Here is a 143,813-nt window from a genome sequence, read left to right on the forward strand (position 1 = left end):
CAGGCTGTGTAAAATGTTCCATTTCCTGCCTCCTCCACAAAAGCATCAGCTGTGTCACATCCTCTAATGATAAGGTGGAGGCTTTATCTCCCTCTCTAGAGCGTGTTTTAGCCCAAGCTTTTATTTAGCTTGTGCAATCTCTGGTGTCAATCACCGTGTTGGTTTCCCCGCTTCTTGTGCCTTCTGCTGCCAAACGAGAAAAAAAAATATCTCAGCAGCGAGGGCAAAATGTTCCTTCATGGTGGCCACGACCTGGGACAGAACCTGGGCGCTGTTATTTTGAGAAATGTGGTTGTAGCCATGCTGAGAACTGTGCTGAGCAGATTTCTGCCCTCACAAGCTGGCCCTGTCCTCCTGGGCTGTGCAGAGGAGAAAGGAGGCAGAGGTGCCCTGGAGCAGTTTTATGGTGTTCCCAGTGTAAACAGCTCTGCTTTAATAATGCATGGGTTTCTACCCACCTGAATTCATTCCATCCCTGCCATCCCGAGTCTGGAGAAAGTTCTTGCTTGTTAGTCTGCATTAGTTTGAGTTTTTTTGGTTTTTTATTTAGTTTGTTCTTCCTGAGCTCAACGATTTTCTCTTTTTCTGCCCAAATGCAAATAAGATTATTATTTTTTTTTAAATTATTTTTAAGCAAACTGTTTTATCCAAGCATTTTGTGAGTGGACAGTCCCCTGTGGATATGTAATAGTAATTGCAAAACTTATTATTTTCTGCTCCCAGTGGCTTTGATTGTGTGAAAATAAATGTTGAGTACTATGAAGCAATTAATCCTCAGCTCTCCTGGAAGTTGGGTAGGTAATTACTGCTATCTTTAGCTTACAGACTGAGGTGAGCATCAGGAACTGGATAATTTGCCCTTGCCCCAGAGATCAAGGACAAGACTTTAGCCTGCTTTTATCAGGTATATATTTTTAATTGAAATATCCCACTCCTGCTCTTCAGATATTTCACATTCTGCACTGGTACATCCACCTCTGCTGCCCTCACAGCCTTAGACATTAAGCAGGCGGAGATTTCCAGGAGAACTTCACTGGAAAACTTTTGGGGACAGCTGGGGACTGAAAAAGAAGAAAGTCTGAGCTTTCAGGCCTGCTGGCTTGTGGTCAACTCACTTTAGATTTTCCTCAGGGCCACTCTCATGTTTCCACCCCCCGCTGAATAAGGGGCCTTAAACCATGGGAAAGCACCAAATGTTTGTGCTTCATTTTGCAAATAATGAAGTCCTGTAGGTGGATGGAATCGTCCTGTTTGCAAAACACCACAGCCAGTGTTTGCCTGTCTCTAATCCCCAGTGCAAATAATGCACAGGAATTTGTTTTGCAGCTTGTTTATGGGAGGTGATGCTGTTACTGTATTCAGATGAAGGCACAGAGTGGAAAGCAGAACAGATGCATTGTGCTGGCTTTGGAGAGGAAGCTAAATGGGGAACGTAACCCCAAGGGCACAGAACAGCAAATCCAGCCTTCAGCAAACTGCTGCATGAATCAGCCCTCAAATATTGTCCTTCTAGACACCACTGCTGTTAGTCTTTGTGTTTCTGATTGCCAGAGGCACAGAGGGAAAAAAAAAATCATGGGCAGGAAACAACGAGGTTGCTTTTATTTACCTCTGCCATTGGTGTCCACCAAAATTTCTTATATTTGTCAGAAATTTCCCCCAAGCAGCTCCCAGAGAGATAAGGCATTTTGTGAAGGATGCCACAGCACAAATGTTAATTACATTTGAGGAAGGGGGTCAAATAATGCTAATGAAGAAAGGCAGGCACAGAGAAGATGCAGCAGCCCAAGACAGTGATCACTGAGGTATCTGTGCTGCTGCTGATGTGAAGAGGAACTAGATCAAGGCTTTCTTGAATTGTTCACATCTGAGATCAGGGAAAAAATCACTTTCTAGGCTGAAGTATCAACTTATTACCTGAGAGCCTGTTCAACACCAAGCAGCTGCCACCTTCCAGCCTCCCCTCACAGCCCCGAAGCTTGGGAAGGACTTTTGCAGGGAGGTGTTGGATGGAATCACAGTGAGGTGAGCACCAAGCTCCTTCCAGCAGAGAGAAATGGAAGCTGAACTGCAGCAGCTCAGAACTGAGCCATGCTTTGGGGGAAATACATCTTGGAATGGTAATACTTGAGAAATTCAGCTTAATAACTGGGAATTCTCCTGTTCCCACCCATCCTAGGCAGAAATGGAGGTTTAAACCACAACCAGCTCCAGACCATGCCATAAACCCACCAACATTTTGTTCAGGCTCCCACTGTTTTTTTAAAGAGGATACACAGGGATGAGAAGAGGGCAAAAAAAGATGCCAAAGGCACGGCACAGGCTCCAAGCGTGGGATTCCAGAGAGTTTGGGGCTTTTCAGTCTGCACTGACACAAATCCTTTAGCCACATGGAGGAGGGTATGTGGCTACACTGACACTGGCAGTGTAAGATCGGGGGGCATGGGATGAAAAGAGCAGCAGGTGGGTTCAAAACCAAACAAGCAGATTTCTCCCAACCCTGTGGAGTTCACTCGCTGCCTTGTAAGAAATGATCAGATTTTTTAGAGAGCTACCTGAATATGGTGAAGAACTGATGAGAAAAACGTGAGCATGCCCCTGTTTTATCTTGCACCTGGCCTGAGCAAGGAGTAACAACAGGATGATGTCTGGAGGGAGGCAGAGGTCCCACAGCCTGATGTTGGTTCAGTGAGGCACAGAAGGGTGGAGGAGGACCAAAGTGTTTATTTTACCTGTTGTATTCACTGTAATTTCTAACTGGAAGTAGCCAAGCCCCTCATTAATACTCAGTTGCATATTAACTTCCACACCCCTCAGGATGCAAATGAAGACCCAGCCTGCCTCACATGCAGACTGCAGACAACAAAACCCCACCTGTAACACGTGATTGTTCCACCCCTTTGGCAAGGCCAGAAATTATGGTATAGGAGGAGTCTGGATAAAATTAAATATGAAGAAGAAAGAAAAAAAAAGGGGGGGAAACAGCACTGTTTGCTCAGGATCAGTCACTGGACTGTGTCTCTCCTCCTTCATTGAATGCAACCAGATTTATGGTGTTGAAAACAAACTGTTTGTGAATCTGTGGCAGTTCTTGTTGAACAGGACCAGACTTGAGAGCTGAATTGGTTTTAATCAAGAATTAAACCCAGCTGCACCCAGCCCTTCTGATCCCTGAGGACCAGCAGGATCACAAGAGGGTTTTTTCTTCAAAATTTCCATACCCTCAACACAGCAAATTCACAGGACCTCGATCCACCACGGTCCACAGAGCAAAATGTGCTTCAGACTTCTCCTGTAAAATCACAAATCCTTCAGATTTCCTCTCCACAAAGAATCAAAAAAGCAGAACCTGCCAATAACTTGCTCCCCTCTTCCTTCCCCCCAGAATTTATCCTTAACAGGTTACTTGAAAGCATTCAGGCTTCATTAATAAATGGAAGCCCAGAGTGGCTGTAATTAGTGGGGGGATGCAGTGACCAGCTAATCAGCTCTGCCCCCATCATTTTAAGATCCAAACTGAGCTTTATATAGCTTTGCTAGATGTTCAAACCTCTGTACAACTAATTGAGGCAATTAACATCTTGTCCCTCTTTTTACAATGGCAATTATAGGCCACCATCAGGCCTATGATGAGAAACAAGGGAGAGGATAGGGATTTTTCATATCAAATGCAAAAAAAAAAAAAAAGGGAAAAATATTTTCAATACCAATAAATTCACATGTCTTTCCATAAAAGTGAGGAGAAAAGACACTAAACTGTTTTTTTTCTCACCCTTTGCAGGGTATCTTTAAAAAGTGGATGGTTTAATAACAGCTAAAGGCTGGATATAACTTTGGATTTTTAACCATTAAACCTTTAACTTAAAAATGGCATCTTTCCTGGTTGTGGCAGTAAATTGAAGAGCCTGGAATTAGGGAGCTGTCTCAGGGGCCTCCCAAGTATGAGGATTTTGTTTTCTTTCCTCGAGGATTTTGTTTTTTTCTTTGGCAGGTGGTTCACAAGACAACAGATCTGTCCATCTGTTGGAGCCTGAAAATCTAGCAGGGCTAGGGAGAAAGGAAAAGTGAGGAGGGTATTATTTTTCTATTTTTACCTTTATTTATAGGGCTTGTTTGGCTTTCTACACTAAAGCAAGCTTAGACCCGAGGCTTGTCTTGAGTTGAAGGGAGCATTGCCCTTTAAAATTAAATTAAATGCTGCCCAGTGTGCTGGAAAGAGGAAAGATTTTCACGTTTTTATTAAAAAATGAAGGTCAGCCTGGTCTTGAGCTGTTCTTCCAAACTGAGAAATCCAGAAATTCCATGTCAGTGACCGACAACATGGAATTGTTCTTTTTCAGGGGAAAATATATGTACAGATCACTGAATTGGGCTGGGATTTCTGGCCCATTAACCACTTCTTACCAAGCAGTTATTTCAGAGGAACCCAAATGCCTCAATCAATTATTCCCTTCCCAGCAGTGCTGGGTCATATTCCCTAAAGTGGAAAGGAAAGGAGAGGGGGAAGGAAGGAAAAGGGGGAAGGAAAAAAAGGGGGAAGGAAAAAAAGGGGGAAGGAAAAAAAGGGGGAAGGAAAAAAAGGGGGAAGGAAAAAAAGGGGGAAGGAAAAAAAGGGTGAAGGAAAAAAAGGGGAGAGGAAAAAAAGGGGGAAGGAAAAAAAGGGGGAAGGAAAAAAAGGGGGAAGGAAAAAAAGGGGGAAGGAAAAAAAGGGGGAAGGAAAAAAAGGGGGAAGGAAAAAAAGGGGGAAGGAAAAAAAGGGGGAAGGAAAAAAAGGGGGAAGGAAAAAAAGGGGGAAGGAAAAAAAGGGGGAAGGAAAAAAAGGGGGAAGGAAAAAAAGGGGGAAGGAAAAAAAGGGGGAAGGAAAAAAAGGGGGAAGGAAAAAAAGGGGGAAGGAAAAAAAGGGGGAAGGAAAAAAAGGGGGAAGGAAAAAAAGGGAGAAGGAAAAAAAGGGGGAAGGAAAAAAAGGGGGAAGGAAAAAAAGGGGGAAGGAAAAAAAGGGGGAAGGAAAAAAAGGGGGAAGGAAAAAAAGGGGGAAGGAAAAAAAGGGGGAAGGAAAAAAAAGGGGGAAGGAAAAAAAGGGGGAAGGAAAAAAAGGGGGAAGGAAAAAAAGGGGGAAGGAAAAAAAGGGGGAAGGAAAAAAAGGGGGAAGGAAAAAAAAGGGGGAAGAAAAAAAAGGGGGAAGGAACAACAGGGGGAAGGAAAAAAAGGGGGAAGGAAAAGGAAAAGAGGAAAAGGGGAAAGGAAAAGGAAAAGGAAAGGAGTAAATAGTGAAAAATAGAGAACAAGGGGGAAATGGGAAAGAAAAATAAAAAAGGGGACAGAAGGGGGGGAAAATAAAGATGAAAAGAGAGACAAAGTACAAAGGGAAGAGAGAGGAAAGGGGGAAATAGTGAAAAGGAAATGTTGGAAATAGGAGAGAAAGGGGGAAGAGAGGAGGAAGATGGAGGAAAAGAAGAAATAGAAAATTAAAAGAAAGGTGAGAATGGAAAAAGATAAAGGGGGGAAAATGAAGAGGAGGGAAGAGAAGGGAAGTAGGAAAGGAGGAAAAACAGGAGAAAGAAGAGGAAAAAAGGGGGAAAGGAAAATGAATAGAGGTCCAAAGAAGCCGTGTAAGAAGGAAGGGGGAGGAAGGCAGCGGTGCAGAGCGGGGGAAGGAGCCGGGGCTCCGGGCAGAGCCGCTCCCGGGCCGTACCTGGGCGGGCGGGGGCGGTGCCGGGGGCGGTGCGGGCGCTCTGCCGAGCGGAGCGGGCTCCGTGCCGCTGCCTCCTCCTTCTCCTCCTGCTCCTGCTGTGCCTGCTGCCGCTGCCGCTGTGCCTGCTGCCGCTGCCGTGTCCGTGTCCGTGCCGCCGGGAGCCGGGCAGGATGCGGGGCTGGCTGCGGGGCTCGGCGCTGCCCGGCGCGGTGCCGCTGCTCGGCTGCCTGCTGGCCGCGGTGAGTGACCCGGGGGAGCTTTGCGACAACTTCGGGCAACTTTGGGAGCGCTGTCGGCTGAGGGCAGGTGGATGTGCTCCTGTGCCCTGCTAAGCTGGGAAATAGGGGCCGCTCGGTTTGCCCTTAGGCTCAGGTGCGCGTCCCCTTGGCGAGGGAGCGGAGCCCTCGGAGCTGGAGGAATTCCATTCGGGATTTTAGCGTTTTATTTCACAACCCGCTCCCGGTTTCGCTGTCATTCAGGTTTGCCGGCTTTCGGTTTGCTTCGGTTTCTATTCAGGAGCTCGAAGAGTCCTTGCAGGGCTCGCCCCGAGCCTGGGGATAACGGGATGAGAGTTCCCGAGGGGACTGGGCAGGGGGCTCCGGGGTTCGGGGATGGGCAGGGGGCTCCGGGGTTCGGGGATGGGCAGGGGGCTCCGGGGCTCGGGGATGGGCAGGGGGCTCCGGGGCTCGGGGATGGGCAGGGGGCTCGGGGATGGGCAGGGGGCTCCGGAGCTCGGGGATGGGCAGGGGGCTCCGGGGCTCGGGGATGGGCAGGGGGCTCTGGGGCTCGGGGATGGGCTCTCCCCGCAGCTGCCCACGAGAAGTTGGGCAAAGCTCCGCTTCCCAGCGCTCCAGAGCCGGGGGCAGGGATGTGTCTGGGATGCCGGGTCCATCCTGGGTGTGATTTCCCCGCCGTCGGGTCGGTGATGGGGACAGTGCCGGGGCAGGCTGAGCAAAGGGGGTTTGTGTCTCCTGCTGCTGTGTGTGCCTGTGCACACACACACAGAGCCACACGTGCCAGCAGAGCTGATCCTCCGTGCCAGCAGGCACCGGGCACGGCTTCTGCACGCTTATCTGAGCTCCCCGCTCCAGGGAAAGGTGTCCCTGCCCATGGCACGGGGTGGAACTGGACGATCTTTAAGGTCCCTTCCAGCCCAGACCATTCAGGGAGTCTGCAGTTCTCTGATTTCGCTGAAGCTTTCTTCTCGCAGCTCGTTTCCTCACAGTGTTTGATTTGTTACGAGACCGGATTTAATTTAGCAGACTGAGCTTGGGGAGAGATCTGGTGCTGGCTGTGCTGAGTGTCCCTCTCCTCTCACCTGTAACCTTCCCCAGAGCTGTTTTCCCTCTGGAAGGTGCAGCTGCCTCCCCAGCATCCTGTAGGGCTGGGGACCCTGAGGTAGCCCACCAGAACAGGCTTGTACCGTGGGTTCTTGGTTGCAAGTCACCTGTGTTTGCTCTGCTGGGCTGGTGACAGTGGCTGTGGTTGCAGAGACATCACAGAATTGTAGAATGGTTGGAAATAAATATCTGATTCCAAAGCCCTATGGACAGGACGGGTTTCAGTAGACCAGTTGCTCAGAACATCATCAGCCTGGTCATAAAGCAGAGTCAGATCAACCAAGCTGAGCCTCAGAGAGTGGAAGTTAACCCAGATGTGTCAGTGCATCACTTGTCTCCTTTTTCTTCTCCCCTTTCTTCTCCCCTTGTCCCACAGAAAAATGAAACAAATGGATTTAATTGCAAGTTTTTTTTTGGCTGTCACCATGAGCCACCCACCCATCTGCATTGCCAAAGACTTTCTTAGAGGATGAACAGGTTGGGAAAATGGATTTAAGTACTGAAAAAAACATGACCAGGCAATCAGTTCTTGGAATTCTACAGAGCTTGCTTTAGGGAAGATCCGAAATAGCCCATGTGTCCAGGGCTGGGGCTGGGGAAAGGAGAAGGGGGCAGCGTTCTCATCAGCTGCTGGAGCTGCTCCAGTTCTTGCTTCCACTGAAGCCCTTGGCAAAATTCCCATTTCTTTAAAGATTGTTGGCATGAGGAGCTCCTCTGGGGCCGGATCCTGCAGAGGGTGAGGTCGCACGGCTGCTGAAGCTCACCCTGCGAGGGGTGGCAGGATCAGGCTGGGGGTGATGCTCTTGGGTTGCCACCAATAAGCACAAACCCCTAAAGCTTTGGGGCAGCACGAGGCACAGACTGTAACTGCTTCCTTTCCAACCCTTTTATTATTCTGTTGTTGTTAATGTTCCTGGGATCTGGTTCACACTGGTGGGTTAAAAAGATTCACATGCTCCTTATCAGCACTGATCTGCAAGGTGACTAATACTGAGCTGCCTCAGTGCTGGAGAAAATCCCTGCTTTGTTTCTCAGTTTAAACCTGGGATTTGATGCTGATTTTTAAAGCAAAAATCAGCTCTGCAATCATAACCTGGCTCTGGGAGCTGTGATGGCTCAGCAGATCTCTGTTGGTTTGGGTTTTGTTCGTTTAATTTATTGTGATAATTTTTATTGGTACGTCCTTGGGGGGGGAAAAAAAAACTCTGAACAAGTGGCTGATCAACAAGTTCAGTGCCATAAAACTGTTGCAGCCATGTGGTTTCTAATTGCTGTTATAAACTTTCACCTCTCAGCAGATCTCATTTGCTGCAATTCATCAGGCCACGCTCACCAAAGTCCTGCCCTCCTGCCAGGGGCACCTTTGAAAAGTTGGAATAAAAGTGTTGACGTGGTGTAAATGCACAATAATCCCTTTTAGGTTCTTCTGTGTTGGTTTTAGGGGTGTAATTAAGATAATTTGCCTGAAGAGCTAGAAATTAGACACTTTTTTTTCCCCCTCCCAGTGTTTGTCTAGAACATGAGATGTGGATAATTTGAAGCAGTTGGTGGATTCCACGTGCCTTTGGATTTCAAGCTCCTTGAATTAGCCAGATCTGCCCATCTGGTGCAATTTGTGCTTTTCTTCAGAGTTTTGCTCTGTTCCAGCCTTAAAGTAGGTTTGTGATGGAAAAGAATAGAACAACTCAGATCTGGTTCTTCATTAGTCCGAGTGCAAATGCTGGAAATGTGATCAGTGTGGAAAATCAGCGCAATCTGAGCTCACGGGACAAGCACTTCAGCTGTGTCTCTATCTCCTTCCTCTTGTCATTGATTGAGAATCTGTGAAGTGACATAAATACACTTTAAACAATCACTGCTTTTGGCTGAAACACAAGGTAGTCACTGGAATCCTCCAGCCCAGTTCCTGCATCCAGCACAAAGATCCTTTAGCAATAACAACACGTGTTTAACAAAGGCCTGGCCACAAATCCCGAGTGTATCACTGGGTGTATGATTTATTCCATTTATGCTTGTATAAATGCATGACTGACTTTATTCAGGAGAACCAGTTGCCCAGCCCTGTGTCTGGGTAGCTCTGAAAGCCTCTCTGCCTCTCTATAACGCTGAAAGTTTTGAGATAGGGCACATAATCAGCAATAATAATATTGTGGGAGCTCTTATTTAGGGCATAAAAAGGCAAAATGGTAAAACAAGGAGGGGGGAAACAGTACCTGAGGGGAAGAAACGTGCTAGGGAAAATATCTAAAGCTGTTTCAAGCTGTGTTTTACTCCAGCATTCACACCATCATTATTACATCCTCCCCACAAGCCAGGGGTCTGTCTCCAGCAGGGAAACTCCGGACAACCAGCCAGGAATTGTGATGGGCTGAGTCCAGCAGGGTGTAATTTAAAAAGAGGGACTTTCACCAGACACTCAGCATCAGGAGGCAGGTGGGACCATGGACAGGGAAGGCTGTCTGGGTTGTGAATTTTGGGTGGGGAGGTGCTTTCCCCCCATTTTTACAGCACTTTAAAAATATCCTGGTTCCAAGCTTCTGCTGTTGTACCAGCAGTGAGAGCCAGAGCGCTGCTCCAGGTAGAAATGCAAATTCAGGGGAGTTGTATTTTGTCCTGTGGTGGCTCATGAGGCTGACAAAACATTTTGTTCTCATTCTCAGTGCTTCTCAGTGACTTTGTTGGGCGGGTTTTTTCTCTCCTCACACTTGGCTTTCCAAAGAGGGGTCGGGGCAGTCAGGGGATGCAGAGCAGGGGGATGCTCTGCACATTTAAGAAAGGGTGAGTGGTGAGACCGTGTCAGGAGAGAGCTGCTTCAGCTGCCAGGCTGCCTTAGGAATGGCAAACATGCAGAGTTCATATTCATTTTCAGGGGGAAAAAAAGGGGAAAAAAACCAGAGAGCTTTTTGCCTTTACCAGATGGTCTCCAGCAGAAACAACTGGAGAGACTGGTGACTTGTCAAAATCAATCTTCCACATGATATGCTGATAGCCTGGGAGGACTGGGAATTTTCTGCTGTTTGGGCTAGAATGTAGACACAAATCTCTTGGAACAGAGGGAAGAGGGACAGGGGGGAGATCCAAGTGTCCCATTTATTGGCACCAGACACTGTGGAGATCAACAAGACCCAAGATTTGATGATCTTTTTTAAGCCAGACCTGAGTGCACTCGGAGGAGATTTGCCACACCCCGAGTGGCTGAAATTCAGGAAAGGGCTCAGATTATCCGTGCAGAATAAAAACTCAAAGTCAGGCTTTGGTGGGGAGCAGGATTCAGCTGGGTTTAGGAACACAAGAGGTCACACCCTGTCCTCAGAGCAGGTCAGCACCAGTGGGGCAGTGTCACTTCTCTGCTGTAAATGGGGTCCCTGCTGCACCACCCTGCCTCAGGGGACATGGATTTGTGGTTTTCCAATGCCTGGGAAAGGCTGTGGGATTAAATGTATCCCCACTCCCTGCTCTCATCAGCTTTCTTCTGTGTTGGAAAGAAGAGGAAAGTCCTTTGCAAGAATCAAAATCTAAGAAATGCAGCCAAGAAAAAAAAATCCCTAAATATGGTTTTGTGGGGCCAAAACCACAGCCAGAATGAGCTGGAGGTGAGTGGAGAGCCCAGAGCAGGAGGGGCTGGATGGACAGACACACAGACTGGCCTGTGCCATGGCATGGGTTTGGTTTCCCCTTGTGAGTGCTGAGTGCAGCTTCTCCACTGCTCCCTCCCTTCCGTGCTCCCAGATGTTTTCCAGAAGTCACAAGCTCCCACAGCTTCAGCTGGGTGGGACCTGAGCCAAGAGGGGAGACGCTTTTGCCTTTGAAAATGAGATCTCAGAGGGCTGCAGTGGAAGAAAACACAAAGCTTTTGGTTTATGAGAGGGCCAGGCATGAGCAGCCAGACCTCATCCACCCAGAGCTCCCACAGCTCCTGTCATGGCAGGGAGGTCCTGCCCTGCTGGAGGAGGCTGCTCCCCACCTGAACAGCCTTTTTGTCACCATTCCCTTTCTCTGGGAATTCATTTCTCTGGGCTGGTTCATCTCTCTGGACACAACCTTCACCTTTCCCGGGATGCAGGGAGTGTTCATTCCTCAGGAAGTGCCCGGGGGGAGGTTTTGAGGAGGGGATTTTTGAGGAGGGGATGAGCTCCCCAGAACCATTGGTTATAAATAAAACCCATTTATTTGTTAAATGGGGCAATGCCAGGCTGCTTCAGCACTGCTGGAAAACCTAAAAGCTCCTGAAGGTGTAAAAAAAAAAAAAAAGCTTCAAACTTTCCTTCTGATGAAGATGCTGTTAATACATCACAAATACTTTCCATCCCAAAACTTCAGCTTTATTAGGGGCATCCTCCTTGGCTGTAGCTCTGCCACAAACCACTTGGAACCAGCATAAACCCTAAGGAGGGGAGAGCTATAATAGCTTATGTTTAATAATTGCCAATCTGCACAAATAGAAACAGCACCTGTGAACAGGACCTGACCTGCTGGGAGCGAGCAGGAGAGGTGAGGAGGAGCAGGCAGATGTGAGGTTTCCTCGCTGTCACAGCCTTTGTCTCTGCTGCCTTTTGCCCCCAGAGCTGTGGGTGCCAGGAGGGTGCCCCGGGGTCGGTGCAGCCCTGGCTGGGGCTGGCATCAGCCCTCAGCTGGGTCATTTGGAGCTGGGTGGTTTGTGAAGTGAATTTCGGGAGGTTTCTGGCAGCAGGGATGTGTGCTTAAGGCTGCAGAGCTCGCATTAGTGCTGCTTCACTGGCTCTTCATTGGGGCAGATCTTATCTCCAGCACTGACATATATATATACATATATAAATATATATATATGTATATATATATAGGATTTCCAGCATGTAAAGGCCCATTCCTCTACAAGAATTTAAGAGACCCTGATGTATTTTAAATTAACACAGTCACTTTTTCAGTCAACTGCACCAGTAGATATTAAAAGCTTTAAATTCCTCCATTAGTCACATTAGGTGGATTTCTTCCCACCAGGGCAGTCCCTAACTCTCCATTTCACTGTTTGCATTGCTGGGAGCTGGAGATTTACACTTCTGTAAATCTGCTTGGCATTTAAATTCCAGTGTTTGCACAGAATTGTGATTATTTTCTAATTCAGAACCAAATTGGGATTATTTTCTGATACATTTCACTAAAGAGCTGGACAAGAGGGTGGGTGATGTCTTTTTGATAAACTCTGTTGGCTGTCATGGCTTGGCTCCATTGATCTGCATGAATTTAAAGTGGAGAAGAGGCCAAAGAAAGTGAATACAGGGATCCCAGCTCTGCTTGCTGAGCCACCATCTCCATGGCCCTGTTCTTTTTTCAGCAGGGATGTTCCTCCTCCTGTATGAGCTCCACAGTTTTTTTCATCCTCATCTCTGTCATCCCATCAAGAGGGACAGGGAAAAAAAAAAATCTATTTAAATACAATTCTTGTCTGGAGGGCAAAATATCAATACTTGGTGTCTCCTTTTGAAAGCTGAAATCTATTGGGTGTCTTTGAGGCTCCAGCCTGGATTCTGTGTTTAACAGATGTTCCAACTAATCCCTGGTGATCTGAAAGACCCCAACCAACATCTGGGCAGTGTCCCCAGGGCCCTCACAGATGTCACTGGCTGTCACAGATGCCCAGCCTGGGAGCTCCCTTGCAGGTGGGATTCTCCTGGCAGGTCAGGACACCCCGATTTTGTGTTTCTCTGTGGCTGTCTGGGTGCCCAGGGTGGTCTGAGCTCCTGTGGGGTCAGCCCTGAAGGCAGGCTCAGTGCTGCTGAGCACTTTCAGGCCACTGGAGGGGTAGAAAAATATCCCCAAATCATCCCTTTGCAGAGAGGGAAGCGGGTGAGGGGTTGGAAGGAGATGAACTTTAAGGTCCCTCTCAACTCAAACCATTGTAGGATTCTGGGACTCTGATGCTGTGAACACCAAAATTAAAGTTACCTCATTCTGCACCTTCCTGAAGCCTCACAGACACAGTGGCACTTCAGTCCTTTGGCAGACACCTCTCTTCAGAGATCTTAAGCCTCAAACTGGTTTCTTGTGTTGTGTAAGAGTGAAAGGGAAAAAAAATATATAAGGAAGGAAATTTGCTCCATGCTGAGCTTTTCCCTGCTGCCTGCTTTATTCCTTACCCAAGAACAGGTTTTATTTCATCTCTCCCAAGTGGCAGCTCAGACTTTGAGGAACACATCCCCTTGCCAGGTAGGAAGGAAACAAAATCTAATTAAATGTACTGGTTGTGATGATCACCACCCCCCAAAAAAAGTTATCCATAACAGCTCTGCACTTTTGCACCAGAATGAAAAGCAACCTCAAGGCAGACCCTCAGTGTTTTTATGCACTCAGCTTGGAAATGGCCAGGATCCAAACCCTGCTGGGTGTTACACCTCTGCCACCTTTATTGTGCCACAGCCACATCCACCTCTGATTTTAAGTGAATGTGATTATTGTTGTATCTTCTACCCCATCCATTTGTCAGGAGAGAGGGGAACTCCTTCATCCTGCCCATGGCTAGGTGGGACATGTACTTGCTGCTTTTTTTGCTTTTATTCTTTTACTTTTAAGTCACCTTTTGCTGCCCTCAGGAGTTTCCTGAGTGAAGATTGAACCTGTGCCTTGTTTAAAGTGGCTAAAACTACTTCATCCTCCTCACCATCAGTGGCTGGGCTCAGTCCTGGTGGTTTTTGGCTGCTTTTTTCCCATGTAATTTGGGACAGTTCAGCAAGGAATGATGTGGCTGCTTTGCTCCCTTGCTGGAGCTTTGGGTTTCCCTCCCTGGGAGTTCCTGGGGTTTTCCTGCTGCCCTGGGGTCATTCCAAAGCAAAATGCAAATGGCAAAAGAGTGAATCAATTCACTTGTTTCCTCCCACATCTGCATCCATCTATTTGGGGTTTTTTTGCCATTTTCATCCTGCCTTTTAAGAACAATCAGGCTTTTCCAGCCCGTTTTCACAGCAGGAAGAGGTTGTCTTTTTGCTTGACATCCTCAGAGGCAGAGAAGCTGCTGCTGAGAGAGTTCCCAGCTTTCCAGGGCACCAAGGGGAGGCCAAGCACTACACGAGGAATTTCTGACATGCTCAAGTGTCCACTGCAAGGCTGAGTGCATTTTTGGGGGGATACAACATTAAACACATCTGCAGAGCCATGTGGGTCTCACCAGTGATCCCTCCCAAGGAAATTTTCCACCCTTTCTTCTCTTCTCTGCACCCCAACTCTCCTTAGACACTTTAGTTTTTGCAGATTTTCTCTTTGCAAAGCCTTTTTTCACCTGCTGGAGATGATGCTTTGTGGTTGAGGTGCAGGAGTTGTTCAAACAGTTTTGTTTTCAGCAGCATCTCCAGCAAAATTAAACTTTGTTCCCCCTTGCCCCTCTCCCTCCTCCCTTTCCAGGGAATTCACACAGCACAGGGTGTATCAAAGGCTTATCTTTAGGCTGTTTGTGTGCAATGCAGATGAGGAAAGTTTTTATCCTGAGAAATAACAGCTCATATTGGAACGAATAAAATAGATATTTATATATGTATATATATTTATGCATATAAAAATACGTGCTTTCAGGTATAGCAACACTTCCTGAGGGATAAAAGAGGAAAAAAAGCTGAGTAGCCATTGCTGTGGATTTAGCCTGAAAATGTTTGGGATAACACAAAACCAAAGAGTGCTGGTTGTGGAGGGTGTCCTTTGGCAAAACATCGCTCCCATCCTTCACGCCACAGACCTACAGCCGAGCTCCCAAATTAAATTCATGGCCCTTCTGGGCATTAAACTCCTCAAACTCCGTGGAAACGTGGATTTTTATGTCATGCCACAGTTTCCTTCCCACCTGCTCGCTCCATGCTGCTGCAGAGGTGATAAATCTTCACATCCCCACAGCCCCACAAAGGGCTGGGGCTCCCCCACCAGCTCCTCCCAGCCTGGGTAATTTAGTTATTTTCTTTTTATTTCTGTAATTAAGGAACTTGGCAGAACTCAGAACAGCTTTTTCAGACCCATGAAATGCGTAGCTGGAAGTTTCCTCGCTGGGTTCCAGGCGTAAAGAGCCTTAAAAGCTTTTTTCTGCCTCTAGCTGTGCTAGTCGGTCTAATAAAAAATACCATGTGTCATATATCAGCAGTCAATCAGGGCTGTAAGGGCACTTAATAAAACTGGTTTGAGATGTTGCTTTTAGATATCCATTCATCTTGGTCCCTACTTCTTTTGGAGATGGCTTGTTGGTGTCTGCCAGAGGCTGAAGGTGCTCTGGAAGTGCTTGATCTACACTATAATTAAATTTATACACCACGAGGAAGGCACTCCTGGTGTTGGTGTGTGTATTTGTGCCTTCCATCTCCACTGTTGATTTCATTTGGGTCTTACAAACTTGGGGATATGGGGCAGGATCAACTTTTCTGTCTCCTTAAATCGTCTGCCAACACTCCCATTTTGACCATACAGTTATTTACCTTCATTTTGTTAAAATCCACCTTTTTGCTGTGCTGCTTTGACTGGAAAGCTGTTCCCAGAGCCAGATATCTCTGGTGGTTAAACTGTGTTAGCCAAGCCCTGATGGTTTTGTAGACAGAAAAGGAAATTAGAGTTGGAGCTCGCTGCCTTGGGTCTACTTGACCTGAGCCTCAGAAATGCCTTAAGAGACGAAGAAAATATCTGGAAATAATTTTAAACCCAGCTATAAAGCTGAAGCTTTGGTTGTCTGTGCAAATTTGTGTGCTGAGTGTTGTTGTTACAGAGAGGTGAAACAAAGGCAGGATTTATTGATAAATCTTCCAAAAATGTTCAATTGAGCTGTGGAGGAAGAGCAAAGGGCTGAGGAAAAATTGTGTTTTCCTGAAGGGAAGACCCTTGATGTAACTCAAGAACACTCTCTTTGGGAAGAGAGATGGGAAGGGAAAAGAATCCATGGGACTGTTGGGTCTGACCAGGGACTGGCCAGGACCTGTGATCCCAGCAGGAATTGTCTGGGGATACAGGGATGAGGGAGAGGATGAAGGTTGTGGTGAGCCATGGGCAGAGTCCTGAATCCCAGCTGCAGAGGGCTTGGGGAGCTCCAGTGAGGAATGATCACAAACCTGAGCTGAATCCCTCATGTGGGACCCCTGGCTCTGTCCAGAAGCCTCCAGAGCTCCAGCACTCCCAGGGACATTCCCCGTGCTGGGAATGCTGAGCAGCCCAGGTGCACTTCTCTCTCCTGTACTGCCTTTTTCCAGCGTGGACTTCTTTTTCCTCTGCAAATTGCTGTAATCGTGTGTCCCCTTCCTGTTCCTCTCTGCTGCAGATCTAACAGGATTTTATTGCACAATGAAGCTATCATCATCATCCTCATCAAACAGCAACTGTGTCTTTGATTCTTGCTCCCTTCCCCACTGTGGGACTGCTGAGGAGTCAAGTCTCTCTTTCCAGAAGGGAAGTTTAAATGTTTGGCAGGTTGATGCTCTCCTCTCCTTTATAGTGATTTCTTGTGTGTGCCAGCTCACCACTCAAACTTCCTGGGCTGTCAGCTCTGAAAACAAGTATTAAATATACATTGCAGCCCTGGGAGGAGAGCCCAACCAGTCAGAGAGCAATGGACCTAAAAATAAATGCTGATTTCCCTTGCAGAGTAGCCTGGGGAAAAGTACAGGCAAGGAACAGCATCCACTGGGGCAACCAGCAGGAGAAGGAGATGAACCAATGAATTCAGCTACAGATGGAGAGTTTAGGATGAAGCTGGGAAGCTCAGCTCAGTTCCAGACTCTGAAAATGAACTTTCTGCTGGGGGTGGTCTTGTGGCTGAATGCCTAAAGCCCAGCCTGGAAATGGGACTTTTCTTTTGCCTTGTTTCTTCTCACGTTTTTTTGCCTGCATCCTAAAGGCGTTGTAATTAATGCTTGGCTGGATTAGCATTGCTAATTGATGTCATGGGGATGATGTGCTCACCCCCTACCCACGTGGACTCGGGATGACATCAGGGCATGGAAGCATCTTTTTCTTCGTGGAAGTGTTAGGAAAAATTTCTTCTCTGAGCGTGTTGTCAAGCTTTGGAGCAGGCTGCTCCTGTTGGTGTTGGAATCACCCTCCCTGGATGTGTTCAGAAAATGTGTAAAGGTGGTGCCTGGGGACGTGGTTTAGTGCTGGACATGGCATTGATGGGTTTACGATCGACTCGGTGATCTCAGAGGCCTTTCCCAGCTTTAAGGATTTTATGATTCAAAAGTAAGGGTCCAGTGCTGGTGCAGGAGTGTTGTATACTCGATGGATTGGATTTGGCCGGGTGTGAGAAGGTTTGCAGCAGTGAGGGAGTCAGATGTGATCCAGTTCCCGATGCTGTGCTCACCCTCCTGCTCTCCTGTCAGGAAAAAATGTCCAAGACAGAAGCACCTTCAGCAGGAACAAAACATTAGTGCAGGTATGGATCTACCTGGCAGTGCAGGAATGGGAGCTTGGTGGAGCTGTATCTGCGTTTGACTTTCAGCCAGGTGAGAGTAGGAGATGGGAACAGGTCATCCTGGAGGATAAGAGGAACATTTCTTCTGGTTTAGAAATTAAAATCCAGTGTAGAAATGCAGTGTGGATTGTTGAGAGATGGGCAGGATCTCTCAAGGGTTTTGTGTAGTCATCACAGAGTCATGCAATGGTTCGGCCTGGAAAGGGTTCTAAAATGATTCCATTCCATCCCCTGCCTTGGGCAGGGACACCTTCCACTGTCCCAGGTTGCTCCAAGCCCTGTCCAACCTGGCCTTGGACATTTCCAGGTCTAAGGGGCATCCACAGCTTCTCTGGGTACCCTGTGCCAGTGTTTCACCAGTCTCACAGCGGAGAATTTCTTCTTGACATCTAAGAAATCTCTTTTCTTAGTTTAGAACCATTCCCTTGTCCTGTATCTATCTGCCCAAGGAAAAAATTGTTCTCCTTCTTTTTTATAAACCTCTTTGAAGTACTGGGCGACATCAGTGGTGTCTCCTCAGAGTCCAGTCCTACCAGTGTTGTGGATCTGCCAGATTCCTGATGGAAGGGTCCCACTGATGATTCCTCCTTCTAGAATCTTCCTCTAGGCTCTTTATTTTGGAATTTGAGTGTGTGTGGACACGCTGGGGATGTGTGGCAGAAGCTCAAGGCCAGCTGGACAGCTTTACCCTACGTGTGGCAGGGCTCACTGCCCTCTCCCAACATCTCCCCCTGTTCAGAGGGATCCATCCACAGTGGCCTCAGTCCTTCCTGTGCCAGCCAAATGTCCTGGGGGTGGTGGCCATGGAGGGAAAGGAGTGTTTTGTTAGGGAGCAGGGAGTGGTTTCCATCAGAATGGCACAGGCCATGTGCTCAGTGGACACACGAGGGTTGGGTGACAGTCCCAGCATTGGTGTTTCACCCAGCTGACGTGGCCCATTTCCTGTAAAATAATTGGAATGGAGAGGAAGATTCATATTTTTGATTGTCCTCGTAGGATCAATCGAGAGTCTCACCCAGACTCTTCACACTGTGCTAAAATAACAACAGCAAAATTAAAAATTGTGCTTTTCATCAGGAAAGATGCAGTGACCACCTCCAGCCCCACATCCACCAGGACCACGAGCTGCTTACAAGGGGGAAGGGAGAGAAATCTAAAATTGAATTTGTACCCCAACAGTGAGGTCTGCAGTGGGAAATCCATTAAAATTGTACAGAGCTCACCAGTGAGTGACCAGAGCTGCCCTCTGAGACTGGAGCATGTGGGTACTGGGAAATGAGATTTAATTGATCTTAAGGCCAAGATAAAAAGATGGGAGAGTGCTCTCTTCACGTAAGACCTTGCCCACTCTTTGCCTTCCACAGGTTATTTTCCCTTAACAAAAACACTAACCTTTCAGTTGAGGAATAATCTCAGCAAGGTGGGTTATTTTGCAAAATTGAGAGGGGTGAAGGGATTTATCCTTGGGGATTTTCATTCTTAGTCAATGAGGAATTAAAACCAGAATAGCCTGTCCCCCTTTTCCTCCCATCAAGAAACTGGATATCTTAGAATAGAAGAATTCGAAACTTAGGAAGTCCTAAGTTATTTTTCTTAACAGAAAGGTGAACAAAGAAAGAAAAAAACCCCATGTTTTTAAACTTTCTTTTCAGGCCAGAAAATGGCCAGGATGTGCCACATCTTTAACTGATGGCAGAGCCATTTCTGGGCAGGAGGGAAATGCCACCTTTGTCATTCTCGGGCTGTCAGTCTGACCCACTCAGAGAAGGGATCATGACCCGTGCCACAGATGAGATGAGTGGGAGAGTTTCACTTTTGAAAGTTCTATCACAACTATCAGTTTCAATCCTATTCAGCCTTAGAGTCTGGGTGTCTCTAACTCCCTTCAACAGCTGCAGATTTAATTGGGGACGTTTTCAGGCTTAGAAATGTAATATTGGGCTGAGTCTGGAGTTTAAAAGTATTTAAGAGTCTGAGAAGTTCTGACCACCTGCAGGTGTCTCCTGCAGGGTTTTTCAGTGGGTTGTTCCCCTGCAGAATGGTGGCATTTAAGTGGTGTGATGGAAAGCAGCACTCCTGGGTGTCAGGAGGGAGAGAGCAGGAGGAGTGCAAGGGAAAAGCAGCATTTTCCTCATTATGTGGGAGGCACATGAAGAGCAACACGTGTGTTCTTGGGTTTGACCAGGAGAGGGTTAATTCAGCCTAAATCAGCACCTTGTGGCTGAAATAATTTTTGTGGAGACAAAAATCGTGTCTTTCCTGGTGGAAGTGGCATTTGATCTCCTTTCTGTCTGTAAGGAAAGTGCTGCTGAGTTCCTGTTTCAAGGGAATTCCCATGGGATCACTGCAAACAGCACAAGAACAGGATCTCAGCTCCAGCATCTCCCCCAGCATCCCTTCCCCTCACAGGATCTGGCAAAGGACACAGGGAGATAAAAGCCCTCAGGAATTCGGTCACATATTCATTGGGCCCTCGGAATTTAACTCCTGGCTGTGCTTGGGAAAATCCTGCCCTGCAGCCACCACCTTTGCCAGGATAAATCAGCTTAGCTGGGCTGACGTGAGCCTGGCTGTGCCACGGAGAGTCCCACTGCGGGATTAATGCTCCTGGAAGTTGTGACAGGAGCGACCCTGGGAGGCTGAGACCCACGTGTGACCCCAGGGATGTGGGGTGCTCCTCAGGGAACCCCTCGGGGGGCTGTGACCCACCCTTGTATCCTGAGCTGGGAATTTTCTGGTGCCCATCTGGCAGAGGACTCTGGCAGCAAGTGTGGCTGATGATGCCTGGGAGGAAAAGGCTCCTTAACCATTGGAGTGGGGGGAATCTGCCAGAAATTGGTTCAGCCTTTGGCCTCAAGGCCCTTCCAGAACAATGAGAAACGTTCCAGTTGTCCACAAATATAATAAAAACACAACCAAGGAGATGAAATTAAATGTTTGAAGATTCTTAGCTTGGGAAATTCCCAGGATTCAGCAAACTGATCTCCAGCATATTCAAGGAGCAAGCTTTTATCTCAACTTTGACAGAGACTCTGTGTGTCCCACATGACTTTTTCTGATCCATAAAGGGGGTGAGGAGAGCTCAGGTGGGGCAGTCTGCAAAGGGTTACACAGGGTTAGCACAGGGAGTTTGGGGCACAGCCTGGCTCGGGGAATTGGAGTGGGATGCCAGAGTTTGCCACGTTCCCTCTGTAATCAGTTAAGTGCTCTCACTCTGATAAGCAAAGTATGATTTTAATTAAAAAGCCATTCCAGCTGGATTTAATTCTTATGCCATTGAAGAGGCAAATTGCTTTGTGTATAAGGAGAAAAAAAGTGTGATTGTCGTCTTGTTCCAAGGAGTTATAATCCACAGTGGCTTGGATCCCAAGTCAGGGATAATTTCTCTGCTTCTCGGAAGAAATGTGATTTTTTTTTTTCTCTCCCATCTTTAAGAGATCCCTGCTCTGACTCCACGTGTTCATTGTGCCATCCCAGGGGGATGCTGCACTCTGGGGAGCCAACCTTGATTTTTTTTTCTTTTAAATTAAGGCTTTTCAGAGAAGATCTGCACATCTTGCTGTATTTGATGCTGAGGAAAGCACTTCCCTCTATTTCCCATCCTATTTAATTTTGTGGAGCCAAGCCTGGAGCTGGTGCTTGGCTGAATCTAGGAGGTTTTCTGGCCATGCTTGGTAGAAAATGTGTGTTCACCTAGGAGGAAATAAAGATGTTATTTTGCTCTTTGTATTGCTCAGTCTCACCTGATCCAGGTTTAGCTGTGGCATGAGATGCTGCTGTCAAATACCTGCAGAAACAACTGTCTGACAGCAGCTTGTGTCATCGAGGAGATGAATGACACAAATCTCCCCCAAAGGCTGACATACAGAAAAGAGCAGAAATACAGCAAGGTGGCAGCTATAAACTCCAGAACTCCAAAAGATCTTGCACATTAAGGAAAAATAATAATAATAATAAAAAAAAATTCACTTATTTTGTTTATTCACCCACAAGAATATTTCCGGGCTGTGTAAACCACATCTGTGTTATCTGTAAATCGGTGGGGCAGGGTTACTGAGTTCGATTTTCCTCAAGCTCTCTGCAAAGCTCAGTCCTGGGCGTTCTGGGAGCTGTGGATGGATGGCTCCATGCCCAGGTTGGGAAAGCTGAGGAAGGAGAAGGTTCCTCCCCTGCCTGCAGCCCTGTGAGCAGGGGAGGCACATCCATTACCAGTGACAGTAAGCACAGCTATAATTACAGCAATAACAGGCTTTACATTAGCACACACGCCTTGTAAAAAGCTACTAATGATTTCAGGCTTTTGATTTTAGGCTTTGTTGCCTCTTCTCTTTCCTCACCCTGCTCTGCTGCCGCTGTGCTTTCTGTGTGATTCCCTGAAGCCCAAACCTGGGAATTTAGGAGTGAAATTAAGGGGAAAAGCTGCATTTCCACACTTGGAGAAGCCAGTTTCTCCCAGAAATGCTCACAGCCTGATAAACCTGTGAGGGATGCACAAGGCACAGCTGGATCCTGGTGCTGGTTTGGCTGTGATTTAAAAGTGCCATAAATTCTCATCTACAAAAACTGGTCCTCAATAAAGTGTGCAGGGCTGGGAATGGGATGTTGTGGGCAGGAAGCAATCCCTGGGGGCAGGAAAGCCAGTCAGGGGAAGTTAATGGTAGTAACCAGGTGATGGTGAATACACTGTTCACTGCAGTGGGCAAAGCACAGGCTGTGGAACAGAAAATCCTCATTTTTCACTGGTCTGGCTGGTGGGCTGTGGAGTTGGGAAGAGTTTCTGAAGGACTCCTGACCTTAAGCATGGTTTTCCTGTTGGCAATAGCCTGAAGTTCTTGTCTGGAAGATCTCCCCTTGCTGGACCAACCTCTGCCACAGCAGTGTGAGCTTGTGCTGCTGAGAGGCATCTTCAGCTCTGAGGATCCTCAGGGAAAAGGCTGAACTCTTCCAGAGGAGTAAAACAATTGGGTTGTGAAATCTCAGCCCTGAAGATGCTTTTTAGGTCCCTGCTCCCAGGTTAAAACCCAGATGAGTGATAAACCAGGTGCAGTCCAATCCCCTTTTACGTGGTGGGGCACCTCAGCCAGCCAGAGGATCCCACAGCACATCTGCAGGCACGGGGATTGCACAATCCATTCGCTTTTGCAACATCCAAGTAGTTCTGAGGGGCAGATGCAGCCAGAGTTCACTGTGTCCCCAGCCCCAGGCTGGGTTTGTGGGGTCCAGCAAGCCCAGAACTGATGACATGGATGTTCCTGCTTTGAACAACAGAAAACAGGAAAAAAAAAAAATTTAAAATAGTAGGAATGGTGTCTCTTCCCAGGAATTGCAGAACATCTCCTTCATTCAGGATAGATTTCTCCCTCCCACACATGGAACAGAGGGAGGTGTTATGCAGAAGACAGGGAGGCTCCAGGCAGCCTTCATTTTTAGTAAGAATAGGATCAGATCCTCTTTTTGTCCTGTGAAAACATCCCCAGGGTGGGACTGGATTGCAGATTAAGATGTCAGACTCTGCTTTTGTGGTCACTGGAGCTTTGAGGCTGGATTTATCTCCCCCCAGGTAGGGCCTTGTGGCAGTTCAGGAAGCTGAGTGCTGCAGAGGGGACAGGTCCCTGACACCTTTTCTTGGACCATGGGCTCTCCCAACTCTTGAGAATTTCACCTGGGGCTTGGGCAGCAAACTTCAGGCAGAGGAATTCTGCCTTGGGCTGCAATTTCTCTGTCTATTCCTGCATGCACAGGGACCAGTTCAATGTCACTGGTTTGCACTGGTGAAATACCAATAGCTCCTGGTCACTTTTGGCAATCCCCAAACCCAGCAAAACCAGCAGCAAAAATCATGACATTAATCAGGAACAAAAAAGTTGAATTTCTCATTTTTTTATCAGCTGGATTACAGAGATTTTGCATCTTTCTTCTCTGTGTCACCAAGGTGACCTGAAGGCTGCTGCTGCTCTGCTGGCTGGGGTCACAGAATCATGGAATGGCTTTGGTGGGAAGGGATCTCCAAGTTCATCCCATTCCAAGCTCCTGCTCTCAGCAGGGGCACCTTCCACAAGACCAGGATGTACTGACCGTGGAATAAATGAAGATACTGCAAGTTTCCTGATGAAACTTTGGGAACCGACAGCACCTGTGGCTCCAGCAGGATCAATATGATGATTTTTCTTTGCCTCTTCTTGCTCCATGACATGGATAGTTAGACCTTGACCTGGCTTTATCCAACCCAAAGGTGTTAACCAAAGAGAAATGTCCCTAAAGTGGAGTTTTCAAGGACTTCTGAGCAGCATTTCCTCCTCTTGCAGTTGAGAACATTATTGAAACTTCATTATTTAGATGTGGGTTGTTTTGGGTTTTTTTCCCAAACAAGACCAAGTGGGCTTTCATGAGTGGAAGCCAGCAGCCACTTGGGAAAGTCCAAGGAAGATGTAACATCTCAGTGCCTGGGCCAAAATCTGTCATCAGAACCCAGGAAGTCTGTGCACTCGGAGCTATATTAAGATAAGAGTAATCCCTGATGGGAAGAATAGATTATTTTATTTGGCAAGTTATTAAAAGCAGCTAATTTTCACCAGTTACCTCCAGTAAGTCGACTCCAACAACCTGATAAAATGTAACATGTGCTCTGCTGAGCTCTTCTTTTTAAGGGGCTGAGATGGGCAGCCCAACACATTTCCCCTGGCCCTTGTTATTATTGGAGATAATCTGGAGAGAGTTATGGATTTTCAGAGGTTTTCAGTTCATGTCCCATTGCGCTTTACTCTGCTAGATTGAATTTTCTGATAGCACAGGGCCTCTGAGCACATCCAACACCTGGTTAAGTTGCCTGAACACGCTCCCAGTGGCTACTGAGATAACCTGAGGGCATCCAAAAGGATGCAGAGCTCCTCTACTTCCTTTTGTGCTACCTTTCCACACCCTCCTTTGGTTTTTATTGGCCTTTTAAAATTCTTGACGTGGTGTCATGGGACAGATCTTCCCAGTGCCGTGTAAAAAAAGGAGAATTTTCTTCTTGTCCTTCCTCTCTGCTCAGTTTATCCAGCAAACACTCGTGTTTGTCTTTTCTCAGCAGCACGCACTGGGAGTTCATGTGGAATTATTTACCGCTTTTAATCCCCCAAATTCTCTGCCACATCCCTTATTTCCTGAAATCCAGGCTGCCTAACTGGAGGTCTGCACTGAGTCTGTTCTTTCTCGAGTCCAGGTTTTGCATTTGGCTGCGTTCAAACACATCTCAGCCAGCTTTTACAAATGCTCTTAGGTGCAAGTTCTCCAGGCCTGCTAATTTCAAATGTTTATCTCTCCTGAATGCTGTTTAACATCTACCTTTATTACTAATGAGCTGGAAAAAGCTTCTCCATCATCATCAGAGCCATGCATGTTGCCCTGCTGCTTTCCAAATACAGATCAAAATTATTACATGTTGAACTTTCCTCTACTGGAGTGTACAGTCTGTAAAATTTTGTTTGTTGTAATGTTTTTTGTTAAAAAAATGCTTCTAAATTTCATACACTTTGTTTGTATTTCTTCATCTCTATTTGCCTTAGTTTAGTCAACACTGGTTAAGTTGGTTCACTTATTTATTTCCACTTCCGATTCTCCCCTTTTTAATTCATGGTTGAGCTGGGATGAAGCTTTTACTCCAAGTTAATAATTTCCATTGGGAAACTGTGCCTGGATTGGATCACTCTCGTGTCTTTGGTGGCCTGGCCCTTCCTTCCAGGACAACCATGACCTGTGTGCAAAAAATAACCTGGTCTGGTGGAAGATGTCCCTGCCCATGGCAGGGGCTGGAATGAGAGGAGCTTTAAGGTCCCTTCCAACCCAAATCATTCCATGATTTCATAAAGAGGACAACCAAGAGGAGGTGGTGAAGGAGGTCCCCCATCCTCAAGCTGGTGCCTGGTCATCAGGAGGAAGAAGTTTTTTGTCAGGAGATCATGAGAGGAAGATGGGTTTTATTCCAGAAGCATCATTTGGGGGACAGCAGGGATATTTTAACAGGCTCCTACAACATTCTGGTGTTGCTTTCTGGAAGACAGGGACGGCAGTTTGGCAGTGGGAATGGGATAATATCATGCTAATGGCATTGTTGGGATGGTGTTCCCTGGAAAGGTACAGAGGATTGACAGAGCAGTGATCAATTCCCTACAACAACTGTTTCTCCAATCATCACAGGGAAATTTCTCACGGTCCACAGAGAGGGACACCTCATTCATTTCACAGGAAGGTGGTTTTAATGTTATTATGAACAATTTAAGTGCTGTTTCATTATCAGAATTACAATTGTAAATTAATTGGTACAATTAATAAAAGCAGAGAAGAAGAAAGAATGTGCTGTATATTAGACTCAGCTTTCAGTCAGTAGAACACAGGCAAAGGGGGTTTCCCTGTTTGTGGAGATATCTGTGTTTATAGAACATATTCCTCTTCATGGGGCATGGATGGCAGCTTAAGAACTTAGCTGGGTTTTGTCAGTTAATGTCTTTAGAAAATTCTTGAGCTATGTTTGTTACTTGTCCATGCTTGAAATGTTCTTGTGGTGGATGCCTTCAGTGGGAAATCTGGGATTTCCAGAATTGTGTGATGTGGCTGAGAAAATGCTGCTCAAGATCAAACTCTGGAGGGAAGAGGGGCTGGATTTCTTAATTGTTATTGTTTTTATTCTTTAATGAAGCACCTTAATCTTTTAGGATGGGTTTTGTGGTTATTTCCTCTAAGGCATTTTGTGATTAGAAACTTTGATGGCAGCTCAAGCTGTTGCAGAAGGAGTTTTAAAGGAATTTTTAACCTGCTTGTGCAATTTCACCACTGCATCCACAGAATAATAGAAATGTTTAGATTGGAAAAGACCTCAAAGATCATCAAGCCCAACCCTTAACTCTTCACCTTTCAACCATGGCCCAGTCCAGACCATTTTGAAGCCATGAGATTTGCCCTTCTTGAATGGGTAAACTTGGCTGGATTCATTGTGAGTCATCCATTATGTGGCTTTGCAGGTGTCATCTTATTTCCATTTACATCCTGAATTAAAGTCCTGACAGGACATTGCTGCTGGCTGGGGATTACAGGTGAAGATCTTGCACTGATTGCTCTCCAGGCACCGTTGGGCCATGGTTTGGTGGTGGGTTTCACAGTGCTGGGTTGATCACACAGAATCACAGCATCACTGGGTTGGGAGAGACCTCCAAGATCATCGAGTCCAACCCAGCCCTAACACCTCAACCAGACCATGGCACCGAGTGCCACATCCAGTCTTTTGTTAAACACATCCAGGGATGGTGACTCCACCACCTCCCCAGGCAGAACATTCCAGTACTTTATTATTCTTTCCTTTTTCCTAAGATCCAACCTGTATTTCCCTTGGCACAGCTTGAGGCTGTGACCTCTCGTTCTGTCAGTGCTGCCTGGAGAAAGAGACCGACCCCACCTGCCCACAGCCACCTTTCAGGGAGCTGTGGAGAGTGATCAGCTCACCCCTGAGTCTCCTTTTCTCCAGGATAAACACCCCCAGCTCCCTCAGTGGTTCCTCACAGGGTTTGTGTTCCCAGCCCCTCACCAGCCTCGTTGCCTCCTCTGGATGTGCTCAAGTGTCTCAAGGTCCTTCCCAAACTGAGGGGCCAGAACTGGACCCAGCACTCGAGGTGTGGCCTCAGCAGTGCCGAGCACAGGGGGAGAATGAGCTCCCTGCTCCTTTGGCCACACCATTCCTGATCCAGGCCAGGGGCCATTGGCCTTCTCGGCTACCAGGGCACTGCTGGCTCGTGTTCAGCTGCTGTCACCAGCACCCCCAGGTCCCTTTCTGGGTACAGTCCAGCCACAGCATCCCCAGCCTAGAGAGTTGCAGGGGGTTGCTGTGGCCAAAATGCAGCACCTGGCACTTGGATTTATTAAACTTCATCCCATTGGGTTCTGCCCATCCATCCAACCCATCCAGGTCTCTCTGCAGAGCCCTCCTCCCTTCCAACAGATCAACAGCACACACTCCCAGCTTAGTGTCGTCTGTAAATTCACTAATGAAAGGCTCAATAATGATTGGATTCAATGGTCTTAATGGTCTTTTCCAACCTAAATCATTCTGTGATTGTCAAGGTCTGTTGTTGGTCCTGTCAGCTGTACAAACCCTCAGAGAAAAGTCAAGCCATAGCACACTGATTCTGTGATTCCCTGATTACCTTCATTCCTTCAGTGTCCAAACTTCCTGATGTTTGAAGACAATATATTCCTTACTAAGAAGGGAACTCCCAGGAATTTGTGGAAGTGGGTAGTCCTCAGTGAGGTTCACCCATTTGTGTATGAGCTGCTGGGCTGAGTGAATGGAAGGCAATTAAAATGTGGAAATGTTGGAGGGTTTTTTTAAGAATTCCTTTTTTTATCATTTGGTGTTTATTTTGCGGGGCAAGGCTATATTTTTACCTTTCTGTTTCGACATGAATACGTATCCAAAAACTACTAAAATATGTGGTGTCACTTCAGGAGCTGGAGAAAAGGAGCTCCCTTTTCTGGGAGTTTTCCTGCTTTTCCTTGGGGTTGATGTTATTCCTTGCAGTTCATCTTCCCTGTTCAGCTGTGACTCTGCAACACAAAGTTCATCTGGTGCACTGATACTTTAATTTGCTGAAAGGTGAATATGTCCTAAGACTTAGATAAAGGACCTGAAAAAATTACCCTGGGTTCCTATTCCTGACAGAACTTTTCATCCTCCCCAGCTTTATGCACTTCTCCACCTGCAAAATCAGAAATTCTCAGAGGTTTTTTTCCTGTTTTAGTTCATTTTCCACAGAGGTTGGGCTGAGCTCATAGATAGTCCCTCTTACTTTTGGCTGCTGACTTGTTAGGCTGCAAGTAAAATAAACAATAAACTGGAACAAAACTTTTGTTTTGGTCAAGGGAAAAGAAGCAAATAATCCCTGACAGACTTTTATCTGGAGTACGTGTATCTGTTTTGGAGTCCAGAAACTGGAGTCCAGGCAGGGCCAGAAGAATGATAAAAGATCTGAAAAATGCCATGGAAAAAAAAAAAAAATAAAGAAGAAAGAACTGGGGATGTTTATTCTAGAAAATGGAACACTGAGGGACAACTCACAACTTCAAGTTGTCTTCAAGTATTTGATAAAACTTCCACAAACAAAAAACAGGAGAAGAAAAATCTCCATAACCAGTCTGGTTAGAACCACAAATTTGGTAGGGTAGAACTACAAATTTGAACTTGAAGTTGCAGCCACAGTAGAGTTTCACATTAGATCAAATCTTTCTGATAGTCAGCAGAGAGAATCCCAGGAATGAGTTAGGATCTATAAGGACATGGAGTCTCATCACTGGGGACACTGATAAAGGATGGGACAAAAGGTTATAGAAACCATTCCTGTGGTTTTGTACTTTTAAACAGGGATAAAATAGTCAGGCCCTTATGGACTGTCCTAATCTTTGTTGGTTTTTTTGCTGCTGGTTCAAAGAAAAATCCCAAGAATTACACCTTCTCCCTTTACTCTTGGCAAACTCAACATCATTTTCATGCAGAATCAGGTCAGCTGAGTTCAGAAGGGACCTCTGGAGCTCACCTGTTTGACTCTGTGAAATTTAGTTTTGCCATCTGCATAGCTCCAGCCATCAGGTTCTTCCCTGGACCTCCAGTACAAACAGACCCAAATGATTTGGAAGAGACACTCCTGAAAGGCTCTTCTGGCCAGTCCTGCCAGGCAGTGTAAACCATCCCCAAACAATGCTTTGCTTCTAATCCTCATTTTTCTCATTAGAGAGTTCAGTCCCTGGAATTTAAGCCTTTATCCCCACATTAAATAGATATCCTTGGGATTGGTTGCACATTTGCTTTCTCTCGCCCTAAGTTTAGCTGGGCTTTTTTTTTAATTTACTTTTTTTTAATTATTTTTTATCCTAGCAGGTTGCCCAGACCTCTAATCATTCCTACAATGCCATTCTCAGTGGTGAGGCAGGGTGTACATTGTGCCAGCCACCTGGAAACGAGGTGCAATCCTGCCTATTCCAAATCATTGGAAATCTCTGTGACTTCATTTTGTCTTACAATTTACCCTGCAAGCAGGCTGCCAAAGCAAATCTCATGATTATTATTTGTGAAGGTGAAAAGAGGGACACCTGGCTGTGTAGATGAACATTTGCTGGTTAAAAGAGTTAAAAGGTTAAAATGTGGCTCCTCTTTGACATCAAGGTTCTCAACAAGGTTGGAGTCAGAAGGTGCTTGAAGAGCAGCTACAAATCATGCCGTTTTCTGCACTACAAGGGTTGTAAAACAAAACAAATCAGCCAGAGAGGTTGTGCAATCTCCATGCCTGAAGGTTTTTTTGGGTAGAAAAATCTGTGGCTGAGCAAGAGTAATATTGGTGTGAGCCCAGCTTCAAGCTAAAGGCTGGGCCAGCCCTCCCGAGATCCCTTCCAGCCAATTTTTCTATAATTCAGCAATTAGACAGCAGCAGGTACTGCCTGTGCTGTGGTCACCACGCTGCCTCGGCTGCATCCTTTCCTTGGGGTTAATTGGGGTAATCCCTTGGCCAGATTTACTGCAGGACAGGTTGTTAAAACAATCAAGAGAAGGGATAACTCACACCTCTGAGACTGCTGTTGTGTTGGACGAACTTCCAGCAGCTCTCCAGTGGGGAGAACTGGTTACTCAGGCCATGGCTGTGATCAGGGGGACAATGACAGTGTCACCAGTGGAGAACTGTGTATTTTTTGAGGCTCAGGCTCTTGCATTCAGCTGCCCAGAGCAGCTGGCTGTCTCAGAATTGTGTTGCCAGAGCCACAGACCATTGCTCAGAACCACTGAGAGAGTGTCAGTAGTTTCCTAGGCCATATCAGCAAAAATGACCGCTCTTTCTACTGGCTTTGCACAGGGCTGTGATTTCTGTGATCCACAGAGGGGCTGAGTGTCAGTCTGTAATCACCACATCTCAGAACAGCATTTGGGAACTGAAATCCTGGTGACCTCACAGGGACACCTGAGAGCTTCCTCCTCTGTTCTCCCATGTTACAGTTGGTGTTTGAAAGGCACATAAGGAGAAGCAGAAATAGGTAGGGCTGATTTCTTTCCAGCAGTTTTGGATTCCTCCTCTCTCACCCTTCTGGAGGTGACTGCTGTGGAAGGAGATGTTCCCAGCGCTCCCCACTGATATTCTTACTGCTCAGCATGCTGCTGCCTGTCTCTCAGCTAATTGATTTTACACACTTGAAGGAGTTTCAGAGAGTCAGAAAAAATTTTTGCCTTAGTTTAATGCTTTCTTCCTCAGAACCAAAGCTGAATTTAATTGCTATCTTTTTTCTTTTTTAATTTTCCTTTTTTTTTTTTTTCCCTTCTCTTTCCAGTCAGGAAATTGTATCCATGCTGCAGGACTACAGTTTCTGGGGGAGCTGTCATGTGTTATTGCTGTCCTGATTTGGTGTGACCAAGGGATGCCACGAAAGATCCTGATGGAAAGGTGCCAGGCAGGCAGGGGCTGCTAAACAAGGAGGAGGTGGCTGTGAAGGGCTGATCACTCTAAAGGCACCATCAGCATCCTTTAAATTATCCTTCTCTGTCCCTTTTCAAGGATGTTTGCCTCATCTTTAGTTGCAGGCAGGTCTGGATTGGCCATTTTCAGGTGTGCACACACAAGTGATTAAAAAAAAACCTCATTCCACCCCTGCCATGGGCAGTGACACCTTCAGCACCCCAGGTTGCTCCAAACCCCATCCAACCTGGCCTTGGACACTTCCAGGGTTGAGGAATCCACAGATTCACCGGGCCATCTCCTTTAGTTCCCTTCCAGTTTTATTAATCCTTGTGTCTATTGCTATGGCAGTCATTCCTTTTAGCACAGAATCAGACTTTTTACTGAGGCTCAGAAAGTCTAAACCCACTGACTTTCATCTCTCCCCCCTCCAAAAGAAATCCCAAACCAGATAATCACCTTACAAAACAACCCTAGAAGTTACATTGCCATGATTTACTTTCAATAAACCACGGTTTCTATTTTGTCCCCAGCTCCATTTGCTGCCACTTTCCACCACTCTTGCTTTCAAGTGCTGTTCAAAAGTTTTGTGTATTTAATTCAGATTAACCTGCTGAGAGCTGTCTGGATCTTTTTTCTCCTCTCCTTCCTACATATAAAAAAGCTTTACTTTTGTTGACTTTCAGCCAGATGGTGCCACTCCCACCATCCCATCTGAGCACGTCTTTCCAGTCTGAGTGGCTTCCACCTCACATCAGTTGCCATTCCCCTTCACACCCAGCCCTGTTGTTGTTCTCAATTATTCAAGCTAAATCATTTTCATGTGTAACTATTCCAGTTTGCGTTAGAAAAACTATATTTTCACCTCCAGTTCTTTGGAGAAGCCAGTGAACAGAAGCTGGGGTGGGGCTCCATGTGAATTCTCCTTTTTTTGGTGCTATGTTTAGCTTTCTCTTGAATTTCAGCTCTTTGCATAGTAATCTCACTTGGTTTCTTTTCCTGTTGTTCTCTTTTTAGCCCTTTTGCTCAAAGGCATTTTCTGCTCAGCTGAGTAGATCCTGACAGCCAGGCTGAGACTTCTAGCAATGCTCAGAGGTTTCCTGCTCCTCCTGCTGCACTAAACATTGTTTTCTTTCCAAGATCCTCTTCCCAGGTGTCCTGATCACTGATGCCCATCTCAGCTTTTGCCTTCCTAATTGCCTAATCTGTTGTTCTCCTCATATCCAATATTCCCAAATTGAGATTTGAAGCCTTTCTCTTGTTCCCATGGAAAAAGGGCCCAACTCTTTTCTTTCCCACACCTTTTTCAATGCAAATTCCCCCTTTTTCTGTTGGCTCTTTGCTGGCAGACCAGGGTATTTTGAGGAGAGCATTTCAATATTTCATATCTCTGACAGATGTGGACATCAGTGTACACCGGCACATGGAAAGGTCTTTAAGAGACATTCAAATGCTGGGAACAGAGTGCGAAGTATTTAGGGGGAGTTTGTTACTGCTTTGTCTATTATTTTCTGTAAGGAAGGAGTTTCTGGAGGCAGAGAGACCAACCTGACAGCTTTGTTGTGGGTTTTTTGTGAGATTTTTGTGGGTTGGGGTTTCCTTAGATTCTTTTGAATTTGGGGGGGTGTGTTTTGTTTGGTTTTATGTGGGGTTTTTTTGGGCTTTCTGTTTTGGTTTCTCCATCTGTCACTACCTTTGTAAAACATTGAGCTCTACAGCCAGTGGTATCACCTGAGAGAGGTCTGGTGATGCTGTGCCACTAAGATTTGGTTCTGTCATCAAAGCACTCAGTTTCTGTGTTATTTGTGCTCTTTTATATTTTCTCTTTTAACCAGACAAAGCAGAAACATCTTCCCTCTAATCTCTTTCCCCCATCTGTGCTGTTAGCAGGTAAGGAATGACAAAAGGAAGTGCCTGGGGGAATAAAGCAGAATTTATTATCTTCCTGAGCATCAGGTTCACCACAACCTGGTGCACAGTTTGAGGGTGCTGGAAGCTGGCTTTGTTCAGCGATGGATGGGAAGCAAAGTTCTCACCCAGCAGCCAAACTGGGGTGGTGAATCCCTGCAGAAGGCAAAAGTGTTTGATCCTTGCTTTCTTAAAGCTGTTGGAAAACACTTTCCTGGTCAAGCCTCACCATGGCCCATCCCTGAAAATGTCCAAGGTCAGGTTGGATGAGACTTGGATCAACCTGGAATAGTGGAAGATGTCCTGCCCATGGCAGAGGGTTGGAATAAGGATGTTCAAGGTCCCCTCCAACCCCAACCATTCCATGATTCTGTGTTTAAAACACGGAAGTTGCTGGCGGGTTGTTTGGGTTTGGAACGCGGATATTTCCATCATCTGGCACATCACTGGGATCCCCTGTCCCATCTGGCACTCAGCTGTGTGCTCAGAGTGGTGGGGATGCAGCCTTGTCACAGCATCCCTCCATGAGCACCGTGATGAGGAAGGTGGTGGGAGCTGTCAGAAGAATTAAACGTGGCCCTCGGGCTCCTGGGGAGACGTCAGTGCTCTCCTCAGGTGGAAGAGCTGTGTGCATGCCTGCTTTAGACAGGGTGGGTGAGTGTGTGTCATGTCCTATTCGTTCCCTTTTCCTCTGCGTTCCAGGCTCTTAGGCTCACATTACAACCTGTTCAACCTGTGGCTTTATCTCCTTCTTCAGCCACCAGGAGTGGAGCCACAGTTTGAATTATTCCTGTGTCTTCACACTGACCCTACACACAGCACTGTACAGGGGGGTGCTGATAGCTTTGTTTACTGAGTCCAGTAATGTTTACTCCTCCAGGACTGTTAAATTCCTCCTAAAATCTATAGTCAGGCTGCTAAGTCCTGATGGGAATGTCCCTCCTCAGCAGCTGCTCAGATGCATGATGTCCTCTATGTGCACTGGCCATTGGGCACAGGAGGGTTATCAAAAATGTCTTAAAGCTGGCAAATTGAAATGTAATTAGAAGCTTTCCTCCAGGAGATTCCTGGACAATCAGTATTTTCCAGCATATTCTGTTCTTCTGAATCAGCTCTGTCCATGTGCCCATCCATCCTGTGCTGGCTTAGGTCAGGATCTCTTCACTTTCTGCGAGGTTTTCCCCATTTTTGTGAATCCTTTTTCTCCATGGCAGCATTGCTCCCTGTGGTTGTTCTAACCTTGCTCTGCTTCACTCATTTTACGAATGACTTGTCCTTTTGTTTCCCTCCCTCCCCAGCCAAAGGAGGAGAGGTGGCCCTGTCCTGATTTTTGTCAGAGAAGCTTTTGAGCTTGGAGTGGCTTCAAACCACTGAGGCACTCTTGACTCCCTCATTTTTAGGAACAATGCCTTTTTCCTTTGTCCCGAGGCTGAGAGCTCATTCCAGCATGTCCTTCTTCCTGGAAGGCACACCTGGATGCTTCAGACCATCTGTGAAGAACCATTCACTAGAGGGCTCTGATAAAAATACTTTAAAAACCCATGAGTAATGTCCTCATCCAGAGCCTTGACTGAACCACTTCTGCTCCATTTGAAAAAGGGAACATTCCTTTTTTCCCAATGTCTGAATGAACCAAACTCATCTTGTGCCAACACCTTTGCATTTTTTGTGCTCCCCTTTGTAGGGAAGCAGCCCTTTGAGAATGAATTCTTTGAAATGAGACGTATTTATGGATTGTTCCACGAACATACCTGGATTTTCATAGAAAATTCTGAATAGTGGCACAAACAAGCCCTGTTTAGGGACACTTGCTTAGAATGGAAGTGATGTATGAATAGTAAAATCGTCACGGAATTTCTCTTAGCTTGGTTTAATGAAAGATGTGGAAGGTTCTGATAGACAAGAAGGTTAAAACCTTATCCCAAACTGTGTTATAGAAGGGCACTGCTGGATAACATAACCCATAGGAAGGATTATTTTATGCATTCCTTTTGTTTTGTTTTCTCTGTTTCTTGTCTCTATCTCCTCCTGGTTGCTCTTCAGGATGTGATGCTGACACTAAACCTTCCACCATCCCAGATTGCTCCAAGCACCATCCAACCTGGCCTTGAACACTTCCAGGGATCCAGGGGCAGCCACAAATTCCCTGGGCAAACTCTGCCAGTGAATAATTTCCTTCCTAATGTCCAATCAAAACCCATTCTCTTTCAGTTTAAAGCTGTTCTGTAGCACTTCCCTTCGCTGTCCTTACCTAAGTCCAGTGAAAAAAAAAACCAGTGAGAAGCTGTTGACAGGATTTAACTCCTCTCCAAACAGCCCCAGAGCTGCAGGTGAAGTTGGAGCTTAGAAACTGGGTTTCCAGCAGGAATTCAGGGCAAGCCTGGTGTCTGTCACTCCTGCCCTTCCTTTCCTCGTGGTCTGGCCACACTGGGTTCACACTGGATTTCTAGACACTCTCAGGGCTTTCACTTCCCCTAAAAGTTAACAGGAGCTGCCTTTGTTTGTGACCAAATCTGTTGTTCCTCCAACCAAACCACTGCAGCTTTTTTTAGGACTGGAGAATTCCCACCTTGCTTTATCCAGCTCCCTGGTTATAAATAATACCCAATATCCAGCCTCGCAGGAGGCCTGTGGGGTCCTGTTTTCCTAAGGTTTTGTGTGTGTGATGTGTGTACACAAATCCCAGGCAGTGGGAGAGGTCCTAGGGAATGACTGGAAGTGATGAGAAACCTCAGGGACTTCACTGTGGTTTTGATCCAGCTCTAATTTTGTGACAGGCTCTGCCCTGAACTCTCACTTGCCAGCTTATGGATTATTTTGGACAACCTGCCAGACTCAGCTCCTCTGGATTTGGGTTCCCCCTGCAATATCCCCACCCAAAAAACCTTCCAGCTCTCTGGGGAAGCTGACCAGGTCTGAGTTCACTCCAGAGCTTATCGTTGTGGACCTGCTGGGGGTGACACCAGGGCTGGTTTCAGAAGGAAAATAACATTCAGGGGGAACAGCTGGAGCGAGCTGGAGGTTCAGGGGAGAGCAGGCAGGACTGGGTGGGGGCACTCTGTGGTTGCCCAGGGAAACAATCAGAGCTGGATGGATGGAGAATGTCAGGAATTGGGATCTGAGGTTTTTCAGTCCCTTCTGAGCCTGCCTGTGAATCAGGGACCGTTTTCCCTGTGCACAGCAGTGAAGAGGTGGCTTCTCAGGAGATGACTCAGGGCTGCATGAGCAGCAATTCAGGACAGTATTGACAAGTTACCTGCACATTCTGCAGGAGCCAAGGGCGTCTCCTGAACATGTCCAAGTTGATGTATCTTGGAAAAAATCCCAGCCTGTGAACAGATCAGAGCACTCACGAGTATTCACTCAACTTCTTTCTAGGGATCCTGCCAGGTACCATCTCCACCTGCTCTGGGAGAACACCAGGGGAGGACAGGGCTGTCTGGAGGGAGAAGATTCTGTTTAGATGAGCCCAAGTCTGCAGGGTTTGCCTCATTTGGCTTTAGATATTGGCAGAGTAGGTGCCCAGCCCTCAGGCAGCTGCCCCAGGCTCCCTGGATGGAGCAGTACAGGACAAGTTTATTTTGCCTGTTTCAGACAGTTCCTCCAGCTTGGAGTGACTCATGTCCTGAAATTTCCTGCTTCTCTCTTCAGATGAGGAAGGACAATCAGTGTGAAGACAGATGCAGATATTTGCATTACAGACAAATATTTTTTGCCCATGGATCCCCAAATCCTGATCCTGAGCCCTGGGGGTCAGGCAGGTCTGGATCCGCATTTCCTTTGTATTCCTGCTGTTCCTGTCACTGACTGAGCAGATGCTTTGGGGTTGAATTTCATCCAGAAGGTTTAAATAGTTTAATGGGTAAATTTTGGAATATTTTTATTAAAAATAACAGACTTCCCTCAACCAGGCTTCTTAGACCCAAACTGAAAATGAAATTAAAAGTAGGCAATGATCCGTAGTTCAGCGAATACTACAAGAAAATTAGCACTCCAGGTAGTGGAGTCTGCTTCTTTCCCTTCTTTGCTGTCCCTGCCCCTGCCTGTTTTGGGATAATTATTGTTGTTCCTCCCTTATTTATCGTCAGCCATATGAGGGACATTACCCTGTAATTGCACTGCTGATCTCTGTGTTGCAGCATCCCTCCATTCCTGCAACAGCCTGGATTCAGATCCTCACCCTGAGCTTCCTGGAGAGGAAACTCATCCTTGGCTGCTCCAGATGATTGTTTGAGGCAAAGGAGCGGAAGGTGCTTACCCAGCCATCAGAGCTGTCTCCTACGCATTTGAATTCACTCAGGTGCTGCCTCTGTTTTAGTTGTGTGCCACTACTGAAATTCCAGGGTGTCCTTTCTTCCTTAAAAACCCCAATTCAGCTCTTTTTTATCAGCAGAGGCATTTGCAAGCTTGTCCCTAAGGAGTTAAGGAGCACAGCTGCTCAGCTGCCCTTTTCCTCTGGCTCTCCAAGCCCTTTGGAAAACATTCCTTTTTCCTTGATCTTCCAACCCCTCCCACAGAAATGGGACAATCAGACTGAAAGAAGGCTCTGAGCCTCCAAGCTGCTGGATTGATTTGGCCAAGTTGTCTTTGTTTGACAAGGCCTGCTTGGATGAGCTGGGAAAAGACATCTGCTTTCCTCGTCAAATGATGGATCTGTCATTGGCAGGATTATGTTTGGCAGGGAGATAAAGGAGAGTGGTTTGAACAGCTAAAAGTGGGAGTCAGGAGAGTTGGGCATTTGCCTGGACCTCTTTTATTTGGAAAAGTCTCCCAGGGACATGTGCTGCTACCCATGGTCCCTCACTGGTGGTTGGTCACAGAGAAATTTATCCACAACCCAAGAGAGGTCACAGGAGAAAATAACTTTTCTCTGTTTGAAAACCACAGGGTTTGCAGATCCCTCCTGGACTGATCCTACAAAGAGCACACAGGAGGTTTGGGGTGTTTTAAACTTGGATTTATCTCCCATTCTGCCTATATTACTGATATTTACAATTTACTTCCCTAGGTTGTTAAAACATTTGTAACATGGTTTTGGATTCTTACACAAAGGTCCTTCAGAAGAGCAAATAATTCCAAAACTTCATAAATATTCCCTCTTCTAAAATTTTATTTCCCCCAGACCACCAGAGCTTTCTTTTGCAGCTTTTGACAGGCTTGTTGGAAATTGTGTCACCTATCACCATAGAAAAAAAATCCTTGGTGTCTTCCTTTTCCTCATTCCTGCACTTTTACACTGAATTTTTTTGGCTCAGTCAGAGGGTTTTTAGGAATAAAGCTGTATTTTCCTGAGGATGTTTAAAAGGAAATAAAACCAAAAAAGAATCTGAAAATCTAGTTTTAAGACAGAGCTGAATAAAGTTATGGGAAAAATCAAAGCCGCTGTTGTTTTGAGAGAAGTTCCTTCAGTCCTGCGTTCCTACAAATAATGAGTATTCATGAAAGCCAGAGGCAGGTTATATTTCTGATGCTTGAAATAAGATCTGCCTGCTAAAATCTTTCATTTCCTTAGAGATTCACATGAGAAAGGGCTAAGAAACTTCATCTCCACCTGGAGCAGCGATTGAAGTCAAGTTACAGAAACTCTAGGAAGGCAACTTGGTCTTTTCTTGTTGCATTCCTGTTTTCACAGAAGCTCTGGGAAGGTGAGCATGGTGAGAAGCTGTCACTCAGAGAACTGGACACCTGTGTGTCCAGAACAGAAATGGGTCAGGGGTGGGATCTCATCATCTGAAGACCTTTCAGTTCTACTCCTTCGTGTTGGAGCCCCAGGCCCAGAAAATGTCCCTTTATCTGTGCTGGCAGGCTCAGACACTCAAGAGAAAACTGGGTTTAATTTAAGACCACGGAGAAGGCTTCTAAAACTGAGTGGAGAAGCTGGGAATGCAAATGTGTGAGTTAGATAGAATTATGTTAAGTCACTGGGTGAAAAATTTGGAGTTTGAGATATAGCAGTGAATGAGGGACAAGATGGATGTTCTTGGGCATTGGCTTGTCTTTGCCTTTCTGCCTTCCTCATGATTTTGGGTGGTATTGGGTGATTGGACAGAAAAGCTCGCAGTGCGGAACACGGGTGTTTGGTTATTGGGTTAAAAGTAAAAATAAATGAGTTGGCATTTGATAATTGGATAGTTTATGCTTAAAAGGCCTTGTGGACAGAGCCCTGGGTCTCCATTTGTAGCTTGCTAGGTCAGTGTGTACAAGTGTTCACTGTCTGTGAGAATGTAACACAGATAAGAAAAATAAACATCCTCAGTCTGAAGGCGAAAGCCGTCTCTCTGCTCGTCAATCCCAATCCTGGGGAAAAGAACTGAGCACTTTTACATTTGTTGCCCCAGAGACTTTTACACTTTGTTTGACTCCAAATCCTGTAACCACTGTGGTCACCCTGGTTCTCATCTCTGGAGTCTCCATCCATGAGGTCCAGGTGAGCCCAGGAACAGCCTGGGATCAGCAGAAAGGGACACATCGAGGCTCGCAGCCCTTCCTCTGTGAATCCCACCTGTCTGAGGAGCTGCCACGTGTCCCCTGGATATTCTGGCCCTGCAGATGAGACTAAACATTTCTGCAGCTCCTTCAGTCTGTGGCAACCCTTGGAATTGTATTTAATTTAGGAGCATATGCAAAGGCTTTATTTGCAGCAGAAGACTGCACAGTAATCCTCTAACAATTCCCAGGATCCATAGGGAAGGAAAACTCTCATTAATAAAGACTTTGGTTACAACTCCTTGTTATGTGAGAGCTGCTGCAGAACTCAGGGCTGCAAGAAACCACATCCAGAAAAACATTCCCTTCATCTTTCTGCTCAGGGATCAGAGTATGAGTAGGAAAAGCCCTGACAAACCCAGCACACCTTTACACGGAGTTTTGGGCGTGCCAGGAGGGATTAGTGAGGGGTGGTTCCCACGTTTTAGCTTCACCCATAATGGATATTCCCAAGGAACTGGATTACAGTTCACCCTCTGATGTCAGCATGAGCTAGCCAGAACTTGTCACTCTTTCGGTTTTATATTTACTTTTTGGATAAGAAATTGGAATTCATGCGCTCCCCAGCCCTTTGTCTGCATGGCCAGTTGCCCACTGCAGTGAGAGAGGCCAAAGCCCAAAATCTCTGCCTTTTCCATAGGAAAAAACCCAAACAAAACAACACAACATAGTAAAAAACTGCCTAGAAATGGAGAATTAGTAAAGTGGGTTTGTACAAAGTCTAATTCAACTTTTCCAGGAGGAATAAACCAAAGAAAGATAATTATGTAGCCCTTCCTTCAGGGAATATCCCCTTTGACAGGCAGGACTCACACTTCTTTTGGGCTCTTTCCAGCCATGGGCATTTCGTCACCTGGGAGGAATTAAGGCAGCTGAACTTGTTCCCTTGCTCAGCAGGCACCCTGATGATCCACCAACAGAAAATCCCACGTTTTCTGTTTCCTAATGGTGCCCAAAACTGTGATATTTTTGGATTCTTTTAATTCCATCTGCCTTTGTCAGCCTATATCAGTGACAGCTGTGACATGTGAGGGTTATTGCTGTTATCACTGAGGAGGTTGAAGGAGGGTTGCTGTGATAAAGGTATTTATTTACTTCTTTAGTTAATGTGCAAAATGAGCCATAAACTTGAAGTCCTGCAGTGTGAATCTACTTATTAACCTTGATTGAGTTAAGGGTGTGTGGACATTCACACATCACTGACCTTTTCCAGCTAAGTGCTGACTACTTAAGTTTGAATCCATCCAACCATGGGCAGTGGAGTGGGATGAAAGCCTTCAGAGCTGCTGTTTGCTTGCTCTCTGTGGTCTTGGAGGAATGGAAAAAAATCAGGTCAGACTAAACATAGAGCTCTGACTCAGCTAAAATTGAGGATGATGTGTCCCACTGACAGAGAAGCTGAATTACATCCCACTCTTTGTTTATAGAATCATAAAATCATTAAGGTTGGGAAAGATCTCCAAGATCATCAAGAGGAGTCATTAGCCCAGCACTGCCAAGGCCACCATTAACCCATGTCTTCAAGTGCCACATCTGTGTGGCTTTTAAGAATCTCTAGGGTGACTCAACCCCTGCCCTGGGCAGCCTGTGCCAGGTTAACCCTTTCAGTGCAGAAATTTTCCTTAATATCCAAAGTAAACATCCCCTGGTGCACCTTGAGGTTGTTCCCTCTTGTCCTGTCACTTGGGAGAAGAGCCATACCCAGCTGTCCCCTCCTGTCAGGGAGTTGTGCAGAGCCAGAAATTCCCCCTGAGACTCCTTTTCTCCAGGCTGAGCCCCTTCCCCAGCTCCCTCAGCCACTCCTGGTACTCCAGCACCTTCCCCAGCTCCATTCCCTTCTCTGGAATGTCCTCAATGTCCTTTTTGTCATCGGGGCCAAAACTGACCCCAGGGTTGGAGGTGTTGCCTCCACAGAGCCCAGCAGAGGGGACAATCCCTGCCCTGGTCCTGCTGGACACCAATTCCTGATCCAGTCCAGGTGCCATTGCCCTTCCTGCCCACCTGGGCACACCTGGGCTCATGCGCAGCCACCAGCACCCCCAGGTCCTTTCCCAGCCCCTCAGCCTGAAGTTCTGCTTGGGGTTGTTGTGAGAACCCAACTTCCCTAAAAGCTCACAAGAAGTCAGTACCAGCACTTCAAAATCCAAGATCTTCTGTATTTTGGTATTTTAGCTGCTGGACACTCTTTCTTCAGATTTTTCCTAGCATAGATATATTTTCTTTTGGATTGTATGGCAAAAAAAAAAGAAAAACGGTGAGATTTTAAAGATTCTATGTATAACCAAGTTTATCTGAGCCTGTCACAAGCCCACTTTTCTAAACAGAGCCTCATTTGCTTTTTAAAGGTGATAAAACCAGTTACTCAAAAGTAAATATTGGGCCATTGAGGGGAATATAGAATTATCCAGTTCAAGCATGAGATTTTAGTGAAGGGAAGAAGTGGCAGTGAAGTACTTGCTAATGGGCTTGGTGTAAAAGCTACTGCTTAAAAAAATTTCAGATATATTGTACAATTAGAGAGTGCTTTGCCAGCCCTGATCAAAGCTAGAGTGGTATGAATTAATTTATAAAGTGAAAACCAGAGGTATTTATAGATGTGAGATTAATTTGGCAAACATTTAAGTCCAGAGAGTTAAAACTTCCCTTTGAAAAAGTCAGAATGTTTTGAAAACATTTCAATCTTTATTTTTCCAGAAAGTGTTCTGCAAATCTCTCACGCTTCTCCTTGTGCTTTTTTAAGGTTAAAATAAAATGGTAAGAAGCACTGTAAATCAAAACAAAATAAATCTATGGTGTTTCAGATGAGCCAAGATGAAATTTCCAAAGATCTGTTTCCCTTTGGGGAAAAGAAATATTTGAGAATGAAGACAACTCCAAATGATTCCCCTTCTTCTAGTGTTTGTATTTATATTTATTTTTAATTTGACTAGAAAACCACATAATTAATTGTTTATACACTACTAATCAAGGCCCATTCCTAACCTAAAGGAAATTAAAATCTGAACCAGGCATGGCATGAAACAGGGAGGAGAGCAGGATAGGTTAATAAGATATGGTGAGATTAATTTAATGTGCTAAATTATTTTATAATTTTAATCCAAATTTACATCAAACAATTGTTCCTTCAAAGGATTGCTGGACTTTTTGTCTTAAAACCTTGACTGGCAAATACATGAACAGAGCAATAACTCATTTTGAAACGAGACAGGAATTTTTTTTTTTATTTCTTAAATTTATTTTCTCTGCCTATTTCTGATGAAAATATATCCCAAAACCCTCAAGAGGGGACAGTGAATCAATCACTTCTTACTGGCAGAGTTTCTCCTGTGTCCTCATGATCTGTTCCTGAAGTTCACCCCACTGATGCTTTTTCCCACATAACATTTAACAGTGACAGTATAAACTCAAGCCAAGTCTTGGCTGGACATCATTCCCTTCTCTCCACCTCTTTCCAGCTGCATTTCTGGAAAGTTTTCTCCCTGTTGAATGCCCTTTCCAATCCCTTTAAAAGAGATGGGGTTTGGAGCAGCCTCAGTTTCTGGCAATAGCGATGGCCAAGGTGTCCCCTCCAAGCTGAGAGCGTGTTGGTGACAAGGGGGCACTGAGATATATGTGTGAGCTCCCAGTTTGGTTTTTTGGAGTAAAATCCACAATTTCCTCTTTTTAAGACTGAGACAGTTCATGAGTTGCACGTTACGAGGAGTCCACAATTAATTACCTGAGCATTTATGGCCAATGTTGTATTACAAACAAAACCTGATTAGGCCTGACTGAGGAGAATCCACCTGAGGGGAAAAACTCTTGTCACTGGGAATTTCCTGCTTTTGAGCTCCTTGATCTTCTAATCTGCATCAGAGATTCCGTCCTTATTTGATTTGGTGTTTGTTGTGCTTTGAATTAGCGTGAGAGCCGGGAGACAGGGAATAAACCACGGAGCACAGATCCCCCAGCTCCTGGCATGAATATTAAAGCTGCTGTCTCCCTGCCCTACATAGCTGGTGCTGTTGGTTAGCCAGGCAGGGTTTCCAGAGCATAAAGCAGCAGAATTGTTCCTGATCATCAACAAAAAAAAATAGGTTGTGGGGTTTTTTTCCCTAATGAAATGGAGGGAAATGCTGATTTTTCAGCGGGCTATGGGTTTCTCTCCCTCCTCTTGAGTGAACATAAAATAAGACTGTGTGCACATCTGTGCAATGGTCCTGGAGAGCTCCAGCTTGTTCCACGAGGCCATGAATCCCCAGGAATGCCTCCCTGAGGATGGGCTTTGCTCACTGTCTCCTTCTGTGCCCTCCCTGCAGGTGTCCAGCACGCGCCCGGAGTGCAGCATCATGCAGGAGATCGAGGAGGAGCGCAGCCAGTGCCTGGCAGAGCTGCCCTGGGACAACCAGACCTCAGGTATAGCAACGCTCTCATCCCTCCCTGGCCAGCAAACCCACATCCCCCAGCCTCACAGCTGCCTTGTCCAGGCCATTTCCCAGCCCTTCTGCTTCTGGAGCAAGGATTCCTCCAGCTGCTCCTCAGGAGGGAGAGAAATGGGAGCTTCCAAAGCACACTTCAGTCAGCCAAAGGTTCCAGCAGCTCTGCAGGTTCCCTCGCAGCCTCCAGGCTGGGAAAGCCTAACTGAGGTGTTTCAGTGGGTTTAATCACAGTTGTCCACATCTCTGAAGTGGAATTTTCCCAATTTTTCCTTGGGAACTGAAAGGCTGAAGTTCTTCCAGGCCTTGGATTACTTCAAGAGAAGTCACTGTGACCATCTCCTTTGATTGAACTGCCCTCCCTTCCCTATGCCAAAATTGCTCCTGTCCTGGTGGTGAAGCAGAGGGTGCTCCAAGGCTGTGAAGTATTTCTGGAGTTGGGACAGGCAGCTGAGAGCCTCTCCTTGTTCATGGAGCTCCCACCACACTGAGAAATCCCCCTGGAAGGGTGTCCACTCTCCTTAACCCTCTTCCTGCTCCAATCATCAGGAAAGGAGAAAGGTTTTGGTGCTATCCCATCCCATCCCATGCCATCCCATCATCCCATCCCATCCCATGCCATCCCATGGCATCCCATGGCATCCCATGGCATCCCATCCCATCCCATGCCATCCCATGCCATCCCATCCCATGCCATGCCATCCCATCCCATCCCATCCCATCCCATCCCATCCCATCCTATCCCATCCCATCCCATCCCATCCCATCCCATCCCATCCCATTCCATCCCATCCTATCCCACCCTGACCTGCAGCAGAGCTCTCAGATCCCCAAGTTAAAGCATCCATTTGGATCTCTCCCCCTCCAAATGCCTCTCCCAAGTTCCCAGCCCCGTGTCTGTCAGTAAAAGCTGTGTAGGGACCTAGGTGAGAGTGCCAGGATCCAAAAAGAAGGGATCAGTTTGCTGGGAAAAGGGCTGGGAAGATGAATCTCAAATCCTGCTTGAGATTTGCATCCCTCCTCTTGAAAGAGGGAAAAGTGGAAGAGGAAACTCTCCACTGGCAAGGTTTGCAGCCAGGCCACAGACTGAAGGACTGTTCTGATGGAACAGAATCCTGGGACAAGCTGATCCCAGGAGGAGCTTCACTGGATGCCAGGAAAGCTTTTGGCCCCTGCTTTTATCTACTAAGGGATGGATGTCTTTGATTTGGAAGCTGTTTCAAGTGTCCCTGTGCAGTTAAATGGAGCCTTTTGAAGAAATGTGCTTCTGGAACCCTGGAAAGGGAAAACTCAGGCTGGATAAAAAGCTTCATCTGAAAGCCAGCTAAATGTTTCATTTAGTTTTCATGGATATTTAAAGAAATTCAATTAAATACAGTACATTAAAAGGAGAAGAATAAATAGTTGAAGTGATAATATTTTTTTCAGCTTCTCCAGAATGTTTTTTCTCATTGGAAAGTTTAATCCAAAACAGGTTTTTTTGTTGGTTTTTGGGGTTTTTTTTCTGTAACAGCAGAACTAAACCAATGCAAATATTTTTCCCAATTCTGAAGTAAAGGCACACAACCATGTTGAAAGTCATTAACGCCCCAAGCAAGTACACAGAAATACTTTGGAGGGTTTTTTCCCAGATGGGATGCTGAAATATTGGGCTGGGATAAATCTGCATTTCCACCAGTCACTAATGATGAACTGGAGTGATTCAGAAATTGCAGTTTGGAGGACAGGAAAATGGTTTTGTCCATGGAGGACATACTGAAAACTGGAATGGCAAGACAAGGGGGAATGGCTTCAAACTGAAAGAGAGCAGGTTTAGATTGGATATTAGGAAGAAATTCTTCCCTGAGAGGGTGGTGAGGCCTGACACAGGGTGTCCAGAGAAGCTGTGGCTGCCCCTGGATCCCTGGAAATGTCCAAGGCCAGGTTGGACAGGGCTTGGAGCAGCCTGGGATGGTGGAAGGTGTCCCTGACCATGGAAGGGGGTTGGAAGATGATTTTAAGGTCCCTTCCTTCGTGGAAAGCAGTTGGCATCCATTTACCCCAAAACATCAGCAGGTATTTAGGAGCTCAATACCTGACTTTATTACCCAGACACAACTGCCCAGGAGGCAACAGGAAAAAGCAGAATTGTTGGCTCTTAAATGGGTGGCTGTGGATGAGTGTATGGAGTTCTGTGCTGTGTGCATAGGTAATTTCTGAGTGCCTACACAGGATGTGTGTTCCCTTCAGAGTGATCTGAGCATGTGAGCACAAGTAGGTCAAAGAAGGTGTTTTTCTGGAGCAGGGCTCCATAACTCAATAAATGCTGAGCTGTAAAATCAAACTTTGAACTTTGACGGTTGGGGGTGAGGGGGAAGTTTGCTGGAGAGAAATCTCATGAAGGTGATAATATGAGATCATATGAAGGTGATGACTCTTTCATCTGAGTGTTGCTGGAAAGAGAAATCCTAGTAAAACTCTGAGGAAAAACATCATTTTAACCCAGTTTAATCCCCTAGAACAGGAGGATGGAAAGCAATTGAGGCTCCCTGTGATCTGCAGAGTAAAACTTTGATTTATGTCCAGGGAGTTTTGTTACCTTGTGCACTTCCCAGGTCTTTTCAGGAGAAGGAGAATCACTTGAGGTTTAAAGAGTGCTTCTTTACCCTTTCTAATCAAGTGAGTGGAAACAAACACAGTGTCTCAGTACATTCTGGAAAGAAAGCTTTGTTTAGGAGCCATTATCACTTGTATTGATCAGAGGGGCTTAATCACAGCTGTAATTTGATATGTCAGACAGATTAATCACTTGTTAAGAGCACTTGATGGTGGTGCTGAGGTTGATCACTGGCTCTGGTTAAGGAGGTAGATTTCCACTCTAAACAATAACATCCTTCCTCTTTTTTTTTGTCTTCAAACACCCACCCCTTCCTCACAGGGGATGAACATGCATGAAATCCAGGCTTTCTTTTCAGATTAAACTTCTTCCATCCCTGGAAGTGTCCAAGGTCATGTTGGACGGGGCTTGGAGCAACCTGGGATAGTGGAAGGTGTCCCTGCCCGTGGCAGGGGGAAGGAGATGATCCATGTAAATCCCACTATTCCCTGTTAGGAGTGTGATTCAGTTTCTGTGGATTTACCCTTATTTGAGGAGGTTTGACAGTTGGACTTGATAATTTTAAAGGTCTCTTCCAACCCCGATGATTCTGTGATTCTACAGCCTGGGGTCAGTAAATATTGCCCAGCTCTGAGGAGGAGAAGTTTAGTTTTTAGAGGAGTGTTCAATTTGTTTTCCAGCACAGGAAAGGCTGCAGAGGATGCACTGAGGGGGAAATCCACAGGGAAAAGCAGATGAAGCTGGCAGTGTGTACAGAGGAGAACCAAAGGGCAGTGAGATCAAAGCCTGGGCTTTTAAGGAAGTTTGTAACCATCAGAGTGTCACCCTGAGAATCAGGCCTTTCTATACTGTTTTCACAATTTCTAGCCATTTTCCCAAGAAAGTAACCATAAACATAGGTGTTTATACATTCCATTAAAGATGTGCCTTTTGATGGACATCTCTCACAGATGTGTTCTGGCCAGGTGTAGGCATCTCTTTCAGGACGTGATGAATCCTGTTCAGGTTGTCTTGCCTGTTGTCAAAATATTTAAAATGAGAGGAATCAGTGAGCAGCTCAAGTGTGTAGGAAAAAAAACACATTTCACAGATAATCTCTGTGCTGGTGTCCGCTGGCTTGGAGGGGATTTGGCCAGATGAGGTAAAATCATGGCAAGGGGATTGAACAAGATGACCTTTAAAAGTCCCTTCCAACCCCAATTATTCCATGATTCTGTATTCCAGAAGAGGGGAATGCAGTCCCAGCCTCACTGAAGACTGGGATTTAGCTCCAGATGCTTTTCCAGCTAGGAGATACATGTGCAACACAGCGGCTGCTCAGCTGATAACGCACTGGGCAGCAGTAGGGAAGCTCTCCTGAGGGTTGGGATAAGGGAATTTGCTTCCCAGACTCACAGACAGAGGCAAATCCCTCTCTGTGAAGTGTGGCTGAGCTCCTGTAGGCTGCAAGGCAGGAACCACCACTGCACTGCTTCCTGCTGACTTGCACTTGCCTCTTTTATGTCATGGTCCCCAGAGCACACTGGAGTATTTCTGGGTTTGTTTTTGAGAAAATTTTGCTTCTCCATGGTTGTAATTTTCAAACAATTCAGCTTAAACTCAAGCACACAAATGAAATGATAATAAATAAATTAAAAAAAAATATGTAGCCCTCTCTTTGTGAAAAGGGCAGGAAAATCAATCAGGTCTAGGTCGGCTGGCTCAGCTCATTATCTGTTTATCCCATTATTACTAATTAATTTGGTCTGCAATCAGATACTCTTCCAGAAGCAGGAGAGTTATTTAGGGATAACAGCTGAATAAGGAACCAGGACTCGTGTCTGGGTGGGATGAGCAGCTCTGGAGACCAAGAGCTGTGCAGGAAGCACGGCCTTTGTGAATCACAGAGTCATGGAATGCTTTGGGACCTTAAAGCTCATCCAGTTCCAGCCCCCTGCCATGGGCAGAGACACTTTCCACTATCCCAGGCTGCTCCAAGCCCCATCTAACCTGGCCTGATACCCCTAGTCCTTCAAAACTGCACATTTTTGTTTGCTCTCTAGCCCTCTCTGCTTTGGAAATAGAATAAAACCCAATAAAAAAGTTTGAAAAATGGAAAACATGGAAAAAAAATAGTGCCATTCCCCCTCTCAATGCCTGTTCACATCTGCTTAACTTTCACATGCCTCACACTTGTGAGATAGAGATGAGTCCTGCAAGCTCATCATCACCATTGTCCATGAAAAACAATCCAGGTGGGAAATGGCCCATGCTGTTTAAACTCAGAATATTGCTTTTGCTGTTCCACAGCGGAGGCTGCCTTGAAAAACCAAATTTGGAGCCTGGGGGGTCTCTGTCAGTCCCCCCAAAGAAGTCAAAGCAAGTTTGATGGGAGGAGAAGCAGTGAACATATGGAAATTAAAAATCAAGCTGGAAAAAAAAACATTGATGAAGTTTAAATTAGGAGCCTCTTTATTCATCACCATCTGTTTATAGTGCAGCAAGATAAGAAATAATTAATAGTTCCTTGCTTGGAAAAGTTCAAGTGAATTCTCACCTCCCAGTTGCATAAGCCCTGCTGGGGCAGATGAGGTGTCAGTGGGATTTGTGGGACAATCCTGTTATCAGCAGCTCTCCAGGTGATGGAGAAGGCACCACATGGCTGATCCAGCTCAAGAACTCCAGAGAATGCCCAAAGTAGGGTGGGGAAAAACTGGATGTGGCACTTGAGGACGTGCATCAGCGGGGAACATGGCGGGGCTGGGTTGGTGGTTGGATTTGGTGACCTCAGGGGTCTTTCCCAATCTCAAAGATTCTGTGTTTTTGTCATTTCAGAGTTGTGTAGAGCTCTCATCAGTCTTGTATCATATTCATCAGCCTCCAAAAAAATCCTGGGACAGCAGGAATGGCATTAAATGACAGCAGTTGGCCAGCTAAATCAAACCCTAAATCAAACCTCTGTCAACATACTCCAAAAAAACCAGTTTAGCACAGTCTAAAATATGTTTGATCTTGATGGTGTCTCTAAAGGCAAAAGGACCTGCTGGACTTTTTGCCATGTTTTCTTGTATTAATTTTTAATTTGCTTTTTTTCCTATTACACCAGCCTCAGTGATACAAGGGGCTTTTTGTTTCATTCTTGCTCTGACCAGCAGCACTGGACATCATTCCCCTCCATTCCTTGGCAGGGTGGCCTCTCCTACAACAGTAGAAAATTCAGCCATGGGATATCAAGACCTTAAACCCCAGACTCTCACACAGGATCAGTACCAAAGTCAAGCTCCCTTTTATTTAACAGGATTTTTTCCCCCTGTTCTTTGGCAATAGTCACCATACACAGTAGGACAGGTCCTTCCAAATGATCTTCCTTCCCCATTCCCTCATCCCTCTGGGAGTCTTCCCAAACACCTTCATTATGCAGCTCTTACAGAGCTGGAACCCACTCCCCAAAAACTCAGAAGAGGAGAACCTTTGCAGACTCTGCTGTGAAACTGGCCCCTCAAACATGAGGAGGGAGCGGTGTTCTCGCAGCGTCTGAACCCTGAGAACCAACCCCAGATTTTGGTGTTGGCTGCTTTGATCTGGCCCGAGGCCAATGCTGTTCTTCCAGACCAGGAGTTTCTTTCTGAGGAAACAGTCATCACCAAAATTTTCCCTACAAATGCTTCTTTTTCTGTCCATCCTTGCTCTGTGACTCACTCCCCATCTCTCCAGGGAGCACTGCTAGTTCCCTGTTGAGTTTTGGAGATGTGGTTTAGTGGTGAACACGGTGATGCTGGCCTCAATGGCTTTGAAATGATTTTCCACCCTCAGCAATTCCATGTTTCCAACAGTGGTCCCTCAGTTGTTTGTCTGAGCCCACCCACCCACCTGAAGTGCCAAACGCCCACCAAAACCAGGATGAAATTCCAGCAGGGACCCACACAGCACCTCATCACTCCTCCCTGTGGAGCTAAGAGCTGATTTCTGCCTTGACCTCACCTCTCCACAGATATTGAGACGTTCCAACATCTGTTTTCTGCCTTAAGACACAGCAGGGGTGGAGGCTTTGCTTTGGTTTTGCCTGCTGCTGGCTCCTGGCTGGAAGCTCTCTAATAAGCAGCAGCGTTTGTGGGACTTGGGAACAGCTGTCCTGGAGTTTATCAGGATTAGCAGCCACTTAGTGGACATAAATTTGTGCTGGAAAAGGCATTTTAGTTTGGAGAATGTGTCACACTTTTAAATGCCAGCAAAGGTTTTGGTTCCTTTTTATTTTTTTTTAACATGGGATAATAGATAAATGCACACAGGCTTAGCCATGGAAAGGTTATAGAAATAAGGAGAAAGTGCCATTTCTGCACATCAATTGAAAATAAATTCAAATAATTCAATTCAATATAAATTCAATAATTTTCAAAGCTCTGGATAATGGCTCAAATTAAATCCATCTATGCAGAGGTTTTTTTTCTGACAGCAGCTTGTGTTTGTTCCTCTCACATCCCATGAGATTTCTGGCTAAAAAAAATCTTTCCTTCCTCATATTTTCTTTTTGTTTTTTTCTTAATATTGACTGTATCAGAGCACTGTCATGATGGTATCCACCCTTTTTACCTGGGATAAGTACATTGGGGGATATTGCATACACCATAAGTGATGTTGAGAAAAGCATTCCTGGAGGTCGAGCCACTCATCTTCACGATGAATTTCTTTCTGGAGATGCCAATATGGGAAAAACCATCTAGGAAGGTACCCAAATTCAAAGCCTGATCCTCTATTAATCCAGTTGTCTGCAACTCCTGGAAGAGCAGAGGGATTTGAGTGAGGAAACCCTGGAATAATGCTTTAAGCATGCTCTGTGTCAGAGCACTGGAGATCTTGTTTAGAGGCTGCTGAGGAGATAAGTCATGGTTTTGGCAATGTCCTATGTAAACCTTCATCTTAAATCTTGGATCTTTTCTTCCAGTTTACATGTTCTGGACTTAGGCAGAAGGGCTCAGCTCACAAATTTGATTTATGAAAAGGAGGGATTAAAAAAGTTGAGTGTTTATTTAGTTCATTGGTTTAAAAAGGCTGAAAGATTACAAACTTTTTTTAAAAAACAAAATTGTTTCCTAATAGATGTTGTTGATGGAAAATCTCATAGGATTTCCATGCTTAAAAATCACCCTCCAGCAACAGTCACTGGTGATTTCTTTCATGCTGATTAGAATGGCTCAGTCTGGGGGCTTTAAGGTGAGGTTTCCTTCATATGTCTTTGAGTCAAATTTCTGCAAATATTTAGGAAGAAAGTTATTTTTTAATATATTTCTGTTGAGTGCTTGGACAGCTTCTACTTGCAAAAGTGGTAAACCAGGTTTTACAGTAATTAATGTTACTCTTCTTATGGAATCATGGAGTTGCTAAGGTTGGAAAAAACCTTTAAGATCAAGTCCAGCTTGTGGGGAAAATCAAATCCTAGAGTTGCCACAGATATTGAGGAAAAGTCCAGAGCAAACTCTTTTCACTTATCCTGAATTTTGGGATCCCTTTTTCTTTCTGTGGTTGCCCAAGTCCCTTTTCTGCTGAACTGGAGCTGCAAATACCCGAGTGAGTGATGCCCTGGCAGGATTGTGGCTTTCCTTCAGCTGGATGGATTCTCTGTCACATCCTGCCTGCAGTGCTGGAGCGACAGCAGGCAGCACAACAGGCAAAAAATAAATATCCAAAGGAAACAGAAAGCTGTGGAAAGCTGGAAGGGGAGCTCTGAGGGGATGGGGTTGCTACAGAGCCGGCTGTCAGTGGTGCTACAAACACAAAAGGTGATGAGATGGAGCTGGGGGAAGGAGAGTTGCCCAAAGGATGCTGGAGTGGGACAGGAGGGCACAGCAGTGACTTTTTCAGGGGAGAGAGGGAGGATGCATTTAGCAAAACCTCAGAGCCAAGCTAACCCAATCTGTCACCAAAAAATAAATAAGGTAAAACCCTTCTCTGCAAGCCCAGAGCAGGATAGGGTAGAATTAAACCCACCAAAGGTACAAGGGAGAAATGATAGGGAGCTGTTTCCATGCTGGAAGCTACTAAATAGTCTGGGACACTTCAGCTTGAAAAAGAGATGCCCAAGGAGGGATATTAAAGAGGATTTCATGGGTTATCCCCAGGGAAAGGGATATTGTGGTTAGGCTGTGAATATTTCTGTCTTTGTAAAAGAGCTGAGGGATTCCTAGTGAAGCCAGCCATGAGCAGGTTCAAAGTGAATTCAGAAAAGGATATAATTTTTCTGTCAGTGGACACTTAAATCGTGCAATGCTTTAGCACAGGAGATTGTGAATTCTAAAAATTTTCCTGGGTTCAGAATCAAAATCCAATTGCATTTAACTTACAAGATTTATGGGAGAAAAAGAATCTACCTACAGTATTTTTTATTATTTCATATGACTTTTAAATAGAAAATCATCCCTCATTTGGGAGGTGTCTGCTCTCTGGAGTCTGTGGTGGCAGCAGTGACCCAAAGCTGATGGAGGGCTTTCCTCCACTGAGATTAAATTCAGACTGCCTGGGTGGTGCTGAGTTTTGGGTTGTTGCAGGCACCATTTTTGGAGTCTGTTGCCTTCAGTCAGGCTCAGTGCTCAGCTGGCCAGGGAGATAGATGCTGTGATAATTTGTTGTAATGAGACGTTTGTAACGAGGCAAGCTACGGGTGAGCACCAAGGCTGGGCTTGTCAGGGGCACAATAAATGTCACCCCATGGCTGTTTACAGTCCTGAGAGCTTGGGAGCTGCCTGCTGCTATGAAATTGGAGTGAAAATGAGATTTTATTGCAGCACACCAGGCTGTGATGGTGCCCTGGGATGGCTCAGCCTGGCTTAACTGAGCTGTGCCTTTGCCTTGCTGTTATCCCTGTGGGTAAAGAGAGCTCCTGAGATACCCTAGGCATCAAATGGGCATCTCTGCATCTGAGCAGGGATTCCAAGAGCAAAATATGTGGGAATGTCATTCAGAAGAGACCTGGAGTGATCCCCACCCAGGCATTAGGGAGAATTTGGTGTGAGGGTTTGGGGGTGGTGCTTGGTCAGAGGTTGGACTCGATATCCTTGGAGGTCTTTTCTAACCTCAATGATTACATGATTCAGTGAGAGACTGATGTGCTGAAAGGGTTTTTCCCTGAACTGGGAGTTCACCTGGCTCCAGAGAGTGCCTGGTACCAGCCTGCTGCCATTCATTTCTTTCCTCAGCCAGACCAAGTCCCATCTCAGGGCTGTGCCAAAGCTCTGGGAATTCATGTTTATTCATGAGGGGAAGTTATTCTCTGCTGCTTCCTAGATAAGCTTCCACCACGATTTGCTGTAAGCGTAGATATGACTCCAATAAATGGGTTTTTATGCTTCAGTCTGCCAGTCCTGCATGCCAGTGTGCCTCATGAGAATTGACCTGTTTTCTGTTTATTAACCTTTTAAAGAGAGAGGAAGGGAGAGCTCTGCCCCACTTTTAGCAGAGACAGTGGGAAAGGTGTGCTGGGGCCCCCGAATGCCCTGCAGCTTCTGAGCCAGAACCCCTTAGAGGAGGGCTCTGAGAGAGGCTGATGCAGCCCTTGGCTTCCTTGTGGGGTATTTGGCTTGCAGAGAGGGAGGCTGAGCTGCTGCACAGAGGGATCTGAGCTCCAGCTCCTCTAGAGGCATGAAGGATTTCTCCCTGCAGCCCTCCAGAAGAAGATATTCAGCTCCACACAGCGCTTCTTGGTCTGGCAAGGAAGGGTAGGGCAAAGCTGAGGGTGTGGGAGTCACAGTTAAAATAATTAAAATGGGAAAAAAAAAACCCACCTTCTTCTTTTAAAAATTCATTTAATTTTTTAAGGTTTAATTTTGTAATGACAAGAGTTTAAAGACACCTGAGACACCCAGAGAGGTGGTAAGTGAAGCTTACTTAAAAAACCCACACACTGATTTTTACACAGCTCCCCCAGACTCACCTGGGATCCTTCACAAAGCAAAGCACAGCCCTTGGCAGTGTGCATCCCATGTTTTTTTGGGACAGGCACAACAGCAGAGCAGCTCTTTTGATGGAAGTGGAGGGAGGGTGTGTTTTTAACTCATTGGCACTTGCTGCACTGAGGATTGATAAATATCTTTGCATCCTCCCTGCAGACACCAAGTGCAAGGTAGATGACAACATTTATAATTAATTAATGAGGAAGCACTTATCAATCCCCAAACACGTGATCAGGTCAGACTTGTCATCTTTGCTACATCCAAGTGGTGCCACAGAGAAGAGAGGGATTTCCTTGTTTCAAGTGCAGCTGTCTCTGCCCTCACACAGATTTTTGCCTGCCAAGCCCCAGATCCCAGCTCTTTTCCAGGATAAAGTCTATCAGCTTGGGAGGAAGAAAAGCATTTTCTGGAAGGTTCCTTGAGAAAGGTTGTCTGTGTGCTGGGTCAGATGTAAGGGCACAAAGTTCTACCTGAAGTTGTGATGGGATGATTGGACTGTGCATGTAAAGCATTTTGCAGGTATCAATCTTCAATTATTCCAATTCTTTAAACTCCAGTTATTCTCTTCTGCTCACTAAAAATCACTGATATTCCTGCACTGCAGATAATTAGCACAAGAAGGACACAGTCCTGTTAAAAGGCCCAGAGAAGCTGTGGATGCCCCTGGATCCCTGGAAGTGTCCAAGGCCAGGTTGGAGCAGCCTGGGGTAGTGGCAGGGAGTTGTGATGAGATGATCTTTAGGGTTCATTCCAACCCAAACCATGCCAAGATTTGCTGATCCTGTGGTGACAGGCACTGCCAGCCAGAATTCTGGATTCCATTGCCTTCTTTATTTATTGCAGAAATATTTTCAGCGTGTCCAGGGCAGCGATGAGGAAGATCGGTGTTGTAAGAGCTAATGGCAGGTACAAGGTGTGTTTACAGAGCAACAATTTGTAAAAGTACACTTTATGTGTCTTGCAAGGCCAGTTTCACTTCCTTTTAATCAGGAAAAAAAAAAAAAAGCTTTTGATACAAAAGTGAGCACCTAAAGGTTTTCTTCACACATCACAGGTGGTGCTGAAAAATGTCAACAGAGAAAAAGATACAGATCACCAGAACTCACAGAGTGCATAATTCAGGGCATTTAAAAAGCCATCTGATGCTATCAGATGGCTTTTATTTTGTATTATAACCTATCATGAGGTAATAGCTGCACTCTAATTTATTGCAGTTGGCGGAGGAAAAGACTGTAGAATGTGAAATATTCCATCATGGAATCATTTTCCATGGAATCTTTAATATCCTGACACTTTTGGAGCTGTTTGGTAGGAGATAAGAGTGAGGCTGTGAGAGCTGAGCTGGGCACCTGATATAAGGACCTGAAACCTGACTTTTAATGAGCTGTGCAGGAGAGCTGTGTGAAGGAGATACCATCACTTATTCCATTTTTCAGGCTCCAATAAACTCAGCCAGGACTTCATTTGAAAAGTTCAGTTTGTTCATGAAAGAAGTGGGGAGGGGGAACATGTAAAATCACTTTGAAAGCGAGTTAAGGGTTCTTTTTCAGCTTCAAAGCATTTCTGTGTGCTCTCTGTCGATCTGGGACAGATCTGCCTCCTTAGCTCAAGGACTAGAAGATGATTTAAAGGAGGAATTTCAGAGCAGGGCATAATTACCAACAAGTGCAGCCTGACAGAGGTTTTCACAGTTCCTTTTGCTGGCACGTGAGAAGTATTTCCTCAACATTTCCTCCCCACTTTGCTCTTCACATCCCAGTCTCTCTCATGTGGGGCTGCTGGCCCTGTTATAAACAAGGCTCGAGACTTTTTGATGTAATTAAAGCCTGGCCTGTTTATTAATACTGAGCTGCAGCTGAAGGAGAACCCAGGCTAATCCTGTGTGCTCCACCCTACAAACCAGGACAGCAACAACGCATCCCAACAATTTCCCGAACAGAGAAAGCCCCCGCTAACACGTAACATCCTGTTTTATACCCTCCCTTAGGCCTGGATTGGTCCATTTTGGATCCTTTTCGGGATTGGCTGCTTTCCTGGGCTCTCATTGGTCCATAGCCGCGTTCATCCTGGTCCAATCATTTTCCCAGGGCGTCGAATGATTGGTGGATGTTTCTTCCAATCATTACTCGCGGTGCTGATGACATTTCATTCCTTCATGTTCTTGAATGTTCTATTCCAGGCCCCCAGAAGCCCCCTTATATTTCTTACCGATCCCCCTTCTATCCACCCGACCCCAATCCAGTATCAACCCCGAACACTCCAAAATCCTTAACAATCATCTTAACAACTTTACAATTAAACATAGCTAACTTTTATCATAACATCAATTAACTCTCCAACAGTAACAGCTTTAATTAACCTCCCAAGGTCAACAAACACATCCCCTATAACAGCCCCAACAGCACTGAGTCACATTTGGGGGAGTGTTTCCATCTAATGGGGTGTGACAAATAACTGAGAACACAGGTGCTGGGGAAAGGGAGCTCTGCTGACGACCCATCCATCTCACCCAGCCAGCAACTGAAGTGCTTGGCTGTTGGAAATATAAAGCAGGGGGGAAAAAATGTCAAAATTCTGCTAAGAGCTCTAAAATGGTAACATATCGATGTAAAAATGTGAAATGTGTTTGATTCCTTTTATTTTTTTTATTTATTTTTTTTTTAATTCAGATCTGCCAACTCCTTTTGGCTTCAGCGTTGATGTTGCGTGATCCAACAATGCAGCATGCATGGGATATTATTAATGCCTTTTGAGAAATAAAAGGGCAAAATCAGAGCATTATAAATCTGTGGAAAGGACATGGCATTTTTTTCTTTCCACAAAAGCTTCTATTCTGCCCAGAAAATCTTCAGCACTGCCTCATTTTGACAAAACTCTGTGTTTTCTCCCTGTGTTGGTTCTTCCTTCATTCCTAGCTTGGATAGCTCAGGATGTGCCACATTCCCTCACTTTTCCTTAGGGATCATCTCCTGCTCAGCTTCCAGCAGTTTGGTGCCTTTTCCCCTTTTTAAGAAGAAAACTGCATCTGGTGAAGGGATCTTAGTCCTGGATCCCTTGATTGTCATCTGTGTCCCCTTCCTGCTGAGAGGGCTGCGCAATCATTGCCATGGGAAGAAAAATATGATGGCATTTCAGGGAAGCAGAGAAGGAAGGGGACAGTGTCTCAGGTTCAGATCAGGGGTTTAATGCAACAGGGAGTAACAACGACAAGGAAAAGAGATATTTAATTGGGAATTTCTGCCTTTTTAATCTAGGAGAAGACATGGTTCTTTTATCAAGCCTGATTTGCCTCTTTTTTTTGCCCTTTTCTGTTGTTCTTTCATACTGGTTTCTGGAAAATTACGGTGCTGAATTTTAGGGACTTGGGGATCTAAAAGCTGAGTGTCTAAAGGAAATATTTCTGTGAGGTTTCATTCCAAAAGGTGTCTGTGCTGGGGTGAGGGGCTCTACACACCTTTGCAGAGCTGCTCTGCTGCATCCAGCACTCCTGAGTGCTCCACCATCTGCTTTTCTCTCTTCCCCAGGCTGCAGGAGGCAGTGGGACAACATCACATGCTGGCCTGAAGCAGAGGTGGGAGAAGTCGTGGTACGGCCGTGCCCCAAGTACTTCAGATTCCTGACCTCCTTCCTGGGTAAGCAAATCGCAAAGCAGCTCCACAGCTTCACTCCAAGGGGTTTCTCATCATTCCACAGAAAGAACATCTCAATAAAGGGGGAGAGAACAGCTCTTAGCCAGAGGTAAAGGAGGTTTCCAAGCCATACATGAATTCCCAAACATCAAAACATCCTCCCTGCACTTGCAGCACCGCGACTGTGGAGCACAGGGATGCAAAAATGGCTCCTGGTGAAATCCAATAATATGGATATTGTGCAGTGAAAACTGAATCAACCTGTGGAACAGTTGAGTTCGTTGTGCAAAACGAGCAGTTTAGCACAATAATTAATTAAGTCTCTGACAGAAAAGAAACAAATTGGAACTGTACATAATAAAGTTTTGTTTTGTTTTGTTTTTTCTGCTGGAATGACAGATGTGGCCACAGGCCAAGGAATTAACCTGACAAACAATGAGCAGGGGAGGTTAATGGAGGAGGTGGCTCTAACTCACTGTGCAGGGTGTTCTGAGAAGCTTTAGTTTAAAACTCAGGTCTCAGGGGGCCATGCAGCAACAGGGCTGATTGTGTCCCCGGGTAGTTTATAGTTATTTTTCACTGTTTTATTATAGGAGTCCTGCAGGCCTTAACAGAGAATTAAGTTCTTTTGCACTGGAGATCCTGACCCTCCATTTTTAAAGCCATTTTTAAAGCAAACACGTGGGATAAATTAGGAATGGGGGTAGGGGCACAGTATCATCCCTGTTCAACAGGCCTGGGCACTGCGCTCATTAACCAGCACATGCTGATTACATGACTTGCTCAAGGCCACATCAAAATTCTTTTCAGGCACAGAAGGGAATTTCAAAGTCTCTGGGGTCCAATCCTAGTGCTGACTTCTCATTTCCAAAATTCCCTGGTGGCTCATCACTCCTGTGTCAACAGCCAGGGAGAAGAGGCAGAAGCTGCTGTGATATCACATCTTGCAGGACAAGACCCCTGTGCATTGGATCAGCCATGTGGGATAATTTCCTGCTGCTCCTGCTGTGTGCCCTCCCCCGAGCACAGCATTCACTCACTGGGTTTTATATATTGGCAGAGTTAGTAAAACACAAAGAAAAATCTCTTAAAAATGCTTTCTAGTACATCATCCCACCAGAGCTGAGCAATGAAGAAAATATTGTGTATATTTGATTATATAGAGAGGTCAAGCACTGGAACAGGCTGCCCAGAGAAGTGGTGGATTCATTGTCCAGGGAAGTGTTCAAAAATAGGAACATGGTTTAGTGGGGGCCTGGCAGTGTTGGGTTAATGGTTGGACTCGATGTTCTTAGACGTCTTTTTAAACCTCAGTGACTCTAAGGTTCCATTTTATGTATATTTATTTTTTTTCCTTTTTAATCATTGGGACTGTGTTGGACTTAAGCTAAGGAAAGTGGAATATCTTTAATTTTGTGGCAGGGTGAGCTTATGAGAATCAATAAATTTGCCTGTTCAGGTGCAACTGCTGTTCTCTGAGATGTCCCAGGACATCCTGGTCTCCGAGTTCCCCTGCAGAAAAGTGCAGATCTCCCATAGTTTCTGTGTCATTGGATCTGTCAGGTACTTCGGAGTATCTGAACCTTAGGTTGGGTGAGAGCTGGGCTCTGCTCCCAGAAAACAAGGGACAGGACAAGAGGAAATGGCCTCAAGCTGGGCCAGGGGAGGTTCAGGATGGACATCAGGATAATTTTTTTCATGGTGGTCAGGCGTGAGAAGGGGCTGTCCAGGGAGGTGTTGGAGTTCCCACCCCTGGAGGTTTCCAAGGAAGGCCTGGAGGTGACACTCAGTGCTCTGGGCTGGGAAGAAGGCGGGGATCAGTCACAGGTTGGAATTGGTGATCTTGGAGGTCTTGTCCAACCTGAGTGACTTTGTGGTTCTGTCTAGAGGATGATTCCTATTCTGGGAGAAGCCCAGACTTCCCTCGGAGCACTCAGAGCATAATTGGGCTCTCTGTGCCCTCATCTCAGTGTGCCCAGCCAAGAAAGAGCCTCAGACACGACCCTTCCCCGCACACCCCTGGGGCCAGTTGTGCTCTTGGGGGAGCCATGACCTCATCAAATGTCACCCAGCCTTGCAGCTGGCAAGGTCAGCAGCCTTCTGGGACAATTTCACGTTGCTCTGGAGGAGTTTCCTCTGGTTTAATGTGGTTTCTGAATGTCATCCAGGGGTTCCAGTCACTGGAAATCTGTCTGGTTTGTACAAGGGTATAGAGTGATAGAACAAGAGGGAATGGCTTTAAACTGACAGAGGGCTGGGTTAGATTAGATTTTAGGAGGAAATTCTTCCCAGCACAGGGTGCCCAGAGAAGCTGTGGCTGTTCCTGGATCCCTGGCAGTGTCCAAGGTCAGGTTGGACGGAGCTTGGAGCACCCTGGGATAGTAGAAGGTGTTCCCTGCCCATGGCAGAGGGTGGGACTGGATGAGCTTTAAGGTCTTTTCCAACCCAATCCATTCTATGATTTTATGATTGTATAGTTTGGTCAGTGGTTCATCTCAAGTTGAATTATCCATTTACAGTAATCAGATGAACAACAGCATGAAAAATCCTGTTTGGTAAAGCACAGGGTGAGTTTCTTTGCAGAAAGCAGAGTCAGGACTCTTCCTTTCTGCTGTTTGTAAAGTAGGGGTGTCTGTACAAGACTGGTGTCCAGGACCCCATTAATGTCCACAGAAATGAGGTCAGCACTGGCTGAAGATGCTGTGGAGGTCCTTGCCCAGCTCTGGAGATGCCATGGGCTCTATTGATGAATTTTCTGTTGACTGGAGCAGGAATGCAGGTACTGAGCTCACAGAGAGGCACCCACAGCACAGACACTGAGGGCTCCATTCAGGCTTTTAACCATAAGCATCTGGTACCATTTGATAAATGTTGGAGGATCTAAAATCCACGAGGATTCCTCAGCTGGTGTAAAGATGCCTGTATTCAGGAAGCCAAATTTCCAACCTGAAATGGCATTTGTATCAACTGATTTTAGAGTTCTCCATAAGTCAGCCTATCTCTGGGCTGGTTTCACAGTCAGAGGTGAGGAACCTCCTTAGAGGCACAGTCCAGCTGGTTTTTAGGTCCTCACTCCAGGATGAGTTTAATACCATCCATAAACCACATATTTCTGTCCATTTGCAACCAAAAGATTGTGGAGTGGCTCTGGCAGATGGGATGTCTTCCAACAGAGTTGAATTCCACCTCAGCAGAGCACCAACAGAACAACTGATGCCATTCCCAAAGCAGGAGCAGCAGCTTTGATTCTCTCTCAGTCAGAGGCTTTGTACAATCATTAACAAACAGGGAAAGCAGTGATGGTCTTAAACAGAGGGAGGGGAAGATTTCCTGCTGTTTTATAGGATTTGTTGCAAATTTAATGCCATTGAAGGTTGTGAAGCAGCTCTTCCTTGGTAGCAGTGAGTGCCACTGAGCAGCTTTCAAGGAACTCAATCATCTGGGTAATGTTTGTGTCGTACTCCTTGAGCCCTTTGCAGGAACATGAAAGCTTTTATCAAGTTGTGAGCCAGGGGAAATCTTTTTAATGTATTTACAGAAGGAAAAGGGTGAAGTACCAGGAAACAAAGAGTTAATGTGATTTTTCTGCCTCATGGAGAATAAGCTCTTCAAATGACTAATATCCCATCTCATGGTTAATAAAGGATAAAATATCTTGTGGCATTTAAAAACCTTAAACTGTCTTGATGTCATTTGACATTAGTTTTTTTATGGCATTCACAGATCCAGAAAATTTTCATTATTTCATAACGTTTGTCAGTGCCATGTGAGGGAGATGGATGAAAATATTTTTGGCACCTCTCATTATTAAAGTGCACTGCTTTCCACCCCTCGACCAGAGTGTTCCTGCTCTGTTTTGATTCGTGGAAGATGACATTTGTAATAGGGATTTATGTCTCACAGTTCTCCAAAAGCAAATGTCCACCATTCACAAGTTAAATTAGCACTGATGGTTTTTAAGCTTCAGCTCTGAGATTAATTGACCTAAGGGAGAGGGGATGGGCACAACCAAGCTCTGGAATCCCACTCAGCAAGTGAGATCCATCTGAATTCAGGCTTGACAAACTCCTTTTTTCTTCAGGTGCTCTAAATTTATTTGCCCTTTCCTTTCCCCTCCTTCATCAACACTTTTTATTCTGCATCACTTCTGAAACAGGAACAAAAATTGAATAAAATGAGGATAGGGATGAGCAGAGAGCAACAGATAAGAAGACATTGCCACGTCTCTAAAGAACCCCAAAATGAACCATACCCATTATTTATTTGCTGCTATGGTCATTAAAATACCCAAGAAGTTGAGTGTGGTTTTTGTGGAGTTCTCTTCAGTGAGAGCCCTCGACCTGCACAGGTGTTCTGCTCTCCACGTGTGCCTTCATATCAAAAAGGCAAAATTACCTGGAGAAAATGAGGCTCAGAGCAGGCATCACCATCCCTGGAAGTGTTCAAAAATGCATGTATGTGGCACCTGGGGACATGATTTGATGGTGGCCCGGGCAGTGTGGGGTTAATGGTTGGACTGGAGGATCTTAGAGAGCTTTTCCAACCTAAAGAGAATCACACAGAGTCACAGAATGACCAGGTTGGAAGAGACCTTCAAGGTCCGTTCTATGATTCCATGATTTGTTCGCAGCTGAGGTGTCACAATGCTTGTGCCCCACTCCTCTGAAGGATTCTACACCCCCCACCTCTACCCAAAAATGTGCATCTTCTTCTCTTAGATGTTTCCTGGAATCCTCTCACTTCAGTATCAAAACATCAAATGAGAATTTTGTCCTCAAATGTGACAGCTCCGTGTTTAGGATGAGAAAACAAACGGTTCACAGAAGGTGCCTAATCAAGGGGAACATTGTTATTGTTAAGAAAGGGGGAATTATCTATATTTATTAATTTGTATGTGTTATAAAGATCTTCACCCTTAGAAGTGAAAAGTGCAGGAAGGGGAAAGGAAAATTGAGTTTTGCCACAAAAACAGGGTGCAGAAAGTTTCAGGGCACTGGATAAGTGGCAGTATTATCTGCAGGCCAAGTGATGTGAAAAACAACAAAGGAAGAAAATTAAGTCGGTCTTGTTTGACGTGCTGACCCAATGCCACAGGTTCTACTACGACATGAAGTTATGAAATGCAAAAATATAAAATAAACGTTAAACACTGGGCAGAAATTGCATTGAAAGAAGGCTCTTGTGAGGCCACGACTGAGGCAGAGAAAGCAAATTGGGAAATTATCCTGTCATGACTTTCCCCACAAGCTTTTCCCAGGCCTAAGCACTTCAGCATCCAGCTAAGTGCAAGCTCTCTGCAAGTTTCAAGTGTTTCCCAGGAACAGTGGGGCAGATCAATAACAAAAAATGAAAGTAGTGATGTGCCAATGGGCCCAGCGGCGTCTCAAGAATGGTAAATAATAGAAGTGTTACTGCTTTCATAGTTTCTGCTTGAAGAAATCAATTTATGCCCGTGGAATATGATGCTGGAGAAGCAGGAGTGATTGCTGGGCAGAGCACACCTTCCCCTCTGTGTTAGAAGTTGTTAGAAAAGGGCAGGGAAAGCAAGAGGGGGGCAAAACCCACCACCCCTGAGCCATGATTGACCTCAGATCTCTTTGTCTGATTTCAAACTCCCGTTAAAAGCCAATAAGAGAGATTTTCCCAAGAAGATCAAAGAGGTAGAGCTTCACCTGCAACATGAACTTTCAGACATGTCTCAGAGTTTGAAAGGTGTGTTTGGAACAGATGAGAGGCAGAAAAAAATTAAGTAAGAGATAAAAAAACTAAAGAGCAAGACACAGACAACAAATCTGCATTTATTCAGTTCATCTGTTCAGTGTTTAACTCCTACCCAGATCAAACACCTCCGATAAAGAAAATGTTTTTCTCTCTGTTCCACAAACTCCTCCTTCTTCTGCTGTGTCATGAACAAATCACATCAAATGGAAGGAAATTGTTCTCAGTGACACCAAGGAGGACTCGTGGGAGGGTCCCTGCCCATGGCAGGGAGGTTGGAACTGGGCTTTGGGGTCCCTTCCAGCCCAAATCATTCTATAAAGATTTTATAATTCTAAATTCTGAGACAAGTTTTGCTTGTGCAATCTCCATCCTCGAAGGATTCCAAGAATATCCAAAAGGCATCTGGTCATGCTTCCACTTTAGGTGACCACACCTGAGCAGGGGGTTTGGGCCAGATGATCCCAGAGGTCCTTTCCAACCCCAACCATTCCGGGATGCTGTGGAAGCAGGACACCGAGCTCTTGCAAGGCATTACGAGATTATTACTAAAATAAATGAGAGTTAGTTGTGCCTTTTCAATTTATTTTTTTTAATGGAAAACCTCACCTCATTTCTTTTAGGAACAGGCTCAGTTTGGCAGTGGTAACATTGATCAAATTAAATACAAACCCCACCAAAAAACACAGATTAATTCATTAATTAGCTTTAACTAATACCACAAGAATGAGGGAACTCTCTTCTCACCAGGGACTTGCTTCTTCTTTCTTCACGACACAGAGGAGAGCCTGGAGCACAAATCTACTGGTACTGGGAAGCTTCCAGCTCTCAATGAATATCCTCCACTCCACATTGCTATAAACCCCTGGTCTCCCTCCTCATTAAACCTCCAGGAGTACAGTTTGAAAAATTTTAACTCCAGTCTGATAGGAAATGGGAAAATTTGGGAAATCTAGTGAACTTTGAAAGGCTGGAGGTAAATTTCAAGCGCAGAAAATTTGTGTTTTCTGATACTGTCATTTTCAATGTATTCTGAATTTCAGTGAACTACAGATTTTCAGTGTACTCCACTGGTGCTCATTTTAGAGAGAACTTGTATTACACAAATCAGTGAGAAACAGCTCTGGAAAATGGCAAATACAAGTTCTGGTGCTTTGAAAAATTTGCCTTTCCATTGACAAATAATTAGACTTTATTACCAAAGTCTGGAAAAACCAAGAGCCAGGGAGCCCACAAGAACTGGCTCATTTTCATCAGGGATCTGTGGCAGAGCTGGGATTTGACCTTGGAACATAAAAATCTGTGTAATACTTCAGTCTGACCTAACCCTGCAAAACTCAGAGGAAAGCTAAGCTTGTGGGGCACTTTCCCAAATTTTATGCTCATTTTCAGTGTAGAAAGTGATATTTTAAACAGTGGTAATTAGAAATGTTATTTGGTCTGTGGAGAGACATCATCCATTACTTGAGCCAAATTGTGGTGTGACAAATTTCCTAACCTTGTACTTTTTTTACCTCTCAGACATCAGGTGAACATGAGAGGTTTTAGAAAGGTGTCTTGTATCACATGTGTGTGAATTTCCACATCTAAAAGTGACATGAGCACCAAAGGGTGGTAGAAAAACTTCTCTGGGAAGCGAGTTTCCCTAAAATCAAAGTAATTTTTATTGTTATTTTTTTAACCCACTGATTCTTTGTCATTGTTCTTCCCTCCGCCTTGGTTTCCACACTTGCATTGGGACAATTTTTGAAATTATTGAGAGAGGTGAGAAATTTTAAATAATCATCAAATTGTGAGGAAGTGCAATTAAAAAGAAGAAATAGGAGAAAAATAAGCTGAAAGAAGCACACCTGAGTTTACTGAGAATAAGAAACAAAGATTTAAAACCACCATGAAATCTTAAGCCATCCCCAAACAGAGAGGAGGAGTTTTGAGCAGGAAATGGGAAGCAATGAAGTTCAGATAATGGGATCCATTGTAACAAAGAAGAAATAACAGAAATTGCGTAACACCTCAAAAAATCTGAAAGTACTGAACAGTCATGTCCTTGATTTGTTTGCACAAGATCCTTTATGATCCTGATATGAACCCTGGGGAAAGGAACAGCAAACAGTGGCCGTGCAGGGAAAGGCTGGGAACAGCAGCCCACGGAGCTGTGCTGAACTTGCTTCTTCTGGAGCAGCTGTGAAAACCAGCAAAGGCACCTTTGGGGAGCCCTCCTGGACTCAGATCTGTTGCAAAGACAGATTAAAGGGGCAATTTTTAGTGTCAAAATCCACCTGTCACAGGGATTTGAGAAGTGACTCCAGGCAGGGGATTGTCTGCTGCTGGTTTCAGGGCAGAACAAGCCCATGGTTAGGAAGAGGTTCAGATGACTCAAGTGTCAGAAATTGCTGGAGGTGATACTTGAATATTTCCGTGACTCACAGCTACATAACTGATTTGCTCCCATTTGCAGGAGTTTTCTTACTCTTGTGTGCAAAGAACTCAATTGTTGGAAATGTTTCCAAAGCCCTTTGAGCTTCACTGGTGTCATTTGTCACCTTCAGAAGCAAGGTTTGACTTGTGTCTGTTCATTGTGGTGTGCTGACCAGATTTCCAGTTTTGTGTGGTGAATGGCAGCAGTGGAATGCCCCAGGAGTGGGATCTGTGTGAGGTGGGCAGCGTGGGACTGGTGGTCAGAGAAGGTGCTGGGGGAATTTACTCTGTGCTGTTGGGTGCATTTCTGCTTTGTTGTTTTTTTGACAAACCCATATCTTGGCCTTTTAGCCTACAAACCTCTTGGGGTAAGGCTGATCCTGAGTGCTGGGCTCTCCTGGATTAAGCCAGTGTGGGTTTGAGGTCCAGCTGGGACAGGAAGCAGAGATGTTTTACTAAGTGAGAAGTGCTTTGCACTTAGAATCCTGGATGGATCAGGCAGTTCTGAGTACCAAGGAGCCACGTGAACTTCAGTTTTGACAGCTTGGCTGAAGGAGTGAGATGTTCCTGTGTTAATTAAAGCTCTTTTCAGCTGGTCAGAGGCCCCAGGCACTCAGCGAGCTTGACAGTCCAGGAAACCTTCCTGCCCTGGAGTATACAAGTTAAAACAGGCAATTCAGGTTGGCAGTGTGTGGATTTTCTCCCTTCACAGCCAAATTTTGAAGTGCTTTGCTCACAAACAAGAGTGCAGTACATTTCCCAGGAATCACATTGGATCAGGGCTCAGCTGTGGGCAAGGTCTGGGTGTGGAGGACTGGATTTAGTTCCCAGACCCCCAGCCTTATCTTCATCATGTGAAATGAACACTTTATCTATCCCTGTCCTGGCTTCTCACAGGCAGAGTGAAAGGCATAAATATTTACTGCTCTGTTTAGATAAAAATTTTCCAGGGACAAAGTCAATGTGACAATAAAACATTCAAACAATACTGGTGCAGAGCCAGCAGCCAAAGGTCTGGGTACAACTGCCAGTGTGGTACCACTAGAGGAGATGTTTTGTGTGCACCTCTGTATTAAAATCTACTTTTTTTACTGATGTCTGGACTTTAAAATGCCTCCCATTTATGAATTCTGTGTAATATGAAAAATTAATAACTGTGAAGAAGTATGAGAGTTTTACTCTAAGTGTTACAAGAATTGTGCTTTGACATTTATACCTCAAAAGGCAGAAGATGTTTTAATAGTGAGCTGAAAGTTTCTTTTTAAATCATGTTTTTTCCTTTTCTTCCAGGGAATGTGACCAGGAACTGTACAAGCCAGGGCTGGTCTGATGTGTACCCTGCACCCTACGCTGTAGCTTGTGGATATGATTCCAACAGCACCCCAGGGGAAGAGGTTTGTAAACCCAGATGGGTGGACATCGAGATTTAACAGGGATCAATATCAGAATTATATGATCTTCCAGTGCCCAATTTTCCCATTCCCCCTCTGATTCCTCAAGAGGGAAGGATCTTCTTAAGGATCTGCTTGGAAGCAGAATTCAAATGTTTGGTCAAGGAAACGATCTTCCCTTTGATGTCATAGACTCATAGAATTATGGAAAGGCTTGGGATGGAGGGGAATTTCGGGATCATCCCACTCCACCCTACGCCATGGGCAGGGACACCTTCCACTAGAGCAGGTTATTCCAAACCTGGCCTTGAACACTTCCAGGGGTGGGACATCCAAAATTTCCAGGATGTCTCAGGACCTGGGAAGATCAGACCATTGTCTGTGTGATGTCCACACGTAACTTCAGATGTTTTATTTTCCACAGTAGACTTTGAAACAAGCCCTCCACATTTATATTTATGCTTAAGTGGATATGGTGATTCCAGACTTTCTGGGGCACCATAAGCATCAAAAGCTCTAAAGGGATAAAAATTATGTTTTGCTGCTCTGCAAATCTCAACCAACTAAATATCTAGAGCTCCGTAGGGAGCACAGATTTTCATGAAATTTTACTAAATGTTGTTGGGAAATCTGCAAGCTCTCTGGAATATTGTTTGTGTATAAATCAGCAATCCCTGACCTAGGTATAATTAGCTTTACAGAGTATTGTCATTCCACAGGAAGGAGTTTGTTACTGGTTTGCTGCATGCTGAGACATGAAGGGTAAAGTCTAAAGAGGATGACAAATGTCAGAAGCAAGATTCACCTCACCTAACTCAAAGTTCAGCATCTAATCTAAACTAATCACCTGTAACAAGGAAAAGCTTATGCAAGAAATGTTGCAGTATTTATATTTTTATATAACAGGTTAATTTGTTTAAATTAAATCTCTCCCCATGCTTTTTGTTGTTGTTTAAGACATACCTCAGCGTCAGTGAATGTTGGACATAGGAATCTCAATAATAAATTAATATGTGTTCCCAGTATTTAAAGAGGGCTTACAAAAATTCTGGAGGGGGATTTTTCACAAGAGCATGGAGTGATGGGACAAGGGGGAATGGCGTTAAGTTGAAAGAGGGCAGATTTAGATGAGAAATTGGGAAGAAATTCCTCCCTGTGAGGGTTCTGAGGCCCTGTCACAGGGTGCCCAGAGAAACTCTGTCTGCCCCATCCTGGGAAGTGACCAAGGCCAGGCTGGAGAGGGCTTGGAGCATCCTGGGATAGTGGAAGTTGTCCCTGCCAATGGCAGGGGGTGGAATGAGACGATTTTTGAGGTCCCTTCCAGCCCAATCCATTCTGGGATTCTGTGACTCGACGTGGTGAGAAGTCTCTGTGCATGGTCACACATTGCCAAGGCACTCAAAGAGTTAACAGGGGATCTGAGCAGGACAGAGCCAGCTCTGAGTGTGAAAGGAAACAGAAAACAGCAAAGGGAGAGGTGCACAAAGAATTTGAGGACTGTGCTGAAGAAAGCCTGGCTTCAGGGTCAGCCAGCACTTCACATCCTCAGGTGTCCATCCCTCGACTGAGCTGTGTGCCTGCAAAAACCATCGCTCCAGCTCTGCTGTGGAGGGACCCCCACCCTGAGCTCTGCTTTGTGCTCCTGCTGCACAGGGGATTTGGGAATTCCTGGGACTTGCTCTGGCCACCCAATGGGTTATGGTTGCCAGAGTGCTGTGTTACCAGGAGAACCTCTATTGTGTTCTTTTAATTCTTTCTTAATTATTTTCTCCTGATTTGCACAGTTGTTTTCCTGCTGTTAAAGTCCAATTTGTGTGAAAAGTGGCTGAGGGGGGTGAATATGTGGTAGCAGCCTGTGAAGAAGAAAAGATTTTTGTTTTGTTGTTGTTGAATTGGCAGTGAATTTGGGGAGCAAGAAGTAAAGGGAGTAGGAAAAAAACAGCAGGGTGTACAGGACATGAAGTCCAGGAAAGACTGATAAGCTTCCAGGAGTAAAACACTTCATGAACTTCTGGTCTCAGGTCAGAAACAACAAGAAAAAATGTGAAAAATAAATAAGGGCAGTGTGTAAGGTTTTAGCTGTGAATTCTGGCAGTCCCTAAAGCAGCAGATGATGCAGGTACCAAAGTGCTGCTCTTGGGGTCCACGCAGTGATGAGGAGCCCTTGTCCAAGCTGGCCTTTAAAAGTGGTGCATTAGCAAATGGGGAGCGGGGCTGTTGTCCTGCTCCCCTGTCAGATGTGATGCTCTGCTCCCTGATGTGCTTCCATCTGCTCAGAGGGGACACCCCAGGGTTTCCATAGGTTCTGCCAGAAGATGGTGACGTAAAGAGACACCTCCAGAGGTCAGTTCAGCCCACATTTCTCTCCAAAGAAATTGCTTTTCATTTAGTCTCGAGGGAACCCTTTGGGATGAGTGCCATGAGCCCCAAAACATTTGGCTCCTGAAAGACTTTATTTCAATATTTCTCTTCTTTTTCTCTCAAAATTGTCAGTGTTTCCCATTGTCAACCAAGGGACAAGTGAATAGAATATTCTGAATAGAAACCAAGGAAAATAAATCTCAGTTAATCTCAATTTAGCACCTACCTCAAATAATTGTTATTATCACAGTCCTGTGAAATTAAGCAGAAGCTTTTAGAAGTCAAAGAGACAATGATGAAGTTGCCTGATTTCATTCTGTGAATCAGTCAGGCATCCTGGCATGCACTGCCTTCACTTATCTGCATCCCTTTCTTTTCTAATAAGGATATTTTATAATCTGGACCCCGAGTGAAATTTCAGTTCCATTTATGATCTTGGGTCAAATTCTCTGCTTTGATATCTCTAAAATAGGAACCAGCTGTCATTAGCAAGTGCAGTGAAGAGTGAGAAGTCATTGTGTGCTGCTTCCAGAGCAGAGATGACCCCACATCCTGCATTAAAGCTGAGTGAAGAACCATCCCACTCTCTACAAGAAGTGTTAGTCACCATAAAATATGAGGGGAGGGGGAAGGAAGCAGGGAATTGCTTGTTGAATAACACCAGGAACTTTCTGTGCATGAGTTGCTCCTAAGAATAACTCTAAGAAGCAGAAGGTCTACTTTTCTCTGCTCTCTTAAAGGAAATATGGGAAAACTTCTTCTTCCTACAGTCCCCTACCATGAGCTGCTCCTTCTGCTGGCCAGGTCTTTGGAATATTTCTGTTCTGCTGCTATCAAAAATATAGAATAGAGAAAGATGAAATCAACATGAGGGAGGCTGACTGCTTTAATTAGAAAAGTCAGAGCTGCCTTTGGGATCCCAAACTCCAGGAAGGCTGGAAAGACTTTGTCTTGGGGGTGCTGGTGGATGAGAGTGTGCTGACCATGTGCACCTGTATCCCAGAAATCCAATTGTTTCCTGGGCTGATCCCACAGCCTGGGCAGCAAGGAAAGGGGGGTTTCTGCCCCTCTGCCCTCCTCAGGTGAGACCCCACCTGCAGAGCTTTAACTGGGCAAGACCAGGCAGATAAATTGTCCTGAAACCCTTGAATTATCTCTTCAGAGTGACCCAAAGCTGTCAGTGGTATGGCTGTAAGGACACGGTGCTTTAACCACCTCTGAGGTGTGTGGTTGAAGATAAGACCGGTGTTATCCCTGAAAACTCTCTTGTTTTAACACCTCTCCAAGCTGGCTTGTGCAAATGCTAAAGGATTGCAACTCATCCCAGCCTCACTGGTTCTGTAAAGTACCAAATACTTGTCAAAGACTGTGAAAATAGCACATAAAAATGTCAGCCCTCAGTGTTATGGAAGAGTATTTCTCCAAACAGGGTTGGATTTAGATTTTTTGCCTAACCTGCTCTTCGTGGTTTTGGTTGTTTGGGTTGTTTGTAGAAGATAATAACAGCGAGGGAAGAGGAAGGTCAATCAAGAGCTGGATAAAATAAAATTTTCCATAAACTGAGTTAGATTCTCAAAAAAAACTTACATTATTTTTTTAATTGATTAACATCTAAATAATTTTACCTCTTGATTTTTTTCTTTTTTTTTTTTTAAAGATGAAAATCAAAATCTATTGTTTTAGAGTGTTGCTAGAGAGCTTTGGAGAGATTATTTGCCCATTTTATTTAGACTGGGATTCCCTGTTGGATCCAAGTCCTGCAGTGCCCCATGCTCAGAAATTTCCTCTGTGTGCTAAGAGAAAAACCATGAACCAATTTCCAACTTAACACATATTTATGAGTCAACAGTTTTAAGTTTTTACTTGCCTAAACACAGTGTAAATTCCACAAAAGCAAACCAATTTCCCAGACAGTTCTGCCTTCAGACCTCCTTGATAAAATTAATTAAAAATAAATTAAATTAAAACCACACTCACCAGGTCAGACCCAGCATCGTGCACTCTTCAGCTGAACACTGGTCACTCCCGTTCCACAAGGTTTTAGGCTGTAGCTGTGTCTGCAGGTGTCAAACCAGCCTCCCTTCAGCAGGAGCCTTCCCCTTGTGTAACTTTAACCTGGGTTTGGAGTTGTCCAGGTGTGGAGAAGCAGATGGGTTCACACTCACACCGGCGGTGTTGGAGTCACCTGCACTCCTGGGTGGGATTTTAAAGGGTGAAGGAGTCAGAGGTGTTTTAGGAGAATGGAGAAGGATGATTTCCTTGTCCCAGCAATGTGTTTAGGAGTGCATTTTGGACCTGTTTGAAAGCCTTTTCTTTCTTTCACACCAGCAAACAGCATTCTACGGAACGGTCAAGACCGGCTACACCATCGGCCACACCTTATCCCTCATCGCCCTCACGGCTGCCATGATCATTCTGTGTCTCTTCAGGTAAGACCACGAGCAGAAAAAGGCACAGGGATGACTCAAAGGCTGGTAATTTACAGGCTGTACAGGCTGTGGGTCTTACGGGAAGCTGCCCAAGATTTCTGTCAATCTGTGCTGGATGGTGGAGGAAGGTTCCTCCATCTTTCAGTGTCACCGTGTTCTGACGTGTGATTTGTGACCTTTGTGTGAGAGTTGTAACCCAAATCCAATTATTTAAATGGATGCATCTCAGCAAAGGCAGACTGTTCTGTGATGGGTCTCTGTTAGAGTTTTACAGTCCACAGAGTCCTTGCCAGAATGCTGTATATGGATACCAGGGAATTTCTACCTAGGTATTCAAAATGGTATCCAAAATACCAAATAATCCCAAAAATATCCAGGATCACAAAATCCCAGAATGGTTTGGGTTGGCAGGGACCTCAGTGATCATCTCATGCCATCCCCTGCCATGGGCAGGGACACCTTCCACTATCCCAGGTTGCTCCAATCTCATCCAACTTGGCCTTGGACACTTCCAGGGATGGAACATCCACAGTTTCTCTGGGCAACCTGCATCAATCCACCCAAAGTCTTTTCCAAAAACACTTCCTGCCGCCACAGAGACCCCCAGGGCCATTTAAACTTGCTGGTGTCCCTGAGATGTGCACAAGTGTGGCAGATATGATGCAGGGCCTTCAGGAGAGCCAGGGCCTCATGGATGGATGGGCAGTCTGCAGCTCACCAGGTGGCATTGGAATCCCAGACTGCAGCAAATGGATCAATTCCTGCTCTCTGCTGTTTGTAATAGATTCAGGCATCTAAATTTGGGTGCCCCCAATGAAGAAGTCTGCATATATGTAATCTCCTATTATAAATTCATTTATTTCAGGGGAGATGAGCAAAAAGCAGACCTGTGTGAGATGGAAGAACCCTTTGGATGAGGTTCCATCTCCTCATGTAAGACAGGGCACATTTTCTAGGGTAACTTTCACACCAAGGCTGGCCTCACCCTTCAGGAACTTTGCCTTTCTCCTCCCACATGCTTTCTCCACACCTCTAACAATGGAGGAATCAATCAGACACATGCAAATTACCTCCATAAGGTGCCAGCCAGGCTGGTGGAACCACTGAGGATCCTGTTTTTGCTTCCTGGGAAACAGCTGAACGTGACTTGAGCCTGCAGGCACAGAGGACTCAGCTCAGCCCCATTATCTTGCCATCATGGGAGATTATGAGCACAACCTCAGCCAGTGGCTCGTTAAGAGATGGTGATTTGATTGTGCTGCTGAGTGAGGTCTGCTGTGCTTCTGGTGTCTGTACAAAGCTCCCATTTCCAGACTATTAGGCCTTTCACTTTAGCTGATGTAAAGTCTCTCTTGAAAAAAATCTTCCTACTTAATCAGAATTCGTCTTCAAAATATTAGCAGGCAAGGGATAGAAAAACTCCGGTGTAGTTCTCAGTATCATTAACAAACAGTATTTTTAAAGTGAAAATATAGTTCATATTGCTCCAGAAAGCCTGTAATATGTGTTAATTCTGGCAACAGATGCTAAGAATTTATTTGCCTGCTTGGAGAAACATTTCACTTTGAAAAGAATTATTGCAGCAGAAACATTCTGTAGAAAACAGAATGTTATCATGAGCACAGTCTGCTCAGTCAAAAACATTTCTTTTCCTGTGGAGAGCAGTGGGATGTACCTGTTTTCTGTCATCCTGTATTTTTTCCTGTTTTTCTGAGGACTGAAAAAGCAGCAGTACTGCTGCAGATTTGTGGATTGCCACGTTCTGTGGAATTAAAGAGGCTTAAGTGGATTTGTGGTTATGGTTATCAGACCAGAGCCCGTCTCAGGGTTTCTAATGTTTAATTGGGACTCTATGTCATGGTAGAAGGAGCATTTAAATATAAAAATAATGCTTTTGAGAAGATTTGCTATTCACAAATGCTTCATTTCTTCCCAACAGAAAACTACACTGTACTCGAAATTACATTCACATGCACCTCTTCATGTCCTTCATCATGAGAGCCATCGCAGTCTTCATAAAGGATGTCATCCTGTTTGAAAGTGGGGAGTCCGAGCACTGCTTCGTGAGCTCAGTAAGTATCCTTGAACTTTGAAATTTCCACCTTGTTTTGTTGCCCCTCTTAAACAATGCACCAAATTTTACCTTGCAAATGCACGTGGGGCGGTGCTTTGGGAAGATTTCAAATCATTTTGTCATTTGAAAGGGAAAGAAAAAACAAACATGATTGCTGCCATTTGATTTATATGGCGAAGGAATAAATTGATTATCAGAGCCCAAAATGCATATATTTATATTTTATGGACTTGACAGTCTTAGAGGCCTTTTCAAACTTTAAGGATTTTATCAGGTCAAACCCACAAGTGAGGCTGTACAGGATTTTGGGGCTCCTGTCAGTCCTGTGTCCATCTCCCAGCCACAGGCTAATTTTTTGGAGATCCTGGTCTAAGGAGGCTTGTGATTAGGGATTCAATAAAACCTTTTCCTTCAGTGAGGATGGGAGTCAGATCCAAATTCACATAACTAATTTTATTTATCTATGGGGTAAGCACCTACACATGAGCCATGTGTGTAAAGTGCATCCACAGGTAGTGGGCTCTAATTAATCAATTCCCTGGAGCCTGGAATGCTGTTCAACCCTTTGGGAGAAGGCAGCTGCACGTGGGTGATTCTCTGGGCTCCAGTGACCTGATCCCTGCAGGACTTCAGGCAGGAAATCTATGTGCACACATCATCATCCATTTTTCATTGGAATCAGTGTCCCACGCTCGCTGTCTGCAACCGTGAGATTTCCCTACTGGGATGATAAATAAGGGCATTAAAGGAGTTGGGCTATTTTTTGCCTTTCAAACTCAGTGTTATCAGCTGGAGCAAACATTAAGGAGGGAGAAGGGCTGTTTATCTAAAGGCCACACTGACGTAAGAGGATACCAGTAATGAATAAATTTAGGCAGGAAATTGAAATCACCAAAATGAAGAGATGTGATCAGAAGTTATCCAGGAAAAAATAAATAAATAAAAAAAGACAAACAGGAGCCCTCCATAGTAAATTCAGAGCATTAGATGAGCTGCCTGCTGATAATAGCAGGGGACTGGGCACAGCACTCTAGCAGATCCCTCTGGACCTGTTTTTTATGTCATATAGCACCAGAAAAAAAGGCTCTCTTTTCTTTCCCATCCATCCAGTTTCTTCCTTGGTTGCTGGCTTTCCTGTATCCTTACCCTGAGTCCTGTCTCTGTTGTTATAATGACATTTCTGCTTGAGCATCTCTCAGCTGAATCCCGGAGCAGCCTCCTCTCAGCTTTTCCCAAGAACTGTGTGCAGCATGATTCATTCCCTTCGGAATGTCCCTGTGTGCTTCCTCCTCTCTGTGATTCACTGGCATCTGTATTCTTGGAATGGGATTTTCTTGAGAAGGTCCATGAATGGGTAGAAAGACACAGAAACTGGAATAAATTGCCACAGAATAATTGTCTGTGACAATTGGCAGAGGAGCCAAGACAGGACAGGCCATGGAGTGTGAGCCAACCTCTCATCCCTGTTTTGGGATCCAGTTTGCACTGGGTTTTTGGGTCAGGACTGGGGCACAATTGCAGAGAGCTGAGTGAGAAGTGTTTGTTTCTCATCCATCCAGAAACATTTCTGGGTGTAAATACAGAATTTTCCTGCAGAATCCAGAATACCTGCGCTTTCAGGTAGCCCCATGGCTACAACATTTTTGTGTTTCTCCCCATCAGAAGATTTTTAAGTTAATTGCCAGCTCAGGGTGACTGGCTGGGTGATGATAATTGTTATAAAATTATGTGGGACAAATCTGTCACCACCACATTAGGCTGAGAATACCCCTTGCAAAATCTGCACAGTCTTGAACCAGCATTTAGGGCAACTTTTAGGTCACAGTCTAGAAGTACTGACACAAAATGCCTTTCCTAACATTCATCTGTTAGGAAAAATTGTTATAAAATCCATTGTGTTCCTGTGGGGTTGGTTGGGTTAGGTTAGGTTGGCTTAAGTTTGTGCTTTGAACTTGCAGGATAAAGCTTGACTTGGGACAGCTGGTGCTAATTCACATACTCAGGATTTTATCCACAATTCACTGAAGGTTGTGTGTGTAATGGCTGGATGTGGCCTTGAGCTCATCCAGTCTGCAGAGAGATTTGAACAAACGATTTGCTGGATGCTCTCACTGCCACTCTGGGTTAGAACAGGGCAAACCCAAAGCAATAAAATTGTTTCATTAGGAGAGAAAGTATCTCACTCATTCCTTTAGGGAATGAAAGGGTGAAGACACTTCCAGAACGGACTTAGGGCTGTAAAATCCAAATGAATAGAAACCTCTCCCAGCATTTCTGATTAAGGCACCAAAGTCCTCAATTTGATAGTACCTGCTGCAGTAAAAAGACTTTAAATTATGTTTTGTGCTCCAGCCACACAAAAATGCATTAAGCTCTCCACCAGCAAATGTGTCAATGCTTCAACCAAGTAGGAACTCCAACACAGAAAGATGTATATGTAATAAAAAAAAAAAAAAAAACACTTTTTAAATAGGCTTTACTGTGTTTTTACTTCATTTTACCTTGTTTGGAACACTTCAGGTATGGTGTTAACTCTCCACCATTTTAAACTCAAAGAATTTTGGATTGCCATTGAGTTCAGCATGAACAAAAACCGCAAAAAATGAATTTTTTGAGCATTTCTATGGGACACAGTGGCTGAGAATGTGGCTGTAAGCATTTCAGGGCCACTGCAGCCAAAATATATGTGATGAGCATCACTGAGTGATGGTGTGAGCCAGCACTGGGTGATGTGTGGCATCCAGAGCCTCCTTGAATTCCTTGGTCCTACTTTATCCATAAACTCACTCCTGGGGGAAAGAAAATACTTGGCTGAAAAACTCAACCTGTTTTCATTGGTCAGAAACCCTGAGCTGGCAAGCAGGGCTTGTTTTTATGACTAAATAGAGCAGGTTTAAATGATCTTCAATCCCAGAATCTGCACAAGGCCCCTTTCCCCGCACCAAGGAAACTCAACACCGGTGGCTTCGTAAACATCCCTCACTCCTTCTCCTCTTGCCAGGTGTCCAAATCTGTTTAGATTTGTTTCTAGGCACAACTGTGGCTCATGGTTCCTTAGTCTGACCTCTTCCAAAAGTGGATTTTTGTAGGATTTCCCAGCAAGAAACAAAATTCTGCATTTTCTAGAGGGGTACAAACAGCAGAGGGATGTGATGGCCACACACTGACACGTTTTTCTCAAGGTACCATCAGGAGACCAAACCCACTTCCTCCCTCTCTCTCATAAAGTATTTATGCAGCTTTTTAGTTGTAATTATGTGTAACTGAATCATCCTATTGGCTTAAATGGATTAAAACCAGGCACCTGCTGCAGTGGGTTTGTCAGCTGGGGCTTTAAGCACTTGGATGTGGATCAGGCTCTGTGGAGCCACCCACTCAGACTTCTTCAATAACTATTGGTTTTTGACTCATCCAGGTTGTGTTGTGTCTCACTAATTGGGCATTTCTGATGGAGAACTCACCACACCTGGTTTTGTTCCACCTGCAGATTGTTCATAGAGTGTGAAAAATGGCACCATTTTACAGTTTGGATTTGCCTTCATTTTTTTCTGGTTTGATTTTGGTTTTTTTCCCACTGCCAGACTCAAGAGGCTTCCTTAGAAGTTTTAGTTTTCCACACTGATTTCCTTAGGTTTAGTGCCCTTCCCTTTTGGCATTCCCATAACTTATCTTCCCCTTTCCTTCTCTCCTTGGGGAACACCCTGCAAAAAACAACAGTCAAAACAACAAATGTGGTAGAAGGATTGAACTGAACACTTCAAATGTTGTTTCATTTAATTTTTTGTGGGTTTAGGGATAGGTTTTGATATTGTTTCATTACTGCCATATCTGGATGGCATAATAATGATGAACTACTTATATTTCCAGCCTTGCTGAAGACCAGCCCAACAGTTTGCTGTAAACAAAGATCAGGTTCTACAGATTAAATTCAGGCTGACTTTTTTCTGAGTTCTGCAAATTTGCCTTTGCTGGAGATTCAGCCAAGGGAGATCACATCATTTATCTTTTCCCTTTTGTATTATTCCAGTAAAACAAAAAATTCCTATTCAAAAATTATTTTTTGCAGAAGAGAGTGGGAGTTCAGCAGTTGAGAATTTACATGCATATCTCATATTTTAAGAGTGAAAAATGTGGGTTTTTTTACATTAATTCCCTCAGGACAAACTGATAACAGCTACAGGCCCTTAAATTATTTTTATTTATGGAAGTTGAGGACAGATACATTTTAATTTCCAGTGGTGAGGCTACTCAGATCCATGTGGGAGCACCACAATTTGCAGGCTGGTGGAGAAATGGAACAGTAGAAAGTTTTTTATGCACTTGTGTTAAAGCAAAACAAATATTAGAGAGTCATTTATTTCCTTGGGTCATATTTGATCATCACTGCTACAATCTGAGGTTTACAGCAAAACATAAGGGAAGGAAAAAAACAAAACAAAACAAAACAAAAAAACCCAAATGAGCCCTAGAGAAAGGTCCTGTAAATCATGCAAAAGAACAGAAAAAAAATGAAGAGGGAAGGAATGGAGGTATCCTGGAAATAACCCAGGAATGGAGGCAGAAGGTCAGACTGTGGCAGAGCTCTGGAGGAGGAATTTTCTTTACTTAAGTGACCCTGTAATCCTGGACACAGCAGTGCCACCGTCGTGGGCTGGCACCTTAACACACCACAGTGGCCAAAAAAGAGGGAAAATGGGAAAAGTCTGAGGAAGAGCTTTATTAAAACCCCAATCACCTTCTCTTTTTATTTGCTGCCTTGTGGTTGACTTGGCTTTGCACTGAAGATGCGCTCATGAGTGCCATTATCCTGTGATCGATGAGCACAAAACAGGCACAGTTAACCCATTTACCAAGATAATTCTATTTTTACGTCTGAGATCAACTCTGAGTTGTCTGACACCCAGGTTAGACCAGCCAGAGCTAATCAGCATCTCAGAAACACTCACAAGACGGCTCCCAAAAATCAAACAAGAATTCCTGAGAGACAGAATAGAAAGGCTGAGTCCTTCAAGACTGACAGTTACATAACCCCTGCTAAAATCAGCAAAAGGAAATTTTTAAATGGCCTTGAGGATCACAGCCATGGGGCTTAAAGTGGCTTCTCATGAAAGCAGACATGAGAGTTTCTTCCAAAATCCAACAGGACAGTGTTGGATTTGAGGGAGCCTGCATGGGAAGTGGGCAAGGCATGAAGTGCAGCAATGTGCACCACATTTGTCATTGGTGTAAACTGGTAAAACTCCATTTATTTTAATACAAAATTGACTGGTGGAACTCCATTTGTTTTAATCAGTGCAGGATCTGCCCCTGCCATGCTTTGCACATGAAATAGAGGCTGTCTCATGTAACTTCCTTGAAAATCCTCACCTCATCCCTGGAAGTGTTCAAGGCCAGGTTGGACGGGGCTTGGAGCACCCTGGGACAGGGGAAGGTGTCCCTGCCCATGGCAGAGGGTGGCACTGGTTGATTTTTAGGGTCCCTTCCAACCCAAACCATTCTGGGGTTCTGTTTCTATAAATGCCTTGCCATTTTCAGCTGGCTTTCAGCTGGCACTGAGCAGTGACAGTGCAGAGAAAAGCCGAGTTTATCTCTCGGGACTTTGGATTTCACATGAGTTTGGATTGAGCCCTTTCTGCAGAAATCATTCTCCAAGGAGGGATACAATACTCCATCCAGATTCATTCATGGCCCAGCATTGTCACAGGTGGAAGAGGGACAGGAAAGAAATAGAAATAGATCCACAAGCTTCTTCCTGATATCCCCACTACTCCAGTTGTGATGGGAGCAGGAAAGCCTTACCTGGCTGAGGCAGGGATTGTGTGCCTGGGTCAGGCTGCACAGCCCAGCTCGTCCACCTGGCAATGGAATTTCTGCTTTATGGAGTGGTAACAAATCCACGAGCCCAGACACAAATCCAGGTTATAATGGCTTCATAAACTGCCCAATGACAGCTGACACGAGGCAAGGATTCAGGGGGTGCTCTTGGGGCAATGATGGATGCATGAAAATATAATGGACCATGACCTGAAGGAAAGCAGGTTAAGATAAATTGAATTAATTAGCCACTGCCCAGGCTTTAAGGGTGCACTTGCATAATGTTTCTGGGGCACCATGGGTGCAGAGCAGGAATTAACAGGGACAATGTGGGTTTGGGACTTCTTTCTGTGCCTGAGACAGAGCGTGAACATGAATCCAGTTAAATTGATCTGTCTGTGCTCTTAATACTATATAAATATATATATATATATAGCTGAAGCCTCTGAAAGGTTCATCATCAAGACATAAGATTGCTATTCCCATGAAGGTCTTTTGTTTTTCATAAGTCTTGATAGATCATAAATTGCTTTAACAGAGACTTTCAAACTGGAGCCTATGTGCTTCCATCGTGAGCCGCTTTGCTTCAAGATGGCCTTGTAAGAATTTCTTGAGTCACATTTCTTCCTTCACAGATATTGTTCTCAACATCCTAAATTTCTGTGCATCTTCCAGGAAAGCCTGCAGAGCCCAACTAGTGCAGCAATTTTTTGTTTGAAATACCCTGCTTGTCACACCCCGGGATAGGGAGGGAGGGAAGGAGTCAAAGGCACCCAACTGATTTAGGAGGACTTTTCTTATTTGAGTATTTAAGACAATTCACTTTCTTTATCAGACATAAACTTTGTGGGGCTTTTTTATTGCCCACCTGAGTCTGCAACTGCAGTTAAACTGGAGGAAGAAATAAAGGTGGTGGCTTTTTGCCAGGCAGTCTGGATTGTTTGTTTTTAATTTGCATTTTTGCTGTTGTTACAGCAAAGGTTGGGTGTCCTAAGCCTAAATTATCATAAGTTCTTTTTCTTTTTCCTCTTTCTCTTTATTTTTTTCTTTTCTTTCACTTTTTTCTTTTTATTTCATTTTTTCTTTTGCTTTTTCTTTCACTTTTTCTCCTTTCCTTTCCTTTCCTTTTCCTTTTCCTTTTCCTTTTCCTTTTCCTTTTCCTTTTCCTTTTCCTTTTCCTTTTCCTTTTCCTTTTCCTTTTCCTTTTCCTTTTCCTTTTCCTTTTCCTTTTCCTTTTCCTTTTCCTTTTCCTTTTCCTTTTCCTTTTCCTTTTCCTTTTCCTTTTCCTTTTCCTTTTCCTTTCCTTTTCCTTTCCTTTCCTTTCCTTTTCCTTTTTTTATGATTTTTTTCCCTTTTTTCCCTTCCTACTATCCTTCTTCCTTTCCTCTTTTTTCCTTGGCCCAGCAAATTGATTTGACCCAAGAGCTCATTTTTGGGCAAACAGAGTCCACCCACCAGGGAACCATTCTATTCTATTTCTGCCCACAATTTCTTTCCCAAATTTCTACAAATTCAGCCTCCAGCATGAAATTTAAAGTCAGCAGGGGTTTAGCCTTTGGCTTCTGTAAGTTGAAAGGTTGCTTCAGACAACAAAAATCCCTTCTTGAGAGGACAAGCAGGACATTGAGGGGCCTGGAGCGTGTCCAGGGAAGGGAATGGGGCTGGGAATGGGCTGGAGAATTCCTGAGGGAGCTGGGAATGGGGCTCAGCCTGGAGAAAAAGAGGCTCAGGGGGAATTTCTGGCTCTGCACAACTCCCTGCCAGGAGGGGACAGCTGGGGGATCGGGCTCTGCTCCCAGGGAACAGGGACAGGAGGAGAGGGAACAGCCTCAAGTTGCATCAGAAGAGGTTTAGATTTGATACTAGGGAAAAAAATCTTCTCCAAAAGGGTTGTCAGGCATTGGAAGGGGCTGTCCAGGGCACTGGTGGAGTCCCCATCCCTGGAGGGATTTAAAAGAGGCACTTGGGGACATCCAGGCCTTGACAGTGCTGGATTTACAGTAGGACTCAATTATAATAAAAGTCTTTTCCAAACCAAATGATTCTCTGATTTTGTGAGCTAAAAGTGAAGTTAAAAGCAGAGAAAAATCCCCTGTGAAAATTGAAACCACGTGTTTGGAAACCGAGTCCATCCTGACATCTCCATGCCACATGCACAGAAATTAATGGGCTGTGTTTAGCCATGCACAGAGCAGTTAGATTATAAACTTATTGGGAATTTGACACTTACATGAATTCCAGTGCCATGATAGTGAGATGGGAAATTAATCATGTTGTGTAACCTTACAAGCAGAGCAATTATTTGGTTATTGGACCATTATTACAGATTTCATTATGCTTTGGTTACAGTGGATGTCTCAACACAAGGCATGGGAACAGCTCAAAAGTGATGTATTCCTAAATTTAATTATTATTATGAGTGTCTAAAGTGGAGCTATAGTGGATAAAACTATATATAGTGGAACTAAAGTGGAACATATATGGAGATGTAGGGTTGGGCCTGTCCCTATGCTGGAAATACTTAATTTCATCATCTCCAAATCTATCCCATCTTCCAGGTCATGAGTGGGATCTATGAAAAGCTTTTAAATAAGGTCAAGGAAGCCTCTTTGACCAGGCTGGGGAGAAGATCAGCTCTTGCTGTGTGCAAATGCAGCACAAATCAGTCAGCAGCCCTCCCCACAGGTTGTGTCTTCTGGGCAACATAAAACAAAAGTGCCTGATAAATCTGTCACTGGGAAAATCACTTTTTATCAGTCTTCTGTGGAAGAGACCTGCAGGAATCTCAGTGTAAATCTCTTCCTGCTGCAGCGCTGGTGGTAGCCCCAGTAACAGCACCAAGGATTAAAGGAGGATTTTCAGGTCTCAAGGTTTCATGATTGATGGATTGAGGCAAATCTGAGCCCACATTTTTTGATGGATGCAGTGTCCCAACTCCATAAATAATGGCCAGGAGCTGCATCACTGACCAGGATTGCATGGGGTGTCTTTAATATATCTTTATATATTAAATATAAATATGTCTTGGTGCCCTGCTCCAAACCTCCCACACCACAGGAAGCTGCAGAGTTTGTGGGTACGAGGGAGGAACGTGGGGTCTGCACAGGGGTTGTGTCCATACACAGGACAGGGTAGGGCCTTTAAAAAGTCCCTTCCAACTCAAACTATTCCATGATTCTGTACTATCCTTTTCCTTTTGCCCTGTCCCAGGGAGGGACAAGTCAGGTCTTGTGATGGGAATTCTTGTGACTGGGGCAGTGAGACTCCAGTATTCCCAGTCCAGCTGTGGCAGGTGGGATTTCAATCACTCAAGTGCTCCTTTGTACTTCTTTGGTCTAAATCCTTCCTGAACCCAAATCCTAGACCTGTAACAAGCCATATCCCTACTAAAGAAGGCAAGGGAGGCTTGTGTTGGCATTTCTGTGAAGATGATTGCATTTTTTTATAGAGTTTTTATTGCATTCACAGGAGGTGGATCATGGATGTGTGTTGGGTGTGTGTGCACCTCAAAAACTCAGGACAATTCCTGTCCAGCTAAGCTGTTCATATTGAGTTTGAGAAATTCATCAGCTGGTCCAGACTGACATCCTTCAGGAGTTATGAATGAGTTATGGCCACTGAGGAGAATGATAAATGTATATTTAGTGCACATTTAGCTCTGAGCTAATTAGTGCCTCCAGCATCTGAACTGTATTTTTATAGGTGGGCCATAAAACTGATGTAGTGACCAGTTGGCCCACCTAAAAAATGAAGAGAAAGATGTTTTTCTCAGGGCTAACATTATCCAAAAGTAAAATGTGCTACTGGGCACAAGGAAAAAGCCTGGCAGGGTTGTTTCTCTGTCTTCTTGTTCCCACCCCTGTGTCCCTTCTCTTTGCCTCTTCTTCTTGACATCCCTTGAGCAGATCTAAGACAGGCCCCATCCTCAAGCAAACTTCTACAATAACCAAGATTAAATGTTCTTATTGACCGTGAGGAATTTGCAGAGAGGCACAAATGTGTTGGGGCCAAGGAGTTTGTCAGGAGGGGTGAAGAGGCCAACGCAGGCAGAGCCAATCCCAGTGTTCAGCCATTGGAAGCACACTTGGAAAGGGAGGGATTTTCATGGGGAAAGCAAATGGCACATGCCTGATGCATCTCTAACGAGAGGAACAAGAGAGGAGCCGCTTGAGTAGATGTGCCCTCCACAAAATCAAGGGAAAACCCATCTCACTGCCACATCTCCTGTGGACATGAGCAGAGCAAGATCCCTGAGGAGGGGCAAGGGAATAAGCTGTAAAGGAGCCTGTGGAAGAATAGAGAGTAGAAGAAGCAGTGATGTAATTCAGCTTTTCCTCTTGAAAATGTCTGTGCTAAAAATAGCCCGTGTTAGTTTTTCAACAGTGGCACATCATGAAGTCTGCTCTTTATGAAAGAAAATAAATTCTAGAGCTGTAATGGCTCATCTCTGCCCTGTGCCTGTCATCTAAAGGGTAAGGAATCTTACATAAAAGAGGATTTTATTCCCCAGCATTAAACCAGCCTCTCTGAGGCTGAATTTAATCAATCAGGAAGGTGGATACCCATTACCAAGTGCTGCATGGAATAAAGTTTCCCAAAAGCCAGGAAGGGCTGTTTTCCAAATGTGCCACAAAAAGGATCAGTGGGATCATTGATAATTGCACCTCTCATAGAAATACCTGATTTAAACTTACCCACTTTAGGCAACAGTAACAAGCCCAGGCACTGGAAAAATGTCATTATTTAATTTTAAGCACAGGACATTGCATCCAGCTCTGTTCCAGTGCAGAACTCCCCTGTGCCACGGGGGATCCCTGGCTGCAAGGCGTTACTGCCATGCACTCAAAATGGTGCACAAAAAGGTCTTTTCTCCTGGTAAAACCAAAAATCCCAGGAGTGGTAGGAACTGCTCAAATAAATAAATATCCCTCAGCAAGGAGCAAAGAATTGATCTGCTCCAGGTCCTGCAGAGAAGAAGTTGCCAAAACCCAGCTGCTGCCCATGTGCACGGAGAAATAAAACCATAAAATCATTAAGGCTGGAAAGACCATCTGGATCCAGAGATGATCGGATCCAACTGCTAACCATGATCCACCTCAGCTTTGTGACAAGCCACCACCACTTTAAGGGAGGAATTAGTGACAGAGACTGCCACAAAACTGATGTTTGACAGCAGTGGGAGAAGAGGGGATGGATTTGGATCTGCAATTTCTGCTGCCACAGCCTGAGTTGAGCCCAGCTTTCTCTCTGTACAGCAATAGCTCTTCAAGGTCAGGCAGGAAATCCCTTGCTGAGAGTCTCTGCTGGGCAGAAATCAGGGGCACTGTTTGTGAGCAGCCTTCCCTTGTCCTGTGAAGCCTTGCAGTCCCTTGTGCTGTGCTCCAGCCTCCTGCCTCTGCCATCAGCTCAGTGCAACCACCCAGAAGCGATCCCCTGGTGTACAATCCCCAAAGGAAATCTTTGTTTTACAGACAGGTGGTTGAGATGCATCAAATCTGCCCCCTTAAACCTTGTGTTTAAACCTTGGGAGCTGCTGAATTAGGGCCAAACCCCGAGAGAGTGAAGCCATAAAGGAATTCAGATCCCTGCTGGCTGCAGACACACCAAGCAGGCACTCAGGCTTTGGGGGAAAGCAAGGAGGGGTGGCAATGTCACACAGCCACACACAGACTCAGGGGGAAACCAAAACAAGTGTGGTGCTGCCATCAGGGTGAGGCTGCTGCATCCCCAGCCTGTGCCAGCTCAGCCCTGTGCCACCTCCCCTCCTCGGCAGTCCTTGAAGTCACACACAGAATATTCTGAGTTGGAAGGGAGTTCACTTGCTGCTCTGCCTCCACCTTCCCCATCACCACCCCGCAGCAGGTCTGTGTTTATGCCGTGCCTCCCAGGAGGGAGCTGATGTGCACAGAAGTTGATTATCAGGAGCCCAGTGTCACACACTGATGAGTTTAGGGAGGGCTGAGGGTGGGGACAGCCCCTCCCAAAACATGTGGCATTGAAAAAACTCTTTCCATGCTTCTCCTTCCAACCAGTGTTTCATAGCAACTGCTTCCAGCAGGAGAGGAGTAGAGGGGAAAATGGGGTCTTGTCACTGGTGTTATTATTATTATTATTGCTCTAAATTAAACATTCTGCACGTGCAGGACAGCAGGGAAGTGCCAGGGAGTGAGAGCAAACACTTGCCCCAGAAAGTGCAGGGTGTCACCCAGGCAGACCCACTGAAAGCAAAGGGGCAATTGCTGAGTCAACTTCTCGAGGATGTGTAATGATGCAGTGGGTGAAAAGTGTCAGAAATTTCCCTGAAGTGTCAGAAATTTCCATTTGTATTTATTTCTTTGCTAAGAGAACTGTTCCCATTACCTGTGCAGCAGTGAAATCTCCACACAGCAAGTTACTGTGTTTAATTATTCATTTCCTGAAGGTAAACAATTCACCTTCCCTTTTCAAATCTCTCCCTCTCCAGAGCAATAAAAGCTGTGCATGCTTTTGTGTGCTTACCCTGCTTCTCCTGCTTATTCTTTATTTTAAAAATACACATCCCAGTCTTTCTTTTCCTAAAGTGGAGCAACTTTTTGTAGACTTGGCTTTTCACCATGGAATTCATTCCAGGAGGAGTTCAAAGCACAAAAGCTGTCCCAAAGGTACACCCAGAGCAAGGCTCACTGGTCATTTGGTGGAAATTTCTTTCCCGTGGGGACATCCTGCTGTTCACCACTGCTCATTTCTTCTCTTCCAGGTGGGCTGCAAGGCCATGATGGTTTTCTTCCAGTACTGTGTCATGGCCAACTTCTTCTGGCTGCTGGTGGAGGGGTTGTACCTTCACACCCTGCTGGTCATCTCCTTCTTCTCGGAGAGGAAGTACTTCTGGTGGTACATCCTGATCGGCTGGGGTAGGCATCTCCTCCAGGATGGATGCCAGGAGGGGACCCTGACTGGTGTTTTTAGGGGGATTTAGCACAGATGCCTGGGCTCTCAGGTGGGGTGGAGATGTTGTAGACAGCACTCAGCCTCCCTCGGTCCCCAGAAGGATTTGGGGTGGCCCAAAAACCCAGCTGTGTCCTGGGCTGCATGGAAAGACACGTGAGCAGCAGGCTGGGGCAGGCGGGTCTGTGCCTCTGCTCTCCTCAGCTGAGACTCCACCTGCAGACCTGCAGCCAGCCATCGGGCCCCCAAAATCAGAGCCATGGGGAGTGGTTGGAGCAGAACCAGAGGAGGCCATGGAGCTGCTCCAAGGGCTGGAGCCCCTCTGCTCCAGAGCCAGGCTGGGAGAGCTGGGAATGTTCCCCTGGAGAAGGATCCAGGGAGAGCTCAGAGCCCCTTGCAGGGCCTGAAGGGGCTCCAGGAGAGCTGGAGAGGGACTGGGGACAAGGGATGGAGGGACAGGACACAGGGAATGGCTTTGAACTGCCAGAGTGGATTTGGATTGGATATTGGGAAGGAATTCTTTGATCCTGACTGGGATCCCGAATTTGGTATCATGGATTATCTCAAATTGTAAGGATGGATCCCAGCAAAGCAGAACTCCTGGACTGAACCAGACACTGAATCCAGGCCAGCCAGGTGCCCTGAGATCCCATCACCTGTGTGCTAGTGCTGATAACCTTCTGCTCCCTGCACAGTCTTTATGCAAATCCAGTCTCAAACATATCAAATTAAATTAAATTAAAATCATGTCATGAAAATAAAATAAAAATAAAATAAAATAATAAAAAATAAAATAAAATAAAATAAAATAAAATAAATAGAGGACCACAAAATAAAATAAGAAAAATTATAAGGAAGAGAGAATCAGGCTCTTCACAAATTAACTCACAACTGAATTGCTGACTTATGCAAATTAATCATACCAGATCAACTTCTTTTATTTCTCCAAAAAGGAAACACAGATCTTTCTTCCCCTTTCATGCCATTTAGTTGAAGATTTCCATTTAAGCAAGCAAATAACTTTCTACTGCCAGCTCTCAGTAGCTGAAACTCAGAAATAATAAGAGCAGGGAAGAATCTGGAGAAGAAGAGGTAAAATAAAATTGTGCCATGTCCAGGGACTCACCTGGGCTCGGGATTTGATCAATTATCCATGGAGTATCTTCCATTGAAAGTGACAGGAGCTACACTTGGCCTCACACTGCAAAGGAGAGATGATTCTCCCCGCTCTGGGCAGAAGGAGGGATGATGGGATCAGGTCCTCCTTCAGTTACTCAGGTCAGACCTTCATTAAACTCACCTTGTGCTCCAGATATTCTTTATTTCAGTGCTGGAGAGCTGGCAGGTTTTAAAGAAAAATGCGTGAAGGTGACGATTTAAATCAAAGGAAATTTCCTGGACTCTGATGTGTCCTCAGGTTGCTTGGGTACAAAAGGGCAATTCCAGGACGTGGCAAATGCTGAAGAGAACTTTTGGCCTTTCAGTCATCCATCATTTGCAAGAGCATCAGGGATGGATCTGGAATGGACTACACATGAATTAATAATTTGGATGCGCTAATTACAGTTTTTACTGACTTTAGTATGATTGCACTTGGAAATCACTGGTAATAAAGTGTACACCCTCTGTGAGGTAACACAGAGTGAACAGACGTGTCCTTCTTGGTGTATTTCCAACCTAAATCCAGTTAAAGACAAGAGAGAATAAAGAGCCAGCAAAAGGATGGGACAAGCAAAGGGACAAGACCACCCTAACCTGGCAGATCATGGAGTGAGGAGTAGAGGCAGCTTCACCTCACCAGCTGCAGACAGCTGAGTGTCAACTTGGCACTCCAGTCTCCCTTACAGGGCAAAAGACTCCAGGGATATTTCATTTTTATTGTTCTAAATCAAACTTTTAACGTAGCTGGATGAGCTGTGTGTGAGAAACATGTAATTCTGCCCTTGATGCTGAAGAGAGCCTGTGGTGTGGTACCTCTCCTTAGGTACAGGTGTCCACACTGTAGGTGTCTCAAGTGATCCTTATTCCTTGCTTTTCACCCCTGGAAGCTTTTTCTAGGCACTGCAAAGGGAATATCAATGTGCTGGGAGCAGAGTGCAGTGTGCAGAGAGCTGACCACAGGGAGGGAGAGGCAGCGTGGCCTGTTTGGCATGTGAGGGTTGAAAGTGTGAAGTGTTTTGGCAGCCCTGAGAGAAGGGATCCCATCAGTCACTCAGGAGAGATGGGCAGTGAGGGAAAACAGCCCTGAGGAATGGGGTAGATTTTAAATAACCTGGTAATGAAATCAGGTAACCATTTGATCATGATTTCTGACAGCAACACCATCTCTTCTCTCCCCAGGTGCCCCCTCCGTGTTCATCACTGCCTGGACTATTGTCAGGATTTACTTTTTCGATGTTGGGTAAGCCTCAATTGCACTCAAGTGCACTCAATTATCTTTCTTTTATAAATCTGCTTTCCTTTATGGCCAAGGAAAGCCCTGCAGCTGTAGTAACCCAAAACCCAGCAGCTCCTCAGTGGCACCTCTCCCCTGCCACCAGGAACCAGGAAACGCTCCAAGGTCTCCCTGAAATGTCATTTTAGGCAAATCACTCTCCCTCTTTCCTTCCCAGTGCCTAGCTCAGGATATTTGCAGGGAATTGTTGAGCAGACCTTGATGGTTGTATTTGGCCCCATGCTCAGAGCAGAGCTTTGCACCCTGCAGAACTGACACTAAACATCAGGGAATTAATAAACACACCCCATTCTCTCCCACAGAAAAAGGCCCTTCCCTTCCCTTCCCTTCCCTTCCCTTCCCTTCCCTTCCCTTCCCTTCCCTTCCCTTCCCTTCCCTTCCCTTCCCGCACCTTCCCGCACCTTCCCGCACCTTCCCTTCCCTTCCCTTCCCTTCCCTTCCCTTCCCTTCCCTTCCCTTCCCTTCCCTTCCCTTCCCTTCCCTTCCCTTCCCTTCCCTTCCCTTCCCTTCCCCCACCTTCCCGCACCTTCCCGCACCTTCCCGCACCTTCCCGCACCTTCCCGCACCTTCCCGCACCTTCCCTTCCCTTCCCGCACCTTCCCGCACCTTCCCTTCCCTTCCCTTCCCTTCCCTTCCCTTCCCTTCCCTTCCCTTCCCTTCCCTTCCCTTCCCTTCCCTTCCCTTCCCTTCCCTTCCCTTCCCTTCCCTTCCCTTCCCTTCCCTTCCCTTCCCTTCCCTTCCCTTCCCTTCCCTTCCCTTCCCTTCCCTTCCCTTCCCTTCCCTTCCCTTCCCTTCCCTTCCCTTCCCGCACCTTCCCGCACCTTCCCGCACCTTCCCGCACCTTCCCGCACCTTCCCGCACCTTCCCGCACCTTCCCGCACCTTCCCGCACCTTCCCGCACCTTCCCTTCCCTTCCCTTCCCGCACCTTCCCGCACCTTCCCTTCCCGCACCTTCCCTTCCCGCACCTTCCCTTCCCGCACCTTCCCGCACCTTCCCGCACCTTCCCGCACCTTCCCTTCTCTTTTCTTTTCTTTTCTCTTTTCTTTCTCAAGCAGATTTTAGGATCTATCCTTCATGCCTTTTAACCTAGCAGCAGCCTTTGATATTTTGCATAAGAAGCAGATAGAATGCAGCTAAGAGAAGGAGGCAGATACCAGAGTTATCCAAGGATGTGTGCAAGTAAAAAGGACTTGATCCTGAAATCCTCATTGTTGCTTTTATTCAAGTGGTCAGACTGCAGTAATTGGAAAGGGTTTTATAGGAAAACACCCCAGAGAGATGCAGAATCAAGTGTTTATTCTGTCCTCAGTGTGCATTCACTTCTTACATTTGCATCTTGGAGTTAGGTCCACTTTCTCCCCTCCAAATGCATTCTTCCCCTCCAAATGTGTCCTGATTTGCCCTTTTTTGGGTACGAGAAGCATCTTAGATTTCTCACTGCATTTTTGATTTATAGTCATGCCAGCACATTTCCTGAGGGCTACTCACTTCCTTTATGGTTTCACTCTATCTGCATAAAACTGACCTTATTTACTCTGTTAATAAACAGCCTCTAGAATGAGACAGAGACAGGAGGGTTTAACCATTCTGGAGTCAGTTTTTCTTACTATATATTCCCATTTAGCTCCAACAATTCTTAATAAAAACACAGAATTCTTTGCATTTTTCTGAGGGCATTAAAGCCGTAGATTTTTTTGCTGAGTAAAACAGCATGAATTTACAGAATATATTAATACCTAACACAGATTTTTTTTTTTCTCATTACCTGCAGAGAAAAATTACAGGAAATTAATCCAGATTAAATAAAACCTAATTAGGTAAGATTGGTTAAACAACACCAAGCCTTTATTTAAACATTCTAACTCCAACTGAAAGTGACCTTCATTTAGACTGTCTCAATTTATTTCAAAAATGAAGTGCACTAGACATAATTAGGGCCACTTTAATTCTAAATGAAAGGGCAGCATACACCTCACTGGAAGCATCTGTATGGGAGCAATTTGCTCCATCTCCCTGTAGATTTAGGGCAGATTTAGTCAATGTAGTCCATGGACTGCAATTTTTATCTTCCTAAAGTTGATGCCTAAAATGTGTCTCAAGAACTGTGCCCTAAAAGTGCCTCTCTTCATTTCCTACTGCCTTCACTGAAAACATTTGGAATTAGAGGAGCTGAATCTGGGTGAAATTGTCTGCAGTAGGCTCCACTAACCTGTTCTTACATGAAAGCAGCCCAATTTCCATGCTTTCCTAAAAATGCACCTTCTATCACCTGGGTGTGCAGATAAATGTGTCCCAAGCAATATCAGTCATTTCCACATCAGTCCTTTCCTCTCATTTCCTCCTGGCTTTCAAATGCAGTCCCAGGTGAGCAGTGGGGTGTGCAGACAGCTCCGGCTTCAGGATGAGATAAATCCCACCCTGGACCCTGTGGACTTTTCTAACTCAGTCCATAGCTCATGTGCAGCTTGCTGGATTTAGTGGGACCAATCCCACCACTGGCTGTTATTTTTTTTTTCAAAAGGATGTGATGTTTTTGTGGGTTTTTTGTGGTTTTTTTTTGCTCTGTGCTTATCAAACCCCCTCCATCCAGGATGGTGGAGAGCACCGGGGCACTGATGAATCTTTCCATTGATTTTGATCGATTTTCATGGTTTCCACAGAATTTCCCTGCAGCAGGGCTCACTGTAGGAGAAATTAAGAAAATCACCATCTTCCCCCACATTCACCCTGCCTAACATCCTCCAGCCCATTCCATGGCCAAGGGGAAAAAATTGGCATTACATCTGGGATCTCTGGTACCAACCAGTGTTCACAGCCACTGCAGAGCAAATTTTGGGCATTCCCAGTCCATGCACACGAGGTTTAGTCCTCTTCACACAACCCTGCCTAGCAAAACCTAGCTTTTAGGGAAAGGTGAGAAGGTTACAGACCTACTTGCTTGCTGTGCTTGATGTTTTAAGTCTGGCTTTGTTTCTTTTTAGGTGCTGGGAGGAAATAGTGGAATCCCCATTCTGGTGGATCATTAAAACTCCTATTTTGGTGTCTATTTTGGTAAAGTATCAGCACATTCTGCTGGCTGCAAAGCCATCTTTAGTCCTAAGTGGGGAGGGGTGAAGGGGTGTTGAGAAGAGTCCTGTAAATGTCCATGGAACATGCACTGCCAGGTAAAATCCCACTGTACATTAAACATTTGCCTTAGGATGAGGAAATTCCTCCTCCTCCAGATAAACACCTTCACCTGTAGCATTGACCATGGGAGGAGTTTGAGTGACCAGGGTGGAGCTCACCTGATGGAGCTTTGGCCACCTCCATCTGCATGGTGGGGTGGCCATGGGAGTGCACAAGCAGAGATTGAGGGATGTGCTTGGACATCCAGGAAAGGCTCATTTTGCCTGAGGAATCAGTGGATGCCTGAATTCCATCAGATGACCTGTGCTAGGTTTTGTTTCTCGGAGCTGACCAGGGTGACTTGTTCAGTTGTAGATGTCAACACTACCAAGTAACGTGAGAAGAGTCCTACCATGAGTTTCCACTTAGATAAAAAGGGAGTAGATGAATTCCCTCAGGAATTTGCCTCTTGCACCAGAACAGAGTTGCATTCCAGCTGAGTATTTTTGGAGTAAGTTCTGCAGAAGCTTGGCTAATTTCCAGAAAAATCAAGTTTTTCTATTTTAATTCTCTGGATATGATCAAGCCTGACCATGGAAACCAGGACACTTCCGAGGAATTCTGAGTCCTTCCATCCTGGTTGAACATTACTCTTTGGGTATTGAGCCAAACCTTAAAATCAAATGAACTGGAGTTAAACTTAGCTTTGAGTTTTCTTAAATTAAATCAACAATGTGGGAAGGGAAGCAAAAAAAAAAAAAAAGCAGGAGAAATCAAATCAAATATATCTCTTTTAAAGAGAAATCTTTGCTTAGATATTCTTCCTATTCCATGTGCATTATGACCTTTACAAGGAGATATTTCTTTTTTCTGTAGCATTTATCAGGCAGAGATTCCCGACTGAAAGTTTCAATAATGACATTTTGCTCTGTTTACCTCACTGGAAAGAAATATAATTCTTAGATGACACATCTCCCAGATATTTATGTCATCCTGGAAAGCTATAGATAGTATTTTCCCTTTCCTAAGATAAGCTTTCAGTCAAAAAAAACACACCCTTTTATTCTCCTCGGATCAATGGGTCTGTATTTTCTTTTGGCCAATAAATCTTTTCCTCATTGCCAAAAAGAATTTACCCTGATATTCCTTCAGCAGATACCCTATAAATCTGTCCTAAGGAAAAGGCATGATAGCCACTGGCTGATGAACATCAGGTTTCTCCAGGGGGTAATGCAGCATTTCCTCCAAATCCATGGGAATACAGCTGGTATCTCAGTGTAAGGAAGAAATACATATAGGAGATCTATAAGAGCTTTAAGGTACATGAGATATATCTCATGTACAAGGTGTTAAGCACTGGGAACACATTGATCACCTTTGATTATACTCTAGGCATAAAAAAATAATCTAAACAACTTCTCCAGTATCCTGATCCCTGTATCTTCTACCATGGAATTCCAAGGTTATACCAAGCCCATATGTCACACTCCACTCCTTGTTTGCTTTTGATTGCTCCAAGCCCACAGTCAGAATTTAATTGCTCCATTCCTGCCTTCCTTGCAGCAGCTTGTGTGTTAGCAATGCTCATGAATGTAATTGATCTAGATAATATTGGTTTGGACTAATAAATTTCACGTGCAACCAAATCAGACACACAAATAATTTTTTTTTTGAGGAAATAAATACAAACAGAAACGATGATAAATGGCTCAGGATAGGTAAGAAGTGATTAAACAATGCATCATAACCAAGAAGTGGGATTAATATCCAATCATAGGCTTTGAAAAAAGAGTGTCTATTTGAGAGATGGGCTTCAGTCTGTTTTATTCAGCTATTGCTGTGATAAGTGTAAGAATTGCTGGAAGAAATCTTGTAATCTATTTTTGCAAGGAATCAGATTGGCTGATTTAACACAATCCCTTCCAGCTGCTGAGCCTCTACAAATCAGAATCGTTTGCACATTCACTGACCATGAAAGGATAGCAAAAGGGGTTGTGTTCCAAACTAAAAGTGAACTAAGTCCCCAGAAATCTGTCATTGCTTTTCTGTTGTCTGTGTTGCATGAGTAACAGGATGACTCAATGGAGAGGACCTTGAAAGAATCAGGTTTGCATTCAATTCATGCCATCAGGACATTCCCATTCCTAGCTCTACACCTTTGCTATTAAATAGGGCTCACATTGCTTGAGCACACTGGTAGAGCGCTGTGAGATTTTTGAGGTGAAAAGAACCACATAAAATCTGAGTACCAGCCAGACTGCTCTGGTCTAACATCCCAGGAAGGGAACATTCCCTGCTGCCCTGGTGATCTATCCCTTGCTGCACAAGGTCTCCAAACATGTGAGATGTGTGACAATTTGATGCCTTGGAGTGTGAAACAGGCTAGACAAGATGAAGAGAATAAAAGTGGGTATTTATTAAAGGCCCTCAGTGGGAACACCTTGGGCAGTCAAAAGCCTCTGAGGGGCTACACCCAAGGTGGACAACAGTCACAAGTTTTTCATACTATAAGTTTTCATATAATTTTTACATTTTTATGAGTTTTTACATACATAATAATAAGTTTGGTCCATTTACATACCAGGGGTCAATCCTCCAATTACAGCTTCAGGTAATGAAGCCATTTACCCCAAGTTTGCCCCCTCAATTCACTGTTTGCATCCCTCAGGTTGAGACAGTGAGGTGCCCTTGAGCTTCAGGCCTAGAGAGGAACTGGGAGGAGGCCTAGAGAGGAGGCTGTGGAGTTTGAGTTCTGTACTAAAGCAGTACAGGATCTGAGACATACGAAAGCTAAACCCTACGGTATCAAATAGGATTGAGCAGAGGCCCGCTGGAGTGGATCCTGCTTGGTGTTCTGGTTTGGTTTCCCTGGCTCACCACGCTCAGCAGCCGGTCCCATGCCAGCGCCTCCCGAGGGCTCTGCCTGCGCCGGGCGCCAAGGCTCCTTCCCGCGCGCGCTGCAGGACGTCGTGCGGAGCTGTGCTCTATGGGCTTGACATCATCATACTTGGGATGTATGACACAAAGTCCCAAGCAGGCTGATGTCAGGCCCAAGATGCCATCCTGTGTCGGTTTCCCATGTGCTCCCCGCCCCCGGGCGGGGCTCTCTGCTCATGGCTTGTTAAACAGCAGCAGCTCGTTCCATGGCAAAAACATTCCAGTGAGAGGAGCTCCCCTCTAGCGATGGGCTCTTTCCCCTGGAGGAAAACACTGATGTTTTACCCCTCTCTTCCCATCTCGGCAGGTGAACTTCATCCTCTTCATCTGCATCATCCGTATCTTAGTCCAGAAGCTGCATTCCCCAGACGTTGGGCACAACGAGACCAGCCAATATTCGTAAGTCCCAGACTTTTCCAACCCTACTCTGTTTTTTGGGAAACCTGCCTGGCTGCTTGATAGTTCATTACAGAGCCTTGGTTCGTGATTGCGTCTGTCTGCACTGATCAAAATCAATTAATTTTAATTGCTTAAAGCAAATTAGAAATCAGGAAATGGAGCATTTGCTAAAACAGCTGGGCAGGTTTTATGTCAGTTTGTGGCAGGTGAGAGGGATTTCTCCTGAGATTAATGATGAAGAAATGAGAGTAATAATAATGATCATGAAGCCAAATATAGTTTTTCTTCAAATATTTAATATTTATTAGATTCTGAAGGCAGAGGGGCCCTGATGGAAAACAAAAAGTTCTTCTCCACAGTATACAGGCTTTTTTTTTCCCCCTGATCCTCAGTTTTAAATAAGGAGAGATTTAGAAAATTACCATTCAGTAGGATCTAAGACAAATTTCCCTTATCCTAAAAGAGATTGCTAAACAAGATTGGATTAACTCAATACATTTCTCTTCTCTGTTGAGAAGGATCACTGTCTTAGAAGTTTTACTTGACTTAATGCTTTTATTCCAGGGATATGAGGGTTGACCTCAATGAAGCTTTATATAATGAACAACATGCAAGAGAGATCAACATCTCTCTCAGTGGCCAAGGCTGGTCTCAGCTGCAGTATTTTAAGACTGAAAGAAGTGTCTATCTGCCTGGATTTATTCTGGCTTCAATGCAAATAAAATAAAAGTCCAGAGCAGATTATTTTTGACTCTTCTCACTGTTCTGGCTCCACTTTTCATCTATCCAGGATATAAATTAAATATTTCCTAGGAAATAATTAAATTAAAAAAGTCCAGCATCTGCACGGTCACTGCTCATAAATCTTTGTCTTTGGAGGGAGCTGTGTCTTTGGGTGCACTGAAAAAATCTCAGTTCATCTTCCTGCAGGATGAAAAGCAATATGTTCCTTAAATTCTGCCTAGCCATGGCATTGAGATTTTCTCTCTGGTGATGGTGAATTATTCATTTCATCTGCCTTGAGAGATTCTCGGATTTATGAAAGGAAATGCCAGTTTTTGACCTTAATTTTCCTGGCAGCAGCCAAAGCCAATTACCTATTTTTCTGTCATCACAACACACCATTACCAGACCCTGGGCTTTCTACAGCCTCCCCTTCTGGATTTCCAATTGGGAATTTTATCTTTGCACCCCAGGTTGGCAGCAGGTGCATTGATTAAATCAGCATATTTAATTATGTTCTAGTACTGAGCAGCATCCTGGCACTGCTGGCTCCTGTTCACCTCTGCAAAAGTGCTGCCAACCTGCATCTGAAGAGTTAAGCGCAGATTATCTCAGAGGTCATGCTGGGCTTTGGGTTCAGGACACATTTTCCAGTGAGGTGGGAGCTTCCAGGGAAGCTCTTTTTTGCCTTGTAAACAAACGTAGGGAGTGTTGGTGAAAGAGTTCCCCTCAGTGACCTGCCCCACAGGGGGTTCTGCTGAAGGACAGCTGATCCTGACATCTACAGATCCTCCCCTTCCTTCACCACCTGGAAACATGGCTCAGCTCCATTAGGGGAATGAATCAGTTGCTCCCTTCACAGAATCATAGAATCACACAACATTCTGGGTTGGGAGGGACCTTAAAGCTCCTCCAGTTCCAACCCCCTGCCGTGGGCAGAGCCACCTTCCACTATCCCAGGCTGCTCAGAGCTCCTTCCAACCTGCCCTTAAAGCATCAGGTTTCCAAGCCATATGAGGTGCTTCAGGACACTCCCAATACTTGCTTGGACATGTCACACAGGATATAGGATCAATGGGACACTTGTCCCCTTGTACAGTGGCACCTGGCCACCAGCCACATCGGGCTGAAGCAGCTGGAAATCTCTGTTGACTTTATTCACTGCAGTAGGTACAGGACACCACACTTTCCTATGGAAACAAATATGAATTGTCTGAAACTGAAGGTTAGATCTCACCAAGGTGAGTTATCAGCGTGGTCCTAAGATTTTTACGTTTAGACAGCAATCTTGGAGACTTCTGGGGTCCAGAGCCTGGGGTTTGCTCTCAGGACCCAGCAGCTCTTAGCAAAAAAACTGCTGCTGATGAAACATTGAGGAACTGGGGGTGTTTAGCCTGGAGAAGAGGAAATTCAGGGAGTCCCCATCCCTGGAGGTGTCCAAGGAAGGCCTGGATGTGGCACTGGGTGCTCTGGGCTGGTGATAATGTGGGGATCAGGCACAGCTTGGACTGGATGGTCTTGAAGGTCTTTCCCAACCAAATGACTCTGTGATTCTGTGTGGGTTCCTCCTGCCAAGTCTGAGACAAATCTGTTTTAAACTAACAGCACCCTGGATATCTCTTTAGCATTTCTCCCTCCTTCTCCTGTGTATTTTATTTTGTTTTCTACAAACACAGCCTGCTGACATGCTGACAGCATTGTTCAGCTCCAAAAGGGCTGAGTTTAGCTGCAGGCTGGAAGTTCAGGTGTGCTGCTGACTCCCTCATTAATGCTGCAAGGCAGGGAGCTGGGCTTTCATGTACTGGAAGCTCTAAAAACAAGTCTTCCAAAACAGTTTTCTGGAAATGACAGGGACATGTGCAAGAATGGGACAGCAATATTTCAAGCAAATAGAATTTATCTTCAGCAACACAAAACTTGAGCAAAATTCATCTCTCCATTCTGTCCATGTCTGTGGATCAATATCATCATCAGAGTCCTCTGAGTAACTTTTCCATTATGATTTCAGTGATTGAAATGTTGGTTCGCTCTTGCCCAGTCCCAAGGACAGGAGCAGGTCCCATGCAGGTTAATGGACACTTGTTTTCCCAAAATTACCTGTCACCACATAAATGTCAGAAAGGAGAGGTCTAGGGTGTGCTGGGAATGAGAGTAGTGAGGGTTCTGAGAATCCACAGCTTCCAGCAGATTGAACCAGCTTTAATCTCCCAAGCAGTTCTGCCTCCTGCACAGCCAGGCTTGAGCTTCCTGGGAGAAATTATGCTGTGACTGGGTGATGATTTTCCTGAGTGCAGTGTTTAGGTGGTGGAGTCTTTTAAAAACCACAGAGCCCTTGCCTTGATGCCAAAATAAAATCTAAAACTCAGTATCTGGTGAAGCTCGGTGTTGGGAGCAAGAGACTGGTGTGAGGTATGTAGATTGGAGGAGGGGGCTCAAGTTTTGTCATTCATGTCCTTTTCATTACCATAGTCCATCCAGGAGGGAAAATATTGTAATTAAAGCCCCAGTGTTGTCTGCAATGATAAGATTTTCTAATCCATTGGAGGTTGCAAACAGCATCTCTGTCAATGTGGTACACAAAGGTAGCACCACATCTCCTCTAGGCTGATGTTCCTCAGAGAATGGGGAGAGAGGAGAGATCTCTGCAAAGCCATTGTTGATATTCACTGAACTGCTTGGGAAACGAGGGAGTTCTCACATGTCAGGAGCTGGGAGGATTAGGGCTTGGTAACACCAGGTCCCACTGGCCAGAGCTGCTTCTGGGAGTGAGGAACAGGGATGATGATCACCAGGGACAGTGACAGTAATGTGGCAGAGCAAGGCATCCAAGGGCACTCCAATCTTGGATCCCTATGAGCCGGAATGTTCCTGCTAGCAAGGGATGTGGGAAAGACAAACTTCTGCAAAGTTCCTCAGCTTCCTGCTGGCTCTCATTTCTCCTGGGGTGAGCCACAGCCTCCAACCACAGCCTTAATGTTGAGCTGTCTCAGGGCCGGGCCCAGGGAGGAGCTCTGGGAGACACAGGGATGAGCATCCTCTGCTCAAAGCTGCCACATCAGCCTCCCAGTGGGCTCCTGCAGGTGGCAAATAAGTGAAGATGGTCTGAGAGGTCTGAGCCTGATGAGGCTTTGGAGGTGGAAGGGTTGCAGGTGGAAAAATTAATATTTTCAACATCCCAGACTTAGCTTTATTTCCTCCAGAAGCCTCTGAGAGAGGAGGAGATGTCACAGGATGAGTGACCAAGGGAGACAAAGCCCTCACAAGCATCCTTAGACCCTTGATTTAATTTTCTTTCTGCCAACTACTTTTTAATAATGATTACATTTAATACATTATCATCTCCTCCTAATTAGACCCCTGATTACCCAGCATGATGCCATTAAGCCTAATACTGTTCGTCCCCCTCCTTTGGAGACATTCATTGTGCAGTAGCCTGTCATTATTCTGAGCTAAACATACCATTTCTCTCCCAGAAGCTGTAATTTTCAGAAATCCCAGGCAAACAAAGACATTGCTAGATGATGATTTAGCTTGTGGCAATGAAAAAAAGATCTCTGGTGGGAGGGGAAGAAGAGAGGAGGGAGAAAGAAATACCTCCAGTGGAGCTGCTGGGAATAAAAACATCACATTTTATGGTGCCACCAGGTCTGAAATCACCAGCCCTCTTCAGTCTGTGGGACAAGGAGAAATGGTAAATTTTCAGGGATGTACAGGGCTCAGCTGCAGGATTCCTCAGCCTCTTACCCTCTTCCCTCTCCCATCGTGGCTCATGTTTTTCTTTCCAACAGGAGGCTGGCCAAGTCCACCCTGCTGCTGATCCCTCTCTTTGGCATTCACTACATCATGTTTGCTTTCTTCCCCGACAACTTCAAAGCAGAAGTGAAGCTGGTCTTTGAGCTCGTGGTTGGGTCGTTCCAGGTAAGCCATTTGGGTCACCAGGTTTGTCACCAGCTCTGTCACCAGGGACAAATGCAGCGAGCTGGATGTGGGTTTTTCCTGGATGTGCCCCGTACTGCTCTTGTACCTTTGTGGAAAATCTACTCGCTCCAGCCTGGCCAGGATGAAAGATAAATTTGTATTTTGCCTTCCAGAAGGAGATTCTCTTCCCTCATTTTAGGAAATGAAAAGAAAGTGTTCCTCTGTACATTAATGTCTCTGTGTTTTTTCATAGTTAAGGGAGAAAAAAAAGCACCTCAGTTCAGTTTTTGTGATATTGATGTGTCCAGGGCCAGGGTGGATGGGGCTTTGAGCAGCAAGTTTCATTCGGTGGTGAATGATTAACATCCCTGTCTACATCACCATCACTGCACATCTGGCATCTGGAAGTGCTCAAAAACTGTGCAGATGTGGCACTTGGGGACGTGGGTTAGTGATGCACTTGGCTGTGCTGGGGGAATCCTTGGGCTTGATGACCTTGGAGATCTTTAACGTAACAATTCTGTGATTGTGTGATCTCTCCTTTGAGAGAGGAATGGATCTACACTCTCTCCTTGTCTGTAGTGCTAAAATTCTGTTTTCTCCTTTCCCAGGGATTTGTGGTGGCTGTTCTGTACTGCTTTCTCAATGGAGAGGTAAGACCTGACCATCAATGGTTTTTGGTTAATGTTTGCAGCTAGGGGGAAATGAATGCATGTGGAAAGTGGATTGAGCAGTGTTCCATTCCTGAGCCTGATGTTACAATACTGGGGGGAGCATCCAAATCACATCTCCAGGAAAATAATTCAACCATTTGCCTGACAGTTTTCAGCACAATTAATAAAAACAATTAATAAACATGTCAGGACTTGTGTGTGCACTGTAGCATTGCTGCTGAGCCCATCCTTTCCTCATGAGACAGCATCAGCAGAACTCCTGTGTGAACTTGCACAATTCCTGATCCCAAAGGACCACCTTCAGCAGTGCAGGATAAATCCCATCTAAGCCCTGCTCATGCTTAGTCCCTCCAGGAATCCTCCCCAGATAACACCCACCGCCAAAACCAGCACAGGCATTACTGTGATTTGTTAAACACAGGGCAGTGCAGGCGAACGTGTTTCTGCCTTGCAGGAATAATCTTGACTTTCCCACATTTTAGTCCTGGCACTCTCATCCTGGGATTGTGCTATTCTTGTGTTTGTTTATCCCAGAGCCCTTCAGACACAGCTGTTTCATCTAATTCATGCTGTTACCAAAAAATTTGCACTGGAGGGCTGTAGGAGGGGACAAGGACAGTGGCCAGGTTTGTTCAGGATTTGGATTGGGACAGCATAAACCAGGTTATTTCTGTAAACTCTCTGAGCAGCAACAAGCAGCTTCTGTCAAAAAGAGCCCAGCTGTATTGACAGCTTTACAAAACAAGCTGTAGTTAAATCATTTCTATTTGGACCAAAAACAGGGCAGTGAAAAAGAAAGCATCTTAATTATACTCATAAAGTTAACTGAAGTTAAGCAGTCTGGCACCTTGACTCTATCAATAAGAAATTCCCTTCTGATGAAGCTCAGGGATTTCTGCTCCAGTAATTTACTGGCTGGAGTGTCCCCTTTTCATGGCTAAAAGTTCAGCCCAAGCCAAGTTTAGTGGCCTTTATAAAGTGATTCTTGGCCCTGTGGCAGGTGGGTTACCCATGGCTGCTCACACAATCAGGGCAGAACAGCACCAAGTGATGCCCTGTGCTGCCTTTTCTGTCTTTCCCATGCCCAGGTGCAAGCTGAGCTCAAGAGGAAGTGGCGGAGGTGGCACCTGGAGCGGTTCCTGGGCTCGGACATGAAGTACCACCACCCTTCCCTGGGCAGCAACGGCACCAACTTCAGCACCCAGATCTCCATGCTGACCAAGTGCTCGCCAAAGACGCGCCGCTGCTCCAGCTTCCAGGCCGAGTTCTCTCTGGTGTGACGGGGAGAGGCTCCCCAGGCACTGAGAGTCCAAAACTGAGACACGAGGATCCCTGGGAACCAGTGATCCCCTGACAAATCCCTGTGAAATGACCTGCTCCACATGAGCCAACAGAGGACACGCAACTGGAAAAGCCGCTGGCGTCCAGAGTGAGATCGGACAAGCCAAGAGGCAGAGAAACACTTTTGTTCTCCCTCTTTTCAGGCCTTTTGCTCTTCAGTTTCAAGCCCTCAGGGGTTGATAACTCTGGGGAATTGTCCAAGTTGCTTGAGGACAGCCTGGGAGATGCTGATGTGTCATAAATAATGAAGTACTGGGGGTAAGGGAGGGAGAGGCTCAGTCCTCGGTGGCTTTACCAGAACTGGCATCTCTGAAGGAGACAAATTGCACTTTTTTAAAAAAAAGGAAAAAAAAAAAAAGAAAGCCAGTAAAGGAAAGACAGAGGCAGGAATCAGGAAAAAAGAAAAAAAAGCCAAACATATGAATGTGCCAAAATTCCTGTGGATAAGAGTTAATGATACAGCACTAAGATGGTGCTGGGGACACGGGGAGAAGGGACAGGAGGAACATGAGCAGGAAGGGAGAAGCCAGCCCATGGCCCCCACCTTTTACACAGGTGGAGATGAAGCTGCAGCACCAGGAAAGCCCCTTGGAGGATGTCCTGGTGTGTTCTGCTAATTCCCCACCACCCTTGGGAGCAGAAGCTTTCCAGGCACCCTTGGGGCCCTGAGGAAGGGCAGATCACTGAGAAGGACCAGCGTGAGGACGCCCTTCTCTGCACTGTGCTGGTGACATGGTGTTTTGCTTGGTTGTGTTCCATGAACAGGAAACTCAATTTGCATGTATAAAAACCAGGGCCAGGTGCCAAAAAGAGGAGCATGGCTGTGGTTTGTTTTTTTTTTCCATTCTCTTTAAGTTCTCCCATAGATCTCGGTGCATGGATGCACGCAGGATCGTTAGGGATCAGGGGGAAATAATTGGGCTGTAATTCATTCACACTTGCACTGTCAGGAAAGGGAGATACAGGGCCCTGTAATCCTTAATTGAATCAGAGGTGCCATAAGGAGCCACTCTCCAGATGAAAAACATTAGCGTGACAGCAGCAGGTAACATTGCTGTCATCAGAACAGGGTTGTCTCAGCACACAACTGGCACTCCAGGAGGGAGGAAGGAGTGAAGGAGCATTAAATGGATTTCTTCTTCAGCTTTTGTGGGGAGCTTTCATGCTATATGAAGGCACTGTTAGATGTTTTAAGATGTGTTGTGCTAATTCCCCACCATCCTTGGACATGTGCATTTTACCTCTTTTCTGAGGGCCTGTTAGTTCCCACACAGGGGCAATTCCTACTTGAGGAATGCACATGGATCCCATTAAAACCAAGGGAGTAGGGTTTTTTAATTCTCATTTTCATGGTGAAAAGGCAAAGGAGAAATGTTAAAGGCAGTCCTGCTCATTTGAGGCAGCCCCACGGTCCCAAACTCAGTCAGAAGACAGTTCTGTCTGTCTTCTGAATACAGATGCTCATGTTCGTGTCTCACTCAAATGCATCAAGTGGGGTTGGAAAAGTTTTATGCTGAGGGTGGGATATTCCTGCCCAGATCATGTGTACCCTCAGAAACTGGGGTGCTGACACCCTGCTAAAAGGTGTCCTCGTGAAGGAGTGTCTGGGTCACCAACACAGGCACCTGGAGAGGGAGCTGGGCTCCCCTTGTGGAGCTCAGAGATCTCAGCTTACCGGATTTATTTCTCCACAGTGCAATGCAGTTCATTGGAGGGAAGCAGCTGCAGCCTGGTGGGGCTGGGGGTCTTTTGCCCTAAGCAAGGGATGCCAACAAACCACACTGAGCCCAGGAGGAGACTTGCAGATCCAGTTCCTTCCTGACTCCTGACAGTTCCATGCCATAACCATCCCCAGAGCCTGTTACCATCTGAGCTGGATGCTTCCAAAGTATTTCTCCAGGTGTGGGACTGAGAACAGCGTGAGGGGCTGAAGTCAATGAAGGGCCATGAGAAACTGTGATTCACCAAAGGCAAACGTGCAGTCCTGAGTTTGCAGGGAGCCAGCTCAGATCCTGTCACAGTGTGGCCATGGCTACCCAGCCTGTAGGTCCAGAGAGGATAGGAAGATGTGAAAATTCCTGGAATTACAGTGCTGGTGACCCCAGGCTGGCCAGGTGTGAGCCAGATTTGTTGTGGCTACTTTACACTGAGCCCACATCAACAGTGAGGATCCAGCTCTGCTGTGCCATAAGATCATAAAAAGGCAGCCCCCTGATTCCCAAAATGCAGAGAAAACAAGAAGATGCTCAAAATATCCCCACTTTTCTTGCATTGAAGACCTTATGCCTTGACACCTCTGAAACTATCCCATTGAAATCCACGAGGTTCTCAGAGGCAAGAACCTTTTAAGTGGTCATGGTCAGGATTCAGGAAGAGTTTGGACAATTCTCTCAGGCACTTGGTGTGATTTTTCAGGTTGTCCTGTGCTGGACCAGGAGTCGGACTCGATCCTTGTGGTTCCCTTCTAACTCAGGATATTCTGTGATTCTGTGATTCTCTGTGTTTGGTGCTCGTGTTGCTCTGCTGAGAGCAGACCTGGATTAGAACTCACCCAGGAAATACTGGAGAAATCCCACCAGTACCACCAGTTCTTCTCCTGTGCCTGGTTCAAAGCAAGGATTTGACCTGCATTTTTCCAGGTAATGCCTAACTTCAAGGAAGCCCAGAAGAAGCAAGGGAAAATTCTGTCTCAGCTTCCAAGTTGTTCCACTTGGTGTAAAATGCTTTGTCTCACTGGTTCAGAGTTTTGAAGCAGTGTCAGTCTGGGAAAGATTGGATTCATCAGGCTGCAAAGCCATTTTCCCCGTTCATCTGTCATGGTAAATCTTTGTACCCAACGAAACTGATGGGCTGCAGAGGAGCACGGCCCAATTTTGGGAATGCGTGCCCTGAGGTGCCTGAGGTGTGAACTGCAATTTCAGGTCCCAGAGAAGCAGCAGAGGAGCTGGAGCACAGAGCTGTGGAGCAGAAGCGCAGCACCATTGCCAGCAGCCTCCTCTGTGGGATGTGAGGGAATCCCTTCCCATCTGTTCCAGGCAGCCTTGCTGGGGGAAGGCCTGTGAGCCATCAGCACTGAGACACATCGAGCATTTTCCCTCTGGTCTTCACCTTCCCCTTCCTCTCCCCGTGCTCCCTTTCCCTCTCCATTTGCAGGGCTTTCTGCTGCGTGTTTGCAGCTTCTCTTGTGTGCCAGCCCTGTGCTCACCCGTGCCAGCACCACCATATGCCAAAGACAGCCAGGAAAGGTTTGCCTTTTGGAGATGTGACAGGGGGAAAACCCAGCTGGTTACTTGCTCTCCCCACAGGCTCCTCTGCAGCCTCTCAGATTCCCCAGTGAGCTATTCTGCACAGGAGCCTGAAGATGGGATGTTGCCTAAACTGAGGGACTCCTTCAAAAAGCGTGGAGTACATCAGCATGCCAGAACTGAGCCCCCAGGCACCCTACCCACAATTATTTCATTACTGAACATCCAGCCACATCACCCTTCTGCTCTCAGGGGGTTTGAGGGACTAAATGAACGTGCTGAATATACCTGCTGTGCCAGGCATGGCAATGGCAGCCACGCAGAGCTGCCAGCCCAGCTGCCTTGGCCTGGTGTTCCAGGAAAACAGAGGAGCTGGGGGTGAAGGCACAGCTTTTCACTCTGGGGACGTGAGCAATCAAGTGAATGATGACATTGGGCCCGGGCCCTATTTAACCGGCTTAGCGCAGGAATTTGGCTCCGTAACTTGGCCTTGTCTCCCCTGTTTCTCATCCAGCTCATCAACAAAACAGAATCCAAGGACTTCTCTGCAGATGACAGCGTGGAGCGAGCTGTCCTGGCCCCAGTGTAACACAGAGCTGGCTCCAGCAGGGCAGCTGCACCCACGTGCTGCATAACAAGATCAGAGGTGTGCCTTTTACAAGGTATTAAAACTTCTTCTGCCTCTGATAAAAGGCACAGATGTGTTTGAGGATCATTAATTTGGGCTGCAAAACTCTTTACAGAAGCAAAGCCAAATTCTGGTCCTGCTTGCACCAATCAGTTCACGGCAGTGACTCCTGAATTACACCAGCACTAAACTGGGATTTGCCTTCAAAATAATTCCTTTTTCTTCATTCTGGAGCTGTTTACTCCTTTTTTACATCAGGGATAGAGTGAGCCCCTCCTGTTCTATACTTCAGTGCTGGAATTATTAAAAATTATTAACAAGTATAGAACAATTAAAATATAAAAAATAAATTATTGTTTCAAGGTCTGGAGGTATCAGGTTCAATGCTAACATTAGACTGTAGATATTTCTGTTCAGCTGCTACCTGTGTTGCTTTGTGACCCTCTCAAAAACAGCAAGAAATGAGAATATGGCCGTGTTTAGGGTTTAGAAAAGAAATTCTGTTGCAGAATTTTAGGGTCATTAAAATCAAGCAAGTTTTTTAAAGTCAGAGGTATGTATGCAGCAGCAGCAGCATTACTGCAGTTGTGGAATGAACAGGGGGAAAGGCCAGAAGACGAAAGATCTGAGCATTTTGCTTTATTTTTTGTTTGTTTGGGTTTTTTTGCTAGGAAACAAGTTTTCTTTTTCTTCAGGAAGGTGTTTCTGGAGAAAAGACATTTTATACATGAACTAATCATCAGATTTCCTTTTTCCTCTATACCCCACCGGGTTCCCATTTGTCTCAAAAGCAATGAGGGTCGTGTCTGTGCCACAAGGCTCCATGGGCAGAGGGATTAAACCCAAATCTCTGCCCCAGTCTGATGGAAATGCCTTCAGGGAGAAATGCACCTGCTGATTAATGAAAGATTGGCCGTAGTTTTTCAAAAGCCAAGTGAAGTTCCAAAGAAAGCTCAGGACTGAATGAACACCACTTGGCTCCATGGCAGGGATTAAAGGGGTTTGGTGGGATTCTTTGGTCTCCATTCCTCCCAGCTTCAGCCCAGGGTTTAAACAATTGAAGAGGAAATATGGGGAAAGGAAATACGAAATAATTTCAGGCTAAAAGGGAATCTCTCAAACTGGGAAATGCCAACGTGTGTCTTCATGAAGCTTATCTTATTCTGACCACACAGGTACATCTTGGTTTGATAAAGGGTCTGTGGAAATCAGGAGCAATGTCCCTTCTCTGGAAGGTGAATCCAGCTGTAGCATGAAAGCCCACATAAAACATTCCTCCCTCTGTGTCCCAGCTCCTGCTTTCAGGTTGGGTGTTTAGCCCAGCCCAGGTTCTCTCCCAGCCTTGTGCTTCCCCCCATGGCATCTCTGCACCCATGAATGTGCCAAACTCCAGGGGACAGGGATTGCAATCCTGAATTCCCTGGCTCACAATGCAAATTTGCACTTTTCCCACCCCGATGCTGATGGAGCCAGCACCACAAAGCTGCTTCACTGGAGATGAACCTCGAAGATCTGGGGTCACACACACCCACAGCCATCCAGAATGACTCTGCTGGCATCATTCAGGCACTTAAACTGCTGTAATAAGGAAAAGATTCAAATCCCAGACTGGCACGTGGAGTCAGATGTCCCAAAATGTGGATTTCAAACCACTGCCTTTCAGTCAGTCAGCTTTTCATCTCCTCTCCAAACCCAGTATTTGCATATCGGTCTGATGAGGTTTAATTACAGTGACTGACCTTGTTATTTCCCCTGGAGACCTGTGCAGTTGTAAATGATGGCTTTTAACAGGAGTTTCTTGGGAGCACGGACCATCTTTTCCATCTCTTCCTGAATGTCCTAACTTGCATGATGTTGTTCTATATCCTGAAGAGCCCTGGGTTTGAAATTCTGGTTATTTCTATTTCTATTATTGTGAAATCACAGGGGAGAAAACAAGCATTGGGACTGGAGGCTACAGGTCTGTAAGGAAAATAATGCCCACTGGTTTTCTGAGGGCCAGACCCTGGGAACACGCACATTGGCAGCAGCAGAGCACCAGTGTTTTATACCCAAGTTTAGTGGATATTGTTCCTTTGTACATAGAGGAAATCTGAAGAGCACATTTAAAAGAAAAAAATATACAAAAATAACACACACATTTTTGATACTCAGATGACGATAACGATAAATCGAGTTCTAAAAGGCATTTTTGAACTCGAAAGTGCATTTTTCAGAGCCTGTTTCAAACACCTCAAGCTGTGGGTCAGCAGCTGGTGCCAACTGACCCTTCTCAAGCTGCAAATACCTCTGCTCTGCCCTCCTGTAAATAGGCTTTGACAGCAGAGGGTGGTGGGGACTGGCTGTGAGCAGAGAATCTGTCTCTGTGGACTTCTCTGTACCAGGTGCTTGTGATGTATCCTCCATGCCAGCGACAACAGGCCTGCTTGCTCAGCACAGGTGAAATCTCTGCCTTGTCTCATGGCCTTTTGCCTGCCTGATGTTATTTATTTTTGGTCTGACTCTGTATATATGCAATGAAATGGCTATTTTTTATTTTTATTTTTTATTTTAATTTTTTTTTTTTTCTCCTTTGTATTTGGTTCGCCTCCTTGCTCCAGAGGGGGTTCTTCTCTGTGGTTGACACTGCTGAAAACAAGCAATAAAACCATTGTGAAGACATTGTGTCTGGCGTGTTCCACCTGATATTTTAACTGATTCCTCACAGTCCTGGAGTAAACACAGAGGAGGAAAACTGAGAAGAAAAACCAAGGAGGAAGTAGAGAGCTGAGGAGGTTCTTGCTTCAAATTAAGCATAATCACCTCATACTTTGAAAAGTTAACCAGATAGACCAAATCACTCTTAAAATCAGAGAATCATAGAAATATTTGGGTTGGAAGGGACCTTTCGAGGCCATTTAGTCCTTACAGTGAGCAGCGGCTTCTTCAAGTAGATGGGAGTTCTGAGGAGACCTTCTTTAAGAACATCTGAAGAACCAGTACCAAATCCAACATAAATGACCCCAAAACTTCCAGCACTGCACGAGCTGGGTGCATGGATGGTCCTTTGGAGGCAGGACTGATGGATGGAGGTGACAACCATGAAATTCCAAACACGCTGTCCCTAGGTGTGAAATTATTCCTGCATTTACAGGAACGTAGAGCCCGACACACAAATACAGATGTGATGATTGTTGCTGGAATATCCTCCAACAAATATCTTTGTTGCTCAGAACAAAGCACAAGCTTCCTCTGTGCTGGAGAAAAGCCTGGCAGGCAACCACAAGCCTTGTTTGATACAACAATTGAACAACCATTGTTCATATCAAAGACACATTATTTGATGCACACGAATATCAGGCAGTGAAAATAGATCTCCACAAGAGGTCAGTGAGCTTTTCCATGTCCATAGGACCAGTTTGGCCACTCACCCCCTTCTTAAACTGATTTACACCCAGTGGTCACACTGCTGATAAAGGCCAAACCTACAACTTGAAATGACAAGTCTTGGCTATATTTGTCCCTCTTTCTGCATGGATTAACCATTTTCATTTAAAAGCAAGGGGTCTGATGCTCTGGGCCAGTCTGAGAAGCAAAGCTGTTTGTACTGACTTCCACTGGATCTCTCCATGGGTTAAGCCAGAAATCAGGAAAACAGGTTGTGAGGGCTGGGGAAAGGGAAAAGCAGCCAATTACATTTGTTCTGTGTCTGTAGAGGTGAGGATAATCCCATCCCACCAAAAAACATCTTCCACATGAGGAGCTCCAATCACTGCTCAGAAATGAATGTAAGTGGGTTTGATGAAGGTGGCCTGAGAAGTCTTGAAAAAAAATCAGCCCAATTCTCTTTGGTCCCAGCTGTGTGTCCTCTGTGTCCTTCCTGGCTGGCAAAGAGCAAAGCATGGCTTTTCTTAGGCACACACCATTATTCTGAATTTGATGGAACATGAAATCACAACCTCCAGAAGGTTTTGATCTTGGCTTTTAGGGCTTCTCTGTGTAAGTTCAGTTTTCATGACTGCAAAAGCATCTTTCTCTATTAGAAATAATCATGTTTAAAGGTGGCAAATGACATCTTCTTCCTTTGATCCCCTGTGGTTTCCATGGCAAAATACCAGGATGAGGAATTTTGTGATCTCCATGACATTAAAGCAATTTCCCATGTAGTGGATCAATCCTAGCAGTTAAATCATCCTTACTCCACATGCAGTTGGTTGTATCTACACCCTCACACTGGGGATATAAACCCTGAACTGTGGCTCAGTACAATCCACAGAGGGAATTTGGCTGTCCTCAGCTCAGAGAGATGCTGGGTTGTCCAAGAATCTCAAGGACACGTGGCACAAAGAGCCTAGGCATGGTGTCACAGCTGTAGCACTACTTTCTGAAAGCCCAAAAACCTCTTCTGACACTGACAGTGCTCACAGAGAAATCATTCCTGATGTAGAATCCCTTATGGATTTACTCTTTTGTTGGATCATAAGAACAAAGGCAAGGTCATCTCAAAAACAGCCATTTCCCAGGTCACAGAATCCCAGGATCACTGAGGTTGGGAAAGCTCTCCAAGACCATGGATCAATCTGTGACTGATCCCCACCTTGTCACCCAGCCCAGAGCACTGAGTGCCACCTCCAGCCACCTCTTCCTTGGACAGCTCCAGGGCTGGGGACTCCACCAGCTGCTGTCAGGCACTGGTACAAGTGTGGAAAGCTCAGAACTAGACTTGCCTTGCACCCAAAGACCAGGAGGCAAAAGTTTCCTGTATGTGGCAACAGATCCCTTTTCATGGCTTTAAGTGAGAAACCCTCTCCAGAGTCCATCCCCACCCATCAACGCTGATTAAACCTCTCCCCTTGGAAACATCTCCAGTCTAGATCAACACCTTGAATCCTTCCCACACACAGCCTAAGGGCACTGGAAGTAACCTGGAATGCTGAAATCAGCCAGTATCACCCCTGTCCTTGGTTTTCAGAGCAAATCTACATAATTTATATTTATATGGTACAATTATTGTACCATGACTGAGATAGAGGGAGGAAAAAAGAAAGGAAAACATTTGGCTTGTAAAATCTGTGACTTGATATGCTTACTGGGGAGGACAGGACATTCTAAAGCACATTTTGTTGTCCAAACATTAATAATCATAAAATCACAGAATAGTTTGAGTTAAATGAGACCCCAAAACTCATTTTGTTCCACCCCCTGCAATGGGCAGGGACATGTTCCATGGACCAAGTTGCTCCAAGCCCCATCCAACCTGCCCGTGAGCATTTCCAGGGATGGGACAATTAATTCAATTTAGAACTTCAGTTCCTTGATAATTAAGTGTCCTGGGTGACACACAAGAGTTTAATTATTAGTTTAATTTAATTATTAATTATCACTTAATCAGCTCCAAATCAAGGAAGTGGCTCTTAAAGGACAGGGATCCCAGTATTTGATGGGAAATGAACTGGAGTTAAACCAACACCCACATATTTATCTTTCTCACCTGAAAAGTGTCTGTACCCTATTGTCATTTTTTACCTGAATCCACTTGTGAAACTTATTTTACAAAGGAAGTTAAACACCAGCAGCAAGACCCCAACACTGAACTGGGCACTGCTGCCAAGAATCTGCCTCCCCCAGCTCTTACAGATTTATTGCTCTGGGGTACCTAATTCAATGGCTGTTTCTTATCAGCCACTTAACTCTGAGCTCTTTGGCATAAAGCCATTAGAATCCATAATATTTCATTATGTCCTATCTGCTCCCAGCTAAAAAAAATATGGGGATCTGGTAGAAATATGACCTCAGTTGGCAGTGATGAAGGAATTTATTACATGTAATAGATTTATGTGTGTAATGTGATGTTTGGGTTGGAATGCATGCAGGTTTTCATTCCATCCCATCAAGTATTTCCCATCAACTATGAGCTAGTTGGCCACTAAATTCCAGCTCTCCTCCTGTCCTGTTTAGTTCACAGGCAGGAGTCTGAACAGGGGGGTTCCAGGAATTCCCTGGCCTTGGAGAAAATTCCAAACATGTTGGTCTACGATGGGAGAAGGTCCCTCTTGTCTGAGTGTGAACTTTCTCAGTTTGTGATGGTCGCATTTCCAAGGATCTCTTTGCAAATTACCTGACCTGGAGAAGACTGGATGGTTTTACCCTCCCCTGATTCCATTACTGGCCAGGAACCCTCAGTTTCTGAGACAAGGACTGTAATTTTGGCCAGAACTGGGCAAGGATAAGGCTTGGAATCAAAATTATAGAGTACAACTCAATTCTGGGCTCTCAACAGCTCCCCCGTCTCCAAGGAAAGATTTGGAATTCATCAGCTGGATCAGTGATGAGGGCTTGTGTGAACAGCTGATGGCATTTGTTTGTCTGCTGGAAAGGGGTGGGGGAAAAAAGGGAAGGGAAGGGAAGGTGCGGGAAGGGAAGGTGCGGGAAGGTGCGGGAAGGAAAGGAAAGGAGCGGAAAGGAAAGGAGCGGAAAGGAGCGGAAAGGAGCGGAAAGGAAAGGAGCGGAAAGGAAAGGAGCGGAAAGGAAAGGAAAGGAAAGGAAAGGAAAGGAAAGGAGCGGAAAGGAAAGGAAAGGAGCGGAAAGGAAAGGAAAGGAAAGGAAAGGAAAGGAAAGGAAAGGAAAGGAAAGGAAAGGAAAGGAAAGGAAAGGAAAGGAAAGGAAAGGAAAGGAAAGGAAAGGAAAGGAAAGGAAAGGAAAGGAAAGGAAAGGAAAGGAAAGGAAAGGAAAGGAAAGGAAAGGAAAGGAAAGGAAAGGAAAGGAAAGGAAAGGAAAGGAAAGGAAAGGAAAGGAAAGGAAAGGAAAGGAAAGGAAAGGAAAGGAAAGGAAAGGAAAGGAAAGGAAAGGAAAGGAAAGGAAAGGAAAGGAAAGGAAAGGAAAGGAAAGGTGAAAGGAAAGGTGCAAGGAAAGGAAAGGGGAAAGGAAAGGAGAAAGGGGAAAGGGGAAAGGGGAAAGGACCCAGACAAAACCAACTGTGCTTTCTTTTGAACAAAATGTTAAAACGGACATGCTATGGGATTTTTTTTTCCCTGAAAAGAGAATCATAAAATTACCATTTGAAAAGAAATTTTAGTGTGATATGAAATGGAGCATTTCACTTGAGCCATTTGAAAATACTTAAAAAAAAAAAAAAAAAGGAAATAAAAGAAAAGAGAAAAAGTCAAGGTAAACTCAAAAGGATTAAATAAAAGGAGGATGGCACTCACTCCCTCCCACTGACTCATCTTAGTCAGAGCAACTAAATAAAATGAGAGCAACAATTCAGATCAAGACTGAGTCCTTGCTTTGGACAACCTGCTCTAGTGGGGGTGGAACAAGGTGGGAACAACCCAAACCATTATGGGATTCTGGGATTTAATATTCAACTGGATGAGTTAATTTCTTCTATGTACATGATGATTTATTTGTCTGTAGTTATAATACACGTCATTCCTGCAGCAGATTAGAAACACAAGGGTTGCTCTGTGGAGCTCAGGAGAGGCAAGAGTCAATGAGCACCTTTTCTAACATCAACAAAAGATGTATGGAATTCAGCAGCTCTCATCATTCAAATCCAATCTAATTACAGTGCAAAATGTAAATTAATGCAACATTCTTTGGAGAGCTGCTCACAACCATAGTAATATAACAGCTCTGGAAGCTGCCCAAGCCTTGAACAAGAGTGAAATTCTCCATATTCAACATCAATTGGTTTGTTCACAAGGAAAAAGAATTTTAGGTGTTATAAAGGCAAAGTTTAAAGCAGCAATTTCTCCAAGAGAGGAATTTCTAGGAAGCTTTTGAGATTGGGTCCCACAGACACAGCTAGAACACATCTTTTGTCAGGAGGTAAAGAAGTCCTTGAGAAGCCAAAGGCTGGCAAGGTGCTGGAGATGTGCAGACAGGCAAGTTTGAAACACTTCAGTGCTGAGGTTAAATGAGAGTCCTCACTGTTATCATCTGTCTGCAGAGGATCATTACCAAAGCTTTTACATTTCAGGAACCAAAAAAAGACCAAAATAAAACTAACACAGCACAGGTTGGTGAGGTGGACAATGAAAATTCACTTTATTCTGAATTCTTGTTAATTCTGAACCCCAATTTAAAGCTGTTCTGACCTTCTCCAGATATGAGCACTTCAGTTGAATAGCTTTGCCTTCCTAACCCAATCTTAACAGGGTGAGTACAAATTCCTCACACCAGGGATAGACCCCACATGCATAATTCAGCCATAGAATGTGAACAAACCTTCCACCCAATGTTTCTCTCCAGAAAAACAATGTGTCTCTACATTGAGAAGCTGAAAAACTAATTTCATTGCACATAGAGCAACCCTGGTTTCCCTCTGCTGGGTGGGTGTGAAAAACTATTGTCAGCTTTGTAAACACGAAGAGCATTGTTATTGTAGTATTGACTTTCTGTGGGGAATCCTCTCACCTGGTTTTAGGTGTCAATTAAGCAGCTGTTAACACCAGAGTCATTCATTGGAACTCCTTTCTAGAGCATTCTTGTCAATGTAGTTAATTCAGTTAAGGGGGAAATTCATCTGTGCAGGTGCAGCAGATAAATTTATATCTAATTTAAATATGCTTAAATAACCCCAGGTTGTCTGATTTAGGTCTTTGGAAAATACAAAGAAAACAATGAAATTCACAATCTCTGTCTTTGAAAGTGGCAAAATGTGCACCACACAAAGTCCTCCTCTCACTGAATGTGTTGTGTGGAAACCGTAAAAGAGGGATTTAGGGACTCCTGGTGGATGTGAACTCCTCTGCAAGGTCTAAGGCGATGACTACAGAGGTGATGCCATGGAGAACCTGGACACACAAGGAATGGATGGATCACCAGCGTCCACAGCTGTCCTTGGCCTTCTGAGACACAGATGTTCTAGCTCCTGTCACATTAGTGAACACAAAAATTGGTAACAAGTCCTTGTGAAGAAAGATGTGTATATGTGTATCATGGGAAACAACACCAGTAAAATGATGAAGAAGAAAGAAAGGAGAAGGAGAAGGAGAAGGAGAAGGAGAAGGAGAAGGAGAAGGAGAAGGAGAAGGAGAAGGAGAAGGAGAAGGAGAAGGAGAAGGAGAAGGAGAAGGAGAAGGAGAAGGAGAAGGAGAAGGAGAAGGAGAAGGAGAAGGAGAAGGAGAAGGAGAAGGAGAAGGAGAAGGAGAAGGAGAAGATTGTTACACAAACCCATTTCACTTCAGAGCTGGGGGAGGAAAGTGGCAACAATTATAGTTTTGCTTGAAATGCACACCTGCACACCTCACAGGATATCCAGTACTCTCCCCTTATAGAAATAACTGGGTTTTTCTTCTGCTCTGTGTTAGTATTGAAATCAAATTCTTATAATAAGAATTTTTCTAGTGAAATTACAGTATAAAAAAAATGCTTGTTACCAAAAGGAACACTGCTGTTGTTAAGAGTATAATTATCTTTACCACATTAGCACTTAGTGAATGGTCCCATTTGAAAGAATATAAATTCAGAGCTTTTAAAAAAAGTGGAGAAAACATTTTCTACCTCCAGTAATACACCTGAAACTCATGACCTTGGCTCAATGACAGGAGTAATTTTTTGGGGCACTGTGGGTTCAACACAGAATTTGACCATGGCTCCAGCAAAAAGAGATTAACTGTGATAGAATGACCCCCAGATGATCATTAATATATTTTGCTTGTGAGTTGTAAAAAGTTCTTTTTTCCCCAAAGACAAAGTGAGAACAACCCTGAACTTCAATTTATTCTGTTTCTTTACTAATGGAATATTAATTTCTGTTTTTCACAGGGCTGTTTTGGAGATTTGGGTTTAATATATTGAAAATGCAGCTGCATGTATTTGAATTATTTATGCAGCCAGACATGTAGGCTGTGATTAAGCTTCTTATTTGGTTGTAACACAAGGTTCATTTCTTCTGCTTGTTGATTTAGCATGAGGAAACCTTCCCTGCAGCTCTGCTTCACAATAAATTGTTATTGGCAGATAGAAATGTCAGGTTTACCCTCCAGATGGGAGCAATAACAAATCAGACCTTTGCTTGTTCCATTTATCCTGCTGCACGTGCGACAAGAGATGCGTGTTGCTCTCTGCTGACTCTGTCCCTTCTCAAATGCACGATTATATCGAGGCATTTTTCCACAGATTAATTTTGTGGCTACGAAAAACGCAGCTCAGCATCCCTGAAACCGGCTCAGTCAAACTTCTCAGGCCCAATTTTCAACTTTGCCGTGAATCTACTGAAGTTGAAATAATGTTTTCATTTCCTGGGTTGTGTTTCTTGACAGAGAATCTCTTTATAATCATGGGAGATTTGGTCAATGCCATGGAATCCCAGAATGGTTTGGGTTGGAAGAGACCTTGAAGATCATCTCATTCCAACCCCTCCATGGCAGGGACACCTTCCACTATTCCAGGCTGCTCCAAGCCCCGTCCAGCCTTGGCACTTCCAGGGATCCAGGGGCAGCCACAGCTTCTCTGGGCACCTGTGCCAGGGCCCCAGAACCCTCACAGGGAATAATTTCTTCATGATATCCAATCTAAACCTGCTCTCTTTTCAAGCCCCACAGCATCTGCTACAACTCTCCAAGCCTCTTTTTGGGCAGTTGAAAACTTCGCCCAAAGTGCCCATTTCTTTCCTTGAATAAAGAATTCCCTGGGACTGTCTCAGCTGGAGATGTCAGCAGTGGCAGTGTCCTGGCCAGGCCAGTTCACCCACTATTGCATATCATAAATTTTTTTGACTGTGCTACAGAACGAGGAGCTTTTTTTTTTTTTTAATTTGGGTAAAAAATCTGTTGAATCTATGAATTTTAATTTATTGTTCAAGACAGTCTGGGACAAGCCAGTACAGTCCAAGGGCAACACTATGGCCTCCAAGATCCCAAACAGAAAAAAACTTACATCAAACTCAGGACAAAGCCACTGTGGGAGAAATGGGGCTGTAGCTGAAGATGGAGCCAAGCTCTGTGGCTTTTGGGATGTCCACACAGCTCCTGCTTTCCTCCACTGCCTCCATCTTCCTGGACATGAAGAGCCTGCTTTCATCTCCTTCAGGAAGGTTCAAAACTGTTTTCCTGCACTTTCTAAATGTCTGGAAAAGGCAACTGAGAGCAACGGAATGGATAACCACTGGATATCATAGGGAATGTTTATCCACTACCTCTTGCATTTTCAATGTGCTTTTCAGAGTGCCTCATCCCTCCCTGGTAACTTAGGACTGTATTTATCTGATAACTTTGCTTATTTTTATCAAAGCACTTCAGTTACTGAGCTGGAATTACATTTTTACCACATTTTATTTCCAGTTTCTTGCTCTCCAGGAGGATATAAAAACTTTTCCACGTTACGTCCCTGCCCACGGCTGCGAGAGACGGCGCAAGGGGGAGGGAAGCGGCTGCTCCCAGACAGGGTGACCTTGCAAACACAAGTCATCAAAACCCCAAGAACTTCATGCAAGAAGTAGGGTTTGTTGCTGGGATCTTTTGTCCTGGCTCAGTTCCTCATACCATCTGGGAATCTGGTATGCAAAAGGGTCATCCACCTCAATGTCTTTGGATTTAAAAAAGTGGCTGGAGCCCTCTTTTGCTTTTGCCTGCTGCTCCTTCTCCTCACAGCAGCCTGTGGTGGTGCTGATGATGCTTCTCCAAATTAGCTTTGGGCTCCAAAAACACATCACAGCAACTGCAAGTTGTCCATAGAGTTGTGAGACGTCAAAGAGGGAAGTGAAAGTGGGGAAAGGTGGTCTTGCTGAGGAAGAAGCTGACTGAACAACCACACCAGTGCCCTGAATAGAAGGGTGAAAGACTCATTCTCTGTGTCCCTAAGAGAAATGGCTTAGCACAGCTTGTGTCCTCACAGATAAACTTTCTGACTCTGGAGGAAAAAGTCACATTTTCCAAAATGGTTTCCAAAAACGTCTTCACAAACACTCCCCCCACAAAATCCAACCGGAAGTCAGACAATTGAGATTTAGTTTTGCAGACACTGGTGGGATTTAGAGCAGCTTCTAGATCATGCAGAGATTCAGGGGGTGCTGTTAAAATCTTGAGCCAGTGGTAGGAAGCAGTGGCTGACCCATGGCTGCAGGTAGAGCTAAGCTTGAAGTCCAATGTAAAAAAGAATTACAAAGACACTCCAAGTACAGAGAAAATTTGCAATCAAAGTTTAAAAAGGCCAAACATGTTTCATCTCTCTTTGTCCCTGTTCTCACTCATCCCCCTGACCTTGTTCACTTGCTGCAATTATATTTCCTTTATACCAGGATAGCTTCTCACATCTTTTGGGAATGCTTGATATTTGTCTACCATGCAAAACCCACAGAGAAACAAGGACGTTGAAGAGGCATCCACAGATCTCCATTCACCCCTGAAATAACCACGAGTGGGCCTGTGTTTGAGGCAAAAAGCTGGGTTTTTTGTCCTGTTCCAGACACAGAGGAACATTTCTGCTCACTGGCCAGAGCAGCGTTGTTTTCTGTGCAAAACCTGAACAAATGAGACCATTTGTCTAAGTCATGGCAGCTTGGTTAACATGACCTCGTATGAAAACACATCAGGCAGCTTTTTATAGGGGAGCTTTGGTTTTGTGTGCATGTTTTTAATTTTCCTGAGCTCTGTGCCATGCCTGTTTTCCAGCACTCTTACCCCTGGAACAGTCACAAGGGTGCTTTTAAATTAATTTATTAATTAATTTACATCTTTTAATAATGAAGCCTTCTGATCCATGGACACTGGGATGATCTCAGCACATGGGGATAGGCAAAGCCTCCTTTTTCATTCACTGAAATGTGTTGAATGGATAAGTTTTGTTGAAATAAAAGCATTCAATAGCGAATTTTTTGTCTGCTTAGGAGGTGAATTAAAGTGGAGAAAGAAGAGCTTGACAAGGAGAGGAGAACCTCTGCTGCAAGAAAACTTGCCACAGAATCACAGAATTATCTTCCAAAGAATGACTTATGCTAATTGAGCAAGATGAGAGTTGGAATTAGGGATGTAGCCAAGACAAAATGCCCGAGGAGGACTTTTCAGCATCACAAAGATTAACCAAAACATGCTGAATTACAACATTGGCCACACAGACTCATTCTGAGAATCCCGTAATTCCAGAATGGTTTGGGTTGGAAGGGACCTTAAAAATCATCCATTCCACCCCCTGCCATGGGCAGGGACACCTCCCACTATCCCAGCTTGCTCCAAGCCCTGCCTGGCCTTGGGCACTTGCAGGGATGGGCAGTTTTCTGTTAACACAGCGTGTTGGAAAGGAGGAATTTGGCCTTGGATGGAGATCTCCACATCTCCTTGTGTGGGTCACACCAGAGAGATCTCTCTGCCTGATGTCACCTCTCCATCCAGAAAGGTCTGCGGTTAATATTTTGTGACAAGCTTCCCCATCGTGACCATTCCTGGACCAAAACCAAGAACGAGGAGACTGCTGAGAGCTTTCAAGCTTCCACTTGGCCAAAATGTTCTTGTGAGCTGCCAGTGCCATCATTGCCAAATTCAGCCAGAGCTCCAGTTAGTGCCACCCCTGCAGCTGACCTCTGTGAACTGTCTGTTTTGATTAAAAATCATCAAGGATAAGCCATTTGGAAGGTTTCCAACAGGGAAATTAAAGAAAAAAGATGTCTGGTCCATACCATGTAAGAGTGTTGCCGCTTCTACATAAAGGCCTTTGTGAATTTGCAAGGCCTCAGGAGCCTCTCAAACTCACTGAGCTTTCCTTGTCCTAAAATAGCTTTGTTTTGCTTGGTTTAACTGTGAGAGAAATTTCTCAAGCTGATCAGGGGTCTGATCAGGCTCATTTATTTTACTTTTGGAACCTCATTTTTAGGCAGGCAGCAGTAGCAGCAGAAAAACAAACCCAAGAAAACACCGAGGGGCGTTATAACAATTTCACAACATAGATGATCAATTGAATGTCTGGAAATGTTCCCTGGCACTTTCTGGACATAATTTCAGTTGTACACAGGGCTGTCTAGGGGGTTAAATCCAATCTGTAAACCTGATTTTACAGTAGCAGGGTCACAGGTCAACGTATCAACGTCATTGTGTTTTTTTATAGGCCTTAAAAAGACCTTACAGACCATCTGATTCCAACCCCCTCCATGGGCAGGGGGCTGGAACTGAGTGACTCTTAAGGTCCTTTCCAACCCAAACCGTTCTAGGAATCCATGTCTAGGATGCTCAGGTGGGATTTTGGGAGGCTGGAGTCACTGCACACAATCCTTCTGTGTGTGTGCCTTGGGACTGAAGAATTCTACCCCAAAATTAAATACTCTGGTACAGAAGAGGATTTGCTTATTGGTTGAGCTGAGCTTAATCCTGTTTAGCACAAGGACAGACTGCACAGCCAAATTGCCCATGGCTTTTCCAGAGAGAGCTCCTCAGTCAGAATCGGAGAAGGAGCTAAATCCCAAGTGATGGGAACAAGCTTGAGGTCCCTAGAGCTCCTTCTGATTTGGCATAATAACCTCAGACAATTTTTGCCTTTTACCAGAAGCATTTATTTACCAACCACCATGACCTGAACTCCTGCCACATCTGTGATGCAGCCGTGGCAGGTGAGACACAGGTAAGAACCAGGCTCTCTCATTGCCCTCCTGGGCCATTTTTCAACTGCAGACGTGGCACCTGGAGGATTTTCTTGCCAGGCAGAAGCAGCAAACACATCCTCTGATGTGTGCTGTGTGTGTGCTGCAGCTTTGCCCTTTCCTGCAGGGAAGTGCTGGGGGGATGCCCCACAGGGGTGTCCCAGAGGGTTGCACAGCACGTTGCCCTTTCTGCATCCTAGAAATTAAAAGCAGGCCATGAGAGGTGTGTCCTCACCCAGCCTGGCCCGTGTAGGAGCTGTGAGACATTAATATGCAGAGGAGCTGCTCAAGAGGTGCAGTGCCCTGGCAGGGAGCCCAAAAGGAGGAGGGAGGAGGGCCTGGCAGCTGTTGGAGGCACTTGAAAAAGAGATCAAAGCATATTAACTCATTGTCCTTCTCCCATTCCCCATTTCCCTAGCATGAAGAAAAAACTTACTTTTTCTTTCCTGTGAATAATACCTCAAGCAGCTGTTCCTAACTGCAGGAACGACCTTTAAGCTCCCTTCCAACACAAACCACTCTTTAATTCTAGGAATCCCTGTTTTCCTCTGTGCTTTGCCATGATGGAGACCCAGCAGGAGGAGCAGGTTTGGATGTGGTTCAGGTGACTTTTCTCCACGTCTCTGCACCAGCCTGTCTCCCTCTGTGTAAAAGGAGGGGCTGGGTTCCTGCCTCCCCTCAGAGATCCCTGTGTGATTTCTGATCTGGAAGCTCTGCTGCACCCCTGCCTTAAACCTGAGGAGCAGCTGAGTATTGGTAGAGCAGAAATAAATAGAGAACCAAGGCTTTTCACTCAAGTACTACAGCTCTTTGTCCAAAACATCTTCTGCTATTGTGGCAAAGACTCTTTTTTTTTGTCCAAGGATAGTTTTCTGGGCTTTTGTCACATTTATAAGGGGAAATGGCTTTAATTTGAGGAGGTCAGTTTTAGATGGGATATTGGGAAGGAATTATTCTCTGGGAGGGTGGGGAGGCACAGGGTGCCCAGAGCAGCTGTGGCTGCCCCTGGATCCCTGGAAGTGCCCAAGGCCAGGCTGGACAGGGCTTGGAGCAGCCTGGGATGGTGGGAGGTGTCTCTGCCCATGGAGGGGGTGGAATGAGATGATCTTTAAGATCTTTTCCAACCCAAACCATTCTGTAGCTCCATGAAAAACCACAATGACATTGGTGCATTGCCCTGTGACCCTCCTACCATAACACCAGGTTTGCAGATTGTACTTAACCACATAGACAGTCCTGCTAAAAATTGAAATTATGGCCACAAAGTGCCAGGAAACATTTCCAGACACTCAAATTGATCATCCCTGTACTGATATTGCTACAATACTCCTTGGTGTGCCTTGTGCCAGGGATAAATAGCACATTCCCAAAGAATTTCTGGGAGTGTTTCATGGGGGAAGGTGGTGTGGGTCATTCCTGATTAACTTTTTGGATGGAAAATCATATTTTGGAAAGTCAAATAATAAAATAGCAGTGGGCCATTCCAGCAGGCCTCAGTACCAGAGAAGGATCCCAAACCTATTTCACCCACTGCAAAGCTGTATCCTTAGTGTTTATTCCAATTTTTTCTGGGTCCCTTTGCACTGTCAGACCTTACAGGTCATAAGGACATTGCTTGGGCCACAGGATGGCATGAACAGCATCCCTCAGCTGACTTTAGGGTGCTTGCAGTGCCATCAAAATCAGTCATGAGGCAGAAACCTGACCTCAAGGCAACCCCTGCTCTCCATGGATTATGATTTTCTTCCTCCTCTCCCCAGACTTTTCAGAAATGGGCATTAAAATTCATGTATTGCTCCCTGTAGGATTGATGAGTTGACCATGGATGTTCTCCTCCCACTACAGCTTTGAATTTATAGGGTATTTCTATTTCTATGTTTTATTTATAAGAAATATATCTATATTTATGCTTGTTTCATATTTATGTTTATATTTAAATTGATGCTTAGATATTTATATTCCTATTATCTACTTTTAGCAGCAAATATTTCACAGGCCCAGTGATCCCAGCTCCCCTCAGCCTTGCAGGCAGTGCAGTGACTCATTCCAGTCCTCTGTAATTCCTCTTTTCTGAGTCACTCCTCAAGGCAGACAAGCCATGTAAATGAATTGGTCTGGTTTGTAACTTGTTTATTGGGATTTCACCTCGGGGGCAGCATGAGCAGGTAGATGTGAGAGTATTTTTTCCCCTTATCATTCTCTTCAGGATTGCCCAAGTCCCATTGGTGTTGCCCAGCTTTTGAAGGTTTGGCTTTGCAGTTTTAAAAGTGCTTTTGAAATGCAACTTCAGTGGGTAGCATCCCAAAAAAAGGGGATGGAAACAGCAGAAACACCATCCTGTGGCATCAACCACCCCTCAGGCTCTCATCCCTCTTCTGCAGCAGGGCTGGAATCCCTCAGAGAAACAGATTGCAAGATTAAGGAAGGAAAAGTTCCCCTGCCACTGGAACTTGCTCAACCATTCCAGAAACACATTCCCTATAAAAACAGTCCCAAGAGGAAAAATAGGATGGAAAGGTGTGTCTAGCCCAAATGGGTCAGTTTGTGAGGGAAACAGAAAAATGAGGTGAGTGTAGAGTAAGTGCAATATTTTTATATTATTGTATTTTTATATTTAATTTTTTAAATATATTTTAAGTAAGGTTTTTTTAAGTATATTAAAGTTATACTTAAAGTTTTTAAGTATATTAAGTTTTTAAGTTAAGTTTTTTTTAAGTATATTTTTATATTTATATTTATTGTATTTTTATATTTATTGTATTTTTATATTATTGTGTTTTTTATATTATTTATAATATTATTTATAGGTTTATATGTTGTCCTGGGATGACTTTATGATACTGGTATCCCCTATGGCCTGGTTTATGTTACATATTAAAAGGACTTTTCTTCCTGCATTTGCCATCCCATCGAACAGTGAGAGGTTTTATTTTTTAATATTACTCAATTTCTGTTAAATAAACAGTTTTTCCCATTTCTCTCCAAGGAAATCTCTTTTTCCTGAACCAGTTGTGGGGAGGGGCCGTTTGAATTTTGCTTTTCTGGGGGAGCCCCATTTGGAGGCTCTCTCCCAAATTTGCCCTAAACTAGGACATATGTTTATATGTTTATATGTTATATAATATAAAATAAATATATTTATATTTATATTTATATTTATATTTATATTTATATTTATATTTATATTTATATTTATATTTATATTTATATTTATATTTATATTTATATTTAATATAAGATATAGAACAATATAAAATAATATAAAATAATGTAAAATATAAAATAATATAAAATAATATAAAATAATATAAAATAATATAAAATATTCAGTTGGGGCATATCTGTAGGCTTAAACTTAAGGCAGATTTGTGGGGCCAGTCTCTTACCTCCACTCATGAGAGAGCAATGGATCCATATCCAGGCAGTGGTCCAGAATAGGAATAATTTGGGATCTCTGCACTGTTTCCTGGTACTGCCCCTTTTCTCTTCTCAGCCTTTCATGGCCAAAACAATTTTTGGCAGAGGAAAGAAATGGGATTTTTACTGTGATGGTGAAAGTGGGATACTGGGTGCCTGAGGAAAGAGCGTGGGAAGATTTATTTCTTCCTGTGCTTTAAAATCAATTGAGTTTCTCTACTCCAGATAAATACTCTGTGTTCTACAAATGGATCCATAAATGAGATTTTTTTGGGGCGGTTTAGGTGCTAACCAATAATGAAGCAACATTAAACTGGCCCCATCCATTACCCGCAACTCCAGCAAATGGTTTTCACAAAACTACACTTCTGTCTTGTGTAAGCCTTAAAGGTTGTGCCAGCACAGTAAGGGCTTCAAGCAGCAGACAGAGAAATAAATGGAAAAACTTGTCTTGGCCTCAGGAGGAGGTGGGGAGAGCTGTGTAATTTTCTTTCCTCTTTCCTCCTTTGGGCCGAATTCTCTGTGGATACAACTTTTCTCTAGTCTCTCAGCCTCCTTTGGGCTGAATTCCTCTGGGATCCTCCCTCATGGGGAGTTCCACTTATCTCAGTCCTTATGATTTGAAGAAAACTCTCGAGCTCGTTAGAATCTTGTTTCTTGTGTTTATTGAAGGATCCTTACAAAACTTAACAGATCTCTCCAGGCTGGTTACAAGGTTAATCTTTGCAATTTGGCACATTTCTTTTTTCTGATGGTACAAACAAGGCCTTGTGGCTCACTTCGTGTTTGACGCACAAAATGGCCTCGAACTACGCAGTTCTTTTATCTTTATACCTATTTTTACCCAATTAACCATAGACATGTATATTATTTTTCTTAATGGCCCAATGACCCATCACCTCTGTGATGCACTGAGGCATTCTCTATCCAATCACTTACTATTACCCAAAAACCTCCAGGAGAAGAACATGAAGAAGAAAGAAGAAGGAACAAGGGACAACACCCTAAATTCTCCATCTTGTCTCCTGTTCTCTAAACTACTTTTTCACCCAGTGATTTAAAAAACTTTCTAATCTACACACTCACACTTTTAGCTTTTTCTATCTAACTTTAACATTTGTTTTCATGTATCACCATGAAAACATGCTCATGAATTTCATACTGTATGAAATTCAGTGTTTTTCTAGATCTTATAACTAAGTATTAGAAACAAGGGCACACAATCTGTATCTCAGACTCCAACAAGCTGGATGAGGGGAAGCCTGGCACAAGAGGAGACATCGCTCACACCGGTGGCACTGGAAAAGAGAAAGATCTTCCTGAAGTCTCTCTGTGTTCCTTCTGTTCTGGAAAATCCTCTGTAACTTCAACAGAGCACCTCAGAAATCCGTGGATCTAACCAAAAACCACAAAACCAGTGTTAGTCAGAGCTCTGGACTCTTCTGGACAGTGACCTTCAGCCTGGCCCAAGAGGATGGTTCCTGAGGCATGAGAAGATTTTCCTCTTCAGCTGTGAGGATCTATCCAAAGCCACTGGAGGAAATTTTCTCCTTTTTGCTGTCATTCTCTGGAAGATAATACAGACATCAAATTTAGCAGCAACATTTTTTTGCTCCATTCATGATTTCATTCATTGAATTAAGGACATTAATTTTTCCTTGAGTGAGCTCACAGCAGAAGCCATCCCAGAAAAGTGCTCACTCAAAAAAGAGTCTAAAACCTCCCTTGATGGTTTTTTTTCTGATATTTATAATAATTAATCAACTTCCATCCAACTGTCAAGCTCCAAGCCTGGCATTTAAGTCACACCAGGGCATTCAGGTTGCTGCCTGCAGGTTTTAGACTGAGATCAAGATTTTAGCCTGGAATCAAGCTTTTAACCTCATTTTTCCATTTCCCAGATTCCTCCCTGGCTGTTCACAAGAACCCCAAGCCAACAAACAGCTTCCCAGCACGGCAAATTTACCAGGCTGGGCAAGGATGGGACATAATGGGAAACCTACAGAGAATCACAGAATTCCTGAGGTCGGAAAAGACCTCAAAGATCAAATCCAGAAGATCTGTGTTTTTCTTGTTGCCATCAGCAGAACATGTGCCTTTACAAAGACCTTCTCAATGGAATTGGGAGCAAGTTTCTATGGCAAATTGCTGTGTCCTGCAGGCATCAAAGTTAATATGGAATGAGACAGCTGAAATACCTCAGCCTGAAATAGTCTGTGGTTTTATCAGCACCTGTAGTTAGCAGGGGTTAAGCATTAATTTTGAAGGCCTCAATTTCAGGAAAAATTAACAAATCTGATGCGTTGGGAACCAGCCCCAAATCATTTTCCAAGAATCTCATTAACAGTTCTCCCCTTTATCAGACAGAGGAATTGGAGCCACAAAGGAAAAGGTTAAAGGTCACCCAGAGGTTGAAGGTGGGAATAAAAACTGCACCTCAGCCACCCCAATCCAACCACAGCACCACTGGACTTCCCAGCTGAGGCAGAAATGGTCTGAGAGGGCCCTGATGATTCTCTCCATTGGCCTCATTAGGATTTGGATCAAATATTGAGGCCAATTTTTCTCTGTTCCCCCATGGAGCTGTGCTCTTAAATGATTTATGCAAATGAGGTGCATCTATTAAATTTGCAATGCTGCAGGCATCAATATGCGAGTGTTAGAAACAGTTCTGTATTCAAGAAACCCGAGCAAAACCCTGATTTTCCCCTGAAAAAAAAATGAACACTGAAGGAGCTGGGATAAAGCTGATTCTTTTAAGTACGTATCTAAAGAAAGGCAGAATAATTTCCTATGTATCCCTGCCCTCTCTTATTCACTGGAAAAGGTCTCATGTTTTATGCCTTTGTAAACATCCTGCTGTCCATGATTATGCATTGTCATGACTCTTTTGTGATGAAATAACCAATCCAGCTGCTCCGGAATTAGGCTGAATTTTGCAGGTGATTTTTTGTTAGGGAAAAAGGTGCAGATCAATGTCTTGCTCCTTGAATTCAGGGAATCAGCCTTATTGGAAATAATCCTCAGAGTTAATTCATTGATGGTTTGACAGCTCAGCCTTCCAAGCCTTGGAAAACCTGGAAAGGTTTAATTCACACCTGATTCTCACCTGCAGGCAGCAATCCTCATGGGCACGGCCACCACTTTGGAAACATGGAATCCTTAAGGTTGGAAAAGACCAAGAATCAATCCAGAACCATCCCCATGTTCACTCCTAAATCCTGTCCTCCAGTTCCACGTTTCTGAAACTTCTAAATCCCTGCAGGGATGGTGACAGCGCCACTTCCCTGGGCAGCCTGTTCCAATGCCTGACCACCCTTTCCATGAAGAATATTTCCTAAATATCCAACCTAAACCTTCCCAGGCATATCCTGAGGCCCTTTGGTCTCTTGAGAGACTTTTGAGAAACAGCTAATTCCAGGTGACGACACAGAAGAGTCTGTTGCCTTTTGAGAGACATCCAAGCACCTCACCAGGCTCCAAATGTTGCTCCAGAATGACACAGGTCTCTCCCTGAATCTTCATCATGACTTCCATCCTCTCTTGGATGCTTTGGATGTCTCCAGATAATTGTTCCAGAAGTCTCAAAGAAGATGAGAAAGCAAAACTATTATTTGATTATATTTATTTTACAGAAGAAGTTATTAATGATTTAATTTGGCAATTACAGCAAGTGTACACCCTGAAAAGGGGGTCAGCACCACTCTCCAAAATATGTTCTGTGCTGTCACTAGAAGCAAATCCTTCTTTTCCTAGCTGCAAAGCCCTCCAGAGCAGGTTGGTGCATTGGAGAAGTCTGACCTGAGAAAAAAGAGGGGAAACTCTCTGGAAACATCATCACCAGCAACCAAACTGCCACAAGCTCACCCAAATTCTTCAAGCCCTTGGAAAGGTTTTTGTTGGAGTTTTGGCCTCCCACCAGCACTTCCCAGTCCTTGCCCAGGTGTCCTAAGGAGCCACCATGGGTCAGGGACCATTTCCTAAAGGATGTCCCTTGTGCCCATCTGGAAAATTAACACCCCAAAATTCCCAAATGAGGGTTATGTCCATGTTGGCACAGTGGCTAAAAAAAACCCCAACATTCCACGCCCAGCTACAATCACAGTGATATCAGCAAAATTCCATTTTTAAGGTCTAAAGTCGCTTCACCCTGGAAACTCCAGGGAATACAGAAGCTTAAAAAAGGTTTGCATGTATCTCTGGCTGGAAAAAATCCTCCCAGACTTATTTTTTCCTCCTAATTTCAACAGGAGGAAATTCAGTTTCCAGCAGGGAAAAGCAAGTTTATAGTTGTGTCCTCAAACAGAAGTTTCCAGCACCTAAAGAAAAACATGCCACTTTCCCACATAAATGCAGCAGCACAAGTCAGAGGAAAGGAAAAAACACCACTTTTATTTAATAAATATATAGAATAATATGTAATTGTACTTATGCAGTAGCTTTTCATCAGCTGCAGCCCACGGCCTCTCACAGCACTCATTAATAAAGCTCCAAGAACGTTGCCTTCTCAGCTTGTCCATAATTCAGAGAGAAAAAAATAATTTCAGGATAGAACAAATCCCATTCTTAAAAAAACCCCCAAAAAATCACAAAGTAATACATGGTGTAAATGCATTGTTTGGAGGTAAATAATACTCTCAGTCTCAGCTTCAAATGTTTGTTTTTTTAAGGGATTCTTGGGTAAAGGGCTTTTTGCTCAAATGGCACCATTACAAATTCAGAATTCCATTCAAATCTGCAAGGTGAAAGATTTAATTCTGAAAAGCAGGAAAAGAGGCAATACAAACGCCTTTCAAAATTGCTGTTTGTCCCATTTCTACACAAATGAATTGAAAATGCCAGTAATAAAGACCCTGGTTTATTATTAAACCAGAAGAATAAACCTTCTGGCCTCTAAATCTGAATATCTCCCACGGAAAAAAAGAAGTTTTAATTGTAAAATGTTGCCCAGTTTTCCATTACACTTTTTCCTGCCTAGAAATATTTGCAGAGAAGATTTCTAAGATCCAGCATCCAGAACTGCAGGAGAAGAGGTTTTCTGAGCAAACTGGATGATTCAGAACTGGAAATGGAGCACAAATATACTCCAAGGAAATAAATCACTAAAATCTTGACATTTCCACAGAATGGTGTTTTCAATATTATCTCTATTTAGCATCAAGAATTTCCAAACTGCAGCAAAAGTTGCAGCAGCCACAAGTCTGTGTCAAGGCTCTCGTGGTCTTCAGTGTAACTTTTTGAGGGAGAACTCAGCCAAATGCCCATTTTCCTTCTGAGAAGAGGCTTTTTGGTGGCAATGGCTGTTAGGAACCAAATCTCTGGGGTGGTGTCTGCTCTGAGAGGCAGAATTTCTCCTTGCACGGTGTTGTGTCTTTTTCTGGTCCCTCCAGGGAGGCCACTATTGGTTAACACCACCCTGCAAACGTGGAATTGTCAGCTCCTCTCTGTGGGTTACCCAAACTGGACAGAAATCCTGGGTAAGGATCCCAGAGTGGTTTGGGTCAGAAGGGACCTCAAAGGACACCTCCCACTATCCCAGGCTGCTCCAAGCCCCACCAGTGCCAAGGACAGAGGGACAATCCCTGCCCTGGCTCTGCTGGCCACTCTATTGGTCATCCAAGCCAGGTACCAGCGGCCTTCTTGGCCACCTGGGCACAGCTGGGCTCACCTTCAGCTGCTGTCAGCCCTCACCCCCCAGGTCCTTTTCCACGAGCAAATCCCTTCTGGATACAGAACCAAGGGGTTGGTGGAGAAACTCTCACCCCTCCTCTTTCCAGAGCTGCCCAAACAAACTCCACTTCATGGTGCACCCTGGCCTTGACAGTTGAGCTCCAGCAGGAGAAACCAGCTGTGCACAGCACTGACACCAACATTATGGGAATTCACAGCTCTTGGCTCTTCCCAGAACTGGTTTCTCCAGCCTGGGGTTAAAATTCATTCCCTCCTTAGTACAAATCAGCTGGACAGTGAATATTTCCAGCACTGGTACTTTTCTGGCCCAGAAAAGGTTAAACAGCTCCCTTCACTCTCAGTAAGAGAAGCTCAGTCTATTATGCTCCAGATTGATTGTTTTGTTAATTATATGCTGGCACTCTGAGCTTGACAGATTTTCCAGATATATTTCTGTCTTTTAAAAAGCACACACACACATGTGTAGATAGTTACAGATATATTTTGGGTTTCACAGGTTCAGCACCAAAATGAAGGCAGAAACAACCCTGGCCGGGCTTGAAATTAAAACTACTGCAAGCTCCTGAAATACCTTTTTTTTCAATATATTCTCCAATATATCCCCCTCTCCCCACCTCCTTGGGAAGTTACAAAGGAAATACTAATTAGCTCCAGCAGCAGGCACGTCTGAGCTCTGAGCTGCTCTCCACTGACAGATCCTGTGCAGTAATTGGGTCACACTCACAGATGCTCGGAATAAGCACTGCATCATGGTTTGCCTGCAGCTCTGGCACAGGAAGAGCAGAGAATCTCACAGAAAAGGAGGACCCAACTCAGCTCCTCGCAGTTTTAAGAGTGCTTGAGTAGAGCTCTTTACCAGCATTAAAGATTTATGAGGATTTGTGCGAAATCTTCCAATATCTGGCTGGTAGGAAAATAATTTTTCCCTTTTTCTAAGGCTGAAGGATCACAAATAAGTTATTAACTTCATCAAGGTAACGCTGTTGGAAAAAGACATTTCACAAGGACGTGGAGTGACAGGACAAGGGAAATGACTTTAAGCTGAAGGAAGGCAGGTTTGAATTAGATATTAGGAATACATTCCTCCCCGAGGCCCTGGACAGGTCTCCCAGGGAAGCTGTGCCTGTCCCTGGATCCCTGGAAGTGTCAAGGTCAGGCTGGACAGGGCTTGGAGCAACCTGGAATAGTGGGAGGTGTCACAGATTTGGAACAAGATGATCTTAAAGGTCCCTTCCAACCCAAACCATCCTGCAATCCCATCACTCTGTGATTTTCCTCTGCCACATGCAACCCTTCATCTTCTCCAAAACTGAAACCAGAGCATCTCCTTTAGTGAGAATGTGGTGGCATCATTAAGAACCTCTCAGAGGAGCCTCTGGAGCTGTGCTGGTTGCAGAGGTTAAGCCTGGATTTTTCAGAACTGAAGCATTTTCAGATTGGGATGCTGGATGTTTCTGTTGGCCATCCTTGGCCGTGGATGGTGCTCTTCACACGATGCTCACACTTTTCCTTCTTTCCAAATACAAAGGATCCAAAATCCTACATGGTGCTACCCTGATGGCATTGGTCCCACAGAACCACTGCAGGGTGGGCTGGATGAGTTCTGGGAGGATAAGGGGATGGCCTGCACCATCAGGAATGAATAAAGGGCATCCAGGAGATGCTTCTTCTTAATCCAGCTCCATCTGTGGAGAAAGACCGAGGGTTAAAAGGGCTCCAGAAAACCAGACATCGCTTGAAAGGAGGTGTGGAGAAGCAGGTCACAGCTGTTCCTTGTAAGAGCTCTGCAGAACCTTAAAATTATTCAAACAGGAAGCTTATCCATTTATCCCATCCCAGGGAGACACCAAAAAAACTCAGGTAAAAAGTCATTAATGGGGTTGCTCTTTCTATCCTTCCAGGACAATAATTTTGGCCAGATTCTGCACTCGTTCAGAGGTGAAATTCCAAAACACAGGAGGTGCCCTCTGACCGAAGCCATCCCACACATCCTGCCACTCGGAATTATCCAGCCCTGGGGCAGATCACTGCGTGGAATTCTGAAATTGGCTGCTCAAGATGAAGGCCAGGATCACATTCAGAAGTTACAGCAATGGGGACGTGTTGGTTTGAACATCCCAAGGATATTGAAAATTCGTAGTTAGCCTGGACGAGAAGGGGAGGACAAAAGGAGGTGTCATCCCCATGGATTGAGTCTCTGAAGGAAAATGATAAAAGGTATAACAATTAGTAATTACCAATAGATGGCTCACAAAGTCTGGATGGGAATAACTGGTACAAAGAGCAGATTATTTCCACAACCAGCAATTCCATCCTGCCAGGGTTACAAAGTCAACAACGGGATAGCCTTACCCCAGCTCCCACAGGGGACAGCACACAGGGAGCACAGGCTGCAGGTGTTGCACAGGATCCAGCACACCACCTCTGCCAGCAGACACATCCACCTGGGCACCAGCAGTTGCTCCACCAGTGAACCATGAATATTTATAACAGATACATCCTGATGGCTGCTCGTCCTCACTGGCAGACGCTGAAAATTCCTGGACTTATGGTGAGTGCAGTTCAGCAGCAACCATAAAATCAGTGTGGTATCAACATTATCCTCATGCTAAATCTGAAACACAGCGCTGTACCAGAGAATTAACTGCTAGGGAGAGAATTAACTCTGCCCCAGCCAAAACCAGGACACAGAATAACGAGCCCCAGTTTCCTCTTCATTTTTGTGGATTTTCCTTGTCCAAGCTGTTCAGTCTCACTTGTTTCCAGTCAGGAAAGGAAATATATTATTATTATTATGGGTAATATACATATGTATGGGTATATACACATAATATACATCTATATGGGTAATATACAATAATACACAATAATATACAACCATATGCAATTATATTATATTATATTAATTATATCATATGATATATTATATTATATTAATGATATGATATGATATGATATGATATGATATGATATGATATGATATGATATTACATTATATTATACTATATTATATTATATTATATTATACTATATTATATTATATTATATTATATTATATTATATTATATTATATTATATTATATTATATTATATTATATCATATCATACCATATTATATTATATCATATTATATTATATCATATTATATCATATCATATCATATTATATTTATTGTATCATATCATATCATATTATATTTATTATATATTATGTTATGTTATCTATACAATTTTTATATTGTATATACAATTTTTATATTATATATCTATTTGTATATACATACAAATTTCATGTCTGACATGAAATTTAACAGAGGCAGAGGGGTCCCTGATCCCAAAGCAAGGATGCTCAGGCCTGACACACGAGGCACACAGATCCCAGCTTCAAAGAGCAGCTCGTTGTTATCTGCACAGCAGCTGGGCCAGGGCAGCTTTGGAAGATGCCCCCCAAAGACATGTGAGCCCTAACCCAAAATAAAAGAGAATAAACACCCTCCTGAGACGACTTCTCTTTGCTGATCAAAGTCAGAGCAAGGGCTGGGTGTGTTTGGGAAAATCCCAGAGCTGGGCTCACTTCATACAAGCTCCAGCTTTTAACAAAGCAGGGGATTCACAGAGATTTTCTTCACAGCTCAGAACAAAGGCAGGCTCCCCTCCAGGAGATCAACCTTCCCTGAACTGGAGAGTATTAGAGGAGCCTTGGGTTAGAACTGCAAAATCCTTCTAAGAAGGGACCTCCTGGAGGCATCTGGAGCTTAAAGAAGCCCAGAAATGGTCTGGGAGTTGGTCAGGTTGGTTATTTTTCTAATCCCGGAGCAACCGGCAGCTCAGACAGAGCTGGGCTCTCAGCAGTGAGTGTGAAACCCTCCTGACTCCTCACATTCCTTCTGACCTGAGATGAGAAGATCCCCACAGCTCAGATCTACCAGGATGTGTCTTCCAAGACATGTTTTTGGGGTGAAGCACAGGTGGCCACAGGGAGAGAGAGGAGCTGTAAGCACCATGCACCATTTTAACCACAGCGAATTTAAGCTGCAAGAAGCAGATTTAGATAATTAGATATTTAGATATTAGGGAGGAATTGTTCCCTGGGAGGGTGGGCAGGCCCTGGCACAGGGTGCCCAGAGCATCTGTGGCTGCCCCTGGATCCCTGGAAGTGTCCAAGGCCAGGTTGGACAGGGCTTGGAGCACCCTGGGATAATGGGAGGTGTCCCTGCCATGGCAGGGATGGCACTGGATGGGCTTTAAGATCCTTTCCATCCCAAATCATCCCCCAATTCTGCATTTCAGTCCCACTTTCTCAAGCCCCTCTGTGCCCTTCCCAGCACTGCTGGCCCCATGGGCAGCTCAGCTGTGGCTCTCGTGGCCCAGGGACCAGGCTGAGGTGCAATCCTCGCTGAGGGTCAGGGTCACCCAGTTCTCATCCAACAGGTGAGACTGGACAGACCTGCCAGCAGCAGGGACCAGAAAGCTCTGTCCTTGCAGGAGAAAAGAGGGGAAGCTTGGATTGGGTACACCAGCCATCCTGATGGACATTCCCAGCTCCCTGAACAGCTTCCTTCTGCTGGAGCTGTCCCAGGATGCGGCCAGGCTCTGGATGGAGATCTTCTTTATCTGCTTTGCCCCACAGAGCTGATATTTTTGGGTCAGTCAGAGCCTCAGGATGAAGATTTAATGTCTGGCTGTACCCATTGCAGCTCCCACCACCTCTCCACTCCCTCTAACACTGACCTCCAGCTGCTCCAGGCTGGTGGGATCTGCCAGGAATTTTGGCACCTTCCCCAGGGAGTAACCTTGAGCAAAAATCTGCTGCCCACAGCTCTTATTCTCTTTTCCACACACCTGCAAAGACTTTGGGGACCCTCCCTGGAGCTGAACTGATGCTGAGCAATCCCACCCTCAACTCCATAAAAAGCAGGGTCGGGATGAGGCACATCAAAACCATCTCTCCTCTCTCGTCCAGATTTTCCTGAAGCTGCCAAAAACTAGGGCAGCCACCGGCACATCATCTGCACGCTTGAATCCTGCCATCAGTCTGCACAAGAAAATCAGGAAGGCAGCTCCTGGTGCTGCAAAATTCCCAGGAAAAGGAGATGGATTTATTTCCCCCTTAGCACTGTGGGTTTGCAGGCAGTGCCTGTCTCCAAGGGCAGCACCTGCAGCGCAGGAATTCCCTGTGAACACCAGGTCCTGCTGCTCCTGCCCCTGAAATCTGGGAGCTTGGAGCTTCCCACTGCAGTTTGGGTTTGGAGAACGTGATTCCAAGGAAAAGAGCAGAAGCTGCTGCTTTCTGCATGTTAATAAGCACAAAATATATGTCTGTAATTCTGTGTATCAGACATGCAGCAGCCTCAAAGAAACTGGAGCATTTGGAATATTTTGGAGCTGTTTTCTTACACATTTCACCATTTGTTGCTTAACACAGCAGCCCCACTTTTATCAAGACAAGGTACAAGGCAAGTCCCTGAGTTTACAACTGCTTTTTCAAAATGTTCTTAAAGCCCCAAATGCCCCAGAGCATCTCCCAGGGCCCTTTTTCCCTGATTTGCCAATTGATTAAAAATAGGGGAGTAACCCACAAAGTCAAAGATCACATGTGGTGTAACAACACACACAGAAATTAGGGAGTAAAAGGGATCTGTGGCAAATGGGGTTCACTTATTTTTGTCTTTTGTTATCTTCCTTTGTGTGTGTGTGTATTTATCAGCTTCTATTAAAAAGAAAAAAAAAAAAGAAAAAAAAAGAAAAAAAAAAGAGGGAATTAGTAACTTCCAGCTAAAACTCTGGAAACCTGCAGGATTTTCAGCAATGGGGAAGCCTTGCCATAGCTGACAAAGTGGGGGCACTGGAGGTGCTCCAGGAGCCACCCAGCCTGTGCTCAGTCTGAAAGGACATCAATAAAACATGATCTGCTTCCCTTCAGCTGATAGTGACTCATAAATAATAAAACTCCTAAGATGTGGAGTCCAACGTGGACTGGAATAGGAGGAGAAAAACCCCTGGAAATGATGTGCAAGGAGTTAATTTAGGAGCCCCTGTGGTTTACTTTGGGTTTGTTTGGGTTTTTTCTCCCCCTGTGCTCGGCACTGCTGAGGCCACACCTCGAGTGCTGGGTCCAGTTCTGGCCCCTCAGTTTGGGAAGGACCTTGAGACACTTGAGCACATCCAGAGGAGGCAACGAGGCTGGTGAGGGGCTGGGAACACAAACCCTGTGAGGAACCACTGAGGGAGGTGGGGGTGTTTATCCTGGAGAAAAGGAGACTCAGGGGTGAGCTGATCACTCTCTACAGCTCCCTGAAAGGTGGCTGTGGGCAGGTGGGGTCGGTCTCTTTCTCCAGGCAGCACTGACAGAACGAGAGGTCACAGCCTCAAGCTGTGCCAAGGGAAATACAGGTTGGACCTTAGGAAAAAGGAAAGAATAATAAAGTACTGGAATGTTCTGCCTGGGGAGGTGGTGGAGTCACCATCCCTGGATGTGTTTAACAAAAGACTGGATGTGGCACTCGGTGCCATGGTCTGGTTGAGGTGTTAGGGCTGGGTTGGACTCGATGATCTTGGAGGTCTCTCCCAACCCAGTGATCCTGTGATTCTGTGATTGCTCAGCACTTCCTTTCCTGCTGCAGCACAGAGCATCACCTGAGGCAGCTGGAGATGAGCTGCCTGGAGAGGAGACCCACACAGACCCAGGGCTGGGTGTGCTCCTCCTTCCTGCCCCTCCTGCCCTGTGATGTCCCCTGGGGCTGTGCAGGCTGCCGTGGTGGCACAGAACAAGTGCCACACTGCTGGAATGGTGTCACAGCCATTGGTATTACACAGCCTGGAGAGTGCAGGTGTGGGAGGAATCTTCAGGAGGGCCTCCCAAACTCCTGAGAACCCATGGATAAAAGCACTGCCTGGCCCTTGGAGGTCTTCAGCTGTGAAATTAAAGAATAGAATGGTTTGGGTGGGAAGAGAACTTAATTCAGTTTTAACTTACAGGGCACCTTCCACTATCCCAGGCTTCTCCAAGCCCCACCCAACCTGGCCTTGGACACTTCCAGGGGTGGAACAGCCATAATTTCTTTGGGCAACCTCTGCTAAGGCCTCACCACCCTCACAGGGAAGAATTTCTTCCTAATATTTAACCTAAATTTCCCCTCTCTCAGTTCCCACCCAATCTCTGTCCCTGACCACTCCTTCCAGCATAGCCTCTTTCCAATAACCACAAGGATTCTGATTTTTGTCCCAGCAATGAGGGTGAAAATTTTCCTGGAGAGATATAAATCGACCTGATGCTGTCTGTGGAGGAGAAGCTCTCACCAAGGCCATGCTCTGCCCCAGGACCAGCATGGGGTCTGTGAAGATTGGCAGAACATTTATTAATGCACCAGAGCTTCAGAGAGCAACACACTCTGGAGCATAAATAAGAGAAAATAGACATCTCCACTTGACTTCAATAATCTCAGCAGAAAAGGGCCAGCAAGGGGTAAAAGGTTCAGGAGTGAAAACTGAGTCACAGGCTTTCCTTGGTCACAGATCAGAAAATGGGATCAAATTAATGATTAACAGCCTGACTTGTACAAACTGAGATAAGCCAGTGCTGTAAAGAGTTCTGGGGATCTCCTGCCCAGAGGTGAAGGTTGTGTGGTGTTCCTGCAATTGTCTTCAATAGATTAATGCCATTTTTTATTTATGATAATAAAAGAGGGGTTGTTGCTGTGGCTGTGTCCATGCTTAAGCTCCCACCTGTAAAAAAAAACCAAAACCTGCTCTTGGTAAACCGAATTTGATTAAGTTTGAGGAGATTTCTTTTTTTGCTGATTCCAAAGGATCTTCAAAGAAAGAGTTGAGTCTGAATCTCCATTTTTAATCTAAAGCTTTAGTTCCTTTTGCATTGATTTTCATCTATTTTGTGGGTTTTTTTTTCATCTCTCCTACTACACACAGAAATATCACAAGTGGCATAACAGTGTCAGGCAGGAATTCTTGAGCCTCATTTGAAATACACTTTATTTACTGATTAGGATATGTTTAGCATTTTAAGCAAGCATTCATTTCTTTCCTGTTTGTTTGAGAGACTCTTTTTCTCTGAGGGATTGATTGAACTCTCTGTGCTGCTGTATCAATCTGAGGAGTGCAGTAAGATCCAGAAGCCTGAAAAACCCTCTTCTGCATCTGCTGCTTCCCTGGTGTTTTCAACAGCGATGGCTGAGCTTGGGCTGCAAATTTAAATTGTTTTCAAGCACATTTTAGTGCAGTCTACACTTAGATCCATTGAGGGAAATCATAGAGACCTCAAACAGTTTGAGGGTCTCAAATCATACCTCAAATCTGGTTCCAGCCCCTGCCATGGCAGGGACACCTCCCGCCATCCCAGGCTGCTCCAAGCCCTGTCCAGCCTGGCCTTGGACACTTCCAGGGATCCAGGGGCAGCCACAGCTGCTCTGGGCACCCTGTGCCAGGGCCTCCCACCCTCACAGGGAAGAATTCCTTCCCAAAATGCCATTTAAATTTACCCTACAGCAAACTTCTGAGAAGGACAAGACACCAGGTTGGTTCTCTGGTGCCACTTAAAACGTTCAGTTTTCATCTTTTCACCTACTGTCATCCTTCAGCTGCCCTCAAAATCCCAAAACTGGCACTGAGATTTTGGTTTTTAGTGACTACTGGAAATGTGGGGGAATTCAGAGGGGCTCCAGGGTTGTTAACCTAGACAAAAAAGGGTGGCTGATATGGGAAAAAAGCCCAAACCAAGAATCCTGGCACTCCACAAGTGGGAAGGAGGATCAGGCAATTCACTCATCCATCACTGTGACAGCACCTCTACAGGCAGCACTTTCCATCTGAGTGAGCCTCGTGCATTTGTCATAGGAGCTGTCCCCAGAATCTGCAGAACACTGCTCAGCCTGGTGAACACATCCCCTCTTGGTGAGAAAACAGAGACAAATGAAGCCCAAAAGCAGCTGCAGTGCTGGGCAGCCAGGGAGGCAGGACACAGCTCTGCAAGCAGCAGGTCAGGCTGGATTGAAACAGATGCAAATGTGTTGGTCCAGGAGGGTGAAAATCACCCATCTGCACCATCCCTGGGCTGGGCCCATGAGCAGGAGGGAGCAGGGATGCCCTGGAGGACAGCACCGCTCCTTTCCCCACCATGCGATGCTCTTCACTGTTGGGGTCAGAGGCACAGAAAATAGGCCTTTATCTGTGGTCCTGGCTCTGACACCCAAGAGAGCCCTGAGTTCAGCAGAAAACCATGGAGACAGCTTTAAAATTAAGCAGAAAAACTGGGAATGTGAGTGTGTGAGTGGATGGGGTTTTCTTAAGTCACTGGGTGAGGAGGTTAGAATTTAGGGTTCAAGCTATATTAGAAAATAAGAGACAACATGGAGGATTTAGGGCATTGTCCCTTTTTCCTTCTTCTTCCTTCTTCATCTTCTTCTTCTAAGGGTTTTTGGGTAATAATGAGTGATTGGATAAAGATTTCCACAGTGCAGCACACAGGTGTTGGGTCATTGGGTCACTAAAATAAATAATTTACTTGGCACTTGATTATTGGAGAAATAGACACATTAAAGATGTTGGAGAGATTTTTCATTCTCCATTTTGCACTTTTCTATCTCAGTGTGTGGAGCTCCTTGTACTCTGTGTCTATGTAATACAGATAAGGAAAGAATAAATAACTGAGCCTGAACGTGAGAAAACAGCCTCTGTCTCATCAGTCTCAGTCCTGGGGAAAGGAACCCAGCCACCAGTGTCACCCTGACACTTCATGCCCTCTGTCCTTCTCCTGAGGACACCACCAGCCTCACTCACAGCAAGGAGTTCATCCCTGGAGACGGGGACAGACACACGGACACCTCCTACAGCCACCACGTAACTGCCTGTGAATGCTGTGCCAAAACAATGCTGATCCGACTCCTATCAGCAAGAAAATGCTCTGAACCCATCCCAGATCCAAAAGGGAGATAATGAAAAAGAGGTAGGGCAACATTTAAAACGTGTAGATTGTGACAGGACAACAAGGAATTGTTTTAAATGAAAAGAGGGGAGGTTTAGATGAGGTGTTTGGGTTTTCTTTCCCACCCTGAGCAAGCTGAGGAGAAGAAATCATCCCCTGGCTGCCCAGGGGTAAGCTGGGAACAAGAAGAAGATGAGAACCACTGCCTGTTTAAGTTTGGCACCATGAATGAGCCAGCACTGATGTGCAATTTTAGAGTTTTATCAAACATGAACAGGCCTGGAGCAGAGCTCCCCAGCCACAAAGAGGAGTGGAAGGCAGGAATCTCCTGGTGCTCTGGAGCTGCATCCAGAGACACCAGCACTGAGGCCCAAAAGTGTTGAACAAGTTTTGAAGTGACACCTGTGCAGTTCCAGGCCCTTCTGGCACGGTTTGGGGTGACTCCTCCTCTTCCTCCCTCTCTGACTGAACAGCCGTGTCCTCGCCTCGCCCCACCTGCCCCACTGTGCCCCCAAACCCTCCTGGTACCTCGTGTTTTCAGCTGGAGCCCCCAAATCCTCCTGAACTCTCCCCAAAAGCATCAGTCTCAGCATCTGTCCATCACTGGATAGGAACCAGCTGTGAGCCAGGTGTTTCCTGGGTGAGGAGCTGGCAGCCAGACTCATTCTCTTTTTTCCTATCTTTTTTTCCATCACAGCTTTTTCCTGCTCGGTCTCAGCCTCCAGGGTGTCCTACAGGAGTTTGTTCCTTTTCTCTTAGTGGTGCTCAAACAGCTGCTCCAGACAGCTCCAGAGAGCTCCAGAAAGCTCCAGACAGCTCCAGAGAGTTTCAGACAGCCCCAGAGAGCTCCAGAGAGCCCCAGAGAGCTCCAGACAGCCCCAGAGAGCTCCAGAGAGCCCCAGAGAGCTCCAGACAGCTCCAGACAGCCCCAGAGAGCTCCAGACAGCTCCAGAGAGCTCCAGAGAGCTCCAGACAGCCCCAGAGAGCTCCAGAGAGTTCCAGACAGCTCCAGACAGCCCCAGAGAGCTCCAGAGAGCTCCAGAGAGTTCCAGAGAGCTCCAGAGAGCTCCAGAGAGCTCCAGAGAGTTCCAGAGAGCTCCAGAGAGCTCCAGAGAGCTCCAGAGAGTTTCAGACAGCCCCAGAGAGCTCCAGACAATCCCAGAGAGCTCCAGAGAGCCCCAGAGAGCTCAAGACAGCTCCAGAGAGTTCCAGAAAGCCCCAGAGAGCTCCAGAGAGCTCCAGAGTGCTGCCCCAATCCAAGGAAGCCTCATTTTCTCTGTGCAGTTTCATCTCCAATGCCGTAACATCTCAATAATGTATCAGAGCTGCGATGTCTCCCTCAGCCCCGTTTTTGCCCTGACATCTCATCCTGATGCAGTGAAAGGAACAGCCCAGGAGGTTTTCAAAGCTTTCCCAGCTTTCCCAGCTTTCCCAGCACCTGGGTACCACTGCTGTGGAGTCTCTGATCACTCCTAGTGACGTTGGCTCAGTGAAATTCACTGAATTCTAATGCAATTAGCAAGGGAGTAGCTGAATTGGCTTCATTGCCTCTCCTCTGGGAAAACACAACGTTCCCTCAAGGCATTTTGAGGCTGAGTGTGACTCCACAGCTTTAAACACTCTGCCACATACCCCCACATCAGAAACTGAGAGAAGTTTAATCACATTTTTCTTCCTAAATTGCAGCTTTCAGGCAATGTGGTGACCTATGGCTGGAAATCTTCTTTACAAAGGCCCTTGATTTATTTTGATGAAGATGGATAAGCCCATCCTGTATTCCCAGCAGAGGAGGGCATTTTAGGATTGACATGCATCACTGAGATGTGCCTCTGGTGGTATAATCACAATTTCCAAGTGCAGGAAGAGAAGAACTGGATGGGGACTATTAAATCCCTTTTCTGATTACAGGTCTCAGAGGGGAACTGCTTGAAACTTATTCAGCAGTTTGGACATTTGGTTTCCTCTTACTTTTCCCTTTTCCCATTTTATCTCCACCAATGGGAAAAAAATGGATTAAAGAAGGACAGGGCAGAAAGAACACGAACCTTGTACCTCCATCCCAAGGTGGGTGGGCACTCATTGCTCACTCATTATGGTTTTGGCTACTTTACTTTTCTTTTTTGTGGATGCAGAATGTGTTTGCACATAATCAATCATGACAGAGTCTCTCTCAGGTGAGTCCCTCACCTCTTCCAGGGATATTTCCATTTGCCAAGTTGAAGGCCTGGTTTTGAAAATTCAGAAGACTTTCTAAAATAAAATAAAATAAAATAAAATATAAAATAAAATATGAAATATAAAATAAAATAAAATAAAATATGAAATATAAAATAAAATATGAAATATAAAATAAAATTTTAACAATAAAATAAAATAAAATAAAATAAAAAATAAAATAAAATATGAAATATAAAATAAAATAAAATATGAAATAAAATAAAATAAAAATTAAAGTAAAATAAAATAAATAAGAAATATAAAATAAAATAAAACAAAATAAAATAATATAAAATAAAATAATATAAAATAAAATAGAATAAAATATGAAATATAAAATAAATTAAAATAAAATATGAAATAAAATAAAATATAAAATAAAGTAAAATAAAATAAGAAAAATAAAATAAAATAAAATATAAAATAAAATAAAATAAAATAAAATAAAATAAAATAAAATAAAATCCTCTTCACTGTTGCTCATGTAATTTTCAGTATCCCAGAGGAGCAGCAGGGAGCTGAGCTCAGCACAAGCTGTCCTGGTTTGTCTAGACGTGTATTAGCACACAAAAGATTGAAGATGCAGTGGGAATTTTGGATCCTGCAATGTGCTGTGGAGCAAATTCTCTGCAGTTCTTGCTCTCCTGAAAGCCTGAGGGAGGAGCAGCTCTGATGGCAGCAGGGAAGGTGAGGGTGGGAACCTCCTTCTGGCTAAAATGTGGATATTTAAGCCTGAGGTTCTCCCCCAGTTTCCTCCTGTAGTCAAGAGAGAGAAATGGTCCCATCAGAGGGGAATTCACCTCACCCTAAAATAAGAAACCAAGGTCAGTCTGACCAAGAGCCTTTGGAAGAGTTTACTCAGAGCTGTGGGCTAGTAAGGAATCCCAGGATGAGGAGCCCGGGTGCAAGAGCTGATCTGACTTCCAGATGCATAAAATGAAGATAAAAACCCTTGTCCTGAATCAGCTCCCTGTCCATCCCCACCAAACCACATCAGGATCAGACCCTCCTCTTCCACATCACCCCTCACAGGACTGGGATGAGGGGAAAAGAACTCTCCTTTTCCACCTCTGAAGGGAATATCAGTCCCTTTCCCACTCCTTGGGGCTGAGGGAGAAACCAACATCTGTGTGCTGAGGACAGGTGCTCAGCTACAGCAAGAAAAGCACAACTTCAAGGTTTTTTGGGAGAAAATTATCTCCCTGAGAAATCTGAGCCTGATTATCCCACCAGATCACCCCACTGACACAACTAGAGTCTCCCAAGGCCACTCCACAGCCTTCACTCAGAGCAGAGGACAGAACCCAGGGTTTCCTGGATGTTTCAGGTCTGCTTTTCCTTCCTGACCTCAGGAACAGGTTTGTAAGATCATCTCAGGTGCATTAGAAGATGACCTTGGCTGAATCACGTTCCATCCAGAGAGCTGCTCCCTGCTGCCCGCTTCCAGCAGTGGCAGCTCCGGGTCCCTGTCCTTGCAGGGGACAATTTCAGCCTGAGCTGCACTCATCAAAGGCAGAGCCACTCACTTGTGCTCAGAGGCATTCACTGAGAGTTCATCTCTTTTCCCAGTAGCAGGGAAATCACTTGTGG

The 143,813-nt window shown here is 44.9% G+C and overlaps 1 protein-coding gene across 1 annotated transcript; it reads left to right on the plus strand.

Annotated features, from left to right (window-relative positions):
• Positions 1-5,738: 5,738 nt before the first annotated feature.
• On the plus strand, positions 5,739-103,353 carry LOC102110911 (vasoactive intestinal polypeptide receptor). The gene is made up of 13 exons (XM_005527783.3): positions 5,739-5,931; positions 43,590-43,686; positions 57,749-57,856; positions 67,280-67,383; positions 72,070-72,170; positions 74,110-74,242; positions 86,795-86,948; positions 89,323-89,383; positions 92,420-92,489; positions 95,791-95,882; positions 100,394-100,523; positions 101,135-101,176; positions 102,286-103,353. Exons 1-13 carry the CDS (start codon positions 5,863-5,865, stop codon positions 102,475-102,477), a joined length of 1,353 nt encoding a protein of 450 aa, XP_005527840.2. The 5' UTR covers positions 5,739-5,862; the 3' UTR covers positions 102,478-103,353.
• Positions 103,354-143,813: the final 40,460 nt, after the last annotated feature.

The sequence above is a fragment of the Pseudopodoces humilis genome, chromosome 1 (genome assembly GCF_049639895.1).
Source record: "Pseudopodoces humilis isolate 2021_Gansu_Grassland_sample_001 chromosome 1, ASM4963989v1, whole genome shotgun sequence".
Lineage (NCBI taxonomy): Eukaryota > Metazoa > Chordata > Aves > Passeriformes > Paridae > Pseudopodoces > Pseudopodoces humilis.

Coding starts and splice junctions, on each gene's coding strand:
- LOC102110911 (XM_005527783.3), top strand. CDS start 5,863: ATGCGGGGCTGGCTGCGGGGCTCGGCGCTGCCCGGCGCGGTGCCGCTG. Junction 43,687..57,748: donor CTGGGACAACCAGACCTCAG/GTATAGCAACGC, acceptor TCTCTTCCCCAG/GCTGCAGGAGGCAGTGGGAC. Junction 74,243..86,794: donor AGCACTGCTTCGTGAGCTCA/GTAAGTATCCTT, acceptor CTTCTCTTCCAG/GTGGGCTGCAAGGCCATGAT.